This window comes from Eleutherodactylus coqui, chromosome 5, assembly GCF_035609145.1.
Source record: "Eleutherodactylus coqui strain aEleCoq1 chromosome 5, aEleCoq1.hap1, whole genome shotgun sequence".
Lineage (NCBI taxonomy): Eukaryota > Metazoa > Chordata > Amphibia > Anura > Eleutherodactylidae > Eleutherodactylus > Eleutherodactylus coqui.
In genome coordinates this window covers 32,233,565-32,377,743 of record NC_089841.1, presented here as the reverse complement: position 1 = coordinate 32,377,743, position 144,179 = coordinate 32,233,565, and the positions used below count along the sequence as shown (strand labels likewise).

Sequence of the window (144,179 nt, the reverse complement as noted above, 5' to 3'; positions counted from 1 at the left end):
GACAATCCCATCTGGCAAAATCTAGACTTAGTTGACGGAAGAGCGGTTCATACTTCCATTTCTATAGGGTGCCTAATGTGTTTGTAAGTTTAATTTCTAGGTAAGGCAGGTAGTGGCGTTGAGTTTTAAACTAAAAATTGAGTTCAATCAGTTTTTGTGTATGTGAGGGAGTGTTGCAGTAGAGAACTTCTGATTTTGACTGATTGATTTTAAGGCCAGAAATAAGACTAAATTTTTCTAGAAGCACCAACAAATTGGGCAAGGAAGTTAATGGCTTGGTTAAGGTTAAAAGTAGGTCATCGGCAAAAAGGCTGAACTTATTGTTTGTATTGCCCACCCGTAATCCAGTGATATTGGGGTTTTCACGAATAGCAATGGCTAATGGCTCCATTGCCAACGCAAACAGGGCTGGTGAGAGTGGGCATCCCTGTCGGGTGCCTCTCAGAATTTGAATTGGAGATGGATGGGTTGATGGAATTTTAAGATACGCGGAGGGATTGGAGTAGAGGGCGGATATTACATTTAAGAAAGGGCCAACAAATCCTAGCTTAAGAAGAACTAATTAGAGGTAAGACCATGAGAGAGAGTCAAAGGCCTTTTCTATATCCAATGCTAAAACTGACATGGGGGTTTTGGTGTTGTTTGAGATATGGATAAGATTAAGAATTTTTCTTACATTATCAGTGGCCTGCCTACCTGGGATGAAACCCACTTGGTCTCGATGTATTAATGAGGGTAGTAATCTGTTAACCCTGTTAGCTACTATAGAGGTGAAAAGTTTTAGGTCAACATTGAGAAGGGAAATAGGCCTGTAATTAGAGGGAAGAGTGTAATCTTTTCCCAGCTTGGGAATGGCTGTGATCAGGGCTTGTAGAAAATCTGGATGGATGTGGCCTTTGTGAAGAATGTGGTTAAAAAGACTAACTAGATGGGGTTTCGGTATTGGGGTGAATTTTTTGTAATACAGAGATGTAAATCTGTCTGGGCCTGGGGCCTTGCCCTGCTTGAGGCGCTTGATTGCCCAGTCAACATCCTCCTCAGTTATATTAGAATTGAGATCGGATAAACCTGACTCTGTCAAGTGGGGTAGCTTGAATTGGGAAAAAAAGTCAGTGTTATGGGTCTCCAAAGGGGCTTGCGGGTCTTTGTACAGTTTCTGATAGTGTTGATGGAAGACCCTATAGATCTTATCAGGATTGGAGGTGAATTTTATGAATTGTATTAATGGATTGCTTCTCTCTGAGTTTCTTTGCTAAAAGTCTGCCCGCCTTATTTGCGTATTGAAAATATGTTGTTTGGGTCCAAGCAAGCGCCTTTACCATTTTATGCATTAATATTGCGTTTAGCTCCAGTCTGGAGTCCTGAATGGCCTTCCTCAAATAGGATTAGGGATGTTGAGTGTATGCCAAATCTAATTTTTGGATTTTGTATTCTGAATTAGTTTGGGCTCGGGTTCTCTCTTTTTTTTGTTGTGATGCCAGGGAGCTCAGAACACCCCGTACCACAGGTTTATGTGCTAGCCAGCAAATGTCTACCTCCATATCATCAGGGCTATTGTGGTGGAAATATTCCTCAAGTTTCTGTTGTATGGTAGTAACTAGTGTTGGGTTAGTGAGGAGGGCTTCATTTAGTCTACATGTATATGGAATTGGCGTTTGGTGAGTAAATAAAAACTCAGATAGGACTGCGCCGTGATCTGACCATACACTTACTAGATGACTAGAGAAGGACAATAGGGGGAGGGTCAGGGAGTGGCTTGATAGAATGACTGTTAAATGGCAGTATGACGTAATGCTATAGTGTCATACTGCAGGAGCGATCAAAGCACCGCTGATTGTAGTCCCCCAGGGGGGCTTCAAAGCAGAGTAAAAAAGATAAAAAAATCAATAAAGTTTTTTTAATTGTGAAAAAAAAAAAAAAATAGATTATAAAATGTTTAAATCACCCCCCTTTGGCCATATCTATTAAAAAATCTAAATCATAAAATAAAAATATGTATTTGGTACCGCCACGTCAGCAAATGTCTGATCTATCAAAGTAGTGCATTATTTTTCCTGGACGGTGAACGTTGTCCGGAAAAAAATAAAGAATGCCACAAATGCACTTTTTTAGTTGCCCTGTCTCCCAGAAAAAAAAGGAATAAAAAGGGATCAAAAAGTTGTATGTATTCTAAATTGGCACTATCAGAAACTACAGGACATCCCACAAAAAATGAGCCCTAGCTCAACTACGTCAACGGAAAAATAAAAAAGTTATTGCGCACACAAAATGACAGCAGAAAATAATTGAAAAAAATTAAATGTCTTTGAAAAAAAAAAAAAAAAGTAGTATAGTAAGAAAAAACCTATACAAGTTTGGTATCGTAGTAATCGTACCGACCCATAAAGTTATCATGTCGCTTTTGTTGCAGTTTGTGCGCCGTAGAAACAAGACGCACTAAAAAAATGACGAAATATCGTTTTTTTTTTCATTTTACTCCACTTAGAATTTTTACAAAGTTTTTCGGTACATTATATGGTACTTTAAATAGCACAATTGAAAAATCCAACCCATCCCGCAAAAAACAAGCCTTCATACAGCGACGTCGATGGATAAATAAAGGAGTTACGATTTTTTTGAAGGGGGGGGGGGGTGGGGAAGAAAAAACGAAAATGGAAAAAGAAAAAGGGGCCGCGTCATTCAGGGGTTAAACCTAGTCCTCAAGCTTTTTATTCCTGGAGTGGTGGTGGGGTGGACCAGAGAAGTGGAGTCAATATTAGGGTCGTAAGTAAAATTAAAATCTCCACACCATATTATTCTTGTGTAGTCTAAGGAGGTGAGAATATCACAGATTGCTAAGAAAAAACTTTATTGGGGTATCATTTGGTGCAGTAGGTGAAGGTAAGGGGGTAAGTGGGAGTACGGGCAAACGTATGGATGTTTTTCTATTTGTTTAAAAAGAAATAAAGGAGAGAACTTTTCCTCTAATAGAGAAGAGGGGGAGAGTAAGAGTAAGGAGATCCAGCTCAATCACCAATGATGGTGGCACTCACCCTGTTGATGCTGGGATCTATTAACGTTGCCAGTAGTAAGTCAGATTCGGCTGGGCTTGCGGACTTTGATTTTCTTAGCCAGGTTGAAGCTGACGTTTTATTTTTGCAAGAGACCATGCTGATGGATTTGTCAGACATATATAAAGCTAAATGTGAGTGAAGGTATAAAGCTTCCTATTGGTCTCTTGTGGCCAATCCGTATAACGGAGTGGTGGTCCTTTATAAGACCAAATATGTAGAATGCAGATGGGTTATTGAGCTGGAGATAGAAAGGTGCCTGATCTTGGATATTCTTATGCGAGGTCAAGAGTTGTGCCCCAGCCAAACAATGGGTGCAAAGACCTCATAATGGGAATTAAGCCTTATCTTTTTACAAGCCGGCAAGTTTTCTTTGGAGGATACTTTAATAATGTCAGGAGGTTCTGTGAATGAGGAGGTTTCAATGACCGGCGGGCCTGATAGCTTTGCGTTAAATAGCATAGTTAGTGAGGCACTCCTTGTGGATCTCCACGTTCGGCACACCTTAAAGGGGTTGTCCCGCGAAACAAAGTGGGGGTATACACTTCTGTATGGCCATATTAATGCACTTTGTAATGTACATTGTGCATTAATTATGAGCCATACAGAAGTTATTCACTTACCTGTTCCGTTGCTAGCGTCCTTGTCTCCATGGTGCCGTCTAATTTTCAGCGTCTAATCGCCCGATTAGACGCGCTTGCGCAGTCCGGTCTTCTTCCTTTCTGAATGGGGCCGCTCGTGCCGGAGAACGGCTCCTCGTAGCTCCGCCCGGTCACGTGTGCCGATTCTAGCCAATCAGGAGGCTGGAATCGGCAATGGACCGCACGGTGCACCGCATGGTGCACCGTGGGTGAAGATCCTGGAGGCCATCTTACTTAGGTAAGTAAGAAGTCGCCGGAGCGCGGGGATTCGGGTAAGTACTGGACGTTTTTTTTTTTTATTCCTGCATCGGGTTTGTCTCGCGCCGAACGGGGGGGCTATTGAAAAAAAAACAAACCCATTTCGGCGCGGGACAACCCCTTTAAGGCACACAGGGTTCACTTATTTCAAAGGTAGTAATTGTGTGGGGGGGCGGAGCCTGACCGCTGTGCTGTATGGCCGTGTGAGTGCAGAGCTCCGACGGCAAGGCACCCTCAGAAGGTCACAGCTGCGATTAGAAGCGCCGTTATGAGAAGAGTCGGGAGAGAGAGAGCTGCGGAACACACGGGGACCTCGCGGGTGAGCAGAGGACAAGCCGATATGCAGCGCTTCCTAAAAGAAAAGAGTTCCCGCTCACCGCTGTTTCCAGCCAAGATGGCGCCGGCACAGACCACCGCTGCAGCTCAAAGTAAGGAGGGGGAGGAGGGGACCATCTCTGACAGCGAAGATGGGGAAGCAGTTTCAAGAGGCTTTATGAAGGACCTATTAATGAAAGCCCTACACCCCATAATGACCGAGCTGGGGGAGATTAAGGAGGATATAAGGCACCTGGGAAGGCGGGTGGAAGAACTAGAAACATCCACGTCCTCCATAACCAGCCACGCCACTGAAATGGCGCAGATATTGCAGGTACATCATGACCACCTAAACAGAGCCCTCTTGATGCAGGAGGACTTAGAAAACAGAAACAGGAGATACAACATATGCATCAAGGGGCTACCGGAATCGTGGGCCACAGAATGCCTCCCCAAGGTGGCCAAAGAAATTTTTTCATCCCTGCTCGGCCCAGAGAGAGCCGTTGCAATTACGATCGAACGGATCCACAGAGCCCTCAGACCCCTCCCGGCGAACACTGAGCCACCAAGGGACGTAATCTGTAGAGTGCTGTCCTTTCAAGATGCGTTCGCCATTTTAAGGGCCGCCAGAAACCATAGAAATTTAAAATATTCAGAGGCCCCCCTGCAGATCTTTCAGGACCTTGCTCCCACCACCCTAGCCAAGCGCCGCCTGCTCCGACCACTCCTGGAGGCGCTCAAGGAAAAAAGCATTAAATACGCCTGGTTGTTCCCGTCCTGAGCTCCTCTCACAAAGGCCGCAGGATTAACATCAGGGACCCCGGGGACCTGCCGGCGTGCTGGCAGCTTCTGGAGATGGAGCCGATAGACCTCCCGTGCTGGCTGCCGCTCCCGGAGCTGCCCGACCTGCCTAAGCTCCCATCCCCGGCATCCTGGAATTCTGCTGGGCCGGCAAAGTCACCCAGGAACAAAAAAAAGAAAAGCCGCGACAACACGCCGGCAGGAGACTGAAATTTTGCCTACAGTTTCGCCTGTTGGCTGATCATCCTCGGTGCCCCCGGAGGAGGTTTGGAGGCCTATTCGCCCTAAATTGTCCCAGCACATTTGGGAACGCTACGGGACAGTGGCAGGTTGCGGACTCTATTCGGAATTTTTCATGTCAGGGCCCCGCGGGCTCGCGGGGAGCACTTCGTTGGTCATGTTGGACTCACTGTTTATTAGTCACTTTCTCGTAACCCGTGGAGGACTTCGCTTGCCCTCCCACCCCGACTCACTGAAGCCATATTTCTTCTATGTTATACCTTTGCATCTCTCTAGACCTTCTAGGGTGTCTGTCAGGGCAGGTTTCGTGCAACACAGTATCTCTGCCTGGTATCACTTGATACCAGTATCCCACCCCTAGAGGGGTATACCGTCTTGCACACCACCCCCACTGACTGTCTTAGGACTAATTGGTCTTTTTGATAACTTGTTCTCTTATTTAGAATTTGTGTTACCCTTCCCCTGTGTATCGCCTTCCCTCCCTGAGTATCTACCCCTTCCCACTTCTCTCCCACCGTATCCTCGAAAGCTCCTGTATAGCACTTAAGGATCTATTCACGTGTCAGCCTTCCTTTCTTTAGGTTATCTCTGTAGCACGATATGCCTCCGCCTCTACGACCGGTTGCGGACGAGCGCCTCCGCGTCTCCTCTTTTAACGTGAGAGGGATCAACTCTCCCTTCAAGCGACACAACGTAGCCCAGCTGCTCCGAAAATACGGTACAAAAATCGCCTTCCTTCAGAAAACGCACTACAAGAGGGGTAAGTGCTTAGCCCTTCCGGGCAGACAGTTCTCGCTGGGCTTCCACAACTCACATCCAACATCAGCATCCAAGGGGGTTTCCATCCTTTTTCATAGCTCTGTTCCCTTTACATGCGAAGCACAGCATACTGACGAGGAGGGCAGGGTCATCCTCCTAAGAGGACACATCAACAATTTTATTATTATCCTGGCTAACTTTTACACACCAAACTCCGGTCAGGTTTCCTGGCTGGTCGGGCAGCTGGAGACCCTCAGAGAATTTGCGGTGGGCCCCATTATACTGGGAGGCGACCTGAATCTAACGATGAATCCCCTAGTGGACTCGTCGACGGGTCGCTCTCAGATTTCGCAAGCCACGCTGAGGCGACTGCACCGGGCCCTCTCTGAGATGGGATTGGTGGACGCCTGGCGCCAGTGTTTACCCTCCGCTAAGGACTACACCTATTTTTCCCAAGTTCACGCCTCATTTCAGAGGCTTGACTACGTCCTAATAGCCTCAGAGCTCCTACCCTTCCTGGTGAACTCAACTATCGCCGCCACCACCATCTCTGACCATGCCCCATTGCATGTAGACTTAGAAATGCTCTCCAACACCCCCAGGGAGTGGAGATGGCGGCTAAATCCCGCTCTATTAGACTCCGAGGAAGACAAGGCGGCGCTCTCCAAACAACTGGAGGAATTCTTCAGGTTAAATTCAGGAGGGGACCAGTCGGCGGCCCTGGTGTGGGAAACGCACAAAGCGTTCATTAGAGGCTTACTAATAGCTTTGGGTACCAGGAAGAAAAAGAGCCAACAGAGAGAAATAGACGGCTTACTAAGGCAAATCGCCAATTAGAGTACTCCACCAAACTCAAGCTCTGCAAAGAGACCCTAAATAAGTTGACTTCCCTCAGAAAGGAACTAAATTTATGCTTGAAGTCCAGATTTAACAAAAGATGCCTCCATCTTAAACATATAGTGTTCGTCCAAGGTAACAGGGGCAGCAAATATATGTCAACATTGATAAAAAAGCCCGCACTAAAAATCAGATAGATGCAATAAAGACCCGCACGGGGACAAAGGCCACCTCCTCCGCCGATATTGCGGCGGAATTTCAGCAATTCTACTCCCAACTATATAATCTGCGACCCCAGAAGGAACAAGAGGAGGTTGCAAAAGCCAATGGCCAGATAGCAGACTTCTTAAAAAAGCTCCACCTTCCCTGTCTAGAGACAGAATCAGCCAATACACTTTTAGCTCCGGTGATGGAGGAGGAGGTGAGCAGATCCCTCGACTCCTCTTCCCCCGGAAAGAGCCCCGGCCCGGATGGCGTTCCTCTCATATATTATAAATCCCTGCGCCCCGTCCTTGTCCCGCGCCTAATGGAAATGTTTAACAACCTCCTGAAAGGCGGCTCTCTCCCAAAACAGGCTCAAGAGGCCCACATCACGTTGATACACAAAGAGGGCAAGGACCCGGAGATGTGTGGCAGTTATAGGCCCATCTCTTTGATAAATCTGGATGTGAAGCTATGGGCAAAACTACTCGCCAAGCGAATGGAGAGCTATATACCGCTCCTGGTCGATAGGGAGCAGGCGGGCTTCGTAAAGGGCAGGGAGGTAAGGGACAACTGCATGCGCATTCTCCATGCAATACATTATGCCAACGTTAAAAAAAACCCACTCGCTCTGGTAAGCACAGATGCCGAAAAGGCTTTCGACAGAGTCGACTGGGTATATATGAGATCTGTTCTGCTGCACTTTAACTTCCTTCCCTCCTTTGTCGAGGCCATATTTTCCCTGTATGCAGAGCCCCACGCCAGGTTAAAAATTAATAATATCCTTTCTCCCACCTTTGAGATAAGTAATGGCACGCGCCAGGAGTGCCCGCTATCCCCCACCCTGTTTATACTGGCCCTGGAACCTCTTCTTCAGAGTGTTAGGATGGACCAGGAGATCCGAGGACTAAACGTTGGAGACTGTGCACTCTCTGCGACAGCGTTTGCGGATGATGTCATCTTTCTAATCACAAATCCCGAGAGAGGGTTACCTAAACTGACCACATGTCTGGAACAGTTTGGAGCACTTTCAATCTTCAAAATTAATTTCAATAAATCAACTGTCCTGAACGTTTCGATCCAGAGAGCCAGGTGTGAGCGCTTGATGGTGGGCTCCCCGTTCTCCTGGTCCAGCTCGTCAATCGTCTTTCTAGGAGTAAAACTGACTAAGAGGGTTGAAGACCTCTATGCTGCAAATTTTCCCCCACTGCTAGCTAAAATAAAAACCTTGCTCCAGAACTATGACGTCCCGTACATCTCCTGGTTCGGGAGGAAAAACCTAATAAAAACCTACATACTCCCCATAATCTTATATCAGATTAGATCTCTCCCAGTCCACCTTCCCTCCAGCTTCTTCAACACTCTGCGCTCGTGGTTTATAAAGTTTATCTGGAGGCAAAAGAGCCCCAGGTTGGCGTATAGCCTTCTGATAAGAAGAAGAGAGGAGGGTGGAATAGGTATGCCTAACATATACGACTACTACATAGCTGCTCACATCAGCAACTGGCAGAGACTAACTTTACCTGGAGGGGACCCCCTCTTATATCAGATGATAACAGAAATGTATGGAACCTCAGCAGCGGAGGACTTGTGGTTCACCAGGAGAGCTACATACAGAAGCAAAAAGTTTAACCCCCTGCTAAGGGGACCCTGCGAGGCGTGGGACTCGCAGAGGGAGACACTGGCTCCTACGCCCTCCCCGATTACCCCCCTAAGCTCTCTCCCGGCCCTTCTGGGACTACCGCCGGACCCATGTACAAAGAAACTATGGATGACACTCGGAAACAAATCTCTCAGCGAGCTTCAGGCGATAAGACACCGAAGCCCTAGAGAAATAGTAGGGTCCCTGCTGCCCGGCCAGCCACTGACGTTTCTCCAACAAGCTCAGATAGAAGGGGTGATTGGGAAATTCACTAAGACATTTGTCTCCACCAGACCCCCCACCGTCTTTGAGAGAGCCGTGAAAGGAAATAGACCACACAGCAGGAAAATCGCGTTCATCCGCAAATCCTGCTTCCCTCCCTTACCAGACGCAAAACCAGCCTTCCTGTATTCATGGGAAAAAGAGCTGCACATCACACTTACATCTCAAGAGACACACCTAATCTTAAAACTCGCCTACGGACTTTTCCCTTGCATCACCACACAAGAAGCCCACTATAAGCTTCTTGCCAGATGGTACAGAACCCCTCAGTGGCTCGCTGATCATAAACTTTCGACCTGCAACAAATGCTGGAGGTGTGAGGGAGATACGGGTACTTTTTTGCACATCTGGTGGAGCTGCCCGGTACTGAGCACCTTCTGGCAAAGGATAATAGAGTCACTTCAAAAAATAGCCCCAAACTTCATACTCTCACCTGAGATACTGTTTCTGTGGAAGCCCTCGAGCAGCTTTAACCCTCTTAAGCAAAAATTGCTGGCTCACGCGATTGATGCTGCTAAAGCACTTATCCCTCTTCTATGGCTGCAGAAGAACCCTCCCCTCTTGAGCCAATGGAGGGACAGAATGGATCTGACATACAACCTGGAGGAACTCTCCGGGTGGGCCATGGGCTCCCATGAAAAATTCGTGGAGGTCTGGGGCCCTTGGAGCGAAATACGTGGCTCGATTGGCCCCTGAGTTCCCTCGGGACCTGGTGGTGCGCGACTGCAATGTGTCTGCGGTAACCGGGAGTCGAGGAGAGCCCACGGCGTGGGGAGCACTCCCGGTGTTGGACCCCGGCCCCCCCACGCCTTCAATAGACACGCCCTCTGGGTACCCCACCCCCACCCCTACCCCCCCTCTCTCTACCCCCCCCTACCCCACCTGTCTGTCGATGTCTGTTTCCCCCCTTCTTTTTCTGTTTGAAGGATTATGCCACGCCAAGACAGATTGGCTCTCATTAGATAGGCTATTGCCTAATTGGTAGCATTGTCCCTGCCAGGATCATCTGTTATTGGATACATGCTTTCGGCAATATGTTATTGTACACTTACCTGTTTAAAATACAATAAAAATTTGGATTTGAAAAAAAAAAAAGGTAGTAATTGTAGGTCTAGAATTGATAGATTTTATTTACAGGAGGAAGCTGTCTCCTCACCATTATCAGTGGTGGAGGTAGAGTTCTCCAATAACTGTATGATTCTTTTTTCTCTGAATGTTACAGAGACCCCTCATATGAGTAAATGTTTATGTAAGCTAAATTTGTCATTTCTGGAAGAAAGTGAAACAAGACAGCCATTTGAGGATTTTCTTCAGAACCAGGAACCACTACTGGGCCTAATGCAGCAGTAAGTTAGAGTCGTGGGAGTTGTTCAAACATTGGGTGAGCAGGTTCTTCCAACAGCTTTCCAACCTCAGAAGCCTGAACAGAAAGCATATGTATCAGAGGCTGAGGAGGAAACTCAAGCATTTGTTCTTGACTGGGGGTAGCCACGGGGAGATCTCCAGGGTGAAATTCTTGCTCAAGAGATATCAGTATAATAGACATGCATCTTTAGTTCTTGAGGGGGATTTTGGAAAGTATCGCTCGCCTAACCCCAACAAGAACTGTAAGGTGTCAATTAGTTGTAAATTGGTCATGGTCTCTTAGACGGTACAGGGTCCCTGAAAAGGTCCAGAATAGGAATCCTGGGGATTGTCATATCCTTCTACTTGGGTGGGAAGGAACTTAATTGGGACAGAATCTTAGCTTTCCTGCTGGAGACCATTCTTGAACCAGGAGACCATTCTTGAACCTCTCTCTGTGTGTTTTGACAGAAGCAATTACAGAAGAGAAAGTTGGACTGGAGATCGATGGGCTTCAGTCCAAAACGTCGCCAGGCCCTGATTGTTTAACATCTGAGTCTTATAAAGCCTTCAAGAAAACTTTGGTTCCCCTCTTGAATGAGGTTATCAAAGAATGTCTATTCTCAGGCATTCTGCCTGAGTCAATGAAGAAGTCCACCCTAATTATTCTGTCAAAAGGAAACAATCCGTTACGGATTGAGAATTGGCGTCCCATAGCCCACCTCAATGCAGACAGATTCTGGCAAAAGTGCTATTCAGTAGGTTAGTGAAATTTGCACTCTTTTCTGGGACTCAGCACTGTTCTGTTCCTGGTCAAAGCACTTTAGTACCATGCTGAGTGTTTAGGAGGCTGTCTAGCAGGGCAGGGCAGGTCCCTGGAAGGGGTATTTACTATCCCTGGATCAGGCAAAAGCTTTTGATTAAGTAAATCATGAGTATCTTTGGTCTGTCTTTTTAAGTTGCGGTCTGCCGATGGGGTTTGCAAATTGGTTAAAAAAAACAACTTTGTATTCAGGGGCTGAAACTTTCCTACTTGTGAATAGTTGGGTTGGCTGTCCTTTTGGGGCCAGGTTTGGCATCCGCCAGGGATGCCTTCTGATGCTCTCTTTGCGTTCGTTGTTGATTTCTACAAATGGCAAATGGGGGGCCATTGGCAGGGGTGTGCATGGACTCGGGGCTCCAAGTTTAATCTTAAGGACAGTGGCATACACTGATGATGAGGTAGGGTGGGTGATGTTGGAAGTTGACTGCTACTAGGAGGTCTCGGGTCAAAAATCAATCAGGAAAAGTGTGAGAGTCACTGGCTGGGAGGGGGAGATCAGGATTTTGACCTTCCGGACACTCTCCCAGAACCTCAGATCTCTGTTTAAATTTTAGGCATTGAATTTGACCAAGGGAAATATCCCAAGAAAAACTGGGAAGGCATATTGAGGAATGCCATCCAAAAGGTGGATCAGTGGAAAGGGTGGTTTTTGACCCTGAGAGAAAGGGTCTGCTTGATCAAAACCTACCTGCTTCCTTAGTTATTATATGTGGAAAGTGTATGCATTTTGCCAAAACCTCTTTGGCCATGGGTCAACAGCCTGTTTTTCCAGCTCTTATGGGGAAATAAGTTGAACTTAGTCAAAAGGGAGGTTATTTACTGTAGGAGGAGACTAGGCAGTTTGGTCTACCCAGTGATATTCCTCGTGAATACCTTTTTGAAAATTAATATTGCAAATCTCTGGAGAGAGAGGGCTCCGTCATGGGTATTATCCTGCAGGTGATGGTTTCTTCCAGGAGTTGGAGACAGGAGGGCGAGTGAAGGACTTTTGTACACTGCACAGACATCTTCCAGCTTATGTTGCACTGATTCTGAAGGTTTTATGTCAATGGGGGATGACTATGTGGGAAGTCAGGGTGCTGGCCAGGCGTGGGCTTGATTAGAGGATTTTGGCAACCCACTTTCAAAGTCCATTGGCCCTCAGGGACTGCCCAGGTTGGGAATTAGGGTTGTTTTATTAAATTCAGTAAGAATTCCCTTGAAGAATTGGGACTTAAACTGGCGCTGCTTCTATCATAAGCTGTATGTAGGGGACAAGGTGAAGCACAAAAACGCAGGGGAAAGGGTTTGTTCCCGGGAGGCATGTGGCAACACTTTGAAGAGAATGGACCACTTCCTGCCTCACTGTCCCCTTAATATAGAGGTATACAAGAGGGTAAGGGTTTCCATTGGTTTGCCTCAGCTAGCTGACCTTACCTACGCTGAGTGGTGTTATGGTGCATTCAGAGACCTGAATGGCAGGGACTACTGCACTTCATTTTTAGTAAGTCTAGTGATTAGGTATTATATGTGGAATACACGGTGCTTAGTATCGATGCAGCATAAAATCTTCCTTGAGAATGAGGTTAGTATGAACATTCTTGGTGACCTGGTGAAGGTGCGTTCTCTGGAGTTTGAGAGGCTGGGTGGGCGTAGAGTGGTCTTCCTTAGGAGGAGGTTTTGTTTTAGGGTTCCCTATGCTGGGGAACGCTTTCCTGGCAAGGGGCTGCTGGGTTTTCCCATTAGCTTTTTGTTTTATTTTTAAGTTGAAGTTGATTGTAAGGCTTATATGACCTGAAGCAGGGCTGGAGGGCCATAGAGCCCTCGGAGGTATTGATTATGTTTAGAGATTAGCGAGCATACTCGCTAAGGACAATTACTTGATTGAGCATTGTCCTTAGCGAGTATCTCCCCGCTCGGAAGAAAAGGTTCGGCTGCCGGCACGGGTGACAGGTGAGTTGCGGCAGTGAGCAGGGGGGAGAGAGGGAGAGATAGATCTCCCCTCCGTTCCTCCCCGCTCTCCCCCGCTGCTCCCCGCCCGCTGCCGAATCTTTTCTTCCGAGCGGGTAGGTACTCGCTAATGGCAATGCTCGATCGAGTAATTGCCCTTTGCGAGTATGCTCGCTCATCTCTAATTATGTTTCATCGTATGTATTTATGCCCCAAGGTCAGGTATTATGTCTTTTGTGTTGGGAAAGGGTGTGGGTATATGGTGGGTATGGGGTTTATGTTATGGTATAAGGCACATATTTTTAACTATGATAATTAATATATTCTATATTTTAGCACATGGAGTCTGTGGAATGATCAATTATGTTTTTGTTTGTATATAAAATTGTATGAATGGGATATGTGTGAATGGTTTTGTGGCTGGACAGATTCCCTGGCAACCCCAGATCCCCCACATCCATCCTGATCCCCAGACATCACACACAGCTCTACTCCATCCATCCTGTTCCCCCACACATCACACAAGCAGCACTACTCCATCCGTCCTGATCCCCCACACATCACACAAGCAGCACTACTCCATCCATCCTGATCCCCACACATCACACACACAGCTCTACTTCATCCATCCTGATCCCCCACACATCACACACGCAGCACTACTCCATCCATCCTGACCCACACACATCACACACGCAGCACTACTCCATCCATCCTAATCCCCCACACATCACACACGCAGCACTACTCCATCCATCCTGACCCCCACACATCACACACGCAGCACTACTCCATCCATCCTCCACCCCACACATCACACATAGCTCTACTCCATCCATCCTGATCCCCACACATCACACACACAGCTCTACTCCATCCATCCTGATCCCCCACACATCACACACACAGCTCTACTCCATCCATCCTGATCCCCACACATCACACACACAGCTCTACTCCATCCATCCTGATCCCCACACATCACACACACAGCTCTACTCCATCCATCCTGATCCCCCACACATCTCACACACAGCTCTACTCCATCCATCCTGATCCCCCACACACACAGCTCTACTCCATCCATCCTGATCCCCACACATCACACACACAGGTCTACTCCATCCATCCTGATCCCCACACATCACACACACAGCTCTACTCCATCCATCCTGATCCCCACACATCACACACACAGGTCTACTCCATCCATCCTGATCCCCACACATCACACACACAGCTCTACTCCATCCATCCTGATCCCCCACACATCACACACGCAGCACTACTCCATCCATCCTCCACCCCACACATCACACATAGCTCTACTCCATCCATCCTGATCCCGCACACATCACACACAGCTCTACTCCATCCATCCTGATCCCCACACATCACACACACAGCTCTACTCCATCCATCCTGATCCCCACACATCACACACAGCTCTACTCCATCCATCCTGATCCCCACACATCACACACAGCTCTACTCCATCCATCCTGAGGTGGGCATGTCAGAGTGCAGCAGTGTGTGCTCAGCTGTTGGAGAGTGAAGACGTGTAGGCAGCCTCTCTCTCTTCCAGGGGGAGAAGGTCTGCTTTTCCCCAGCGAGTATGCCCTCGCCTGGGGCATCCACTGCCTCCCGGAATAGACAGGTGGGGGGCAGCGAGAGGCAGCCGGTTCCAAGAGCCAATACAGAATTAAGGAGGTCACAGAGACTGGGAGTGCAAGCGGCAGAAACTAAAGGTAAGCCCCAGGAGGAAGATCTGTACTCCTGGGGTGAAAGAAAGGATGGAGAGACAGCAGAGCAATTAGCCACCCGCTTTAATAAGTACAAGCGGGAGTTTGATGCAATAAGCGGCAAATTGAAGAAACTGCAGCATGAAGTGCAGGGTCTGAAAGCCCTGCTAGAGACATGCTCAAGAGACCAAAAGAAAGACTATCAGGACGAAATAAAGAACATAATGGAGGAAATTAAGAAACTGACAGCAAGAAAAGACGCTATAAAGGCAAACGGAGGCAGCATGTCGGAGAACTGGAGACACCAGGAGCGCTTTAATAGGAATATTCCATTCTATACCAGCAGTGAAGAGAGTGCAGAGGAAGACTGCAGAGGGAAAACCCAACTTTTTGCAAGCCTGCAGCAGCATTCAAACACTGCTAGATCACAGGGGGTTAATGAACAGAGCCCCAGGGGCAGCCAAGGAAAGCAGAGGACGGGTCACGAGTCTGATGCTAGCATCCCGGCAAAACAAGCCGACCCACCCCTCTCAGGTTCATCCATGGAAGAGGAAAGTGACAGCTTTCTGTGATGTCATCATCTCGCGAGCGCGGTATCTCGCGCATGCGCAGTGATTTTCTAAAGATGGCGTCCGGAACAACTATACAGATGATCACGGAACGACCAGGAGACGAGACAATGAAGTATGAATACCAACACATGTATGTATTTATGTACTATGCTGTGATTTGTTGATTGTGGTTTAGATTGTCCTTATTAGAGATGAGCGAACACCAAAATGTTCGGGTGTTCGTTATTCGGAACGAACTTCCCGCGATGTTCGAGGGTTCGTTTCGAACAACGAACCCCATTGAAGTCAATGGGCGACCAGAACATTTTTGTATTTTGCCGATGCTCGCTAAGGTTTTCATGTGTGAAAATCTGGGCAATTCAAGAAAGTGATGGGAACAACACAGCAACGGATAGGGCAGGCGAGGGGCTACATGTTGGGCTGCATCTCAAGTTCACAGGTCCCACTATTAAGCCACAATAGCGGCAAGAGTGGGCCCCCCCCCCTCCCAACAACTTTTACTTCTGAAAAGCCCTCATTAGCATGGCATACCTTTGCTAAGCACCACACTAGCTACAACAAAGCACAATCACTGCCTGGATGACACTCCACTGCCACTTCTCCTGGGTTACATGCTGCCCAACCGCCCCCCCTCCCCCCCACAGCGCACACCAAAGTGTCCCTGCGCAGCCTTCAGCTGCCCTCATGCCACGCCACACTCATGTCTATTTAGAAGTGCGTCTGCCATGAGGAGGAACCGCCGGCACACACTGCAGAGGGTTGGCACGGCTAGGCAGCGACCCTCTTTAATAGGGGCGGGGCGATAGCCCACAATGCTGTACAGAAGCAATGAGAAATAGAATCCTGTGCCACCGCCATCAGGAGCTGCACACGTGGGCATAGCAATGGGGAACCTATGTGCCACACACTATTCATTCTGTCAAGGTGTCTGCATGCCCCAGTCAGACTGGTAATATGCACCTTAACAGTAACCGCGTTGGTGGTAATGTGGTGGTGACTGCGGACCTAGTAGCACGGTTGTATTTTGTTGGTTTTCGGAATGTGGCCATGATTAAGTGGGCCGTGGCGGGGGGATGGTGTGGGGGCTCTCTTGTTGTGTCGGTAAAGGTGAAATTCCTGGACTGCCACCAGACGAACCAATGCAAAGGCATTTGCCAAGAATGTTTTCCCTGTTGGAGGAGGAGGGGGATGTTTTTGAGGCACTACGTGTCCTCTCCACGTGTCCGTGGTTATATGCACCTTAACAGTAACCGCGTTGGTGGTAATGTGGTGGTGACTGCGGACCTAGTAGCACGGTTGTATTTTGTTGGTTTTCGGAATGTGGCCAGGATTAAGTGGGCCGTGGCGGGGGGATGGTGTGGGGGCTCTCTTGTTGTGTCGGTAAAGGTGAAATTCTTGGACTGCCACCAGACGAACCAATGCAAAGGCATTTGCCAAGAATGTTTTCCCTGTTGGAGGAGGAGGGGGATGTTTTTGAGGCACTACGTGTCCTCTCCACGTGTCCGTGGTTATATGCACCTTAACAGTAACCGCGTTGGTGGGAAATGGCCTCGCCGCCATCATGTCTTTGGGAAGCCTCTGTTTCCACACCCCAGAGACATACCATTAGCAGCGGTATAGGCAGAGCCCAGAATTCGTAACATTTCAGCCGTAGCATTAGGACAGGCCCCACTAACATATCAGTAGCAGCATTATAGGAGGAGCGCAGTCTTCGTTCCATGTCAGCAATAGTAGCACTCAAGACAGGCCCCAGTAAAAATTCCGAAGCAGCAGTATAGCGGGAGCGCAGTCTTCGTTCCATGTAAGCAATAGTAGCACTCAGGACAGGCCCCATTAACAATTCTGAAGCAGCAGTATAGCGGGAGCGCAGTCTTCGTTCCATGTCAGCAATAGTAGCACTCAAGACAGGCCCCAGTAACAATTCCGAAGCAGCAGTATAGCGGGAGCGCAGTCTTCGTTCCATGTAAGCAATAGTAGCACTCAGGACAGGCCCCATTAACAATTCTGAAGCAGCAGTATAGCGGGAGCGCAGTCTTCGTTCCATGTCAGCAATAGTAGCACTCAAGACAGGCCCCAGTAACAATTCTGAAGCAGCAGTATAGTGGGAGCGCAGTCTTAGTTCCATTTCAGTAGCCTTAGTATAGCCAAGGCACAAGTTACATTTATGTAGCTAAAGTGTAGGCCAACCCCACACACCTTTCTGTACCATGAGTGCAGGCGAAGAACATAGAAATTACTATGATTACACTGTAGGTGAGGGCCCCAAAAAATTGGTGTACCAACAGTACTAATGTACCTCAGTAAAAATTGGCCATGCCCAACCAAGATGGCAGGTGAATCGCTTTGGTTAATGTGGCTTAAGTGGTAACTAGGCCTGGAGGCAGCCCAGTGTAACGAAAAATTGGTTCAAGTTAAAGTTCCAACGCTTTTAAGCGCATTGAAACTTATAAAAATTGTTCAGAAAAATTATTTGAGTGAGCCTTGTGGCCCTAAGAAAAATTGCCCGTTCAGCGTGATTACGTGAGGTTTCAGGAGGAGGAGCAGGAGGAGGAGGAGGAATATTAGACACAGATTGATGAAGCAGAAATGTCCCCGTTTTGGATGGTGAGAGAGAACGTAGCTTCCATCCGCAGGTGCAGCCTACGTATTGCTTACGTATCGCTGCTGTCCGCTGGTGGAGAACAGAAGTCTGGGGAAATCCAGCCTTTGTTCATCTTGATGAGTGTTAGCCTGTCAGCACTGTCGGTTGACAAGCGGCTACGCTTATCTGTGATGATTCCCCCAGCCGCACTAAACACCCTTTCCGACAAGACGCTAGCCGCAGGACAAGCAAGCACCTCAAGGGCATACAGCGCTAGTTCAGGCCACGTGTCCAGCTTCGACACCCAGTAGTTGTAGGGGGCAGAGGCGTCACCAAGGATGGTCGTGCGATCCGCTACGTACTCCCTCACCATCCTTTAACAGTGCTCCCGCCGACTCAGCCGTGACTGGGGAGCGGTGACACAGTCTTGGTGGGGAGCCATAAAGCTGGCCAGGCCCTTAAAGACTGTTGCACTGCCTGGGATGTACATGCTGCTCGATCTACGCACATCCCCTGCTACCTTGCCCTCGGTACTGCGCCTTCTGCCACTAGCGCTGTCGGCTGGGAATTTTACCATCAGCTTGTCCGCAAGGGTCCTGTGGTATAGCAACACTCTCGAACCCCTTTCCTCTTCGGGAATCAGAGTGGGCAGGTTCTCCTTATACCGTGGATCGAGCAGTGTGTACACCCAGTAATCCGTCGTGGCCAGAATGCGTGCAACGCGAGGGTCACGAGAAAGGCATCCTAACATGAAGTCAGCCATGTGTGCCAGGGTACCAGTACGCAACACATGGCTGTCCTCACTAGGAAGATCACTTTCAGGATCCTCCTCCTCCTCCTCCTCCTCCTCCTCCTCCTCAGGCCATACACGCTGAAAGGATGACAGGCAATCAGCCGGTGTACCGTCAGCAGCGGCCCAAGCTGTCTCTTCCCCCTCCTCCTCATCCTCCTCATGCTCCTCCTCCTCCTCCTGTACGCGCTGAGAAATAGACAGGAGGGTGCCCTGACTATCCAGCGGCATACTGTCTTCCCCAGCCCCCGTTTCCGAGCGCAAAGCAGCTGCCTTTATGGTTTGCAGGGAATTTCTCAAGATGCATAGCAGAGGAATGGTGACGCTAATGATTGTAGCATCGCCGCTCACCACCTGGGTAGACTCCTCAAAATTACCAAGGACATGGCAGATGTCTGCCAACCAGGCCCACTCTTCTGAAAGGAATTGAGGAGGCTGACTCCCACTGCGCCGCCCATGTTGGAGTTGGTATTCGACTATAGCTCTCCGTTGTTCATAGAGCCTGGCCAACATGTGGAGCGTAGAGTTCCACCGTGTGGGCACGTCGCACAGCAGTCGGTGCACTGGCAGCTTAAAGTGATGTTGCAGGGTGCGCAGGGTGGCAGCGTCCGTGTGGGACTTGCGGAAATGTGCGCAGAGCCGGCGCGCCTTTACGAGCAGGTCTGACAAGCGTGGGTAGCTTTTCAGAAAGCGCTGAACCACCAAATTAAAGACGTGGGCCAGGCATGGCACGTGCGTGAGGCTGCCGAGCTGCAGAGCCGCCACCAGGTTACGGCCGTTGTCACACACGACCATGCCCGGTTGGAGGCTCAGCGGCGCAAGCCAGCGGTCGGCCTGCTGTGTCAGACCCTGCAGCAGTTCGTGGGCCGTGTGCCTCTTATCGCCTAAGCTGAGTAGTTTCAGCACGGCCTGCTGACGCTTGCCCACCGCTGTGCTGCCACACCGCGCGACACCGACTGCTGGCGACATGCTGCTGCTAACACATCTTGATTGCGAGACAGAGGAGGAGGAGGAGGAGGGTGCTTTAGTGGAGGAAGCATACACCTCCGCAGATACCAGCACCGAGCTGGGGCCCGCAATTCTGGGGGTGGGTAGGACGTGAGCGGTCCCAGGCTCTGACTCTGTCCCAGCCTCCACTAAATTCACCCAATGTGCCGTCAGGGAGATGTAGTGGCCCTGCCCGCCTGTGCTTGTCCACGTGTCCGTAGTTAAGTGGACCGTGGCAGTAACCGCGTTGGTGAGGGCGCGTACAATGTTGCGGGAGACGTGGTCGTGCAGGGCTGGGACGGCACATCGGGAAAAGTAGTGGCGACTGGGAACTGAGTAGCGCGGGGCCGCCGCCTCCATGATACTTTTGAAGGACTCCGTTTCCACAACCCTATACGGCAGCATCTCAAGGCTGATGAATTTTGCGATGCGGACGGTTAACGTTTGAGCGTGCGGGTGCGTGGCGGCGTACTTGCGCTTGCGCTCGAACACTTGCGCAAGCGACGGCTGGACGGTGCGCTGAACTACACTGCTGGATGGGGCCGAGGACAGCGGAGATGAGGGTGTGGGTGCAGGCCATGAGGCGGTAGTGCCTGTGTCCTGAGAGGGGGGTTGCATCTCAGTGGCAGGTTGGGGCACAGGGGGAGAGGCAGGGGTGCAAACCGGAGGCGCTGAACGGCCTTCGTCCCACCTTGTGGGGTGCTTGGCCATCATATGCCTGCGCATGGTGGTGGTGGTGAGGCTGTTGGTGTTGGCTCCCCGGCTGAGCTTTGCGCAACAAAGGTTGCACACCACTGTTCGTCGGTCGTCAGGCGTCTCTGTGAAAAACTGCCAGACCTTAGAGCACCTCGGCCTCTGCAGGGTGGCATGGCGCGAGGGGGCGCTTTGGGAAACACTTGGTGGATTATTCGGTCTGGCCCTGCCTCTACCCCTGGCCACCGCACTGCCTCTTGCAACCTGCCCTGCTGATGCCCTTGACTCCCCCTCTGAAGACCTGTCCTCCTGAGTAAGCGTTGCACACCAGGTGGGGTCAGTCACCTCATCGTCCTGCTGCTCTTCCTCCGAATCCTCTGTGCGCTGCTCCCTCGGACTTACTGCCCTTACTACTACCTCACTGCAAGACAACTGTGTCTGATCGTCATTGTCCTCCTCACCCACAGAAAGTTCTTGAGACAGTTGGCGGAAGTCCCCAGCCTCATCCCCCGGACCCCGGGAACTTTTGAATGGTTGGGCATCAGTGACTATAAACTCCTCTGGTGGGAGAGGAACCGCTGCTGCCCAATCTGAGCAGGGGCCCGAGAACAGTTCCTGGGAGTGTTCCCGCTCCTGAGCAGGTGTCATTGTAGTGGAGTGAGGAGGCTGGGAGGAAGGAGGAGCAGCAGACAGAGGATTCGGATTTGCAGCAGTGGACGGCGCAGAACTGCGTGTTGACGATAGGTTGCTCGAAGCACTTTCTGCCATCCAGGACAGGACCTGCTCACACTGCTCATTTTCTAATAACCGTCTCCCGCGTGGACCCATTAATTGGGCGATGAATGTGGGGACGCCAGAAACGTGCCTCTCTCCTAATCGCGCAGCAGTCGGCTGCGACACACCGGGATCAGGAGCTCGGCCTGTGCCCACACCCTGACTTGGCCCTCCGCGTCCTCGGCCGCGTCCACGTCCTCTAGGCCTACCCCTACCCCTCAGCATGCTGTATTACCAGTGATTTGATTTCACAGGCAGGAAATAAATTGGCGCAAGACTGCCGGCCAAATATAATTTTTGCCCTTTTTGGAAAACGAAAGGCCCCACTGCCTCTAGTGAATGAATGATCTAAGTTTAATAACTGTGCTGTGTCCCTGCTAATGTGTCACAGAACGTGAGGGTAGCAGAGTTATTATAACTCTGGCAGAGCAGGTATTTTTTTCCCAATTAAGGAAAGCAAATGGCGAAGCCAGCAGTAAAGCGTAGCTGGGTGCGTCTGATTTAGCAATGTTGTTCACGCAGCTCACACGTGTCCACAGCCCTTAGGACGGACAGAGGCTGGACAAATAGATTTGTTTTCAGTTTTTTTCCACCAAAAGGCAGCACTGCGTATATTCAATGAACATGAGAAGTTTAATAACTGTGCTGTGTCCCTGCTTATGCGTCACAGAACGTGAGGGTAGCAGAGTTATTATAACTCTGGCAGAGCAGGTATTTTTTTCCCAATTAAGGAAAGCAAATGGCGAAGCCAGCAGTAAAGCGTAGCTGGGTGCGTCTGATTTAGCAATGTTGTTCACGCAGCTCACACGTGTCCACAGCCCTTAGGACGGACAGAGGCTGGACAAATAGATTTGTTTTCAGTTTTTTTCCACCAAAAGGCAGCACTGCGTATATTCAATGAATAACAACTGTGTTGTCGCCCTGCCTATACAATTCTTTCCCTGCAGTATCAATGGAGGGTGCAATGCTCTGCAGAGGCGATTTTGAGAAGCAAAAAAAAATGCAGCACAGCTAACAGCAGCCTGGACAGTACTGCACACGGTTAAATATGGCCCTAGAAAGGACCGTTGAGGTTCTCGAAGGCTACACTCACTCCTAACACTCTCCCTGCCTATGCAGCACTTCTGTCCCTAATGCCGGGTGCAATGCTCTGCACTGCCGATTTTGAGGAAAAAAAAATTTGCCACTGCTAACAGCAGCCAACACACAGCTATCAGTGGCCCTAATAAGGACCTTTGGGGGGTCTTGAAGCCTACACTAACTACCAATTCTTTCCCTACAGCAGCTCCGGTACAAACAGCACTGTCCCTCATCTAACTCACCAGGCATCTGAGGCGAGCCGCGGAAGGGGCCGACTTTTATGTTCGGGTGACACCTGATCTTCCCAGCCACTCACAGCAGGGGGGTGGTATAGGGCTTGAACGTCACAGGGGGAAGTTGTAATGCCTTCCCTGTCTTTCAATTGGCCAGAAAAGCGCGCAAACGTCTCAGGGAAGTAAGTGAAAGTAACCAGAACACCGCATGGTGTTCGTTACGAATAACGAACATCCCGAACACCCTAATATTCGCACGAATATCAAGCTCGGACGAACGCGTTCGCTCATCTCTAGTCCTTATATATGTCATGTTAGTAGTCACTTGTATGAGCATGAGGAGGCCACACAGGCCGAAACGTCGCTATCTGTGTAATGGGGGAATAAAGAAGCCTTTTTTCACGTTTGCAATCCTGCCTATGCTGCCAGTCATTCTCTATTGTGGACTTTAACGTGGACCTTTGGTTCTTTTGTGGTCCGGGCTTGGCTTATGCATCACTGACCTGACCCCTGATAGGGTTGAAGTGTGCTGCTGGTGTACTTTATCTTGTATGGGTATCTACTCAGCGAGATCCAGAAAATAGAGCCCCCCCCCCCCGGATTTGAGCAAGCTGTGCTTTAGTAACGAGACACCTGGAGAGGACACCCATATCTGCGCAAAAGGCCAGGCAAAGAAGGCTACAGTGGAAGTGGTAAGTTCAAGATATGTGCCACTTCCTGATAATGCAATCCCTGCGGTAGGGGGTCGCCCGGTGTCTGAAGTGGCATCGGGAGCCAGTCAAAAGGGAGAGAAAATAGAACCATTGGTAGCCCCCCGTGTCCAGTCTGGCAAGGTGCTTGCTGCAGGGTCAGACTACAAGGGGGAGGAGCATAGCAATGATGGTTTCACGGGCTCGGTGGAGCAAGTACAGTTGCAGCATGCAATTGTGCAGGTCTCCTCAGACCAGGCTACTGTGGTGGAGGTACAGGAGCCGGGTGAGGGGACAAATGATGCCATTGATGATATGGATTGTATACCAACCGTAGATGAGCAGTGCCCTGGAGGGGGGGAGAACGCACAGACGGCAACGCAGCAGCGGCCGGTGGTCTCTCCTCTCCAGGACAAAGGAAGAGATACTAAAACAAAAGGGACCGGGCAGGGGTTAAATACATCAAGAAAGGGCAGAGGCGATGCCAGTGTAAAATCAGCAGTGCCAGCAACATGCAATATAAAACCTGAATCCCAAACTCTCTCGGCTTGTACAGGCACGGGGCTAGTGTCCAGCGGGGAGTTAGGAGTTAAGGCAGCGGATCGGGCACAGGAGACGGAGCGGCGGGGAGCTGAAGCAGCGGGGAGTGGAAAGGCAGGAGTGATTAAAAAGGGGCAGCTGATGAATGAAAGTAAAAAGCAGTCCGGGGTTCTCAGCACTCAGAGGGTTAAAAATGTCCAGGGGAAAAAAATAGATGTAAAAGCAGTAGCGCCCAGGGAAGGCGCCACCGGGAAATCAGTTGGGGCAATTAAGACAGCGCCAGGCCCGAGTGCTAGAGAAACCGTGCCAAAGACAGTCTCTTTGGAAGATGTTAAAATGAGAAGAGCTGCGAGTTGTAAGAGTGTGGCTGAAATAAAGGAGGGTAAAAGAAGAATGAGTGAGATTGGTCGGGATGGCCGGCTGGGGGGGACCCAGGCCATGCTGCAAAGAGGCGCGTCGGGGACCCTTTCGGTGCAGGCCAGCCCGAAGGTAAAGAAAGCAGCAGGGAAGACAGTACAAGCAGTTTCTCAAAACAAGAGGGGAGGGGGAACTGAGGAGGGACAAAAGGGAAATAAAAGAAAGAATGGTGGAGTGCATGAGGGGGTGAAAGTCATAAAGCAAGTAGAAGCAGAGGGAGAGAAGGAGATTATAATAGATAAGGGAAATGAAGGGCTAAACACTGAAAAAGGGGAGGAGGGGAGTGGTGAAAGAACAAAACAGAATAAAATGCAGAATAACAAAGGTTTGGAGGTTGAGGAAAGTAGGGAGGGTGAGGGGAGGGAGAAGAGTGTGGGTGCAGGAGAGAATGCAGTGAAGGATGTAGGAGTGCAAAAATTATGGAAGGGGGAAAAGGGGTTGAGCCTCCCCAGCAAGGGAGCAGGAGCAATAATGAAATGAGTGGAGATGAGAGGGGGGCTATGCCGGGCTCTTCATCTAGGCCCTCCCCTCCCCGCAGTAGTAACCCCCCGGTGGCCCCTGGGGCAAAGAGCTACGCAGGTGCAGTTCAGGGTGATTCGAGGAGGGTTTTGTCTGGTGGCACGGATAGGGATTTAAGACAGCAACTCACGGCCGCTCTTAGACGGGGCGAGAGGTCTGCCCTTATACATGGTGAGCAGGTGGATTTGAGTTTTTGGGTTCAACGTTTTGGTCTTTCTGCCTTCCGAGAAAATACGGGAAATTGGTCACTCCCAACAGGCGGGCCAAGGGGGACCAGAAGGAATGCAGTCCGTCTTCGGTGGGAAAGTGATGAAACACACCCTAGGAGGAGTGAGGTGGTTGAACTACTGCTGAAGATTCGCTTCAGGGCACATAACATCTTTGCTCTGATCCATCCCTTCAGTACCCTGGAGTTCGACATCAGTTTCGTAAGGCCAGAGGGTTTGGAACTCTTCTGGACCAATTACGAGCTGGTGAAGAATCGGCCTGGCTGGCAGGATTTCAGGGTCTCCCCCCTGTCCCACCAGGATGATGTAAAGACGGTGACTGTATTGACTCGTAATGAGTCTCTGTCTTCGCTTGATATCATGACCTGGTTAAGTCGTTTTGGAAAAGTTAAGGGTGCCCCAGTGAAAAACCGGGATGAATATGGTATCTGGTCTGGGGCATGGACTTTTCTGGTCCACATCCCCTCCTCGGCCTATCTGGGTAGGGACAGGATCTCGGTCTTCTACCGGGGACAGCCAAAAGTGTGTCACCGATGTGGCGACCCCACCCATTTTAGTGCAGATTGCACTAAGCAGATGTATTTCTCATGTGGAGGGGTAGGCCATACAGCTGCATCGTTTAGGGACATACGCTGTCACCTGTGTGGTGTTCTAGGACTCCCCTACAGCCGCTGCCCTCGTTCTAGTGCCAACGCGGCCTCTGAACCCACGGGTAGCCCTCTGGAGACGCAGGGTGAGGGTCTGCCCATGGGGGAGGGTGTTGACGGGGGTACTGGGGCTGAGGGTCCAGTGAAGAACGTCAGTAAGACAGCAAGTCAGATGAGACGCCTGGAAGCCAGGAAGGCGGCAAGGGCAGGTGAAACATCTGGGAAAACCATTGGTACGGTCCCCGCCCCTGCCCTTGGGAAAGCTCCTGCTACTGAGGCTCCAGGGGAGAGCGAGTTGGAGGAGGAGACCGAGAGACTGCAGAGGGAAGAGGGGTCCGCCTCTGGCGCCGCAGAGAATGGCTGGAAAAGAGGCGGAAAAAGGATGGGAAAAAGAAAAAAAAAAGCAACCAGGTAAAAGAAAATCTCCTGCCCCAGGTCAGAGACTAATGGAAGGACAAACCGGCTCCCCTCTGGTGTCTCTTTCAAACCGTTTTCAACCCCTTGAGGGGGAACCTGTATCTCCCTTGCTGGTGGGGGTGACGGGGGAACCCGAGAGGGGTGGGGAGGGGCCGGAGGATGTGACCCCCCCCCCCTCCCGTCCTTGGGATGACTGAGTCCCAGGGGAGGGAGGAGGTACCGAAGCCACCAGACAAAAGTTTGGCGTCCACTGAAGGAGACGGGGCAACAATCGAGGGCATGGATATGTCTGCGTCATTAAAGAGAGGAGGAGAAGAATGTGGGTTTCCGGGTGAAGAAAGGGGAAGGGATAAGATAAGTCGTCCAACCTTAGATGGCGGCACTCTGTCCGTTGACGCTGGTGACCATTAATGTAGCCAGCATTAAGTCAAATACTGCAAGATTTATGGCCTTTGATCTTTTCAGCCGTGTTGAAGCTGATATTTTATTTTTGCAGGAGACCAGGCTAACAGATTTAGCCAGTATATATCAGGCAAAGAGGCAGTGGACGAGTGGCCCTTCCTATTGGTCTCTTGCAGCCGAGCAGTATAGCGGAGTGGCGGTTCTTTTTAAAACCGCAGATGTCACATGCCGACGGGTGATTGAGGTGGAAATGGGGAGGTGTTTGGTCCTAGACATCCTTGTGGGAGGTCAAGAGCTACGACTGATTAACATCTACGGTTCGCAAAGTCAATGTGAGCGAAAGGACCTTTTCACAAGGATCAAGCCCTATCTTTTTTCAAGCCGGTTGGTAGTCTTTGGTGGAGACTTCAATAACGTCACGTGTCTCTGCGATAGGGAGGTACCAAAGACAGACTGGATTATGATAGCGTCGCTTTAAATAGAATAGTCAGTGAGGCTCGCCTGGAGGACATCCACATCAGGCATGCCCCAGGCAACACGGTGTTCACCTTCCATCGAGGTAGTGGTAGGTCTAGGATAGACAGGTTTTATTTAAAGGAGGAAGCTGTCTCCTCACCTTTATTGGTGGTGGAGGTGGAGTTCTCCGACCACTGTTTAATTATGTTTACTTTGAATGTTACAGATACCCCTCGGATGGGTAGAGGTTTATGGAAATTGAATTCGGCCCTCCTGGAAGAAGCGGAGATAAGACAGTCCTTTGAGGAGTTCCTTCAGAGCCAGATTCCGCTCATGGGCCTATGTAACAGTAAGTCAGAGTGGTGGGAGATTTTCAAGAAAAGGGCAGCGAGGTATTTCCGTGAGCTCTCTAACCTCAGATCCTTGTCTTGTTATCGTTTATATCAAGGACTGAGGAGGAAACTCGAGCGGCTTGTCTCGGCGGGGGGCAACGGTGAGGAAGTCTCCAGAGTGAAATCCCTGTTAAAAAGGTGCCAGTATGATAGGTACACATCCTTAGTTTTTGAGAGGGATTTCGGGAAATTCTGCTTGCCCGACCCCTACAGAAACTGCAGGATGTTAGTAAATAGTAAGATGGTTACAGGACTGATTGATAGTACAGGGTCTCTGAAGAGGTCCAGTTCAGAGATCCTGGAGGTAGTCAGATCCTACTACTCGGGCCTTCTGGCAGGGAAGGATCAAGATCGAGACAGGCTGTCGGCTTTCCTGGCTGAAACCATTCCTGAAGAGAGAGTGACCTCTGGGCTTGACGATTTGACAGAAGCTATCAGAAAAGAGGAAGTGAGACTGGCCTTTGATGGGCTTAAGCTCAAGAAAACGCCAGGTCTGGATGGCTTATCATCCGAGTTCTACAAAACCTTTAAGGAGCAGTTGGTTCCCCTATTGACTAAGGTATATAATGAGTGCCTTTCCTCGGGTACTCTGCCAGAGTCAATGAGGAGGTCAGTCCTGATCATCTTGTCAAAGGGTAAGGATCCGTCCCAGATTGAGAATTGGCGTCCCATAGCGCTGCTCAATACGGACCAGAAGATTTTGGCTAAGGTGCTGTTTAATCGTTTGGTGCGTTTTGCACCGGAGCTGCTTTCGGGTGATCAGCACTGTTCTGTTCCAGGCCGAAGCACGTTTAGTGCCGTACTGAGTGTCTGGGAAATGGAAAGGGTTCTTGCTGTCCTTGGATCAGGCAAAGGCTTTTGATAAGGTTAACCATGAGTACCATGGGTTGTGGGCCGTTGGTGGGGGTTGGGGTGGGCCTGGGGGACACTGGGCCGGCACGAAAGGTGGTGGCCTATGCCAATGATGTCACGATTTTCGTCTCTTCTCGCGAGGAGGCGGGATGGGTGATGTCGGAGGTTGTGGAGTATTCAGAAGTAACTGGATCCCAGCTCAACTGGGATAAGTGTGGAAGTTTCTGGTTGGGAGAAGGAGATCCTGATTTTAGTCTCTCAGACACCCTCCCAAGACCCCAGGAGTCATAAAAAATTCTGGGCATCACTTTCGGCCAGGGAAATTATCCCGAGACAAATTGAGAAGGCAGACTAAAAGATGCTAGTCAAAAGGTAGACCAATGGAAGGGATGGTCTTTGTCACTGAGGGAAAAGGTGAGCCTCATCAAAACTTTCCTGCTCCCCTTATTTATCTATCTAGGCAGCGTGTGCATCTTGCCAGAGTCTTCTTGGACACGGATCTATAGCCTGTTTTTCCAGTTGTTATGGGACAACAGGCTGAACCTAGTGAAGCGAGAGGTTACATACCGCCCAAGGAGACTAGGGGGATTGGGTATGGTCAATCCCGTGGTGTTTTTAGTCAACACCTTTTTGAAGATTAATCTAGTCAACTTCCGCAATGAGGAAAGGGCTCCTTGGTGGGTAGTTTCCTCTAAGTCATGGTTTTGGCCCTTTCTCCAGGATTGGGTGAGAGGAGGGCGAGTGAAAGACCTACGCACGCCGCACGGACATCTCCCGGCTTACGTTACTCCGGCTCTGAAGCTTATCCGTCGATGGGGCTTGGGGGCTGTGGAGGTTGAGACTCTGTCGAGGAGGTTCCTTGATAGGAGGGTCCTGACCTCCCGTTTCCAAAAGCCATTGGCCCTCAAGGACTGCCCAGGCCAGGACCTGGAGGGTGGGTTGGTTTTGTTAAATTTAGTGAGGGTCCCTATGAAGTTTTGGGATTTGGCCTGGCGCTCTTTCCACGGAAAGCTGTATGTGAGGGACAATTTGAAGTATAGGAGCACGGAGGAAAGAAATTGCCCCCGTGAGGAGTGTGGCTCTACGGTGGAAACCATGGAGCATTTCCTACTTCAATGTCCCTTCAATACAGAGGTATATAGAAGGGTGGGGATTTCCATCGGCTGGCCCCGGCTGGCTGGACTCTCCTATTCGGAGTGGGCATATGGAGCTTTCAGAGTTCTGGGTGGCCGGGATAAATGCACGTTATATTTAGTCAGCCTAGTGGTTAGATATTTCACGTGGCACGCAAGGTGTCTAGTTTCGACGCGTCAGAAAATCCTCCCGGTGGAAGTAGTATGTAGGGGCATTCTTGATGACCTGGGGAAGGTACATTCTTGGGAGGGCAGCAGGTTGGGAGCGCCAAAGGCATCTCGGTTATTGTTCTGTCTTATTACACGTTCACACAGTGTGCAGTCCGACATTCAGCTTATCCATTTCTGTCTTCCAAATAAACAAACTGTTCTTCTTAATCTGGCAGGTTTATTGGTTAACAGACCGTAGCCTACAAGGGTGCATTCGATGCGATTGGGCTTGTGATAATGCGTGGATTGATTGTGGTAAAACTATAAGAATACAAATAATTTGCATAAGCATGATGCATAGGAACATTACATAACATTAACATGGAGGTACATGGCAAAATGGCTGCTACACATAGTGCTGCATGGCTAACTAAACAGTTATAACTCCCTGAGTAACATAACAACTGACCATTAAACAGCTCTGCATAACATTCTGTCTCTGGAACAAGGATAGTTTTCTTACCAGATATGCTTTTACAAAGATGGTGGATTTTGAAGAGGAGAGAGCAAAGATGAGTCTGTCTCTGACTGGAAGTTCTGGCTGAAAGTTCCTTCCTCCCACAATGCCTTGCAAACTACCCATAATACATCACTCTTTATGATAGAAAACAAGTTGTAATACATTTGTAACACAGCTAGATGGTGCTGTAACCAGTAAAACACCTAGAATGGAATGTTATGTAGCTTCGGTTTATGTGGGGCAGAACACTCCCCGTCTGACGTCAACGGACGTCACTATTGGCTCTTTCCGGTAAAAACAACAAAACAAGTTCCGTCACTAGCCTGAGGATTAGCTTGCCTTCTCCAGGCTTCCACACTTTGACCTCGAACTTGCGTACCTTCCCATCCTTGCTCGGGAACGTGTTGGTGATGAGTACGAGCAGAGTCGTGACATGATAATGCCCAGGAATTACCATAGGACGTTTCTCCTTAAATTCCACTTTGGCTGCTTGTAGGCGACCACCTATTCTTAGTGACCCATCTTGGTCAATGAAGGGATCAAGCTTCTTCAAAGCGCTATCCTTGAGGACTGTTTGGCCTTTGCTGAGGTAGTCTATTTCTTTAGCATAACATTCATGTTGTATAGTGCGAATTATTATGCTCTTGGCTCTGTCCAGATTGGTAGCGGTAAAGGCGTGTTTGCAGTGATGCCAACCCTTGCAAGGTCTTTGACTCACAGGTAATGTCGACCTATAAGACTGAGCTATATGGCTTAGACAGGCTATAGCACGAACGAGTGACATCCAACTGGAGAATCTGTTAAAATGATGGGATTTGAGTTGGTGTTCCAAAGTCACCGTGCATAGAGCAGATACTTCAGGTCGGATTTCTTCATCGGTATCTGGGTTTACCAATTCAAATGAGTCGGATCCAATGCTGTAAGACGTTGAACTGTACAGAAATGCAGGACCCGTAAACCATGTTGTATTCTTAATGTCACCCGCTGCTACAGATCTAGTTGCATGGTCTGCGGGATTATGGTGTGTAGGAACATAGTGCTATTGCTTGGGACAAGTGGATCTCCTGATCCTTAGCACCCTATTGCTGACATAGATGTAAAAGTGTCTAGTTTCGTTGCAAATATATCCTAAGACTACCTTGCTGTCTGTGTAAAATTCGACTTCCTCGATTTCCAGATTCATTCCTGACGTTATAAGTTCAGCCAACTCTACCGCAAGCACAGCAGCGCATAGTTCCAGTCTGGGTATAGTGTGCTCGCGGAGTGGCGACAGTTTGGCTCTGCTCATAACAAACCCTATATGGCATTGTTCCTTGACGTCTATGGTCTTTAGGTATGCTATGGCAGCAATCGCCTTGACTGAAGCATCACAGAATATATACAGTCTTTGCATCTTGACTTCCGTTGAAGGCACCGAAGCATATGGACGTGCCACGTGAAGACTGGACAAAGTTTCAAGAGACTTTCTCCAACCTGTCCACATGTCTTTTTTTTCTCCATGGGAAGCGGATCATCCCAATCAGACGTCTCTGTGGTAAAGTCTCTTAACATCATTTTGCCTTGGATGGTAACAGGTGTTACGAATCCCAGAGGATCATATAGGCTGTTTATGGTAGACAGGACCCCTCTGCGTGTGAAAGGCTTTTCTTCCTTGCTGATCTGGAAGGTAAATGTGTCCAACTTTAAATCCCAGAGCAGACCAAGGCTCCGTTGCATAGGAAGGGAGTCTGTGCTAAGATCCAAGTCCTTTAGATCGCTAGAATGATCTTGGGGTGAGAAGGCCTCCACTAACTCACGGCTGTTAGAGGCGATTTCGTGCAACCTCAGATTAGATTGAGCGAGCATTTCTTGAGCTCTTTTCAGGAGATTGATTGCGGTCTCGTTCGTGGGTGTAGACTTCAAGCAGTCGTTCACATAGAAGTCCCTTTCTACAAAGGACCTGACATCAGACCCGTATTTTGCTTCACCCTCTCGGGCTGAGTGTCTGAGACCATAGATGGCAACTGCGGGGGAAGGACTGTTTCCAAAGATGTGCACCCTCATCCGGTACTCTATGAAGTCCTCGTTAGGGTCATTGTTGCGGTACCAGAAGAACCTTAAGTAGTTTCTATGTTCTTCCTTGACGAGAAAGCAGTGGAACATTTGTTGTATGTCGGCCATAAATGCTACGGAATCTCTGTGGAAGCGGAGAAGTACCTCTAGAAGTCTGTTGTTGAGGTCTGGACCAGACAGTAAGACATCATTTAGCGAGACGCCTTCACATCTGGCACTCGAATCAAATACTACTCTTATCTGTCCTGGTTTTTTGGGGTGATAAACGCCAAATATGGGTAAGTACTAGAGATGAGTGAGCACCAAAATGCTCGGGTGCTCGTTACTCGAGACGAACTTTTCGCGATGCTCGAGGGTTCGTTTCGAATAACGAACCCCATTGAAGTCAATGGGCGACCCGAGCATTTTTGTATATCGCCGATGCTCGCTAAGGTTTTCATTTGTGAAAATCGGGGCAATTCAAGAAAGTGATGGGAACGACACAGCAACGGATAGGGCAGGCGAGGGGCTACATGTTGGGCTGCATCTCAAGTTCACAGGTCCCACTATTAAGCCACAATAGCGGCAAGAGTGCCCCCCCCCAACAACTTTTACTTCTGAAAAGCCCTCATTAGCAATGCATACCTTAGGTAAGCACCACACTACCTCCAACAAAGCACAATCACTGCCTGCATGACACTCCGCTGCCACTTCTCCTGGGTTACATGCTGACCAACCCCCTCTGCACGACCCAGTGTCCACAGCGCACACCAAACTGTCCCTGCGCAGCCTTCAGCTGCCCTCATGCCACGCCACACTCATGTCTATTTATAAGTGCGTCTGCCATGAGGAGGAACCGCAGGCACACACTGCAGAGGGTTGGCACGGCTAGGCAGCGACCCTCTTTAAAAGGGGCGGGGCGGCAGTCCACAATGCTGTACAGAAGCAATGAGAAATCCAATCCTGTGCCACCTCCATCTGGAGCTGCACACGTGGGCATAGCAATGGGGAACCTATGTGCCACACACTATTCATTCTGTCAAGGTGTCTGCATGCCCCAGTCAGACCGCGGTTTTTTATAAATAGTCACAGGCAGGTACAACTCCGCAATGGGAATTCCGTGTGCACCCACAGCATGGGTGGCTCCCTGGAACCCACCCGCTGTACATAAATGTATCCCATTGCAGTGCCCTGGACAGCAGAGCTAACGTCAGATGAAATGCAGGTGGGCTTCGGCCCACAGTGCATGCCCCAGACAGACTGGGGTTCTTTAGAAGTGGACACAGATGCATTTACAACTCCCTGTGGACCCACAGCATGGGTGGCTCCCTGGAACCCACCGGCGGTACATACAAATATCCCATTGCATTGCCCATCACAGCTGAGGTAGTATTGTCATGTTTAATGCAGGTGGGCTTCGGCCCACACTGCATGCCCCAGTCAGACTGGGGTTCTTTAGAAGTGGAAACAGATGCATTTACAACTCCCTGTGGACCCACAGCATGGGTGGGTGCCAGGAAGCCACCGGCGGTACATAAAAATATCCCATTGCATTGCCCAACACAGCTGAGGTAGTAATGTTGTGCTTAATGCAGGTGGGCTTCGGCCCACACTGCATGCCCCAGTCAGACTGGGGTTCTTTAGAAGTGGACACATGCAGTTACAACTCCGTGTGGACCGACAGCATGGGTGGCTCCCTGGAACCCACTGGCGGTACATAAATATATCCCATTGCAGTGCCCATCACAGCTGAGGTAATGTCAGCTTTAATGCAGGTGGGCTAAAAATTAATTTGATTACACTGTAGGCGAGGGCCCACAAAAATTGCTGTATCAACAGTACTAATGTACCTCTGAAAAATTGCCCATGCCCAACCAAGAGGGCAGGTGAAACCCATTAATCGCTTTGGTTAATGTGGCTTAATTGGTAACTAGGCCTGGAGGCAGCCCAGTTAAAATAAAAATTGGTTCAGGTGAAAGTTTCAACGCTTTAATGAGCATTGAAACGTATAAAAATTGTTTAGAAAAATTATATGACTGAGCCTCGTGGGCCTAAGAAAAATTGCCCGTTCGGCGTGATTATGTGAGGTTTCAGGAGGAGGAGCAGGAGGAGGAGGAGGAATATTATACACAGATTGATGAAGCTAAAAGGTCCACGTTTTGGATGGTGATAGAGAACGATGCTTCCATCCGCGGGTGCAGCCTACGTATTGCTTAGGTATCGCTGCTGTCCGCTGGTGGAGAAGAGAAGTCTGGGGAAATCCAGGCTTTGTTCATCTTGATGAGTGTAAGCCTGTCAGCACTGTCGGTTGACAGGTGGGTACGCTTATCCGTGATGATTCCCCCAGCCACACTAAACACACTCTCTGACAAGACGCTAGCCGCAGGACAAGCAAGCACCTCCAGGGCATACAGCGCGAGTTCAGGCCACGTGTCCAGCTTCAACACCCAGTAGTTGTAGGGGGCAGAGGCGTCACCGAGGACGGTGCTGCAATTGGCTACGTACTCCCTCACCATCCTTTTACAGTGCTCCCGCCAACTCAGCCTTGACTGGGGACCGGTGACACAGTCTTGCTGGGGAGCCATAAAGCTGTCAAAGGCCTTAGAGAGTGTTCCCCTGCCTGCTCTGTACATGCTGCCTGATCTCTGCGCCTCCCCTGCTACCTGGGCCGCGGAAATGCGCCTTCGGCCACTAGCGCTGTCGGATGGGAAGTTTACCATCAGTTTGTCCACCAGCGCCCTGTGGTATAGCATCATTCTGGAACCCCTTTCCTCTTCGGGAATGAGAGTGGAAAGGTTCTCCTTATACCGTGGGTCGAGCAGTGTGTACACCCAGTAATCCGTAGTGGCCAGAATGCGTGTAACGCGAGGGTCACGAGAAAGGCATCCTAACATGAAGTCAGCCATGTGTGCCAAGGTACCTGTACACAACACATGGCTGTCCTCACTCGGAAGATCACTTTCAGGATCCTCCTCCTCCTCCTCCTCCTCTGGCCATACACGCTGAAAGGATGACAGGCAAGCTGCATCTGTCCCCTCAGCAGTGGGCCAAGCTGTCTCTTCCCCCTCCTCCTCATGCTCCTCCCCTTCCTCCTCAACGCGCTGAGATATAGACATGAGGTTGCTCTGACTATCCAGCGACATACTGTCTTCCCCCGCCTCCGTTTCTGATTCCAAAGCGTCTGCCTTTATGCTTTGCAGGGAACTTCTCAAGAGGCATAGCAGAGGAATGGTGACGCTAATGATTGCAGCATCCCCGCTCACCATCTGGGTAGACTCCTCAAATTTTCCAAGGACCTGGCAGATGGCTGCCAACCAGGCCCACTCTTCTGTAAATAATTGAGGAGGCTGACTCCCACTGCGCCGCGCAAGTTGGAGTTGGTATTCCACTATAGCTCTACGCTGCTCATAGAGTCTGGCCAACATGTGGAGCGTAGAGTTCCACTGTGTGGGCACGTCGCACAGCAGTCGGTGCACTGGCAGATTAAACCGATGTTGCAGGGTCCGCAGGGTGGCAGCGTGCGTGTGGGATTTGCGGAAATGTGCGCAGAGCTGGCGCACCTTTCCGAGCAGGTATGACAAGTGGGGGTAGCTTTTCAGAAAGCGCTGAACCACCAAATTAAAGACATGGGCCAGGCATGGCACGTGCGTGAGGCTGCCGAGCTGCAGAGCCGCCACCAGGTTACGGCCGTTGTCACACACGACCATGCCCGGTTGGAGGCTCAGCGGCGCAAGCCAGCGGTCGGTCTGCTCTGTCAGACCCTGCAGCAGTTCATGGGCCGTGTGGCTCTTCTCTGCTAAGCTGAGTAGTTTCAGCACGGCCTGCTGACACTTGCCCACCGCTGTGCTGCCACGCCGCGTAACACCGACTGCTGGCGACGTGCTGCTGCTGCTGACACATCTTGATTGTGAGACAGAGGTTGCGTAGGAGGAGGAGGAGGAGGGTTTAGTGGAGGAAGCATACACCCCCGCAGATACCACCACCGAGCTGGGGCACGCAATTCGGGGGTTGGGTAGGACGTGAGCGGTCCCAGGCTCTGACTCTGTCCCAGCCTCCACTAAATTCACCCAATGTGCCATCTGGGAGATATAGTGGCCCTGCCCGCCTGTGCTTGTCCACGTGTCTGTTGTTAAGTGGACCTTGGCAGTAACCGCGTTGGTGAGGGCGCGTACAATGTTGCGGGAGACGTGGTCGTGCAGGGCTGGGACGGCACATCGGGAAAAGTAGTGGCGACTGGGAACCGAGTAGCGCGGGGCCGCCGCCGCCATCATGCTTTTGAAAGCCTCCGTTTCCACAAGCCTATACGGCAGCATCTCTAGGCTGATCAATTTTGCAATGTGCACATTTAACGCTTGAGCGTGCGGGTGCGTGGCGTCGTACTTGCGCTTGCGCTCAAACTGCGGCTCTAGCGACGTCTGGACGCTACACTGAGAGACATTGCTGGATGGGGCCGAGGACAGCGGAGGTGAGGGTGTGGGTGCAGGCCAGGAGACGGTACTGCCTGTGGCCTCAGAGGGGGGTTGGATCTCAGTGGCAGGTTGGGGCACAGGGGGAGAGGCAGTGGTGCAAACCGGAGGCGGTGAACGGGCATCGTCCCACCTTGTGGGGTGCTTGGCCATCATATGCCTGCGCATGCTTGTGGTGGTGCCTCCCCAGCTGATCTTGGCGCGACAAAGGTTGCACACCACTGTTCGTCGGTCGTCAGGCGTCTCTGTGAAAAACTGCCACACCGTAGAGCACCTTGACCTCTGCAGGGTGGCATGGCGCGAGGGGGCGCTTTGGGAACCAGTTGGTGGATTATTCGGTCTGGCCCTGCCTCTACCCCTGGCCACCGCACTGGCTCGGCCTGTGCCCACACCCTGACTTGGGCCTCCGCGTCCTCGCCCGCGTCCACGTCCTATAGGCCTACCCCTACCCCTCAGCATGGTGTATTAGCAGTAGTGCAGAAACAGAACACTGTAATTAAATGTGCTGCTTATTGGCCTGTGGTTGGAGGCTGACTTCATTTACGGAACCCCAGGAAATAATTTGGCGCAAGCCTGCTGTAACACTTAGCTGGCTGCGTATTTATTTGGAGAACTACTACCCCCAGCAGACACGGACCCAGAACACTGAGCAGAGTGACAGGCAGGCCAAATAGATTTTTTTCAAATATTTTTTCTAAAGGACCACTGCGTATATTCAATCTATAATATATGTCTTCTGGCCCTGCCTACACAATTCTCTCCCTGGAGTATTACTGCAGGGCGCAATGCTCTGCACGGCCGATATACCAAAAAAAAAAATGTGCAACACTGCTAAAAGCAGCCTCCACACTACTGCACACGGTTAGATGTGGCCCTAAGAAGGACCGTTGGGGTTCTTGAAGCCTACAATAACTCCTAACGCTCTCCCTGCCTCCACACTTCTGTCCCTGGACTATTACTGCAGGGCGCAATGCTCTGCACGGCCGATATACCAAAAAAAAAAAATGTGCAACACTGCTAAAAGCAGCCTTCACACTACTGCACACGGTTAGATGTGGCCCTAAGAAGGACCGTTGGGGTTCTTGAAGCCTACACTAACTCCTAACACTCTCCCTATAGCAGCTCCAACACGATACCACTGTCCCTCAGCTATCTCACAACGCATCTGAGGCGAGCCGCGGGAGGGGCCGATTTTTATACTCGGGTGACACCTGATCTCGCCAGCCACTCACTGCAGGGGGGGTGGTATAGGGCTTGAACGTCGCAGGGGGAAGTTGTAATGCCTTCCCTGTCTTTCAATTGGCCAGAAAAGCGCGCTGTCTCAGAGATGAAAGTGAAAGTAACCCGAACATCGCGTGGTACTCGTCACAAGTAACGAGCATCTCGAACACGCTAATACTCGAACGAGTATCAAGCTCGGACGAGTACGTTCGCTCATTTCTAATCACGACGGATGCAAGTAAGAAGGGGTGAGGAGCACGAGTACCTGACTTTTCAGAGAACTTGGGACTCTCCTATAGCTGCACACTCATCCAACTTTAGGGAGCTGAGGGCAATATGGGAGGTTCTTTGTGTGGCAGAACCCCAGGGAACACGACACCCGCACCTTCAACAGCTGGCAGCAAGGATACTATACTGGGCAGAATCCACGGCGCTATTTCTCTCAGCGATCCACCTGAAGGGGTCTATAAATACTGTTGCAGATTTCCTCAGCAGGCAAAGGTCTTCTCAGGAGAATGTCGTCTGAATCAACCGGCTTTCGGTCTTCTAATGTGTCAGTGGGGGCAACCACAGATCGACGTCTTTGCCACAAAAACAAATACAAAATGCCGGGACTTTTATTCCATCAATTCAAGGGACAATCCATGTGGGGTAGACGCCCTGTCTCAGAGCTGGAACACATCTGGCGTATGTGTTTCCCACCTTCCCACTGATCCCTCATATCCCCAAAAAGGTTCAGGTCAGCTGAGCAGCGGTATTCCTAGTCACCCCTATGTGGCACAAGAGACCTTGGTATTCCCTACTGAAGACCCTAGCAATCCAGGGCCTGCTTCAGCTACCAGTCAAGGAAGATCTCCTATTCCAGGGTCCACTAACTTACTCGGGAGTTGAGAAACTGAAGTTAGCAGCCTCGATGCTGAAGGTATAATACTTCAGGAGAAAGGGCTCTCACAAAAAGTAATTACAGCTTTGGGTAAAAGTCACAAACCTGTAACCACAGCTATTTACAATAAAGTGTGTGTGAAATTCTCGGAATACCGTAATCTAAATCGGTATTGTGAGCCCCCAAACATAGATATAACCATAATCCTGGATTATCTGCAAGCAGGCCTAGAAAAGGGCCTAAGTTCAAGTACTTTTAGAGTACAAGTGGCAGCATCAGGATTCTGTTTGGACTTTCCCTTAGCAGAGCATCACTGGGTCCACAGGTTCCTTAAAGGGGCTGACAGACTCCGGCCCTTTATCAGGGAAACCTTTCCTACGTGGGGCCTAAACTAGGTCCTAAACAGTTTTTAGGAAAGCCACCCTTTAAACCCCCTCTCCCAGCTTTCCATAAAGTTGCTCATGCTTAGAATCTCTCTCCTGGTCGCCATAACCTCCGTGTGGAGAGTTGGGGAGATACAGGCATTATGTTGTGTGGAGCCACATATGATAGTACAAGGTGATAAAATCATCTTTAAGCTAGATCCCGCCTTTCTTCCAAAAGTCATGTCTAAATTCCACAGAAAACAGGCAATTACCCTACCCTCTTTCTGCCAGAACCCCCGTGATGACAAAGAGAGAGAATTCCATAGCCTAGATGTCAGGACGGCTGTTCTAGCATATCTAGAAGCAACCCAATCCTTTCGGAAGCAAAATAACCTCTTTGTCCAATTTCAGGGTCCGGTCAAAGAAAAGACAGCGTCTAAAAGTACCATTGCAAGGTGGATCAGGAGGGCCATCAAGGGGGTATACAACGCCCAAGGTCTTGACCCTCTGGAAAATGTCAAAGCCCACTCTACAAGATCCCTCTCCTCCTCGTGGGCAAAAAAGCACAGGCCTCCGCTGAGCAAATCTGTAAAGCGGCTACCTGGTCCAGTCTGCATACATTTATTAAGCACTATGGGGTTAATGTGCAGTTTGACAAAGACCTGGGATATGGATGGAAAGTCCTCCAGGCAGTAGTCCCGCCAAAATCATATTCTGTAACAGTGTAAAATTGATACTTTTAGGGTGCCTCCACACTGGCGATTAAATCATGATTTCCCAGCGTTGCGAGAAATTGCAAAAATATGAAGCCAATGGCTTCAAATGGCTCCATGCACATGTGCAATGTTTTAACGCTTGCGATGCAGAGTTAAAACAAATTTGCAGCTTGTCCATTCTTTTCGTGATCTTGCCCTATTGTTTCTAATGGGGCCGGCGGCAGCAGCGCCAGCCTCTTTGAAATCAATGAGAGATGCTCACGATCCTCTAAAACTGCTGTGACAGCAGTGGCAGGGGACTCCCCATGGCAAGGATTTTTTGGGAAGCGGGGGCTTGAAATATGAGCCCCCCCTGAAAATAATTCATGAACAATAAAAAAAAATATATATATATATATATATCACCTTGGAAGCGCTATAATCTCTGGCAAATCTTCTAGCAGGTCTCTAGCCCTCTTCTTCTCTCTCTTCTGGCCAGGAATTTAAAAATCCCCACCTCTTGAAAGCACTGCCTCTGATTGGTTGAGCGCTATGACCAGTCAGAGGCAGCGCCCAGCCGTCATTGAATGACAGCTGAGCGCTGCCTCTGATTAGGGGCAGTTGTGGATACTCTTATAGCTAGTGGGGAAACGGGACACCTAAAATTTATGCCACAGTGGCTAAAAAAGTTTTCTCAGTAGTAAAAGCTATATGAATTTTGAGAATCCAAATTATAATAAAATACTAGAGCTCCGACAACGGGGACTAGGAAAAGGACTGAGTCCTGGAACCCTGAGAGTACAAGTGGCAGCTCTTAGAGCCTTTTCTTTTTTTTACACCTGCCTTGTAGAACATAAGCGGGTTAAAAGGGATTTAAAAGGGGCTGAAAGGAAAAAAAGCATTCATCAAGAAAATAGTTCCTCCTAGGGACCTAAATACTGTCCTAGGTAGTATTTGTAAAAACCCCTTTCAAACCCATAACTGTAAAAAAATGTAACGATTAAGACAGTCTTCCTAGTTACGATAACCACTGCTAGAAGGATGGGGAAAGTACAGGCCCTATCGTGTAGAGAACCATTCCTTAAACTTTTAGAGGACCGTATAATTTTAAAAATGAAAGCCTCTTTTGATCCTTTCATGGAGAGCAGGAGATTATATTACCCTCCTTCTGTCAAACTTAAAAAAAAAAAAAAACGTAAGGAGGAAACCACATAACCTAGATGTTAGATGAGCTGTGATGACCTATATACGCAGGCGTCACAATCATTTAGGAGATCTGATAGTCTCTATTCAATTTCAGGGCCAAAACAAGAGGAAGGTGGCCACCAAAGATACTATCGCTATATGCATCAGGGAGGCTTATATATCTAAGAAGTCAGGTCCCCCAGAGCAGATTAAAGCCCAATCCACTAGGGCTCTTGTGTCTTCATTGGCTGAGAGGACTGAAGCCTCGAGCGAGCAGATATGTAGAGTGGCCACATGGACTGGTCTCCACACTTTCTAAACATTATCATTTAGACTTAATCTGGTAAGGATACTGTTTTCTGGAGAAAAGTCCTGCAGGCTGTGATTCCTTCCTAAACCGGTTTCCAATCTGGTATTACTTCCAGTAATGCTGCCAGGATGGCCAAAATGGATAATGTAGTATTAGTTTTACCCACTAATTCCTCTTCCGTGAGTCCATCATGACAGCACACATTTCCCACCCTCTATGAATTATATTTTTGAGACGTAATGATATATTGTTATAAAATAATACTAACCAAATTCTTTATTACATGCTGTTGTAATAATTTGAAGTCAATGGAGAAGTGTGAGGGAGGCGGCCTCTTACACTCCTTTTCCTGTCCCCACATTTCAAAGTGGCATATGTTGTAACAAGCTTTGGCTAGTATGATTTGTGCAACTAGCCCCAGTGTGAGGGCATGTGTATATATTGCTATATGTTTTTATATTTTTATACCTGCGTGCAAATTCTATGCAATGCTTTGTGACAAAAAAACGTAATAATCAAATACGTAATATGCATTCTTAAAAAAATCATATCAGATATGACAAAGAGCTTCTGCAAGGCGAAGAAGACTGCGTCTTGGAAAATTACAAAGAGGAACAAGATACAGCGGCGATTAGCTTGGCAGTTTAAGGAACTTGCAACATCTTGTTCGAGGACTGAGGAGGAAAAAAGAGAAGTGTCTGCTGTGAATAAGGAACATGTGATTGATACAGCCGCCTGTCTGATTAATTTTTGCTATGGACAGTATTATGGACATATATGATGATGCTATATATCTGGACCAATGAGATGCTATATGCTTTGTGTTGCAACAGGAGGGTATACAACCCTGTGTAAGCCAGTAAAGTGTTCGCCATTACTCCCGTACAGGGAAGCATACCAGACCTGTGTGTGGTGTTTTTCCTTTACCGTCGACAACGGGACCTATTAGGGTGGGCTTTGATTGATGCTGTACTGATTCATTACCCTGACACCAGAACTGGCTATGTAGTTTTCGTTGGCAAAAAAAAAAAACAGGACGAATTAGCAGAGGAATGGGACAAATGAAAGGATGGGTCACCTTAGCACAAACGTGCGCACATTTAGAAATCTATATAATGTGTAAGTGTAAAAAGAAACACTAATATATATATACATACACACACACATACATACATAAATAGTGTTGTAGTGTAGTTAGCAGAGTGACCAGTGGGAGGCTCCAGAACAGTCACTCTGCTAACTAATGAGAGAGAACACCTGTGTCAGTGTGGCAGGAAAGAAATTAAAAGCTTTGGTTCCTGCCACACTCAGGAGGTTGTTGTGGAGTTCCTCAGTGTTGGAGGAGACTGCCCTCTCTGGGACAGGGGCTTGTTAGATCCCAGAGATGAGCATATAGAGAGATTGGCTGCCTTGGGACCTCTGGAGATTATGCGTTTTTGAGGCTGACAAGCTGCAAGGACTCGACAGCGAAGACTCCCCTGAGATCACTCCAAGAATTTGATGGTATGGACTTAGACATATTGCTGTGATACGTTGAGGCAGTAGACCTGATAATTAGAGCTAAAGATCCTGTATTAGTTAGCAGCTAGACAGCCAGGGATTGTTTTGGCATGTGCCCTGTGATGCCTTTTACAACAGTGTGAATACTGCTGAACTGCTGCAATAATAATAAGACTCATTACCACGGGTGTATTTTCATTGCATATTACCCTGTGAATGGAGTCAATGAAGGTAAATGGATTTTCATTTATCCATTCACACTATTGTATAGTAATTGCATATGACACGTGTATCTTACACGTGTAAAAAACAAATGCCAGCCTGCTCTATTTATCGCGTATTATACACGTAAGAGCGCTATTGATCTCTATGGGTGCAGGTAATAGACAGTGCTTATGCAATTATGTGTGTATCAGTGGCATTTTTTTAATGTTCAATAAATTTTATTAACATTTGCATATCATTACATAACAAGCAGGTAAATTCTCTTCCTTACATGTTATTTCTTGCATTCAACAATTGGATTATAATGAACTATTAACTTTAATTATGCATAGATATAATTGCATTTTTACGGTTTTCTTTAATTGATCATGTAAACTAAAGCATATGAGGAGAAAAAAAAAAAGGAGGTACAACTAGGAATGTGGGAGGGGGGAGGGGAGGGGGAAGGGGGGGGTAGGATGACGGAGTGTGAATCCAGAACTCTAACCAAGCAAGTATATATTTAACCCAAGAATTTTCTTGTGGCGACCACTCGAACTGTTAATCTTGTGCCTCTGTGTTATTTGTGTTTATTTGTTGGGGTGTGAAGTTATCTATTTGGGAGTATTCTATCCATGGTTCCCACATTTCCATAAATTGGCTGACCCTGTCATTTCTATATGCAAAGATTTTTTCATAGATACAGTGTTCTGAGAGAAGCTGGGTCAGATCGGTTAATGAGGGGACACGGTCTGTTTTCCAATTCCTAGCAATTAATAGTTTGATAGAAAGAAGACCATGTGCTACTAACTTTCTGACTTCCCTTGGGATGTCGTTTATGCCTAGCAGTAGAATTGCTAATTCGGGTTTGGGTGGTATGTTTACTCCTGTTATATTATTGAGTAGAAGAAGAAATTCTCTCCACATAGTCTGTATGTTAGGGCATCCCCAAAAAATATGAATGAGTGAGCCCCGTGTAAGGAGAATTTATGTGTTTATCAAAGAGAAGACGATCCCAGATCCCGTGCAGAAGTCTGGGCCCAGGAGAAACACATCACACCAGCCTGTGCTGTATCAGATGATTTTCTACTTTATTCTGAGGTGGACAAAGTATATATAACCTAAATGACATCACAGTAAAAATTAAATACCTCCAAAAATGGATAGAATATATGATAGGCTAAAATAAAAATGATTAACATAAGTTACACCTTCTTAAGTGTATCTATTACATACAATAAGACCGTCATAAATTCAGGAGAAAGGAAGGCCTGGGAAGGTGCCATACAGTCTACCCCGTCTTCCTGTATACATTATCTATAAACATACATGGGTGATTTAGTAGACTGTCTTATCTTCTAATCTTTCTTCCTCAGAAGACATGCAGGCCTATAGAAGAGTTTCGTTTAACCCTTTCACTGCTATATATTCCTAGTCTACAATGCAATATAGAATAATTAACTGATACATTGATCTACAATTTTCTTAACATTCCCCACTTTAGATCAATACATCAACACGGTATAATAGTAAATACACATATAAAATGACTCTACCACAGACCCCCCTGGCTACGGCCCGAAGCTTTATTACCAGGACGCCTGGGTTCACACTTCAAGACTAAGTATATAATTATTTCATATAAAAATATTTCATTGATGCAAATATATCTTTATAAAGTTCTTCCACCAATTGTACCCACAATTAGGCCCGCCCCCAAGAGAAGCTTGGCCTTGCTTTATTATGAGATTGATGCTTCTTTCTTCATATATAAATGATTGTCCATCATGATATAAAATCTTACTTATCGAAGTGTCCATCAGTTACTTAGAGCAATCCTCCGGTACAATCAGAACGCACTGGAATCAAAATGTCACACTTCAAAATCATCAAAGTAAAATGGCGCTTTCTTCGTAGAACTTTTACCCATCACTTGTCAGACAGAGGTGGTCACCTGACCCAGTAAGCCATCTTGTTCTTCGTCATCTTGTATATTTTGAAACATAGTTTTGGTGATGGAAGTGTTAATAAGGTTTTGTAACAGTCCTCGAATACATGGAATACAACAACAACCACAGAGTACTAGAATGGAGGCAAATACTGACATAGAGACTAATGTGGAGTATATGACTTGTGACTGGTGTCCGAACAAGTTTTCCAACCAGTCTGTGAATGGATCGTCTATTCCAGAGTTATCAGCTAGTTCATTTTATTATGCATTTAACCCTTCCAGTGCTCGAGTAACACTACCATCAGGTGCTGTGTTATTAGGAATGAAAGTACAACAATATCCTCCAATCATTTTACAAACTCTGCTAGTAACATAACAAGAGCCATTCTATTTTGCCATGCAATAAGTGAGGTATGTCCTAGTTGTTCCGCTAGGCCCTTGATTGTATCTCTTGTATAATTAACAAATCTCTGTTGGTTATAGTATGTGTAATTAATCCGGTCTACATCTTTATTCACTGTTACCCACCATACGAGAAGAGACTCAAACCCCCTGCAGCCATCCGATTTCTCGTCCCATACTCGTCCGGTACCCCCCTTGGGACCCCGATGGGTCAGAGGAACCTTTGGGAGAGGTGTTCCTAGTTCTCCGGACACGGCCTTCGCTGTTGCCCTCGGAGGTCATGAGGTACACAGGCATTATCAGTTGTACCAAGCACAATCCCGTTAGGGGCTGTACCTGGCACCTGTTCTAGGCCCGGTCACCACACAACCATCACACGTCTGTGCATGCTCTCTGTAGCTCAGGCCATATCCCAGAGATAGCGTGCCCTTTACGGTTCTCCTCTCTGCACAGCATCCCTCAGGCAGTCTCCCGTAGTCTGCCTCAGTCCCATTACCAGGTAGCGCGAAGCAAGTATAAGCCCAGGATCAGAGGCAACAGCAGGTATTTGGTCCCAGCTCACAGGTGGAAACAGCAAACTCAATGTATAACATGGATCACTTATCTGTGGGGGGTAGGTACAGTGAAGAAGCTTAATCACACATTTTAGGTTCATCACAGCGTGAGGACTTGTCATTAACTTTTATCTATCGTGGGGTCAAGGCTTCCTATCTCATATAATTATTAACATTCTCTATACACAATATTTACTGCATAACATTAAGATTTACACAACTACTACTACTCCAATCATCTGCAGTCACTTGATCCTCCAACGTAAACAACCCCCCCTCAGGAATTTCTCTTATCAGGGAGAGGTGATGGAGTAAGTTAAACAGAGCTTTAGCTGTATCTGGACTACTACAGATAACTGCAGTATACTTGTGATATCCTCCCCTTAATAGGGACACTCAGCTCTCACATTATCAACAACTTCATTATTATTATATCTTAATGACATTATCACATTGAGAACACCATTTAACAATCAAAATCACTGCAAACCAATCACAGAACTGACATGTACACAAATAACAGCAAGAATGGACGTTCCCTATTCACACAGGTTTATACTAAACTTCATTCCTGATCATCTTCATTACAGGTCTATTCATATCAAGCAAGCAGAGCATGGCTAGAGTCAGTCACATACCCCCTCCCTCCCTCACTGAACTCTAAAGCTGAAAGGTGGGGACGAGGGTAAAAGAAGCATTCCCATGTAACAGAGGATGTAACCATTTGTGAGCTGACCCCACCGCACAGAGCAGCACTCAGGCCGTTGTCATCTTCATCTAATACTGCTGTAAACCTTCATTCCTTCACTGTGTGATCCCAGGACTGTCTGCATCATGTAATCATCCCTTCTGTCCGGCTGCCTACTATCCCTGGTCCTTGTCAGCAACACCGTCACCCATAGCAACCTGTCCCCTCACTACCGTCACCCATAGCAACCTGTCCCCTCACTACCGTCACCCATCTGAAGGAGACCGTACATATTCCTCTGCTACGACTAAATATCCCGCAGCATCATACTGACCCCATCTTATAGCACACACTTAATAAGATAGACAACATATCATCAGCACACAGAGGACAGTGATGGAGGGTTCTGACTATTCCTATGCAATTCAGAGAAGGCACTAATCACTGGTGTTGTGTACTACAAGTGCAAGCATTGGGATGCCAGGTAAAAGATACATCTAGGGGAGATAAGAAGCCAAGATGGCGTCTGGGCGGTGGCTGAAAGTATTACAGCAGGTACTAAAATGGCTGCAGGCCATGACTAGCACTAAGATGGCCGCCAGGGACGTGGCCTGACTAGGAGTACTATCAAGCCAGGCAAGCATCTAGCCACACCTTATACCTTCGTGTGCAATGCCAACAAGTCCCTCATCTGACACACATCTATAATAATCTTTGTGTATAGCGCCAACATATCCCGCAGCGCTTACATAGACGGGGGATACAGAAAGACAATACAAACATTACAGAACCACGGTTACATAGTAATCAGGCGATGCGAACAATAGGGGTGAGGGTCCTGCTCCAACGAGCTTACATACTACAGGTAATGGGGGGATACAGAAGGTAAAGGGCTGGAGATGTGCACGGTATGGCGAGGTGGAGATGTGCACGGTATGGCGGGGTGGAGATGTGCACAGTATGGCGAGGTGGAGATGTGCACGGTATGGCGGGGTGGAGATGTGCACGGTATGGCGGGGTGGAGATGTGCACGGTATGGCGGGGTGGAGATGTGCACAGTATGGCGAGGTGGAGATGTGCACGGTATGGCGGGGTGGAGATGTGCACAGTATGGCGAGGTGGAGATGTGCACGGTATGGCGGGGTGGAGATGTGCACAGTATGGCGAGGTGGAGATGTGCACGGTATGGCGGGGTGGAGATGTGCACAGTATGGCGAGGTGGAGAGTGAGCGATGCTATACACATAGACAATGGTCAGACATTTAGCCGTGTGATGGCAGAAACTGTATGACTGCAGGAGCGGTTTATGACGGCTAGCAGGGATTGCAGTCAGTAGGTCAGGGAGCAGATCTACCAGTATGGCGCTCGTCACTCCTTCTATAGAAGTTACACTCAGAGCTCTCCCAGCATCCCCCATGTGTCGGACGGCGCCCCCTCCTGGTCTTATACTCCCTTCTGCATTGTTTAGCACAAATAATACAAGACAAAAAATTTTTTTAGAGTAGTTTGTAAACCCCTAGGCTGTGAACACTGTCCATATGAGTGCTACCATCCCCCCTGTTGAGACATGACACAGGCCATGGCTCAAAACTGCTGCACATCTGAAGAACAATTTAGGTAAGATAGCTTTTTTTTTTTTTTTTTTTTAACGGAGATGTACAGTCCATCTACAAGAGTGTATTCAGCATCTACAAGAGATACATCCTGCAGATCTGGTCTGAGTAACACCTCATGTGCCATCTCTCCTAGACAGGTGTATGGAGGAACGTCTGAAGAAATAGGCAGTAAGGCAGATGGATGGAGCGTAGTACATCCCTAGGTTGTCAGGTGCGGCTGTGAGCAGTAGTGTCCTGCAGGGGGATGTTTAGAAGGACTAAGATACTGTGGTGGAAGTCCAGTATTCCTATATTATGGATCGGTGGGCTTTGGCAGTAGACAGTTGTCAATTGAACATTCTGTATACATATTTCTGTCTTGCTACAAATATAATGTCTTGCTACAAGTTATGCAATAGGTACTTCCGCTTATATGAAATATCTGTTTTATAAAACTCTGCTGACAAAGATTGAATTTAGAAATTTAGCCCGTAACCAACATGTATAAATATATTTGACTGTCCAGCTGCATGCACTAATACGGAACTAGGAATCAGACATGGACAACCGCAGAAATTTCCCCAGCGACTTTACTGGAAACGTATGCAAATAACATGGGAGGTTTGTGCAATTTATAGTTCATGATGTAACATCCAATCATATCGAAGGAACCCCACGTGGCTCCAAGACAACCCACTCATTTCATCCACCACCTGATGGCCAATCACAGATGACCGGAGGATGGAAGAATTGCAAGATGCTTATCCAATAATTAAACAATACGTTGTATGCATGTAATATTTGACCTGCCCAGATGGGCGGATTTGTTAAACTCTTAAAATAGGCTACACGCCGATCATTAAAGTTAGAATTGAGGAAGCTATGCATGCTGAACTTCGTGTCAGTGTGGGAACTTCTTATGCGCATTATCAATTCAGAATTAATATGGAGGGCTGTAAACATTCCAAATTGAGTAAGGCGTGGTTCCAAAAGAAGGTTCCACGACAGCTGGTGGAGAATGCGGGCAGTGATCGACAGGTTCCATAGAATTCGGACAGAAGACACGGACATATGCGACCTTGGACTTGGTGGGCCCAAAATATCATCAGAACACGGTGAGATAAATTAATTATCTATACCTGTGTGGCTAAGTTCAGGCTCGCCTATGTGCCGTGCCAGGCCGAATGATTTGGATCCGCACGACGACAGGTACTTCTTTAAGTCTCGATCACTCGATAAGAACCTGTCATAAGATATAAAGGAATGTTTACATGCCTGTCGTTTTGAGAGTACTGGTCGGTTGGCAAGGTCAGTGAATTGCTTTGAGGGAGAGGAAGTCCCCGTAGGGCCCCTTGCTCGGGTCAGGTTTGCCTGAGAGTAAGGGGACCTGTCGGGGTAGTTTGACTAGGAGGTCCTTGCTCGGGTCAGGTTTGGTGTCTAAAACCTTAGAGTCAGGAAACGGTCAAACGTCTGGACAGGCACCGATGTTCCGGTAAAGTCTGGTAAAAGATCTAGGACAGGGGGGCTGCCAGACAGTATCCCGAGGGGCAGTTTAGACCAAACCAGCCGTACTGGTGCTCCGTCTAATTGTCTGTCTATTTGTGTGCGTCCACAAATATTTGTTTATCGTTTAAATGTCCACGAGTAGATCCCTCCGTCTGAGGGTAGATTGATAAACTGTGTAGCGACAGAAATGCTAGAGACTCTAGGGCGGGGCATACTGTGTCCGGCGTCTGAGGAGACTTCTATAATCATGAATTTGGCAGCCATGATTGAAATTAAAAGGCAGCAAACAAGGAGCCAAGGTTAATTCTTACACCCTCCAGAAAAGTGTGGAAGGGGTGGAGAGTCAAGTTATCATTGATTAATCAAGCAATCTTTCTGTGTGTCCTATCTGTCTTTGTGTATAAAGTTAGTGTGCTTGTCTGTTGTGTAGAGCTAATCCTGCTGAGTTGTTGTATAGAAATAGTCTGTTGGTTTGTCTGTCATATAGAATTAGTATCAGTAACTGTAAGAAGGGATTGTTAGCAATTGGTTATAGCCAAGATAATGCACCGTACACAGCGGCGCGCTGTGGGTTTGGACTTTATAGGTTAGGTTGCATTATTGGATCCCTTCTAGTAAAAGACAGACTACTAAACTATATTGCCTTCGAATTGTTAAACGTTAATAATAGCATAGAAGCATAGGCTTGTGCCCGTAAGTGTGTTTGGAGAAAGGAAAAAAAAAAAAAAAAAAAAGCTGCTAACTACATTTAAAAAGAGGAAGTGGAACTCTCCATAAAAGTGAAGCAATTCTTGTACTGTAACTTCAGACAAATACATCCGTCATACAAATGTAAAAAGTTGTATGCCACTCACATCCTGAGGGGGCTCTTAAGAATACAGACTGCGTAGCCCCACCATGCCCACAAGAAAATACATCTATGTTTACAGCCACAGCGGCTTGCCAAGCCCCCAATTCAATTGTAACCACCGCTGTGACAGAAGTTACAACATAATATATGTGATTTATGCATTAGACGTTAGAATTTCTCTAAGTGTCAGAAAAGAGGAAGTGAAGGTGGGCTGCAATGGCGTCTGTATTAATATACAAAGACACCAGCTTAGTGAATAGAGAGAATTGCAGTACATTACCAATCAGATGGAGATGTCCGGCATCTAAGACTGCATCTGCCCAGTCGCCGGAAGTCTGGGACAACAACTGTCTACTGTTGTAGAAGTAAAAATTAGCCACGTACTCCCGTTATCTCCCTTATAATCCTGTCGCTGGGCTGTCACATGAGTAAGAGACCTAAAAAGAGGAAGTTACTTGCCCTGTAGTCCCAGCACAAGTAACGTATATTCACAGACAATATAAAATAAATAAATAAACTACAGTAGAGAAGCCAAGGAATAGGAAACAAGCAGGTAACGATAAGGCCAGGTATCCACAGGAGGAACGGGGCAGATTGACCCGTAATTTGTAAAATGTAAATTGTGTGATGCATAAGACTTTATCTTTATTGGGTTGTGATGGGTACCCAAGGACTGCCAAACATTGAATGAGAGAATAAGGAAGTAAGTGATTAGCCACACTCAGAGGGGTGGAGCTAGATGATGCAAGAACACGTCTCTTCTCCAGGAGGGGGTAAGAATCATAGATAGCCAGAAGAAAAAGTTTTGTTTTTTTCTCCTATCCCAAACTCAGCTTTCCACGGTTCCTGACAAATTATGGGACACCCACAAGACAGGCATAGGGAAATTGAATGTATCGACCATGATAATATATACGAGACCCAGATACACACCCCTGGGTCAAGCAGTATCCCCCTAGATTAAAAAAAAAAAAAAAAAAAAAAAAGGGTGAAGGGTCAGCCACACATGTTAGGTGCTGTGTGCTGATGCTTTGGAAAAAACTGCCAACCGGCCACAATTTCACTGTTAATTTCTCTTGCAGAAGGCTGTAAGGCCTGGAGGCCTCCAAGGACTAACCAAGTTCTGCAGGCCATACCTGTACATACACCCGTTGCCAAATTCCGCACCTTTCTGGACCTTGTTTCATACTGCCGGCCATACGACAGTATTGACACAAAAGCACGGAGGACAACCACAGCCATGAGGGTGGATCCAGTGACTTGAGGAGCTCCCTCATCTGCTTTTGCGGTGGCAGCAGTACAGGCAATGGTTGACAAATCTTCTAAGTTGGTATTGGACTACCCCCTAGTGGTCCCCACCCCAAATGACACCCAGAACATACTCATGCAAGTGCAACCCAAGCACTTATCTCTGGCCTATTAGATCCGACTACAATGTGCTCTTTCCATGCCTCCCCCAATATTGCTCTGAGCTTCCCAATGTTGTAATACCTTGAATCCGGCTACTCTTCTTTTAATCAGGTATTCCTGGGGGGAGGGGAGGCATAGGTGATTTGAGTATGGCAGATCAGCTATTTTTTAAATAGCATTATTGTAGTGATGTACACACTGTTAATGATGCATATTTTGAGTTTTCTTTTGTAGATGGTATCAGGGTGAGGATTGATGATTCCGAACCAGATATGCAGAGGTCACACAACAAGATGTCCTGAACGCAGAAGCTCTGCCTCCGCATGTCTCAGGGCAAGAAGCGGAACCGGAGGCCCTCACTGAGGCGTGTGGAGTGGTAGAAGGTAAGTCGGCAACTCTTTACACTGACTCCTGGAATGCATTTGGCATAGCTCATGATTATGGCCCAATATGGAAGGCCAGACAGCTTGTTATCTCAGTAGGACAGCCAATTAAGAATGGTGCAGCGGTGCAGAGTCTCATGGAAACCCTACTACCACTACCTGGCAATGGAGAATCCACACCGATTTCTACAACGGAGAAGCGAGAGATGACACCCTCGCCGACAACACAGCAAAGGCAGCGGCCCTCAAGCCGTGGAAGAAAGAAGAATAGATACTGACAGCATGAGTCAGTGATAAGACTTTGGACTTTGATAAAACCTTTGGACTTTGATAAAACCTTTGGACTTTGATAAAACCTTTGGACTTTGATAAGACTTTGGACTTTGATATGTCAAGGACTTTACAGTTACAAGTCAACGAGGAAAGAAAGCAGATGGGCTAAAATACGGGAGCGACAGCACAGGACGGCGTATGGCGAACAATCAACAGAACTTGCCTACAGAGGTCCCTGTTCCCCATGATGGCCCAGCTGGTACACAGAATCAAAAGCAGCGATGACGGCGACACTGAACAAGAATGGGTGACACCTGGGTTCTCTGTAGCTGCTGCATCATTTGTCCAGTTAGCATGATCTTTGCCATATGCGAGTCCGGACAGAAGTAAGGTGGCCATATAACACTTGCCTTGACCACTCTACCCATTTCAGAGATTGCCAATTTGACCACATTCAGCTCACACCTGTTGGGGAGTATGAACATGTGCTTGTTGTTGCTCGAGTCTTTTTCAGGTTGGAGGCCCACCCTGATACTAAGGTAAATGAGCAGGTAACCACACAGAAGCTCATGAATGAGGTCATCTGCAGATACGGGGTACCAGAAGTGATTGAGTCGAACAAAGGTACACACTTCACAGGTGAAATAATGCAACACATCATGTCTGTTTTGGGTATATTTCAGGCTTTTCACACACCCTACCATCCACGGAGTAGGGGGAAAGTAGATACGAAAGGCAATAGAGAAAATGGGTAAATTTTGAATTGAGTGTCTTTCATTAGTTTTTCTTTTTCCCAGGAGGATACATGCCACAGTAGCTGAATTTGGGGAATGATTTTCTTGTTAATTTTGTCATAGGCCTCTCCAAGGAATTGTTAGTAATGCATTCTGCAGTCTCTGCTTTTCCCCAGGTCCTACAGCTGAGTGTCACAATCTAAAACCAGGTGACAGGGTCTATGTGGAAAAGTTTAAGAGAGAAACCCTGTTTGAATGTCCCTACCAGATGTTGTTCACCACCCCAACTGCAGTCAAGCTCAAAGGAAAGCCCACTTGGACCCACTTGGATCCACACTTCGCACTGGAAAAAAAACTAATGATCCTGCATATCCTTTACATGCTATAATGTGGTACAATTCCTCTAACACACACCTTTGACTACTGTACACTAGCCCCCTGTTTCAGAACAAATTAATACAATCAAATGTGCAATATGAAGCCTACACTGAGGGTGAGAATCTAACACTGCATCGTGCTAAGAGAGACGTTGACGCTCCAGGTGGTAACTTTGATCCACATGTATATGTAGATGCAATAGGAGTGCCAAGGGGGGAGCGAGATTAATTTAATTCTAGAGATCAGGTTAAAGCAGGGTTTGATTCCTCATTTGCTTTTGTCACTGTTAATAATAATGTAGATTGGATGAATTATATCTCCTAACCTAATTCAGCAGAGGTTTGTAAACTACACCAGAGATGCTTTGCAAGGGTTAGCTAACCAGTTAGGGCCCACTGCATCCATGGCGTTCCAAAATAGAGTGGCCGTGGATATGATTTTCGCAGAAAGAGGTGGGGTATGTAATTTCCTGTTTGTGTATTCTCCCTTTAATGTGACCAATGGTTCCCTTGTTTGAAAAAGATGAAGAGCCAGTTCCGATAATGCCAACCAGGTACGTTACCAGAAGAATGGAGAAATGTACCAGTACTGCGCCTGCCTCAGTCTCATAAGATGGACTGTCAGTGGACTTCCCATTTGCCTAGGGAAAGTGCAGAAGACCTTAGGTTCCGGCGAGGGCACACCCTGTGGGGTGTTAACTCGTACAGATAGAGGGTATGGATGCCCGGAAATGGGCCCAGGGAATCCATGGCCTCCCTCTGAGGTGAGGTAGGGATCCCCCCCCTCCTAGGAGTAGGGACTTACGGGCAGTGGGAAAACCCTGACGCAAGGGTGAGGCGAACTGGACGTGTTCACCATTAGGACTATCTCCAGGAGGGACATTGGTGTGGGTGAGGATTAAGGAGTCCCACGCCGTGCGTACCTGTGCACACTACTGGTATGTACTTCTAGTACAGCACATTAGAGTGAGAGGAGAGGCTCCTGGTGATAGTTTTGACCCACACATGTACGTTGACATCATAGAATAGCCAAGGGGGGTACCTGGCAAGTTTTAAAAAAAATTAGAGACCAAGTTAAAACTAGATTCGAGTCCATTTTCCCGATCATTAGGGTAAATAAATGTTGACCAGATTAATTATGTTTATTATAATTAACAGCGGTTTATAAATTATACTAGAGACGCCTTATAGGGACTAGTCGACCAATAGGACCTACCTCGACTATGACTTTTCAAAATAGAATGGCACTAGGTACGATTTTAGCCAAAAAAGGGAGTGTCTGTAAGATGATAGGGGAGACTTGTACCTACATTCCAGACAAAACGTGACCCGCAGGTAAAAACGCAGTTGCCATTAAGAAGCTGACCGCACTAACTAAAAAGAGCTAACCTTAGTCTGTTTTCCTCAGTTAGGTACCTAACAGGAGAAGGGAAAAATATAGAAAAATAAGTTTTGAAACATTGTGTATTTAGAACACTGTGATAGGTTTTTGCTAAGATTTTACTTTATTTTATCTGCAGTGCACTCTGCTTATGTCCACGCAACATGCCGGTGTTACAACGCCCCTGGTCCTGTTACCTTGCCGCCTCTGGAAAAGGGAAGTGGGAATAATCAGCTTGTAGCTCTTTCCTTCCAGACTAATATATATGATCATGCACTTACTAATGAGACAGGGGTTCAGTCATGTTGATCAGTTATTAGATAGTCCTGATTTTGCACTCTTGTTGATGAATCGAGGTAACGTCAAGAAGGCGGGGTTCTATACAAGTTATGCAGTGTTTACCTGAGATAGTAAGAGTCGCACCTCTCCTAACCTAATTATGGTTGTCACCTTTATAGTCATCCTAATTTCTGTTTGTTGTTGCATACAGTGTATTCCGACCCTGATGACTACCTGGTCCGCCCGTCTCACTACGATGTCCAACAAAAAGCCCACTGTCAGCGCAACCGTCGTCATCATGGATCCAGAATGTGATGATGTCGAACCATCCTATACCCCCATGGCAGTAGTAGGCCTAGTCGTCTACAACGCAATGCGAGTCTAGGGTCAGCGGTGGGGGATTGGGGTGGGACGGAGCAGGGCGAGTTTAGTGAAACAGATAGTTTCAAGGGGGGTCTGTGGTGGAAGTCCAGTATTCCTATATTATGGATCGGTGGGCTTTGGCAGTAGACAGTTGTCAATTGAACATTCTGTATACATATTTCTGTCTTGCTACAAATATAATGTCTTGCTACAAGTTATGCAATAGGTACTTCCGCTTATATGAAATATCTGTTTTATAAAACTCTGCTGACAAAGATTGAATTTAGCAATTTAGCCCGTAACCAACATGTATAAATATATTTGACTGTCCAGCTGCATGCACTAATACGGAACTAGGAATCAGACATGGACAACCGCAGAAATTTCCCCAGCGACTTTACTGGAAACGTATGCAAATAACATGGGAGGTTTGTGCAATTTATAGTTCATGATGTAACATCCAATCATATCGAAGGAACCCCACGTGGCTCCAAGACAACCCACTCATTTCATCCACCACCTGATGGCCAATCACAGATGACCGGAGGATGGAAGAATTGCAAGATGCTTATCCAATAATTAAACAATACGTTGTATGCATGTAATATTTGACCTGCCCAGATGGGCGGATTTGTTAAACTCTTAAAATAGGCTACACGCCGATCATTAAAGTTAGAATTGAGGAAGCTATGCATGCTGAACCTCGTGTCAGTGTGAAAACTTCTTATGCGCATTATCAATTCAGAATTAATATGGAGGGCTGTAAACATTCCAAATTGAGTAAGCCGTGATTCCGCAAAGGAAATCTACGACAATACGAGTATAACTAACTGCATGCGGTACTCAGTGTGTGGGGGGACAGCACTATAGTGGCAGAAGGTCTGACTACCACTTGTATACAGGCTGGGAGCGCTCGGCCACTGGATCTAGTCTGCTTCCCACCGTGTTCCTGAGTTAACACAGAGGTGATATATCCTTCCCCTGAGTCAACAGTTAGCACAAAGGGCTTGCTGTAGTTCAGCAGCCCCCCAGACTGATGTGCCCACCAGAGTCTGGTAAGAAGCGCTGTCAGAGATGCAGAATTTGGGATCCAGGAGCTGCAGAAGTTTGTCTGTTACGATCGTGTGGGCAGGCAAAGCACGGAACCCACATGATCATGACCAAAGGGGACACATACTGGTACTATCAGGGACACACGGGACTCACACCGGTTTCAGGCAACTGACCCTGTGCTACAAGGGAGGATGACAGTGGCCCTACCTAAGCGGGGACATTGCCCTAATAAGGGCAGCCCAGCGGTCTTCGGATCTGGGCCCTAGCTGATCCTAGGAGCCACACACCAGAACAGGATGCATTCACATGCCACATGACAGACCCAGAATACACTGCATACAACATGCAACCACTAGTAACAGATTGGAAGCTGAATATAAATACCAGGTATTAGTTAACATGTTGTACAAGATGTTGAAAGCTAGCAGGCCACTTCACAGCTCCTGGTTATACTGCTAGTCCCTACACTAACCAGGAGTCCAGCAGAACCGGACACCGTTCACACCGCACGCTGCAACAGGACAGGACACAGATAGCAGGTCACACAGCAAACTAACACAAAACTGACAGAATATAAACGTACAAATGGACATGAACCAGATCACACTGCAACCCTCACCAGACAAGCATTCATAACTGCTCGCCTGAGGGGCCATACAGACTGACCAGGGGATTGGCTAGCAGACAGCACCACACCCAGCCAGCTCAATCATTAACCCTGTGAGTGCTGTGCTGCTGGAAACACAATAGAACAACAAATCCAAGCAGCACACGTAACATTATCATTCCCAAAGAGGACATCATTTGCTCATAGTTTTGGGACCTCCAGAATTGCTTGCCTACCTTCATCTGACAGGTTATACCCCAAATATTTAACCGTTTGCTGACCGTATTGGAGTTTCTACATGTTTACTTTATGGCCTTGCTCATAAATAAACCTCAAGAGTGTGACTGTGTCCCCCCACAATTCTCTCCACTGTCTGCTGCTGGCTACCAACATACAGTAGTAGCTGACTACCTCTAAGAGGCTGGAACTGCGCTAAGTGTGCTGACATAGCCTGGGAGAAAATTGTTGGAGGTTCACAGCAGCCCTGAGGTACTCTGGTGAAGGTATACCTAATTCTATCATAATATCTCATCACAACACATTTACTGGACATATTCAAGACTATATAATCTGACATTCACAGGCTTATTTGTCTCTAGGTCTGTTATAACTGGTTCAGAGAGGGATTCCCTGTGGGTCCGGCCATTAACCCCTCTTACCAGGATATGACTATTACTACATTTAACATTGGCTACATATTGGGATGTATTAATGCCCTGGTCGCTCCTGAGCCCACCAGGAAAGTAATCATCCGCCCATTCACCTGGAGATCTATCTCAGGCAGTGGAGATTGCCATGAGATCCTCCAAGTGTTGTACATCGACCCCTCCTAGTCATTTTTCCCCAAGGTGGCTGAGAACATTGTTTCTCAGGGCACCCTCGGGCAAAATCACTAGACTTCCATTATTCAAACACACATTTAAATCCCCGAGCTGCATCGCACCTCTGCTTCTTCCTCTGTCTCTACTTTCACATCCTCTCGCTGTCCAATGACCTCTCTGACTTTCTTGAACCATCATATCACATTCTTCTCATATAAAAAAAACCTCACTTTCTCACCCTTTTCTTTGTAACACTTTTCTGCATGTTTTGCATATTGCAAAACATCCTGCAACGATCCCATCCTCAAGGTAACCATGTATCTCACTATATAACCTCCTATTCCCTTCTGATTATACTATGGAAGGGGTCCACCATCTCCTCCCCTCCCATTCTAATTTCCTTCTACAGAACTCCAATCTGGCCATATAATTATTCTATCTGCTCTCTCTATTTTTCATTCAATTGGAACTCCTCATTAACCCTTTGAATTGTTCATCAAACTGTCGGGGGTCTCTTTTTATATGGGCGTGACAGTTTGGGGCTTCTTTTAACCAGACTTCAGCAGCGGATAATCCGTATTTCTGCTGATCTTTTAGCTGATTTTGTCCGTATTTTATCACATAATTCTTTACAACTAGGACTTTTAATTTATTTATTTATTCCACTCATGTCAATCACTCACACATTCGCTTCATGCAATATAAGACAGCAATACAAATAGTACATTATGTTAGTAGGCGGCCGCCCTCTTCATATTCTTAGTTACTCTATAACACAATATCAAAGAGAAAGTAATAGAAAGATAAGAAGTAAAGTTCCTGGACACCCCTGTGTCCCATGACCTCATCTAACCACTTTTTACGTGTCGCACGGAGTTAATTCTTTCCTGTAGCCTTCTCACAATGGCTATGGTCTCACTTAGACTACTGCTATTGCCCCTTTGGCAACCCATTCGTCTATACTTCTCATTTACCTTACACATTTCACATAGACTACTGCTATTGTCCCTTCGTCTATGATTGCCTCTCATTTACAATACACATTGTAAATTCTACTAACACTAAAGTATACAGAAGAAGAAGAAGAGAGAAGAGAAGTTTAACCATTGTTATACTTACTACACGTTATCTGGGAGGCTTCTAAATTCTCCGGCTAGTTCGGAAAAACGTCACTGTTTCAGACAGGATGCCCGACTGGCCTCTAATTACGTCTAAGCAAGACGGAGGTCTTTTAATGATCGGAGAGTACTTCAGACCCACCTTTTCACAGCCAGGCTGTCCTCTCCCTCTGCAGTGAGTGATTCCGGCTCGAAGGACCAAAAATGTAAGGAGAATTTATGTGTTTATCAAAGAGAAGACGATCCCAGATCCCGTGCAGAAGTCTGGGCCCAGGAGAAATACATCACACCAGCCTGTGCTGTATCAGATGATTTTCTACTTTATTCTGAGGTGGGCAAAGTATATATAACCTAAATGACATCACAGTAAAAATTAAATACCTCCAAAAATGGATAGAATATATGATAGGCTAAAATAAAAATGATTAACATAAGTTACACCTTCTTAAGTGTATCTATTACATACAATAAGACCGTCATAAATTCAGGAGAAAGGAAGGCCTGGGAAGGTGCCATACAGTCTACCCCGTCTTCCTGTATACATTATCTATAAACATACATGGGTGATTTAGTAGACTGTCTTATCTTCTAATCTTTCTTCCTCAGAAGACATGCAGGCCTATAGAAGAGTTTCGTTTAACCCTTTCACTGCTATATATTCCTAGTCTACAATGCAATATAGAATAATTAACTGATACATTGATCTACAATTTTCTTAACACCCCGGTCTCCACAATCTCTCCAGCATTTGTCAGATACCTCCGCAAAGAAGTCAGCTAGCCGGATTGGGGTTCTATACCATCTTGTGGCAACTTTATTATGTACCTCTAGGAGAGATGCACTAGAAGATGCCTTGATTGCCCATTGATGTGCCATGTTCCATTGTTCTATTGGGAAGGATTGGCTCAACTCTTTCTCCCAGTTCAAAAGATGTATTTTTTTCTGAGGGTTTGGTTCTTGGTCTCCATTTCCACAAAAAATTTCGTAGATAGTTTTTAGTTTTAATTTGTATGGCGGGGGATCGAATATAAAGCTATATAGGTAAGATGGTAAATGTAACTTCCAAGATGTGGAAGATGCTAGTATACCACGAATTTGGGAGTATGTTAGGAATTCCTTGTCTGCAAGGTCAAATTCTATCTGAAGAGATTTAAATGTTTTCATAGCTACTCCGCTCTCACTTAAAACATCTGAGATAAATTTAATACCTTTGTTTGACCAGGTTTGTACACATAGGTTGTCCGACCAATATTCCAGGATTCCAATTGAAAGGGGAACTAGCTTCCTAGGGCTGTGATTCCTAGATAATTGAATTAGGTGCTTCCATATGGTTATTGCTGTATTAATCATATGGTTTTTCATAGGTTTTATGGTGGGGTTTAGGCTCGTTGCTAGTAGTAAGTTTTTGAGGGATCTTTTCCCCATTATGTCTTGTTCGATATTTGGCCAGCTTATCCCTGATTGTGGATTGCACCAAGCTCTCAGCTGGGAGATTATGTTCGCTTTATAGTATGCAGTTAGATTAGGGACACCCATGCCACCTTGTCTTCTTGGGCTGTACATAATTGATGCCGCTACTCTTGGCCTTTTCCCACCCACGTCATCATTTGTTTTTGTAAATTCTTAAGAAGTTTGGTGGGGCAGTTGGTAGCTATTGTGCGGAATTTATACAGGATCCTAGGGAGAACCAACATCTTGTACAGTACAATACTCCCGACCCAAGAAAACTCTACTCTGCTGTAATTGTGTAGGTTGTTCTGAATATCTTCCATCAAGGTTGTAATGTTGGATTCCATCGAATCCCCCATTGGTGTTGTAATTGTTATGCCCAAATAGTGCATTTCTTTAGATTCTAACGCGAATGGAAATTCTCTTTTAAGTTGTGATTGCAACTCCGTATGTATATTGACTGTTAATATTTTAGATTTTGAGGGGTTGATTTTATAGTATGAGATTTTCCCAAATTTTTGCAGGAGCTCGTAGGCTGTTCTGAGGGATTCCATGGGGGAAGTCAGCATCAGGACGATGTCGTCGGCAAATAATCCTACTTTATGTTGCCTAGCAGACAATGAGACTCCTCTAATATTGGCCTCCATACGGATTGCTTCCGCTAAGGGTTCCATGGTTAATATAAATAGGGCCGGGGAAAGGGGGCACCCCTGCCGGGTTCCATTTGTAATTGTGAACGTATTCGATATGACTCCATTAATGAGGATTTTTGCTGTGGGGGTTCCATATAGAGCTTGAATCGCTCCTAGGATCGTTCCTTCGAAGCCCAGTTTTTTCAGTACCGAGAAGGCATAACCCCAGTGGATCCTGTCGAACGCCTTCTCGGCATCCAAAGTTAGGAATAGACAAGGCGTCCGACAGGCCTCCACCTCTCCCAGCACATCCATTAGTCTCCTAGTGGCGTCCGCCGTCTGCCTTCCCTTTACGAATCCTGACTGGTCGCTATGGATTAAATTAGGGATTACCTCGAGTAGACGTAGGGCTAATATTTTTGCGTAATATTTATTATCATTATTGAGCAATGAATCACAGGGACAAAAAAAGTCTATAGAACTAAAGCTAAGCCCTTTCCACTCGGCCTCAATGAAAGTTTATGCTTTAATTGTTTCCTGGATTAATTCAGTCAGTATTTGTGCCTTTTCCCTGGATAAGATTTATTAATATGTTCTCCTCTGAATAGACCGTTCCATGTTCTCCTTCAGCCTGTATATCCTATTATGGTGTACATATTCGATATCAGATCATCTAAACATGTATTTGTGTGGCATTATACTTATTCTGCATTTGAGTACCATTATATATTACTGGATTTGCATACTTACCTGAAAGAACATCTTCATAATGGGTACCATCCATATTTATCCTTTACAAATTATAATACATAAAGGAAAGTACAAACATTGCAGATACATCTTTATTTAGCAGCTTTAAATGTTTTGAATCCTGGCTCTGGTCGCTGTGGTTGCCCTCTGATCCATATAGGGCTTGCATTCCGTCTCTTTTACCACCAGGACCTTCCTGGCGGTCATGTGACCATTCTTGCGATCACGTGACCATGTGATGATGTCACACGCATGTGCAGTAGCCTCCTATGCCGGTAGGAGCTACTAGCATAATTTTTGAATAATCTGGCATAGCGGTGAGCGATCAGACACCGCTATGCACTGCTTTACTTAACCCCCTTGCCGGTAACATGCTGATAAGCATGTTACAACTTCGGATTCACATCCAAAACACTTTAATTAGAGCTGCAGTATGGATATTTGCATAGTCGGGTTCCCTTTATTTTTGAGAGCCGCTGATTGGCTCACTTATTACTCTCCTCCCATCAAGGCGGTCCAGTAATCAGTATATGAGAGGCTGACACATACACTCTTGCATTACCCCTGTGGCTCACCATCAGAGCCACAGGCTTTACCTCTTTATTTATTTATCTTTGGTGCTTTGTGACCGTTTGATGCATGGGCATAACAACTATCCTCTGTAGGAAGGAGTAGATCAGAGAAACCTGCTGCTACTCTATACCTGGTAGCATGCAGGAAGGCTCTTTACACTACTTGAAACTAAGTCTATATTTTCAGCTTAGGTCTGAAGTTTAGTCTGGTTATAGAGGTGGCCACACTTATATGGTGACCATTTTTCTATATACCTAACATCCTCATCTGATTTTCGTTATATCATCAAGATGAGATAGTCCTTGATGAGCCTGGGCTATTATTGAAACTGCCAAGCTGATGCTGCATCCAGATTTACAGCTTTATAGCTCTCTGTTACTCAGGGAGCCTATACTCTGGCTGCAGTTTCCATAATATACTGAGCCAATATCTCTCAGACTTCCTACTTACAAACCCCCATTAGCTAAGATTGAGCAGAGAGATCATACTCTGCATACTAATGCTGGGAGTATACCTGTATCTCTTTAGTTGGTGCCTAACATGCAATTTTGCTTCTATGCATCTGACATACTGAGCAATCACACAGATTGTCTCTAAGTCGCTGCACCACTTGTATTATCTGACTTCATCTTAAACATCTTTGGTTAATTCATTATTACAAACAGTGCTATACGAATGCCTGTCGAATTCATCTGAGCTCCTGATGAACCACAATTTTTCTTGTGGGGAAACGCGTCGAGCACAGTTCATTTAAACACTCCGATTATGAGTGTCCGATTGTGAAAAATCCTTATTATAGGAAAACTTTTTCTCATTGCCCGTGATTGATGCTAAAGAGTTTGAGATATTGACACGTCCCTATGTTGGATACTGTCTAAGACAGCAATCATTCTGGTAGATCATTACAGCACTTCAATACCAAGTTAGAGGAGCATCATACCTCCAAATCTTGATGCTGTATGATCTTTACCAGTTTAGGAAGTGACTAAGCTCTTCCTACTACTTGCTTGTAGCACTGATCTGTTATCTGGCCCCACACACATATCCGGTTTTTGACTGGAGGCCAGTAGTATACCAAAAAGTTACGGACTTTACTGGTTTATATTTTTTTGTTTGTGTGTTAGCCCATTTATGTCTTTTAATATATCCCTAATAAAGCATCTATATTTTAGTCTGTTACTGTGAAAAGACATTATTGAGCAATGATATTGGCCTATAGTTGATAGGGGAAGAGGTGTCCTTTCCGGGTTTTGGTAATGTCACTATGTTCGCTTGTAACATTTCTTGGGGAGGTGTCCTTTTAACATAGCTTGGTTGAATAGATTACGCATATGGGGTGCTAGCTGCTTCTGAAATATTTTGTAGTACTCGGAGGTGAAACCGTCCGGACCTGGTGCCTTATCTTTTTTGGATTTGTTGATAACTTGTGACACCTCCTGGGGGGAAACCGGTGCATTTAATTTGTCCAATTGGGTTTTGTTCAGTGTTGGTAGTTGGATGGAGGACAGAAAATGGTTTATCTCTTCTTCCGAGGGATGCGTAGTGTGGGGCTCCTTATTTATATTGTACAGTGACTCATAATATTTCCTAAAAATTTCCGCTATTTCAAGCGGGTTGGATATTTTGTTACCAGAGGACGGTGTTGTTTCTCCAATTTCCGCAGAGGGGAACTTGGGAGTCTAGTTTGATTTTTAAGGTGATTGGGGCATGATCCGACCACGAGGTTATGCCTATATTTGCTTTCTGTATTCTTTTAAGAGTTTGTAAGTCCACCAGGAACATGTCGATTCTGGAAAAAGACATATGTCATGGTGAATAAAACGTATATTCCTTCGAACCCGCATTCAGACATCTAAAGGCATCAAACATATCTGTCTTCTGAATCCAGGATGATAAAGTCGGGCCTCTTCGTTTGTCTGAAGAGCTAGTGTCCATGTTCTTGTCCGCTATAAGGTTAAAGTCCCCACAGATGATCAGACTGCCTTTCTGAATTTTCTTTATCTTCCTCATCACTTTGCTCAAAAAATTTATTTGCTTCGAATTTGGTGCGTAGATATTGACCAGGGTAACGAGAAGGTCTCTTATTTTGCATATCAGTATTAAGTATCTTTCTGCGGAATTCGCTATCTCCTCCATGAGGTGAAAGTCTACTGAATCCCTGACTGCAATTAAGACTCCTGCTTTCTTCTTGGAGGCACTAGCGAAAAAGATCTTTGGAAATTTGTGGTGGGACATGCTGGGGGCCCTGTCTTTTGTGAAGTGAGTCTCTTGAATACAGAGTATGTCCGTCTTGGAGGATAGGGCGTCTCTCCACATTTGAGATCTTTTATAAGGTGAGTTGAGGCCTTTGGCGTTTAATGAGAGTAGGTTCAACTCCATTTGTGCGTAGAGTAGTGAGCTGTTAGTATCTTGGTTCTCTTCTTGGGAGTCTTACTTGACTGGGTTTGTTCGTTTGGGTCGAGTAATGGGTTGGTACGTTGGAGTTCTTGTAGTGTTATCTTGGGAGGGGGAAGGTTGCGGAGGGGTTTGGGGTATATCTGTGAAGTAAAACTTTCAATTTTCGGTGTTTGGTTTGCTTTGTTACGCGTGTTTAACAGAAAAGGACCATTGCAAGGTTTGGAGTTCGTCTTGACCCTGCGAATAAAGGCCATTCTTGGGGGGAAATTTAGTGTTTCAGCCTCTGGATGGATGGCACCCTTTCAACTTCTGTGAGTCTCTGTTTGAGATTGTTTTTATACTAGTTTCACCGGTGTGCGGGAGGCTGTCTCTTGAGTTTGGATGTTTGTTTCTGAGACCAATCTTTTGAGACATGAGAGGGGGGGGGGGCACTTTCTCGTGGCGCCGGAAGGTCCCACTTTTTTAGGAAAGTCTTTCCTTCTTCATATGAGGTGATAATAGTGGGGGAGCCTTCCATATTTAAATATAGATTAGTTGGGAAGCCCCATCTATATGGAATTTTGTTATCTCTTAAAATCGCCGTTATGGGAGAGAGTTTCTTCCGGGCTTGCATGGTGGTTTGTGAAAAATCTGAGAACAATTTGATGTTGTTATATGGTTTCGGGAGTTCTTTCATGTTTCTGGAGACACGCATTAGTTCATCTTTGGTGTGATAAAAATGCACCCTCGCTATCACATCTCTAGGGGTGCTATCTGGCAGGTTCTTGGGCTTGGGAAGCCTATGTATTCTATCAAGGATTTTCTCTTCTGGTTTGGAGTTTGGTATTAGTATTTTAATAAGATCTTGCGCAAAGCTATTTAGTTTTTCAGGTCTTACTTCTTCAGGTATCCCTCTAAACTTGATATTATTGCGCCTATTACGGTCTTCTATATCCGCCATTTTGTTTTTTAGGGCTTCCACCTCCTCTTTTAGTTTGTAATGGGCGTCGATGAGTTCATTATGCGAACTTGTAATTTCGCTTGTCTTGTTTTCTATTTTATCAACTCTTTCTCCCAGGTTGTTTATAGCGGTGCTTACTTGTGTATTAGGCTCTGAGAGTTCGCTTTTGAGAGATCCTCTTAGTGCTAGCACCATGTCTCTAATAAAGTATTCAGATGCTGCTTGACTGGAGCAAGCAATATTCAAAATGGGGTCTAAAGTGGTATCCCCGGTATTGCTGTATAATATGGACTTGTTTGGACCATGTTCTTACCTCCTTGGTCTCCTTTTTTCAGGGCTGGTGCTAGGGGAGTGCATATCATTAGTTCCCCTAGCTATGTTATCCTGGGATATCTGCTGATGTTGTGCAGACTGTGGGGAGTGAGAAGCAGATGTCGCTGGGCTGACTGACCGCCCCTCCTTCTCTCCTGTGTTCAGTGAAGCTGGAGTCTCACTCTCCTGCATATACTGTGCAGTGGCTGCTTGGTGAAGTGGCGATTTATGGGTTATTTGATTTACTGGGACCTCCATGGGTGACTGTAAGGGCAAGGGGCTGGAGGAAGCCCACTCGTCTTCCCCTCCTGCTGCGGGGTCTTCCCCTCCCGTTGCTCCGATCTCCTGATTACTCACTGTGCAGGCTGTGTTGTCCTCCATTGAGGGCTCCCCCTCCATGCCGCGCGCCTGGAAGAAATCTGTCAGGCGTCTCGGTCCTGTTCTGGTCTGCCGCCTTCTGCTCATCTGTGCGAGCTACAGCCTCTCCGGTGCCTTTCAAGTACGTTTTTAGAATCTCCTGGCTCTTCTATGTCGCTTTGCTGTTGCTTGGGGTAATCCTCTACTCGGAGCTCAACAAGAAGCACCCGCCATTAGAGCCGTCCAGGCCACGCCCCATCAGTGGCATTTTTTTCATGCATTTTGCTAGAAAATATCCAAATAAAGTTAAAAAAAATCAAAACAGAAAGAAGTTGTCACATGTGCTGTGCAGGGCTTGTTTTCACAATAGCCAGCACTATTAATTTAGCAAAGCTCATAAGATTGATGCCAGAGCACCCAGCCATCTGGAACAGCAGTGTACCGGAGTGCCAAGACATAGTGCTCTGGGACCGCGCCTGGGACTAGCTGGCAGCGGAAATGCACCCAGACTAGTGGGAGTCCATATCCACCTGGCAGAAAAGGGATGTGCGAGTTTTCTTTTCCTATATTTTGAGTGATGTATTTTAACCTTTTGTGCATTATCATTGTATGGTGGCTGGGTTCACATAATTTCAATTTTTTTTGCTGTTTGAACTATAGTTTAGCCGCTGTATTGCTGAAAGGACCACCACCGAAAATCCTCTGATAAACTTCCAATAATAATTTGGGAACCTCAGAAACCTCTGAAGCGTCTTCCCATTCTCTGGTAATATCCAGTCAAGCACCGCCCGGACCTCTCCGGATCCATCTTGAAACCTCTTTGGGTAATAATGTGTCCTAGAAATGGGATCTCTTCTATGGGAAAAAAAACTCCTTTTTCGCAAACTATTACCGCCCAAAGCTTGGAGGACCTGACGACCATGAGAAACCTGTGAATTGAAATCACATGAAAAGATAAGAATATCGCCGAGCTATACCAGAACGAAGTGGCCAATAATTTCATAGAAGACCTCATTAATAAAAGACTGGAGAACTGCAGGAGTGTTTGTTAAACCAAACGGCATTACCAAGTTCTCCAAATACCCTTCAGGGGTGTTAAATGCAGTTTTCCATTCGCCCCCCTCCGTAATCTGAATTAAATGATATGCCCCTCGTAGATCTAATTTTGAAAACCAAACGGCACCACTCAACTGTGCGAACAGATCTGGAGTGAGAGGCAATGGGTACGGATTACACTTGGTCATCTTGTTCATCTCCCTGAAATCAAGACAGGTCCATAAACCCCCATCTTTTTCTTAACAGATGATTAACTTTATTTCCTGAAAATAAAAGGATCAACAAGTTGCATGAATTCCAAAAAGCTAGCAATAAAATGCATACTGCCCCATAAAAAACTAGCCATCACTCAGTCGATGGAAAAATAAAAATATTCTAATAGATTATTGCAAAATATTTTTTTAATAAAAAATGCTTTCCTTGTATAAAAGGAGAACATGAAACTTAAAAAATGTAGTATTGCGGTAACTGCACGGACCTGCAGAATGAAGGCTGCGTGTTATTTAAGTCACATGGTGAATGGCAGATGTAATAACGTTTTCTATAATGGTGCCGTTATATGCCAGTACCTGCACTCACCTGCAGAATGAAAACTACTCATTTATTTTTAGTTCAAAAATTTTTTATTTCAAATTATTTTGTAAAACATTACAAATTAACAACACAAAATCAAGTAAAAACATGATGAAAACATGGAGCGTTCCCACCTATGATGTTGTGTGCATAGTAGTAAGAATAGACAAAAGAAAGCAAAATAACAATATTGCTTACTGTTGGGCTGTAGTTAGCCTGTTATCCACGCAGGAGAGGAAATTGACAACCCGGTAAGCAGTAGAGATGAGCGAGCACCCAAATGCCCGGGTCCACGTTATTCGAGTCGAGCTTTTCGTAAAATTCGAGAGTTCTACTCGAGTAACGAACGCTATTGACTACAATGGGAGACTCGAGCATTTTTGTATATGGAACGCAGGGTTCTGAGCTTTTTTTTTTCTTGGTTCGTCTCTCTCTCTCTCTCTCTCCCCTTCCCGCCAGACCAAAAATTTTCGAATGACGCACGCTGTGGTGGGGAGGGGCCAAAACAGGCACGTCACAGCGGGGAGGAGCCAAAAGCTGGGTCGGGGTCAAACACGATTTGATGCTCGTTCGAGTAACTAGCACCATCGAGTACGCTAATACTCGAACGAGCATCAAGCTCGCGAGAGTACGTTCGCTCAACTCTAGTAAGCAACCATGTGGGAACTCGTATATAAAGTAGCGATACATCTAGCTCGTCTAGACAGCCACAATCTGGGCATAATCCCACCATATATGGGACATACTGCCTCTGTCGTTGTTACACCTCCAACACGTGGGTTGGGTTTGAGGAGACATTTTATGCAGGACAGGATTTTAAAGTTAAGATCTTGTATTTTGCAAATAGAAGAAAGTTTGTGGCACAGGACCCAGGCCCTCTCCCATTCCCCTCGTGGAATACTTCTACCCAACTCCCCTTCCCAGGCCTCCACATAGCCTGGGGACAACAGCTTTCAAAATCTGGATATTATGTGTCTCTGAGAAACTGGGGACACACATATTTGCTCAAACAGAGCGAGCCAGAGGGAAACACTCCCTTACCTGTGATCTCAAGCCCAGGTGTGACATTGAAAACTTTATTTTTTTTTTAATGCCACAGACTGACTGGTAGCAAATGTAATACGTTACAAATACCCCAAAATGTTGCCATTAAATAAACAGAACCCCTAACAATCCCTCACACGGTCGTGGAGCCAAAACTAAAATTGGGAACAAAGTTTCTCTGTTAATTTTATCCTCGTGTGCACAAGCCCTTCCTGCAATACAAGGTGTGAAATTCACTGTGAAAGTTTGTTCCGAAATCCACAACAAAGTCAGGCGTGGATTAAGAATTTACTGGCAAAAAATCTCCACAATGCAGCAACCCGCCCAAGACCGATGTCAGACGGGCATACTTGGCATTTGTACACGGGAAAAACTTGCGCGCTGAAAATAGAACCTACTGATTTAAATAAGTTGGCTCTAGAGATGAGCGAGCGTCCAAATGCTCGGGTCCTCATTATTCGAGTCGAGCTTTTCGTAAAATTCGAGAGCTCTACTCGAATAACGAACCCTGTTAACTACAACGGGAGACTCAAGCATTTTTGTATGTGGGCGGCTGGGTCCCAAGCTTTTTTTTTTTGGTCTCTCTCTCTCTCTCTCCCCCTCTCTCCTGCCAGCCAAAAAATTTGCTGTTGAATGTGCTGCGGTGGGGAGGGGCCAAAACAGGCACATCACAGCGGGGAGGAGCCAAAAATGGGGCGGGGTCAAACACGGAGTGATGAGCACTATCGAGTATGCTTATACTCGAACGAGTATCAAGCTCGGCAGAGTACGTTCGCTCAATTCTAGTTGGCTCACATAGGCGTATATGGCATGCCAATTCGGTCATTTGTAAAACTCTGCAACATGCTCTATTTTTCTGCACAGTTGCCCAGGAAAAGAACACATCTTGAATTCATTTTTTGGCCATTTCAATGGCTGACCACATTTGTGCATCTCCCATAGCATATCTGGGACGTAGATGTGCACAAAAAAAAGTATGCTGAGCTTTTTTTTTTGGTAAGAATGAAACCATTGAAATAAATGGATTCTATTCTCTGTGTATTGTGCGCACAAATGTTGCACATGCAAATACAGTCATGTGAAGTCACCCTACGAGGCCATTAGAAAAATGCCCAATTAAGAAGATCCAAACCTACACCCTGCTGCAATTCCAAAAAGCCACTCTTTACAGCACATTTAATAACCCCTTAATGACCTTTAGTTAACATCCAACCATTGCAGTTCATGCTGGAAAAACTACATTAGTATTGTAGGTTTTTTTTAAAGAAAAATGCTGTACATGAAGTCACCTTTTTGTATTTTTTAATTCTTGTACCATTTGCTAATTAAACACGGTTTTATAAAGAAAATAGTTACTTGTCTACATTAGTTCTTGGATTCCCACATTCGGAACACGAGAATGGCTTCTCTTCTTGTGATTTTTTTGATGTCTAACAAGATGTGATTTATCTGAAAAACACTTCCCACATTCTGAACATGAGAATGGCTTCTCTCCTGTGTGACATCTCTGGTGTCTAACAAGTAGTGCTTTGCTAGTAAAACATTTGCCACATTCTGAACATGAGAATGGTTTCTCTCCTGTGTGAATTCTTTGGTGTGCAACAACCTGTGATTTGATATAAAAACACTTCCCACATTCTGAACATGAGAATGGCCTCTCTCCTGTGTGACATCTCTGGTGTCTAACAAGTAGTGCTTTGCTAGTAAAACATTTCCCACATTCTGAACATGAAAATGGTTTCTCTCCTGTGTGAATTCTCTGATGTCTAACAAGATGTGATTTCACATTAAAACATGTGCCACATTCGGAACATGAGAAAGGCTTCTCTCCTGTGTGACTTCTGTGATGTGTAACAAGTTCTGATTTATAAATAAAACATTTTTCACATTCTGAACATGAAAATGGCTTCTCCCCTGTGTGATCTCTCTGATGTCTAACAAGCTCTGATTTCACATTAAAACATTTTCCACATTCTGTACATAAGAATGGCTTCTCTCCCGTGTGAGTTCTCAGATGTATAACAAGCTTTGATTTCCTAGTAAAACATCTGCCACATTCTGAACATGAGAATGGCTTCTCTCCTGTGTGACTTTTTTGATGTGTAACAAGCTGTGATTTATGTGAAAAACACTTCCCACATTCTGAACATGAGAATGGCTTCTCTCCTGTGTGAATTCTTTGGTGTGCAACAAGCTGTGATTTGATATAAAAACACTTCCCACATTCTGAACATGAGAATGGCTTGTCTCCTGTGTGAATTCTCTGATGTGCAACAAGATGTGATTTCATATAATAACATTTCCCACATTCTGCACATGAGAAAGGCTTCTCTCCTGTGTGAATTCTCTGATGTGCAACAAGATGTGATTTGATATAAAAACAATTTCCACATTCTAAACATGAGAATGGCTTCTGTCCTGTGTGACATCTCTGGTGTCTAACAAGTAGTGCTTTGCTAGTAAAACATTTGCCACATTCTGAACATGAAAATGGCTTCTCTCCTGTGTGAATTCTCTGATGTGCAACAAGATGTGATTTCATATAATAACATTTCCCACATTCTGAACATGAGAAAGGCTTCTCTCCTGTGTGACTTCTGTGATGTGTAACAAGCTCTGATTTATAAATAAAACATTTTCCACATTCTGTACATAAGAATGGACTCTCTCCTGTGTGAATTCTCTGATGTGTAACAAGACGTGATTTGATATAGAAACATTTCCCACATTCTGAACATGAAAATTGCTTCTCCCTTGTGTGATTTTTCTGATGTCTAACAAGATTTGATTTCTGAGTAAAACATTTCCCACATTCTGGACACGGATACGTCTTCTCTCCTCCGTGAGCTCTTTGATGTTCTCCTTCTCTGTGACTTTTCTTCTGCTTATTAGTTTGTGATGGAGCAGAAGTTGGCACCTGTATAAGAGGATCAGATGATGGATCTTTGCTGTGAAGGGCTGCAGGGATATCTGTGTTAATGGTAAGTTCTTCATCTTTATCTTGTCTACTATTATCATTTGCATCAAAATCTGCAGATATCAGATGCCCCTCTGAGCTCCCGTTACCGTCATCTGCCAAGAATAAATTCGATTTTACTATTATTGAAGCCAAGTAAAAATATTAATATTTCAGAACATTTCTAAATAAATTACAAGTCGCATACCAAAATGAAATTAGACAATAAGCAGCAAACAGATCACATTCTAACAGACCTCAGAGAGTGAGGACCAGTTGGTCATGATGCTCAGCCACCAGACTGTTCTTTTGCAGATTTCTCCTTCTGTGGTGAAGCCTCCATCTTGGTGAAGCCACCATGCTTCTAGTAAATGCTCAGTAGAACCATAAAAGATTCCTGTTGGTCACTGCCATTAGTTGGTGTCCGTCTCACACATTCCTTGAGAGCTACATGCACTTTATCACAAACCAAGGTAGAGGGGAGGAGGAAACCAGGAAAACTAGCTATATGGTTACATTGAAAATTAGTTTGGAGGCTTTCTGGGTCTAAAGAGAGATGCCTTTAAAAATTAGGAATCCATCCAAAAAGGTTCACATGAATATGGTGGATGGGCCCCCATATTCTAATCAAGGTTTGAGCTAAGAACCTTGCATTTTCATACAGGTAGTATAATAAACAACAGTTGTGCAGTTTTATTAAGATATTAACCCCTTGAGTGGCGGGTTTCCTACCACCCTGTCGTGCCCACCAGGGCAGGTTTTTTAAAATGGTCTAATCATTGAATTTCAACTAGTTTTGCAGTTGCGTCTCAAGAGCCATAACTTTTTCATTTTTCCATTGACGGCCATATGAGGGCTTGTTTTTTGCGGGACAAGTTGTGATTTTTTAAACAGGAGGGAGGAAAAAAAGAAATGGGGAAAAAAGAAAAAAAGGGGCCATGTCATTAAGGGGTTAAATAATGTATTAACTTCCTTCTCTGGGTCATTACGATGCAGGGATACCACATGTGTGATTGTATTTTTGATTTTTTACAAAGTAAAGGGAGACAAGTGTTTTTATTATTTTTTTTATAATTTTTTTTTCTTTTGTCCCTTTAGGGGACTTCTACAGGGACCCATCAGGACCCCTGATCACATTCCGGGGGTCCGATGGTGACAGCCCTTTACATGCTGCAGTGACAGCCCTTTACATGCTGCAGTCACATAGACTGCAGCATGTAAAGGGTTAACACAGCAGAGCTCGGAGGTTTTCTCTGATCTCTGCTGTAAGAGCTGGTACCTAGCTGTGCTCTGACAGCCAAGCACCAAGCTCTCCCTGCCACAGAGACCATCGGCTTGCTTCTGACAAGCCGATGGTCTCTATGGCAACCTGTAAACAAACCAGTGCAGGAGATTGCCGGCATGTCGGCAATATCTTCTGCTGGTTTTTCAAAGCCCTTGCTTTGTTCTCTGTGGGTCTGTGCAGGCAGAGCACACTGTCACAGCTTGTGGCATTGTGCTCTGCAGCTCCCATAGTGATACATAGCCCGGAAATCTTCCTGGCTATGTTGCTATGAGCAGTGGAGCTCGTCCCGAAAAATTTCCGGGCGTGCCACTCAAGGGGTTAAATGTGTATGAGTGCTGAATCCTGTTTTTGATTGGCCCGGTTGACATCAACTGCAGCCATGGCATTGGCAGATGTCTACTCTGCTTTACTTATGAAGAAGGAAGATTCCCTCTCCTCACACAAATGGGCAATCTTACTCTTGTACAAAAACTTTGGTGAAGTGGGAGGGAAACTTCTCTTGCCCAGCCCTTGGCTGTTCTCTAGATCATTGCAGTCACCATGACCTCGCTTTTCATGCCTATTCAGGGCTTCTTCCCTAGTGCAGCAGCCACTACAGTACGACAAAAATTGCCCTCACCCCTAATGTACATTACATAACATACACCAGATTCCAGCTAATGGCACCATTATGTGGACCCTGCTACTGTAAATACAAATTGAGTAACTTAGCCACATCACTGCTTATAGTCACAAGGGGGACCAGTGCCATCCTACTATTTATCTCCAGTGGTGGTGCAACAGCAACATCATATGGGCAGATAAGGAATTGATTGCCTCACCACCCATGTGGTGAAAGAGGGTCAGACCAGACCCCTCTTCACTAGTCAGGAACACGGCATCAGTTAACTTCTGAAGGGCAGTGTTTGGAGCATCATCACCGCTTGGCTCTTCTTTAAGGAAGGTTTCCAGCTTGCATCTTACAGGCGCAGCCCAGCCCACTGGAGCAGATCTGTAGGAGAGCTACTTCATCTTCACCTGCTAAATCTAACTTCTTTTTTGAGATCATTGTCCCACACGCACCTGCTTGTATATTAAATGGTTCCAATCAAATATCACATTTCCATCAAAAAACAAGCCCTCATGTGAACGTTTCCTAAGATGATATTGCAGTGAGATTTGTTATATAATAATGATGATCTGGCATCCAGGTTTCTTCCTTCCAGTCTCTGGAGAGAAGCATTCCTGACACTCATAGCACCAACCTTCCATCCTCCAAGGAATCTTCTGTTATCAGGGTCTATGTCTCCACAATCTGGATTCTAGGAGTCTAATAGGAGCGAATGGTTCCTTAGATCTAAAATTGGCGAGATAGTCTTCTCTTAATAGTACTGATATCAAACGATGAAGGAATCGGCCTCGTTCACATAGATATATTATATATCCGCACTACAGATGGATTTTACTCAGATTTTCTATTTCAAAACATTTATTCTTCTAAATAATGGATACAATCCATACGATAATCACGTCATTATTATGATGTGGTGCCCATAATTTCACCCATATTATAGATACCCATCTTGTGTTATCGCTAGAGATGAGCGAGCATGATCGTCCGAGCTTTATGCTTGTTCGAGCAGTAACGTACTCGATGGTGGTTATTACTCGCTCGAGCAGCACGCGGTGCTCAAGAAAATTTTATGTCCCCACCCCGCATGTTTAGCGCCATTTTTTAGCCACTAAAACATGCAGGGGAGGCTTTACCACTTCCTGCTGTGACGTGCCAACCCTGTGCACTTCTACAGCAGTGACTGGCTGGGCTGATCAGGTGACTGTCGAGTATTAAAACTCTGGTCACCTGAGGCTCGCATCACACGCCCGCTGCATGAGCTTAGCGATAGAGCTGCTGCGATAGGGAAAGCGTTAGGGTAGGGATTAGGTTGTAGTTAGGCAGGGATCCTTACTACCAGAACCCAACAGCCCTTTTTAGGACTACTACTTCTCTCATTGTGTGCATCAGCATTTTGGCTGGCTGGGAGCAGTAGTGCACACAAATTTTTCAAGCATCCTGGCTGTATTCTGCCCACTGTTACTGGTTTTATGCAGTGTACTGCCAGGGGTGTACACAGAGTACATAGCAAGTAACAAAACTCCTATAGTTTCTCATTTTTTTAGTTTTTTGTGAGCTTAAAGGGTACACTATATACCCGTGTGTTGGTGCTGTGAATCTACGCTATCTAACAACAGTATACACGCTAGAAAAACATTTCTGGGCCTGCTCAGAGCGTACTCTATGTACCAGTGTTTTGGGGGCTGTGAAATTGCGCTATCAAACAACAGTATACACACTAGAAAAATTTACCTGGGCCTGCTGAGAGCGTACTCTATATACCAGTCTCTGGGGGCTGTGAATTTGCGCTAACAACAGTATACACTGTTTAAATTTTTCTGGGCCTGCTGAGAGCGTACGGTATATACCAGTGTCTGTGTGCTGTAAATCCGCTATCTAACAACAGTATACATTGTTTATTGTGTCTATTTTGGCCTATAAGCCTACGCTAAATAACTTGCATTTTGCGTAGCATTTAGCCCAAGTGCTTTATCCAATATGATGAAGACTAGGGATAAAGGTCGAGGACGTGGATGTGAATGTGGGCATCCAAATGAGGGTGTGGGCAGAGGCCGAGGTCCTGGGCGGGGTGAATCAGTGCCTGCTGCTGAGGGATTAGTAGACCGCCACGTATCTCCGCTCCCCAGCTTCATCTCACATTTTGCAGGTACCACGTGGTAGACCATTATTACAAGCTTTCAGAGTCAGGGTGATGAGGGTGGGGACTTCCAATTACTATCTCAAGAGCTATTTGTGGATGATGATGATGATCATGAGACAGAGTTGTCTGTCAGTCAGTGAGGTTGTTGTTAGGGCAGTAAGTCTGAGGGAGGAGCAGACTGAGGATTTAGAGGAAGAGCTGGTGGATGATGAGGTGATTGACCCCACCTGGCTTGCTAAGCCTACTGAAGACAGGGCTTCAGAGGGGGAGGCAAGTGCAGCACCAGAACAGGTTGGAACAGGCAGTGGGGTGGCCAGAGGGAGAAGCAGGGCTAGAGCAAATAATCCCCCAACTGTTCCCTACAGCACCTCCTCGCCGCAAGCCTCCGTGCAGAGGGCTAGGTGTTCGAAGATCTGGAGTAGAGATGAGCGAACGTACTCGGTAAGGGCGATTTCGCAATCGAGCACCGCGATTTTCGAGTACTTCACTACTCGGGTGCGCTATGGGTGAGCGGGGGGTTGCAGCGGGGAGTGGGGGGGGGGGGAGAGGGAGAGAGAGAGGGCTCCCCCCTGTTACCCCCCACTCCCCTCTGCAACCCCCCGCCCCACAGCGCACCCGAGTACTTTTCACCCGAGTAGTGAACTACTCGAAAATCGCGGTGCTCGATTGCGAAATTGCCCTTACCGAGTACGTTCGCTCATCTCTAGTCTGGAGGTTTTTATTGAGAGCGCGGACAACCGACGAACAGTGGTGTGCAACCTGAGCCACACCAAGATCAGCAAGGGAGCCACCACTACCAGCCTCACCACCACCAGCATGCGCAGGCATATGATGGCTAAGCACCCGATGAGGTGGAACGAAGGCCATTCACTGCCTGCGGGTCACACCACTGCCACAGAGATACAATCCCCCTCCCAGGACGCAGGCACAAGCGTCTACCAGCCTGCACCCACACCCCTACCTCCACTGCCTCCACCAAATGTGTCCCAGCGCAGCGTTCAGCTGTCGCTAACCCAAGTGCTGGAATGAAAGTGGAAATACGCGGCCACCTACCCACATGCACTATCTTTAAACGTGCATATTTCAAAACTACTAACCCTGGAGATGCTGCCATACAGGCTAGTAGAAACGGAGGCTTTCCGCCACCTGATGGTGGCGGCCGTCCCTTGGTACTCAGTCCCCAGTCACCACTATTTTTCCCAGTGCGCCATCCCTGTCCTACACCAGCATGTCTCACGGAACATAAACCGTGCCCTCACTAATGCAGTTACTGGGAAGGTCCACTTATCCACCAACAAGTGAACAAGTGCTGGCGGGCAGGGACACTACATCTCCCTGACGGCACATTGGGTGAACTTGGTGGAGGCTGGGACCAAGTCTGACCCTGGGTTCACTCACGTGCTACCCACACCGAGGATTGCGGGTCCTACCTCCTTCTCCTTCACCACTTCCACCTCTCAATTACCATGTGTGAGCACGTCGCCTGTAGTCAGTAGCTCGAGGCGCTGTAGCACTGCCGTGGGGAAGCGTCAGCAGGCCGTGCTGAAACTCCTGAGCTTAGGTGACAAGAGGGACACCGCCCAAGACCTGTTACAGGGTTTGCTGGAGCAGATAGATCTGTGACTTTCGCCGCTGAACCTCCAACCAGGCATGGTCGAGTGTGATAATGGGCGTAACCTGGTGGCGGCTCTGCAGCTGGGCAGACTAACACACGTGCCATGCCTGGCCCACGTTTTCAATCTGGTGGTTCTGCGCTTTCTTAAAAACTACGCCCATTTGTCTGACCTGCTCAGCAAGGTGCATCACGTGTGCGCACATTTCAGAAAGTCCACCACAGATGCTGCCACGCTCAAGACACTGCGACATCGCTTCCAGCTGCCAGTGCACCGACTATTGTGCGTAGTGCCCACACGCTGGAATTCTACATTACACATGTTACTTTTCCTGCTGAGAAGGTCGCTGCTAAGCATTTAGGCTGATGCTTTGCGGATAGAACAGGAGATGGGGGGATGACAATATGTCGCTTGATAGGCAGACCACCCTCACGTCTGTTTCTCAGCGCGTATTGGGGGAGGAGGGGAGGGGGGAAGAGACTGCTGCCCAAACTGCAGAGGGTACCCATGCTACTTCCTTCACATCTGTTCAGCATGTATGGGCTGAAGAGAGGGAGGAGGAGGAGACTGAGAGTCATCCTCCTAGTGAGGACAGTGATGTGTTGCGTACTGGTACCCTGGCACACATGGCTGACTTCATGTTAAGCTGCCTTTCCCATGACCCTCGTGTTAGACGCATTCTGGCCAACACGGATTACTGGGTGTTCACCCTTCTTGACCCACAGTATAAGGAGAACCATTCCACTCTCATTTCCGAAGAGGAAAGACGTATGAGAGTGATGCAATACCACAAGGCCCTGGTGGAAAAGCTGATGCTTAAGTTCCCATCTGACAACGCTAGCAGTAGAAGACACAGTTCAGTGGGCCAACTAGCAGGGTAGACGCGGGGGACAGGCAGCATGTCCAGCGCAGGCAGGGGAACACTCTTCAAGGCCTTTGCCAGTTTTATGGCTCCCCAGCCAGACTGTGTCATGACTCCCTAGTCTAGGATTAGTAGGAGGGAAAGATAGCGAGGGAGTACGTAGCCGACAGTACCAACGTCTTCCGTGATCCCTCTGCTCCATACAACTATTGGGTGTCAAAGCTGGACATGTGGCACGAACTTGTGCTGTACGCCTTGGAGATGCTGGCCTGCCCAGCCGCTAGCGTGTTATCAGAGAGGGTGTTTAGTGCTGCTGTGGGAATTATCAACTGACAGCGCCGACAGGCTTACACTCATAAAGCTAAACAAAGCCTGGATTTCCCCTGACTTCTCTTCTCCACCAGTGGAAAGCAGCGGAACATAAAGATTCTTTAAGCTGGAACAGGAGAACCATGCACCTATATCATCCCAAAAAAGGAGAGAAGTAGCTTGGTCTATCCCTTTCTGACCTCCCTCTTCCTCCTAAACCAGCATGTCAGCACGCTGAACAGCCAATTTTTCAGAGTGCCAAAAGGCTCTATAAAAACAATTTTTTTTCGGAGGGCTGCCTCCAGGCTCTGTTAGCAAATTAAGCAAGAATGAGCTCTATCTTTAAAAAAATGTTTCTGGGTTGCACTCTGGGTAAACAAATTTTTCAGGGGTATACCTGTACTCTTGGTACACAATTTTTTCCGGGCTTCGCCTATACTCTTGGTACACAAACGTTTCAGGGGTTCGCCTATGCTCTTGGTACACAAATTTTTCAGGGGGTCGCCTATGCCCTTGGTACACAAATGTTTCAGGGGGTCGCCTATACTCTTGGTACACAAATGTTTCAGGGGTTCGCCTATACTCTTGGTACACAAAGGTTTGCCCATCGTTGTGTCCAGCTATCTGACACATACACAGAATTGTCCTGCTTTGGCCACTCCAATTTCTTCATGGTTCATGCTGTCATTGTAGCGATCAAAGGAACCGTAACTGATTTAATGAAACTTTCACAGGTGCACTGTATACCTGTGGTGGCAACTTTTGCGACACCTCCTGCTTCAAACCAATATTTGGTTTTAGAATGGGTTGTTGAATTGTGCAGATGCTTAGAAGTACCAGCATCCAAGTCCGCTTTATGGCCACATTTGTGACTCCTGACAATTTAGTGATGAAGGTGGCACAGGATTGGAATAATTCGAACCCAACAGTCCTTTCTAGGACTACAAGTCTTCTCATTGTGTGCATCATCAGTGTGGCTGCCTGGAACCTGTAGTGTGCACAAAGCATTCGCAAGCATCCAGGCTGTATACTGCATACTGTTACCAGTTCAACACAGTGTACTGCTACTGGTGTACACAGACTACATAGAAACTAACAAAACTTCTTATTTTTCATGTTTTTCGCTGCATTTGGCTGAAATCATTTGCGTACTTAGCCAAAGTGTGTGTCCTGTTGATCCACACCATATAACAAGACTGTACACATTTTACACCATCTATTTTTGGCTTAAAGCGTACGCAAAATACCTCGTAGTTTGCGTAGGTTTTTGACGCAGTGCTTTATACAGCATCATGAAGACTAGGGGTAAGGGTCGAGGACGTGGGTGCCCGAATGAGGGTGTGTGCAGAGGCGAGGTTCCGGGCGGGGTGCAACTGTGCCAGGTTTGGCCACTCAAGTGTTTTCATGGTTCATGCTGTCCTTGGAGCAATCAAAGGAACCGTAACTGATTTAATGAGACTTTCAAAGGATCACTGTATACCTGTGGTGGCAACTTTTGCGACACCTCCTGCTTTAAACCTATCTTTTGTTTTAGAAAGGGTTGTTGAATTGTGCAGATGGTTAGAAGTGCTAGCATCCGAGTCCGCTTTATGGTTACGTTTTTGGCTCCTGACAATTTTGTGATGGAGGTGGCACCAGATTGGAATAATGAAAACCCAACAGTCCTTTCTAGGACTACAACTCCTCTCATTGTGTGCATCATCAGTTTGGCTGCCTGGGACCAGTAGTGCGCACAAAGAATTCGCAAACATCCCGGCTGTATAACAAGACAACTTATTGTACATTGTCTGCTTTTGGATGTTCGCGGACATATAATGCCCTGAGTGGTAAACAGCCAGATTAGTTTAGGCCTGATAAATGCACGCATCCCTGGGGGTCAGCGCTGGTCGATATGTAGAATCTCTCGTGTTACCACAATTATCCGAGATACTGCATTGGAGCATTCACAGGAAGCGTAACTGATTTAATGAGACTTTCACAGGTTCACTATATACCTGTGGTAGCTACTTTTGTGACACCTCCTGCTTCAAACCAATCTTTGGTTTTAGAATGCATTGCAGAATTGTGGAGATGTGCAGAAGTACTGCATCCGAGTCCCCTTTATGCCCACATTTGTGGCTGATGAAATTTTGTGGCGGAGATGGTATGGGATTGGAATTATGATTGTACGTTAATTTATCAGCAATTCTCATCAGCATTGTATCGCCCACAATTTCAAAGAGGGTCGCTGCCAGGCCCTGCCAACCCTCTGCAGTGTGTGTCTCCTGTTCCTTCTCATCCAATACGCACTCATAAATAAACGTGAGGGTGGTGTGGCTATCAAACAACCGTGTGGCATGAGAAAAATTTGAGTACGCTGTGGACGCAGGGTCGTGCGGGGGGGTGGGGGGGGGGGTGGGTTGGACAACAATGCCAGCATGTAACCCAGGTGAGGAGGCAGTGGTGTCACCCGCAAGCAGTGATTGTCCTTGGTTGCCGTGTGGTGCTTAGCTAAGATGTCCCAGCGAGTGTTCCTTGCTAATGATGGTCTGTCCCAAATAAATTGTTAGGGGGGTTACCGCCAGGTTCTTGCCCACAATTTGGCTTAATAGTGCGACCTGGGAGCCTCAGATGCATCCATGCATGCTACCTTTGCTGTTCCCTATCCATTTCTGTGGTGTTTCCATCACTTTCTGATGTTTTCAGGTGATTCACACAACCTCCCCTATGCTGAGCATCGGGCAGCTTGAAAAATGCTCGAGTCTCCCATTGACTTCAATGGGGCTCAATACTCGAAACGAGCTCTCGAACATTACGAAAAGCTCGACTCGAGCAACGAGCACGCAAGCTATTTGGTGCTCGCTCATCTCTAGTTATCACCTATAACGGTATCACATGTCATCCACATGGGGGAACATCCAGCAGAAACTGACAGATCACAGAGCTTATAAATCTACATAACTATCAGCAGCCGCTGACCGAGGAGAATCTGTGACTCTTCTCTGCTGTATTTAGTGGTTACTACTCACCTGGGCGGTTACCTGTAGGAATCGCCTCTTTACACCGCTGATCGCCCCTCACATTTGTCTCTGTAGTATTAATATCGGTCAGATCTTCATCCTGATACAAAAGCTGTGAGACAAATATTGTAAAAGTCAGCAGACGGTTGGAGACGTCGTGTAGAAGGTTTTACATGACCAGAAAAGATCATTAATCATCATTATCACCAAAAATGCCCTGACAGGAGTAGTTATCGGAGCCACATAGCTGCAGATCTAGAAGCCGGACATAGATATTAGATGGTGGCTCAATGACCCCTCAGTAACCTCATACACATATATATTCGGTGAGGCAAGAATAGTCCAAAGGGCTTAGACCTATTCACTGACTGTACTATTAAAATATAACTCTTATTAATTACGATTTAAAACCATAAGTGGAGAAACTCAACAAACAAACTTCTGGTAAAAATATTTGTTCAGCTATAGAACATGTAGTGAAATGTAGCAAGGACTCATCAAGAACAAGGATCTGTTATTCAACACAAATCTCACCTCTCAGTAGAATTGTAAGGCGAGGGGTTATTGAATTGTGTGTCACAAAAACTACTAAGAGAAAAATATTGATTCGAGTCCGACGCTCATCCCTGATGGATTGGGGAATCGCTGTTACCACCCCCCACCCCCCCACCCCCGCGGTTTTCAAAAGATAAACAGCGACTTGTATTTAGATAGTCCAACGCGTTTTGCTCGAGGTGACCTCCTCAGGGACTAAAATGGACCTCTAATGGATGTATGTACAGAAGTGCAATAAGGGTTCGCTATCTGACACCGGGCAATATCACTAGTGTAGCATCCTTTCCAAAAAGATAACCCATTCCCTCTGTTGGCATTATAGAGAGGTTAGCAGGAACCAGAGGAAGCAGATTGTCCTATACTGTGCATCATCCAGCGAGTAGTTCTCCCTCAAAAGAGTTCAATCCTCTTTGTCTTGTTATAAATCCCTTCTACAGATAGTCTTAATACATTGTGCTAATTCTACACTTATACTCTGATCTTTCTGATATTCTAATTTGATGCAAGCGAAGCTTGCCAGTTATAGATATAACTATCTTATTTCTTCCCCTTCCCTCTTTCTAGATAAGAAATATTAGCTCTTCTAAGTCTATAGCCCTAGCAGAAATGAGAATAGCACAATGACAAAAAAATCAACTCAAGGAAATAAGATGATGAGCATGTGAACCAACAGCCCAGATGGTAGGCTGCTGGTGCATATATATTCGGCATGGCTAGACATGCTGCACGCTGTCTCAGTGGAGATCAGCTTCTACCAGACACATCCGCTGTTTGTCCGTGGGTGAAATAAAGGAGCAGATAGATATAAATCCAACCTGTTGGCTCCTTATTCCCACCAGCAAAAAACTGGGAGAAGATCCAGACAACATGTAATGTCTCTGGTCAGCAGTAATCCTGCCATCCCCCTCAGCCTCAACATACAAGTAGAAGACATCTAATATCAATAAGCCTACAGGCTTTTTCTTGCACCCCACTTTGACCCCTTAGCTTGACGTTTGTGGGCGATTTTGGTGTCATTAGCTTTTTGACATCTTCATCACCGCCATAAAATCCTAAAATTTCAGTATAGTACATTGAGTGACTTGTGAGGCCAGCTCAAAGTTCCTTTGTTAAGTGTAGTGGCAGCAAGTCTAGGAACTATGAAGTGTTCCTAAGCAAGCATGAGCGGGTGGTGCTGAAGGGAAGCGGGCAGGGCTGAGAGGGCGAGCAGTGCTGAAGGCGAGCAGGTGGTGCTGAAGGGGCGCGGGCTGTACTGTATTCTCTCTTTGTAGTAGGTCCAATCTATGGAGTATACCAAAGATACAAGATATTACTGCAGGATACACCAAATATACTAGGGGCTCCACAGTAACATATACTATCCGAAGTGGTGTAATATACAGACATGTAATATACAGTATTTGACATTCCCATGTCCCCCAAGCCATGGATGGCAAACAGTTCAAGCCAAATCCTCGGTTCAACACTTCTAAAAATGTTTACAACCATTTTCCTAAGATTTTTATGTTTGCGTAGTGAATATTGGGTCATTATAGTATAATAAGACTTAAGACACGTGTCAAACACAAGGCCCGCGGGCCGAATCCGGCCCGCTGCCTCATGTTATGTGGCCCGCGGCATGCCGACGGCCGCTCACCACTGTAGTGATTACCAGCTGGGGTGCCGCAGCTCCCCACTTGTAATCACACTGACAGCGCTGATCCTAGCGCACACTCTGACATCAGAATCCTTCTCCCCTGAGTCCCCTGCTCTTCAGTTCCGCAGGAGAGGACTCAGGGAGGAAGCGTGCTGTGCTGCACACTGTGCACCCGGGCGCATAGGAACTTTTTCCACAAGACTTTGCACTATTGAGCAATTCCAGCAACGTGATTGGTTGTCTGGGTTGGCTGATTCACAGTGATTGGTTGTCTGGGTTGGCTGATTCACAGTGATTGGTTGTTTGGGTTCACTGATTCACCAAGCAACCAATCAGGTTGCTGGAATTGCTCAATAGTGCAGAAGTCTTGTGGAAAAAGATAATATGCCACCCGGGCTCAGCACGATCCGAGGAGGAGCGGTGCTGACAGCAAGGAGGAGGTAAGCATATGGCTGGGGAAGGGGGAAGTCAATATTGCTGCTGGGGGTGGGGGGTTAATATTGTTGTTGCTGGGAGGAGGTTAATATTGCTGATTGCTGCCGGGGGTGAGAGGGTTAATATTGCTGGTGTGTTTGGGGGGGGGGGGGGGGTAATATTGCTGGCGGGGGTGGGGGTTAATATTGCTGCTGGGTGGGGGTTAAAATTTCTGCGGGGGGGAGGGGTTAATATATATTGTTGCTGGGTGTGGGGGAATAATATTGTTGCTGGCAGGGGGTTAATATTGCTGCTGGGAGAGGGTTAATATTGCTGCGGGGGTGGGGTGGTAATATTGCTGGTGGGGGTTAATATTGCTGCTGGGTGGGTGGGGGTTAATACTGTTGCTGGGAGGGGGTTAATATTGGTGCGGGGGGAAGGGGTTAATATTGCTGGTGGGGGGTAATATTGTTGCTGGGTGGGGGGGTTATATTGCTGCTGGGAGGAGGTTAATATTACTGTGGGGGTCGCTATTACTACTGGGGCCACTGTGGGGTACCCTGTTAATACTGGGGCCACTGTGGGGGTCAATATTTTTACTGGGGCCACTATGAGAGTCACTATGACTACTGTGACCACTATAGGGGTCACTATTTTCACTGGGGCCACTATAGGGGTCACTATTACTACTGCGACCACTATAGGGGTCACTATGACTACTGCGACCACTATAGGGGTCACTTATCACTGCGACCACTATAGGGGTCACTATGACTACTGCGACCACTATAGGGGTCACTTATCACTGCGACCACTATAGGGGTCACTATGACTTCTGCGACCACTATAGCGGTCACTTATCACTGTGACCACTATAGGGGTCACTATTTTCACTGGGGCCACTATAGGGGTCACTATTACTACTGCGACCACTATAGGGGTCACTATGACTACTGCGACCACTATAGGGGTCACTATGACTACTGCGACCACTATAGGGGTCACTTATCACTGCGACCACTATAGGGGTCACTATTAGGGTTCGTTCACACGGACGTAATTGCATTTCGGTCGCACAAATGCGCTACGTATTTGCGCAATCGAAAATCGCTTATACCTACGTATTTGGGCATGCAGAAAAGAACCCAGACGGGCCCCTGAGATGGTGCGCTAATATGCAGTGAATACATCGGCTTCCTGCGCGGCCCATTCACTTCAATGGCCTATTGCGGAGCATAGTACGCAACAAAATAGGTCCTGCTGTGTGACAATATACATCATGGGAATGAAATCACTGAAACCAATGGCTTCTATTCACTGCATATTATGTACGCAAATACGCTTGTGTGAGCGGGCCCTTACTGTGCTGTCTTACAATCGGCCCTTTGAAGGTCACCATAAGCCCGATGTGGCCCTCGGTGAAAATGAGTTTGACACCCCTGACTTAAGACAAGAGCTTCACAGCCGTCTACAGATCAGAGGGACATCTCCATCTACCTGGTGGTCCTGTGGAAGAAGAGGACGGGGACATCTCTCTGGTGGGCTTCTCTTACTGGATGGAACTGGAGGAAACACAGAGACACTGAAGGCATTCTTTACATACAGATAATAAAGTCCCCGTGTATTTAGTCCTGTCTATTACCTGGTGATGGGAGCGGCTGGCGGGTCTCCATTATGGCCTCCTTGTACAGATCCTTGTGTCCTTCTAAATACTCCCACTCCTCCATGGAGAAATAGACAGCGACATCCTGACACCTTATAGGAACCTGACAACACAATATACAGTCATTACCCAGAAGCCTCCAGTGCTGTTACTGTATAATGTCCCAGCATTCCCTGCAGCGTCACCTCTCCAGTCAGCAGCTCAATCATCTTGTTGGTGAGTTCTAGAATCTTCTGTACATTGATGTCCTCATGTATCAGGGGGTGAGGTGGGGGCCCTGTGATTGGGCTCAGGGGTCTTCCCCATCCATCACACACAGGAGCCCGACAGCCATCACTAGAGGTCTTCTTCACTGCTGTGTAATCCTGTATATGGGGAGACAGTAATAAATATCACTAAAGACATTTCCAAAATCCTTCATGTCTACAGCGACATCATCTGTTATTACCATAGATAAGAATGATGTAATGTGACATCATCAGAATCTCTCACCTCTCCAGTAAGATGGAAGTATATCTCTAGGGTGAGATCCAATATACTCTCCGCCATCTTGCTCCTGTCCTTCTCCATCCTTGATGGCTCAATCAGGATAATTTTTATACAGAAAATCACAACAGAGCTTCCTGTATTTTAGAGTCGAAAGAAGATCAAAAAATTTAAAATCCACAGAAAATCAAATATAAAATAACTTTTACTTGCAAAAATAAGGAGAAACAATTGAGTAGATCTTACTATATAGAGACAGCCCATCCCCCGTGTAATCATCTCTGTATTTCACCTTCACAACCAGATCCGGATTATCATTAGAACAATTAGAGCACTGGTTTATGTCCCCATGATCTCAGCTCTTCAGGCGAGTCTCCAACTACCTGCTCTCTAGTGGACTGAGGAAGGCCCCCAACACTGGTTCTCACCAGTTTGCCAGAATCGATGAGAAGCTGTTAAGCCGTTTTCTATTTGTTGATAGATTCCCTCCCCCCCCACCAACGAAATCTACATACTCTTTTGTTTCACTCCCCAAGCCGCCCCAGACTGCTCCCTCCTACTTCTTGGTATGTCTACATGCTGATACACACGACCGGTGCTGGAGACTCTCGGATCTCAGGCTCTGAGACCAGGAATTGGCCACAGCAGTCATGTGAGAGCATGTACCCGCACTACCCGAAAGGAAGAAGAGCGGTCCAGAATGGATTGGGGAGCAAAGCAGGCAAGTGTGCCGCTTTTTTTCTATCACCAAAACCGGGGTCATAAAGGGGCTTTATTGTTTACAGCAGTAGAGAAGCCAGCATTATTAACCCCTTAGTGATCACCGGATCGTGTTTTTACGTCCTGCCGTTGCAGGACGTGTATGGAGGTAGATAGCGCTGCTATCTCCTTCAATACATCGCAGGTGTCAGCTGTTTTTTACAGCTCACACCTGCGGGCAACAGCTCCATTCGGTAGTCTGGCCAATCGGGACTGTTAACCCTTTTAATGCCGCTGCCAAATCTGACAGTGGCATTTAAATCCCCCTAACTTGGTGAAATCGGGGAAGCCGTGCAGGTGTCATGGCAGCCGGGGTCCTTCTGCAAGACCCAAAGGCTGTCAAGGCAAAATGCCTATCAAGCCATCCCCGAGGAGTGGCTTGATAGGCTGCCTGTCAGAATGCAGTAAGATGTAATGCTATGGCATTACATCATTCTTCATAAGCGATCTAAGCATCGCTAGTTGTTGTCCTCCAGGAGGACTAAAAGAAAAAGTATAAATAAGAACAATAAAGTTTTATTAATTATGTTAAAAAAAAGTAATAAAAGTAAAAAAAAAACCTTTTGCCATATTTACAATAAAATAATCTAAATAATAAAACAAAAATACACATTTGGTAACACTGTGTCTGTAAAAGTCCGTTCTATCAAAGTAATGCATTATTTACTGCGCACAGTGAACGTCGTCCGACAGAAATGCACTTTTTTGGTCACCCTGTTGCTAAGAAGAAAAAAAAAAAAAAAAAAATCGAATAAAAAGTGATCCAAAAAGTCCTATGTATTCCACAATGGTACCATCGGAAACGACAGGAAGTACCACACAAAATCAGCCCTCACACAACTGTATCAGCAAAAAAATAAAAACGTTATTTAGCGCAAAAGATGGAGACAGAAAATAATTAAAAATTAAATATTATTTAAAAAAATATATAAGTAGTACAGCAAAAAAAAACAAAAAAAAACATACAAGTTTAGTATTGTAGTGACTGACTCAAAGAATAGAGTTATCGGGTCATTTTTGTTGCCGTTTGTCCGCCATAGAAACAAGACGCACTGAAAGATGGCGAAATGTGTTTTTTTTCCCCATTTCTTTCCACTTTGAATTTTTTTAAAGTTCCTCAGTACATTATATGGTACTTTAAATAGGACCCTTGAAAAATACAACTCATCCCGCAAAAAACAAGCCTCATACAGCGACGTCGATGGATAAATAAAGGAGTTAAAAATTTTTAAATGGGGGGAGGAAAAAATGAAAATGGAAAAAGCAAAAAAGTGTGGTCACTAAGGGGTTAATTATGGGGCCAATACAGGCAGTATTACCTACGGGAGCAGAAAGGACGGTATTATTAAATATGAAGACAGAACAGGGCATTACTACTTTTGTGGGCAATAAAGGCAGCATTATTATTTGTGGGGGCGGAAAAGGGGGCATTATTGCTGATGGGCCATAATCGCATTGTTAGGGGCCTAAATCAGGACACCATTAGTGTGTAGAGGACAATGAAAAACAGCACTGACTGTATAGCACCTGATTACTGCCTATAGATTATGTGGTGGTATGGAAAATGCAGGGAGGGTGCTAGAAAAGCAAGGCACTAAAGATGTCTGTTCCAAATTCAAAAGAAACAAGTTTTGGCTGGAAGAAATCATCGTGGCAGTCTGGGCCCGAATAGAGGAGAAAAGGATAAAAGAATTACACTATTTAGAGATGACACCAACTGTAATCAATGGAGTAACAGCACTGCAATCACTATCACTGTGTAGAGCTGGTATGCATTGTTTAGAGGTATACTAATACTGTGAGGGGGTCACTGAGGGGCACTAATACTATGAGGGGGTCACTGAGGGGCACTAATACTATGAGGGAATCACTGAGGGGCACTAATACTGTGAGGGGGTCACTGAGGGGCACTAATACTGTGAGGGGGTCACTGAGGGGCACTAATACTGTGAGGGGGTCACTGAGGGGCACTAATACTATGAGGGAGTCACTGAGGGGCACTAATACTATGAGGGAGTCACTGAGGGGCACTAATACTGTGAGGGAGTCACTGAGGGGCACTAATACTATGAGGGGGTCACTGAGGGGCACTAATACTGTGAGGAGGGGGTCACTGAGGAGCACAAATACTGTGAGGGGGTCACTGAGAGGCACTAATACTGTGAGGGAGTCACTGAGGGGCACTAATACTGTGAGGGACTCACTGAGGGGCACTAATACTGTGAGGGACTCACTGAGGGGCACTAATACTGTGAGGGAGTCACTGAGGGGCACTAATACTGTGAGGGAGTCACTGAGGGGCACTAATACTGTGAGGGGGTCACTGAGGGGCACTAATACTGTGAGGGGGTCACTGAGGGGCACTAATACTGTGAAGGAGTCACTGAGGGGCACTAATACTGTGAAGGAGTCACTGAGGGGCACTAATACTGTGAGGGAGTCACTGAGGGGCACTAATACTGTGAAGGAGTCACTGAGGGGCACTAATACTATGAGGGACTCACTGAGGGGTACTAATACTGTTAGGGAGTCACTGAGGGGCACTAATACTGTGAGGGGGTCACTGAGGGGCACTAATACTATGAGGGGGTCACTGAGGGGCACTAATACTGTGAAGGAGTCACTGAGGGGCACTAATACTATGAGGGACTCACTGAGGGGTACTAATACTGTGAGGGAGTCACTGAGGGGTACTAATACTGTGAGGGACTCACTGAGGGGCACTAATACTGTGAGGGAGTCACTGAGGGGCACTAATACTGTGAGGGGGTCACTGAGGGGCACTAATACTATGAGGGGGTCACTGAGGGGCACTAATACTGTGAAGGAGTCACTGAGGGGCACTAATACTATGAGGGACTCACTGAGGGGTACTAATACTGTGAGGGAGTCACTGAGGGGTACTAATACTGTGAGGGAGTCACTGAGGGGTACTAATACTGTGAGGGGGTCACTGAGGGGCACTAATACTGTGAGGGGGTCACTGAGGGGCACTAATACTATGAGGGGGTTACTGAGGGGCACTAATACTATGAGGGAGTCACTGAGGGGCACTAATACTGTGAGGGGGGTCACTGAGGGGAACTAATACTATGAGGGGGTCACTGAGGGGCACTAATACTATGAGGGGGTCACTGAGGAGCACTATTACTGTGAGGGAGTCACTGAGGGGCACTAATACTATGAGGGGGTCACTGAGGGGCACTAATACTGTGAGGGGGTCACTGAGGGGCACTAATACTATGAGGGGGTCACTGAGGGGCACTAATACTGTGAGGGGGTCACTGAGGGGCACTAATACTGTGAGGGGGTCACTGAGGGGCACTAATACTGTGAGTGGATACAAAGAGGGTGGCCTAAAATAATTTGCTTTGATGCGCTTTGCATGTTCTAAAGGTTTTTCCCCCTCTCCTTTTGCACCTGTTGGATGGTACGGTCCGGCTGCAGCTTTCATTATTTTAATGGGTTCGTTCACAAGAGCGGATTTTGTTTGTGGATTTTAAAAATGACAGTTAATCGTGCGCACACGCAAAAACGCCGCGCTTATCGTGTAAACACACTTCCTTCTGTGTAAAGCCTATATTGTCTGCAAATCCCGAATGGGGCCAATAAAGATACAAATCGGCTATAAAACTCGTCCTCGTTCGCTGCGGTATAAATTAGTCGCGTCACTGAGGGCCCTTTTACACGGACGACTGTTGGAGCTTCAGTACCGCCATCCGTTGCAGTGATAATCGTGCTTCACGTAGGAGCATCGCTCAGTGAGGGGTGGCGGAGCGCTGGGGGTCGTCCCGCCCGCCTCCATTCTCAGTGAACAGGCGTCGCTCATCGCGCACGCGGGACGGTCGGCGGCTGATATTTCTGTCTGTAGAACCTGAATGATGAATTAATCGTTCGCCGTTCTGTCGCTGCCGCCATTTACTCTGAACAGATCCCCGCGATCCAGCGACCGCCTGAATGATAATCGCTCGGTGTAAGAGGGCTCTAAGGGGTTAAAGTTCTGCGCCAAATATATTTATGGGGACAAAAACCATCTAAACCTACAAGTAAGAGAAGTGACGTTCCTCTAATATCACCGCAGCGCCCGGCGGATTTACACGGCGGATTATGTGCGCTCAACGAGGACAGAACTGACACGGAAACAGAAGCCGTTATTTATGGCGCGGCGTTTATACGGCGATTTATCTCCTGTAGCGACGCTGCGACAACAACTGCTGCGCGTTCTGTACTTCTACAGGTCGGTGAGACTCTCCTCCGTTATTTCCGATGTGTCAGTAAAGCCTCGCGCTGTACTCGGATGCCGGCAGGGGGTCACGTGACCGCGGTAATTAAATTTTTAGGCTGGGTTCACACAGGGCGGTTTTGCCGCAGCAGATCAAAGATTAAAGGGGACACTAAACGGAAAAGCAGACTTCCTCAGCAGGAAGCAGATAGACCCAGGAGAGTGGTCCCTCTCCCCAGAGGCATTCAGAATCTTAACCAACCTGTGGGGGACCCCACAGTTGGACCTCTTCGCAACCAGGGAGAACTCAAAAGTAGGCAACTTTTTCTCCCTCCGGCCAGGAGATCGTCCGATAGCGGTAGACGCCCTAGGCCAGGACTGGGGACAAGGACTGGCCTACGCCTTTCCTCCCATACCACTAATCCCCAGGGTTTTACAGCACTTCAGAACCCAGGGATGCACGCTAATCCTAGTGACCCCCTTCTGGCCGAAAAGAAGCTGGTTCGGTCTTCTGACAACACTGAGCGTCCAGGACCCAGTCACCTTGCCTACCTGGACGGATCTTCTATCGCAGGGGCCACTGAACCACCCCGGCCTAGACAAACTCCATTTAACGGCATGGCTCTTGAGGAATCCTCGCTAAGAAAGAAAGGATTCTCAGAGAAAGTAGTAGAAACCCTAATGTCCAGTAGGAAAAAGACGACCCACCTGATCTACCAGAAGGTCTGGAGAAAGTTTTCCTCATGGAGACAGGGAAGGGATCGCGGGGATTCTATCCCCGACACTCCGCTAATCTTAGAATTCCTGCAGGAGGGCTTAGAGATGGGCCTCTCCCCGAGCACCCTAAAAGTCCAAGTTTCAGCCCTTAGCGCTATCTGCGACACAAAATTCGCAGACGATAGATGGGTCCACAGGTTCCTAACAGCAGCAGCTAGATTACGCCCTAGGCCCATAAACCTGTTCCCAGACTGGAACCTTAATTGGGTTCTAGGGGCCATGACAGCGGTACCATTCGAACCGATCAAGGCGCTACCTATAAGAATGCTGACAATCAAGACCATCTTCCTAGTAGCCATTACATCCGCAAGACGGGTTAGCGAACTACAGGCCTTGTCCATCCGCCACCCGTTTATGAAAATTGCAGACACCAAACTAATATTTAAAACAGACCCGGCCTTTATGCCGAAAGTAGTGTCAGATTTTCATAGGTCCCAGGATATAATAATCCCCTCATTCTTCAGCAACCCAAAAAACGAGGAGGAAAGAACCCTAAGCTGCCTGGACGTTAGGAGAGCAGTCCTAACCTACATAGATACAACGAGCCACTGGAGGCGGGACGACAACCTGTTCGTCCAGTTCAGTGGCCCAAATAAGGGTAGCAAAGCAGCGAAAAGTTCCATAGCCAGGTGGATCCGCCTGGCCATCATAGAATCCTATAAAGCCCTCGGGAAGGAGATCCCGTTAGCGCTTAAAGCCCATTCCACAAGGGCAGTAGCGTCCTCATGGGCCGAACACAGTTCAGCCTCGGTCGAGCAAATTTGCAAGGCCGCAGTCTGGAAAAAACCCCACACGTTTACTAAACACTATAGGGTAAAAGTGCAGCAGGACGAGGACATGGCCTTCGGCCGCAAAGTCCTCTCGGCAGCGATCCCACCCTAATAAACTTTAGTTGGTACGTCTCATTGGTGCTGTCGTGGAGACGACTGGGGGAAAAAGTGGATTATACCCACCTGATAATCAGGTTTCCAGTAGTCTCCACGACAGCACCCGTACCTTTCCCGCCCTAGAAAAATAAAATAATAAATTTAAAAATAAAAAAACCCCGGTTAGGGGAAGAAATTTAAGTTTAGCTCCTGCCCCGGCAATTCGTTAGAATCCACTGAGGAAAGTGGGGAAGGGGGGGAGCTTTTAACCTCTCAGTATGTTCCTGTCCTACCAGGAGGAGGCAATCTCATTGGTGCTGTCGTGGAGACTACTGGAAACCTGATTATCAGGTGGGTATAATCCACTTTTTTTTTTATTTTTTTTCCCTCAATATAATTTAATTAAATTCTTGTTACACACTTAATTCTCTTCAATATAAAGAAAATTCCCTTCACCCTCTTACCATCACCGTCTTACCATTGAGTCCTGGTTCAGTCATTTGCAAGCCCTATTTCTCCTTTTGTATTTAAAACAAAACAAAAAGCTATTAGTGTGAGAAAAACCAGCCCACCACCAGGAATCGGAAAGGGAAACAGGCTAGGGCACCGTAAAAGAAAGGCCCCTCCATAACCGAGATGCCTTTGGCGCTCCCAACCTGCTGCCCTCCCAAGAACGTACCTTCCCCAGGTCATCAAGAATGCCCCTACATACTACTTCCACCGGGAGGATTTTCTGACGCATTGAAACTAGACAACTTGCGCCACGCCACGTGAAATATCTAACCACTAGGCTGACTAAATATAACGTGCATTTATCGCGGCCACCCAGAACTCTGAAAGCTCCATATGCCCACTCCGAATAGGAGAGTCCAGCCAGCCGGGGCCAGCCAATGGAAATCCCCACCCTTTTATATACCTCTGTATTGAAGGTACATTGAAGTAGGAAATGCTCCATGGTTTCCACCGTAGAGCCACACTCCTCACGGGGGCAATTTCTTTCCTTCATGCTCCTATACTTCAGATTGTCCCTCACATACAGCTTTCCATGGAAAGAGTGCCAGGCCAAATCCAAAAACTGCATAGGGACCCTCACTGAATTTAACAAAACAAAGCCACTCTCCAGGTCCTTGCCTGGGCAGTCCTTGAGGGCCAATGGCTTTTGGAAACGGGAGGTCAGGACCCTCCTATAAAAGAACCTCCTCGAGAGACAGTCTCAACCTCCACAGCCCCCAAGCCCCATCGACGGATAAGCTTCATAGCTGGAGTAACGTAAGCCGGGAGATGTCCGTGCGGCGTGCGTAGGTCTTTCACTCGCCCTCCTCTCACCCAATCCTGGAGAAAGGGCCAAAACCATGACTTAGAGGAAACTACCCACCAAGGAGCCCTTTCCTCATTGCGGAAGTTGACTAGATTAATCTTCAAGAAGGTGTTGACTAAAAACACCACGGGATTGACCATACCCAATCCCCCTAGTCTCCTTGGGTGGTATATAACCTCTCACTTCACTAGATTCAGCCTGTTGTCCCATAACAGCTGGAAGAACAGGCTATAGATCCGTGTCCAAGAAGACTCTGGCAAGATGCACACGCTGCCTAGATAGATAAATAAGGGGAGCAGGAAAGTTTTGATGAGGCTCACCTTTTCCCTCAGGGACAAAGACCATCCCTTCCATTGGTCCACCTTTTGACTAGCATCTTTTAGTCTGCCTTCCCAATTTGTCTCGGGATAATTTGCCTGGCCGAAATGGATGCCCAGAATTTTTAATGACTCCTGGGGTCTTGGGAGGGTGTCCGAGAGACTAAAATCAGGATCTGCTTCTCCCAACCAGAGACTTCCACACTTATCCCAGTTGAGCTAGGAACCAGTTACTTCTGAATACTCCACAACCTCCGATCACCCATCCCGCCTCCTAGCGAGAAGAGACGAAAATCGTGACATCATCGGCGTAGGCCACCACCTTTCGTGACGGCCAAGAGATCCCCAGGCCCACCCCAACCCCCGCCAACGGCCCACAACCCAACCTCCTTAAAAAGGGGTCGATCGCAAACACATATAGCAGGGGGCTTAAGGGACAGCCCTGCCGAACCCCGGATCCCACACAAAAGAGGCACCCAGCCCAACCATTCACCAGCGGGAAACTCTCAGCCCCTTTGTACAAAATTTTTAACCAATTGACAAACCCTACCGGCAGACCATATTTCAAAAGCACCGACCAGAGGTACTCATGGTTAACCTTATCAAAAGCCTTTGCCTGATCCAAGAACAGCAAGAACCCTCTCCAGTTCCCAGCCCTGCCCTGCTCCACAACCTCCCGGACACTCAGCACAGCAGTAAACGTGCTTCGCCCTGGAACAGAACAGTGCTGATCACCCGAAAGCAGCTCCGGTGCAAAACGCACCAAACGATCAAACAGCACCTTAGCCAAAATCTTCCGGTCCGTATTGATCCGGGACGGATCCTTACCCTTTGAAAAGATGACCAGGGCTGACCTCCTCATTGACTCTGGCAGAGTACCCAAGGAAAGGCACTCATTATATACCTCAGTCAATAGGCGAACCAACTGTTCCTTAAAGGTTTTTGTAGAACTCAGATGATAAGCCATCCGGACCTGGCGTTTTCTTGAGCTTAAGCCCATCAAAGGCCAGTCTTACTTCTTCTTCTCTGATAGCTTCTTTCAAATCGGCAAGCCCAGAGGTCAATCTCTCTTCAGGAATGGTTTCAGCCAGGAAAGCCGACAGCCTGTCTCGATCTTGATCCCTCCCTGCCAGAAGGCCCGAGTAGTAGGATCTGACTACCTCCAGGATATCTGAACTGGACCTCTTCAGAGACCCTGTACTATCAATTAATCCTGTAACCATCTTACTGTTTACTGACATCCTGCAGTTTCTGTAGGTGTCGGGCGAGCGGAATTTCCTGAAATCCCTCTCAAAAACCAAGGATGTGTACCTATCATACTGGCACCTTTTTAACAGGGATTTCACTCTGGAGACTTCCTCACGGTTGCCCCCCGCCGAGACAAGCCGCTCGAGTTCCCTCCTCAGTCCTTGATATAAACGATAACAAGACAAGGATCTGAGGTTAGAGAGCTCACGGAAATACCTTGCTGCCCTTTTCTTGAAAATCTCCCACCACTCTGACTTACTGTTACATAGGCCCATGAGCGGAATCTGGCTCTGAAGGAACTCCTCAAAGGACTGTCTTATCTCCGCTTCTTCCAGGAGGGCTGAATTCAATTTCCATAAACCTCTACCCATCCGAGGGGTATCTATAACATTCAAAGTAAGCATAATTAAACAGTGGTCGGAGAACTCCACCTCCACCACCAATAAAGGTGAGGAGACAGCTTCCTCCTTTAAATAAAACCTGTCTATCCTAGACCTAGTACTACCTCAATGGAAGGTGAACACCATGTTGCCTGGGGCATGCCTGATGTGGATGTCCTCCAGGCGAGCCTCACTGACTATTCTATTCAAAGCGACGCTATCATAATCCAGTCTGTCTTTGGTACCTCCCCTATCACAGAGCCTTATGACGTTATTGAAGTCTCCACGAAAGACTACCAACCGGCTTGAAAAAAGATAGGGCTTGATCCTTGTGAAAAGGTCCTTTCGCTCACATTGACTTTGAGGACCGTAGATGTTAATCAGTCGTAGCTCTTGACCTCCCACAAGGACGTCTAGGACCAAACACCTCCCCATTTCCACCTTGATCACCCGCCGGCATATGACATCTGCGGTTTTAAAAAGAACCGCCACTCCGCTATACTGCTCGGCCGCAAGAGACCAATAGGAAGGGGCACTCGTCCACTCCCTCTTTGCCTGATATATACTGGCTAAATCTGTAAGCCTGGTCTCCTGCAAAAATAAAATATCAGCTTCAACACGGCTGAAAAGATCAAAGGCCATAAATCTTGCAGTATTTGACTTAATGCTGGCTACATTAATGGTCGCCAGCGTCAACGGACGGAGTGCCGCCATCTAAGGTAATTAAGGTTGGACGACTCTTATCTTATCCCTTCCCCTTTCTTCACCCGAAAACCCACATTCCTCTCCTCCTCTCTTTAATGATGCAGACATATCCATGCCCTCGATTGTTTCCCCGTCTCCTTCAGGGGACGCCAAACTTTTGTCGGGTGGCTTCGGTACCTCCTCCCTCCCCTGGGACTCAGTCATCTCAAGGACAGGAGGGGGGGGGGGGTCACATCCTCCGGCCCCTCCCCACCCCTCTCAGGTTCCCCAGTCATCCCCACCAGCAAGGGAGATACAGGTTCCCCCTCAAGGGGTTGAAAACGGTTTGAAAGAGACACCAGAGGGGAGCCGGTTTGTCCTTCCATTAGTCTCTGACCTAGGGCAGGAGAAGATTTCCTTTTACCTGGTTTGTTTTTTTTTCTTTTTCACATCCTTTTTCCGCCTCTTTTCCAGCCATTCTCTGCCATCTTCATTTGATGACAGAGCGGCGCCAGAGGCGGACCCCTCTTCCCTCTGCAGTCTCTTGGTCTCCTCCTCCAATTCGCTCTCCCCTGGAGCCTTAGTAGCAGGAGCTTTCCCAAGGGCAGGGGCGGGGACCGTACCAATGGTTTTCCCAGATGTTTCACCTGCCCTTGCCGCCTTCCTGGCTTCCAGGCGTCTCATCTGACTTGCTGTCTTACTGCCGTTCTTCACTGGACCCTCAGCCCCAGTACCCCTGTCAACACCCTCCCCCACCGGCAGACCCTCACCCTGCGTCTCCAGAGGGCTACCCGTGGGTTCAGGGGCCGCGTTGGCACTAGAACAAGGGCAGCGGCTGTAGGGATGTCCTAGAACAGCACACAGGTGACAGCGTATGTCCCTACACGATGCGGCTGTATGGCCTACCCCTCCACATGAGAAGCACACCTGCTGAGTGCAGTCTGCACTAAAATGGGTGGGGTCGCCACATAGGTGACACACTTCTGGCTGTCCCCGGTAGAAGACCGAGATTCTGTCCCTACCCAGATAGGCCGAGGAGGGGATGTGGGTCACTGAGTTCCCTGCCAGGTTCAGCCGGACCAGAAAAGTCCATGCCCTGGACCAGATACCATATTCATCCCGTTTTTTCACCGGGGCACCCTTAACTTCTCCAAAGTGACTTAACCAGGTCATGATATCAAGCGAAGACAGAGACTCATTACGAGTCAATACAGTCACCGTCTTTACATCATCCTGGCGGGACAGGGGGGTGACCCTGAAATCCCGCCAGCCAGGCCGATTCTTCACCAGCTCGTAATTGGTCCAGAAGAGTTCCAAACCCTCTGGCCTTATGAAACTGATGTCGAACTCCGGGGTACCGAAGGGATGGATCAGAGCAAAGATGTTATGTGCCCTGAAGCCCATCTTCAGCAGTAGTTCAACCACCTCACTCCTCCTAGGGCATGTTTCATCACTTTCCCACCGAAGACGGACTGCATTCCTTCTGGTCCCCCTTGGCCCGCCTGTTGGGAGTGACCAATTTCCCGTATTTTCTCAGAAGGCAGAAAGACTAAAACGTTGAACCCAAAAACTTAATTCCACCTGCTCACCATCTATAAGGGCAGACCTCTCGCCCCGTCTCAGAGCGGCCGTGAGTTGCTGTCTTAAATCCCTATCCGTGCCACCAGACAAAACCCTCCTCGCATCACCCTGAACTGCACCAGCGTAGCTCTTTGCCCCAGGGGCCACCGGGGGGTTACTACTGAGGGGAGGGCCTAGATGAATGGCCCGGCCTAGCCCCCCTCTCCTCTCCACTCATCTCATTATTGCTCCTGCTCCCTTGCTGGGGAGGCTCAACCCCTTTTCCCCCTTCCATAATTTTTGCACTCCTACATCCTTCCCCTGCATTCTCACCTGCACCCACACTCTTCTCCCTCCCCTCACTCTCCCTACTTTCCTCAACCTCCACACCTTTGTTATTCTGCATTATATTCTGTTTTGTTCTTTCAACACTCCCCTCCTCCCCTTTATCAGTGTTTAGCCTTTCATTTCCCTTATCTATTACAATCTCCTCTCCCTCTGCTTCTACTTGCTTTATGACTTTCACCCCCTCATGCACTCCACCATTCTTTCTTTTATTTCCCTTTTGTCCCTCCTCAGTTCCCCCTCCCCTCTTGTTTTGGGAAACTGCTTGTACCGTCTTCCCTGCTGCTTTCTTTACCTTCAGGCTGGCCTGCACCAAAAGGGTCCCCGACGAGCCTCTTTGCAGCATGGCATGGGTCCCCCCCCAGCCGGCCATCCCGACCGCTCTCACTCATTCTTCTTTTACCCTCCTTTATTTCAGCCACACTCTTACAACTCGCAGCTCTTCTCATTTTACCATCTTCCAGAGAGACTGACTTTGGCGCGGTTTCTCTAGCGCTCCGGCCTGATGCTGTCTTAATTGCCCCAACTGATTTCCCGCTAGCACCTTCCCTGGGCGCTACTGCTTTTACATCTATTTTTTTTTCCCTGGACATTTTTAACCCTCTGAGTGCTGAGAACCCCGGACTGCTTTTTACTTTCATTCATCAGCTGCCCCTTTTTAATCACTCCTGCCTTTCCACTCCCCGCTGCTTCAGCTCCCCGCCGCTCCGTCTCCTGTGCACGATCCGCTGCCTTAACTCCTAACTCCCCGCTGGACACTAGCCCCGTGCCTGTACGAGCCGCGAGAGTTTGGGATTCAGATTTTATATTGAATGTTGCTGGCACTGCTGATTTTACACTGGCATTACCTCTCCCATTTCTTGATGCATTTAACCCCTGCCCGGTCCCTTTTGTTTTAGTATCTCTTCCTTTGTCCTGAAGAGGAGAGACCACCGGCCGCTGCTGCGTTGCCGCCTGTGCGTTCTTCCCCCCTCCAGGGCACTGCTCATCTACGGTTGGTAAACAATCCATATCTTCAATGTCATCATCTGTCTCCTCACCCGGCTCCTGTACCTCCACCACAGAAGCCTGGTCTGAGGAGACCTGCATAATTACATGCTCCAACTGTACTTGCTCCACCCATCCCGTGAAACCATCATTGCTATGCCCCTCCCCCTTGTAGTCTGACCCTGCAGCCAGCACCTTGCCAGACTGGACACGGGGGGCTACCAATGGTTCTATTTTCTCTCCCTTTTGACTGGCTCCCGATGCCACTTCAGACACCGGGCGACCCCCTGACGCAGGGATTGCATTATCAGGAAGTGGCACATATCTTAAACTTACCACTTCCACTGTAGCCTTCTTCGCCTGGCCTTTTGCCCGGATACGGGTGTCCTCTTCAGGTGTCTCGTTCCCAAAGCACAGCTTGCTCAAATCCAGGGGGGCCTCCATTTTCTGGATCTCGCTGAGTAGATACCCGCCGCTGTCTCTTTCCTCTTCCATGGATGAACCTGAGAGGGGCGGGTCGGCTTGTCTTGCCGGGATGCTAGCGTCAGACTCGTGACCCGTCCTCTGCTTTCCTTGGCTGCCCCTGGGGCTCTGTTCATTAACCCCCTGCGATCTAGCAGTGTTTGAATGCTGCTGCAGGCTTGTAAAAAGCTGGGTTTTCCCTCTGCAGCCTTCCTCTGCACTCTCTTCACTGCTGGTATAGGATGGAATGTTCCTATTAAAGCGCTCCTGGTGTCTCCAGTTCTCCGACATGCTGCCTCCGTTTGCCTTTATAGCCTCTTTTCTTGCTGTCAGTTTCTTAATTTCTTCCACTATGTTCTTTATTTCGTCCTGATAGTCTTTCTTTTGGTCTCTTGAGCATGTCTCTAGCAGGGCTTTCAGACCCTGCACTTCATGCTGCAGTTTCTTCAATTTGCCGCTTATTGCATCAAACTCCCGCTTGTACTTATTAAAGCTGGTGGCTAATTGATCTGCTGTCTCTCCATCCTTTCTTTCACCCCAGGAGTACAGATCTTCCTCCTGGGGCTTACCTTTAGTTTCTGCTGCTTGCACTCTCAGTCTCTGCGACCTCCTCAATTTTGTATTGGCTCTTGGAACCGGCTGCCTCTCGTTGCCCCCCGCTGGTCCATCCCATGAGGCAGTGGATGCCCCAGGCGAGGGCATACTCGCTGGGGAAAAGCAGACCTTCTCCCCCTGGAAGAGGGAGAGGCTGCCTGCACGTCTTCACTCTCCAACAGCTGAGCACACACTGCTGCACTCTGACACGCCCACCGCAGGATGGATGGAGTAGAGCTGTGTGTGATGTGTGGGGATCAGGATGGATGGAGTAGAGCTGTGTGTGTGATGTGTGGGGATCAGGATGGATGGAGTAGAGCTGTGTGTGATGTGTGGGGGTCAGGATGGATGGAGTAGAGCTGTGTGTGTGATGTGTGGGGATCAGGATGGATGGAGTAGAGCTGTGTGTGTGATGTGTGGGGATCAGGATGGATGGAGTAGAGCTGTGTGTGATGTGTGGGGATCAGGATGGATGGAGTAGAGCTGTGTGTGTGATGTGTGGGGGTCAGGATGGATGGAGTAGAGCTGTGTGTGTGATGTTTGGGGATCAGGATGGATGGAGTAGAGCTGTGTGTGTGATGTGTGGGGATCAGGATGGATGGAGTAGAGCTGTGTGTGTGATGTGTGGGGGATCAGGATGGATGGAGTAGAGCTGTGTGTGTGATGTGTGGGGTCAGGATGGATGGAGTAGAGCTGTGTGTGTGATGTGTGGGATCAGGATGGATGGAGTAGAGCTGTGTGTGTGATGTGTGGGGGATCAGGATGGATGGAGTAGAGCTGTGTGTGTGATGTGTGGGGATCAGGATGGATGGAGTAGAGCTGTGTGTGTGTGATGTGTGGGGGATCAGGATGGATGGAGTAGACCTGTGTGTGTGCTGTGGGGATCAGGATAGATAGAGTAGGGTTGTGTGTGTGATGTGTGGGGGGATCAGGATGGATGGAGTAGAGCTGTGTGTGTGATGTGTGGGGATCAGGATGGATGGAGTAGAGCTGTGTGTGTGTGATGTGTGGGGGATCAGGATGGATGGAGTAGACCTGTGTGTGTGCTGTGGGGATCAGGATAGATAGAGTAGGGTTGTGTGTGTGATGTGTGGGGGGATCAGGATGGATGGAGTAGAGCTGTGTGTGTGATGTGTGGGGATCAGGATGGATGGAGTAGACCTGTGTGTGTGCTGTGGGGATCAGGATAGATAGAGTAGGGTTGTGTGTGTGATGTGTGGGGGGATCAGGATTGATGGAGTAGAGCTGTGTGTGTGATGTGTGGGGATCAGGATGGATGGAGTAGAGCTGTGTGTGTGTGATGTGTGGGGGATCAGGATGGATGGAGTAGACCTGTGTGTGTGCTGTGGGGATCAGGATAGATAGAGTAGGGTTGTGTGTGTGATGTGTGGGGGGATCAGGATGGATGGAGTAGAGCTGTGTGTGTGATGTGTGGGGATCAGGATGGATGGAGTAGAGCTGTGTGTGTGATGTGTGGGGATCAGGATGGATGGAGTAGAGCTGTGTGTGTGATGTGTGGGGATCAGGATGGATGGAGTAGAGCTGTGTGTGTGATGTGTGGGGATCAGGATGGATGGAGTAGAGCTGTGTGTGTGATGTGTGGGGATCAGGATGGATGGAGTAGAGCTGTGTGTGTGATGTGTGGGGATCAGGATGGATGGAGTAGAGCTGTGTGTGTGATGTGTGGGGATCAGGATGGATGGAGTAGAGCTGTGTGTGTGATGTGTGGGGATCAGGATGGATGGAGTAGAGCTGTGTGTGTGATGTGTGGGGGGTCAGGATGGATGGAGTAGAGCTGTGTGTGTGATGTGTAGGATGAGGATGGATGGAGTAGAGCTGTGTGTGTGATGTGCGGGGGATCAGGATGGATGGAGTAGAGCTGTGTGTGTGATGTGTGGGGATCAGGATGGATGGAGTAGAGCTGTGTGTGTGATGTGTGGGGGGTCAGGATGGATGGAGTAGAGCTGTGTGTGTGATGTGTAGGATGAGGATGGATGGAGTAGAGCTGTGTGTGTGATGTGCGGGGGATCAGGATGGATGGAGTAGAGCTGTGTGTGATGTGTGGGGATCAGGATGGATGGAGTGGAGCTGTGTGTGTGATGTGTGGGGATCAGGATGGATGGAGTAGAGCTGTGTGTGATGTGTGGTGATCAGGATGGATGGAGTACACCTGTGTATGATTTGTTTGGGATGAGGATGGATGGAGTAGAGCTGTGTGTGTGATGTGTGGGGATCAGGATGGATGGAGTAGAGCTGTGTGTGATGTGTGTGGGGGATCAGGATGGATGGAGTAGAGGTGTGTGTGATGTGTGAGGATCAGGATGGATGGAGTAGAGCTGTGTGTGTGATGTGTGGGGATCAGGATGGATGGAGTAGAGCTGTGTGTGTGATGTGTGTGGGGAGTATAAAAAAGGCCATAGCAGAACTGTGTGTGTGATATCTTGGGGGTCAGGATGGATGGACTAGCTCTGTGCATGTGATGGTGCCAAATGAATCCCAATAACTTTAATGGGGTCTGTTTGGTCACTGATTAGCTGTGCGGCATGTTAGCATGCAGAACTTTTCCTTACAATGTTTTGCCCTGGATCTACGACTAAACGTCTGAATGGAGGATCCAGCGCACATGTGACACATAACACACTGCTCGCATACATGCACATACCTTTTTCTTGGGTTGAGTAGTTGATTACTGGATATCCAGGTCCTTGTAGAGTCCACACGTGTCTGCCAGAGCTCTTCCTCCAAGCCACACAATGCACACTCCTAGCTTCCTGTGGGCTTCTTCCTCCCCTTCCCCTGGATTCTGGGGCTTCTTCCTCCCCTTCCCCTGGATTCTGGGGCTTCTCCCTCCCCCTCCTCTACCTGGGGGTTTCCTTCTCTTCTTCCCCTCCCTCTCTGGTTACCAGTTGCTTTGTTTTGCAGGGTTATTGATAACAAGGATTCCTTCAACACTGAAGTTTGCTTCTTTCTGTCATTGACTTTAATGCAAAAAACAAAGCAGAAAGTTGTTTCCCATTTGCTTTTCTTTCTTTGGATGAGAACAATAATGCTGCAAGCTGCACTTTTTTTCCCACTCAATTTCCAAAAGTTGAAAGTGAACAGAACAGAGCCAAACTGAACCCAAACTGAGAGCAAAAAATATGTATTGTTCTCTACTGGTCCAATTCGCTTCTGTGTTTTGAATTTAAAAGATGGAAAACAAAGTCTGAGGGACGACGCAGATGTCTACAGTGTCCCACATTTGGGTGGATTGTCATGAAATTCCAGGTCTTTAGAACAAAGTCTCTGACTTATTGAACAAATTACAGGCAGATGTCACACGGTCACTACTGTTAAGGCCCATTTACACGAGCAGATAATTGCTCAATGATCAGCTTTGAGCGATTATTTTGCATAAAAAATAATTGGCATTTAAGTAGCTTCTCAGCTACTTCAATACCAATTATGTATGTTAATGAAGCCTTCACTGAGCCCAAGGCTTTTAGCTGTGGTCAGATCCTTTATCTCGAACCCCCCACCCCCCCCCCCCCCCGCTGTGCCGCTGTGGAGAACGACTGATAAAACTGACTGCCAAAATCAAGCTCACTTGATTTTAATGATCAGCGAAAAGAGCCCGAAAGGCGGGTGCACCACGCCCATTTGCACGCACTGATTATCCCTAAAACGATCGCCGATGAGCGATCTTTTAGTGATAATCGTCCAGTGTAATTGGGCCTTTACTCTGGGGGCTCTCAAACTCTTTTTGCCCTATGGGAGATGATTTACCCCCACAATGATTACAGCAACAAAACTATTAATCCCGGTGCACTGGAGACGGCGAACCTCCACCCATACAGATATGGAGCAGCAAATGTGATTCCCTTGCAGGATGGAAGTGTTAGCTGCCGGGGAGGACAGACAGCGAGCCAAATACAAACTAATCTGGGCCCCTTGGCTGCCCCTCAGCAATCTACAGACCATAATCCCCACGGCTCTGCTGCTTCACCACTTTACTGAATGTGTTGTTCCCCCTCCCCGATCTTAGGGCCCTTTTACATGAAATGACCTGTGGGGCGGAGATGTCCGATTGGTCATCCCAGCGATAATGCTTCCTGTGCTCTTACACGGCATCGCTCAGTGAATGGAGGTGGAGAGGGTCGGGGATCGATCCAGCCTCCATTCACAGTAGATTGGCCGTTGTACATAGATGAGCGACTGCCTGTTCACACCGGCCGATACAGTCAGTTTTCTGCATGCAGAGAGAATTCTCGCTCATCGTTCAGATTTCGGCTGGATTGAGGAATCTGAACGATTTATCGGCCGTGTAGATCCCACCTTACGAGGGCTTGTAGACTCGCTGTGAATGACAGGAGGATAATAGCTCTTCTTGAAAACTCATCTGTAAGCACAGATGGTGATATATCAAGTACCAACTATTGGCACTTGGAGGAACCATGTAAATAGTTATTGTATACTTTAGGTTTACTGAAACTCCTCTAGGGTGTTGTTACCATACATCTGTAGGGGATCCACTGTTCTTCAGGTTTAGAAATGTGTTAACATGGATTTGCCTAACACCCCTCTGGTGTGGATGACTTGGTTCAGCCCTGGACCCCTGGACATTAGTAAGAAAACCCCAGAGATTGAGTTGATAGGTTGATATAAAAAGCAGAGTTGGTCTCCAGCACAAGGAGTCTGCAGCACATGAGGATCTACATGGAGCTGCCCCGGCACTTAGACAGATTTTCTCCTAAAAGCAAGAGAGCTTCTTCATACTGATCTATGACCAAATAGGTAATAGTTATCAGTACCCTATAGGCCCATAGGGAGAGTAGTGGTCCTGTCACATTGGTCGACTAGATAGAGTTAATGACCTAGTGTAGTGTAGTTACGCTTGCCATCATCATCTGCCTTCCTACTTGATGATGGTCAGCTAAAGAAGCTTCCAGTCATCATTATCATCCTTATTCGTCTCCTGACCTGCAGCAGATCGTCCTGTGATTTCTGGGGAATCCTGCGTCTTCCACCAGCTACAACGGCCCCTGCATCCAAATCCATTTTACTTTTGACTTCCAAAGTGTTATATATATATATACCAGCTGATATACCCGGCTTCGCCCGGGTTAATTTGGTACTGGTGTTTAACTGGTGTTCACACGGGAAAGCTTATGAAGCCGTGGTTACTTTAGAGATACTGAGGAAAAAAAATATGTTCACCATTTTGCATAGTTCTCTGCGTTACCCAGGAAATACCACGGGGAGGCAACCATGCGACGTTTCCTTTATATAAAATGACATCAGGAAGTGAGAGAATTAGATTACATACATAAAATTTGGACACTAATTCTTTTGCGCTTAGAATTGAATAATGGAGTTGGGACCCATTAGCGTTTCCTATTTATGACATAATCAATGCTCGTGCCAAATTTCACGTTTCTATGACATCAGGAAGTGAATTAGATTCCATACGTAAAATTTGGACACTAATTCTTTTGCGCTTAGAATTGAATAATGGAGTTGGGACCCATTAGCTTTTCCTATTTATGACATAATCAATGCTCGTGCCAAATTTCCCGTTTCTATGACACCGGACAGTGAAAAAATTACATTCCGTACGTAAAATTTTGACGCCAATTCTTTTGCGCTAGAATTGAATAATCGAGTTGGGACCCATTAGCTTTTCCTATTTATGACATAATCAATGCCCGCGCCAAATTTCCCGTTTCTATGACACCGGAAAGTGAAAAAATTACATTCCGTACGTAAAATTTTGACGCCAATTCTTTTGCGCTAGAATTGAATAATCGAGTTGGGACCCATTAGCTTTTCCTATTTATGACATAATCAATGCTCGTGCCAAATTTCACGTTTCTATGACACCGGAAAGTGAAAAAATTACATTCCGCACGTAAAATTTGGACGCTAATTCTTTTGCGCATAAAATTGAATAATGGAGTTGGGACCCATTAGCTTTTCCTATTTATGACATAATCAATGCTCGTGCCAAATTTCACGTTTCTATGACACCGGAAAGTGAGAAAATTAGATTCCGTACGTAAAATGTGGACGCTTATTCTTTTGCGCATAGTATTGAATAATCGAGTTGGGACCCATTAGCTTTTCCTATTTTGGAGATAATCTATGCTTGCGCCAAAATTCATGTTTCTATGATATCGGGAAGTTGGAGAACTTTCGGCGAGTCAGTCAGTCAGTCAGTCAGTGAGTCAGTGAGGGCTTTCAGTGTTATATATATATATATTAGGGTGGCCCTTATCTTTCAACTTGCCAAAAGTGTAGCTCCCACCCCCACCCAACCTCGTTTCACCAAAATGATTTTTCTTCCTTTACTAACATTGAGTTTTCGTGGTACAAAAAAAATCATCGCTGATTTCCTCGACTAAGACTTTTCAACATGGAAGACAGTTGTGAATGACGTTGCAGAAAGATGTCAAACTCATTCAGGATTGCAATAACATTCTCACAAAGGGTGAAACTGAGAAACAATTTGTCTGACAATGGCTTGGTGAGAAGCATAGTGGTGGCTCAGTGATGCTACAGTGAAGCATGGCAGTGGTTCGGTGATATTACAGTGAAACAAGACGGCGGCTCGGTGATGTTACAATGAAGCAAGGCGGTGGCTCAGCGATGCTACAGTGAAGCAAGGCGGTGGCTCAGTGATGCTACAGTGAAGCATGGCAGTGGCTCAGTGATGCTACAGTGAAGCAAGGCGGTGGCTCAGTGATGCTACAGTGAAGCAAGGCGGTGGCTCAGTGATGCTACAGTGAAGCATGGCACTGGCTCAGCGATGCTACAGTGAAGCATGGCACTGGCTCAGTGATGCTCCAGTGAAGCATGGTGGTGGCTCAGTGATGCTACAGTGAAGCATGGTGGTGGCTCGGTGATGTTGCAATGAAGCAAGGCGGTTGGTCAGTGATGCTACAGTGAAGCATGGCGGTGGCTCAGTGATGCTACAGTGAAGCATGGAGGTGTTTCGGTGATACTACAGTGAAACAAGACGGTGGCTTGGTGATGTTACAATGAAGCATGGCCCTGGCTCAGCGATGCCACAGTGAAGCATGGCAGTAGCTTGGTGATGCTACAGTGAAGCATGATGGCTGTTTGGTGATGCTACAGTGAAGCAAGGCGGCGGTTCAGTGGTGTTATAAAATTGAAAAACAGCAACAACAAGGAAAAAAATACAGCTAAGGGCTCGTTCTCGCTGGTATCAGCCTTAGGTAACCATTAGAAAATATGAAATATAAAAACTAAATTAAACGTTTCTATCGTTTTCCCAGTGGTTTCAAGGTTTGTTTTTAAGGGAAATATTTCCATTTGAATCCATTCCGTTTTTCAAATGTAACACGTAGCGCCGCTGATTTGTTACAACACATGGCGCCGCTGATTTGTTACAACACATGGCGCCGCTGATTTGTTACAACACATGGCGCCGCTGATTTGTTACAACACATGGCGCCGCTGATTTGTTACAACACATGGAGCCGCTGATTTGTTACAACACATGGAGCCGCTGATTGGTTACAACACATGGCGCCGCTGATTGGTTACAACACATGGCGCCGCTGATTGGTTACAACACATGGCGCCGCTGATTGGTTACAACACATGGAGCCGCTGATTTGTTACAACACATGGCGACGCTGATTTGTTACAACGCATGGCGCCGCTGATTTGTTACCACACAGGGCGCCGCTGATTTGTTACAACACATGGCACCGCTGATTTGTTACAACGCATGGCGCCGCTGATTTGTTACAACACATGGCGCCGCTGATTTGTTACAACACATGGAGCCGCTGATTGGTTACAACGCATGGCGCCGCTGATTTGTTACCACACAGGGTGCCGTTGATTTGTTACAACACATGGCACCGCTGATTTGTTACAACACATGGCGCCGCTGATTTGTTACAACACATGGCACCGCTGATTTGTTACAACACATGGAGCCGCTGATTTGTTACAACACATGGAGCCGCTGATTTGTTATAACACATGGAGCAGCTGATTTGTTACAACACATGGAGCCGCTGATTTATTACAACACATGGAGCCGCTGATTTGTTACAACACATGGAGCCGCTGATTTGTTACAACGCATGGCGCCGCTGATTTGTTACAACGCATGGAGCCGCTGATTTGTTACAACACATGGAGCCGCTGATTTATTACAACACATGGCGCCGCTGATTGGTTACAACACATGGAGCCGCTGATTTATTACAACACATGGCGCCGCTGATTTGTTACAACACATGGCGCCGCTGATTTGTTACAACACATGGCGCCGCTGATTTGCTACAACACATGGCACCGCTGATTTGTTACAACACATGGCGCCGCTGATTTGCTACAACACATGGCGCCGCTGATTTGTTACAACACATGGCGCCGCTGATTTGTTACAACACATGGCGCCGCTGATTTGGTACAACACATGGCGCCGCTGATTTGGTACAACACATGGAGCCGCTGATTTGTTACAACACATGGCGCCGCTGATTTGGTACAACACATGGCGCCGCTGATTTGCTACAACACATGGCGCCGCTGATTTGTTACAACACATGGCGCCGCTGATTTGTTACAATACATGGCGCCACAGATTTTTTACAACACATAGAGCAGCTGATTTGGTACAACACATGGCGCCCCTGATTGGTTACAACACATGCCGCCGCTGATTGGTTACAACACATGGCGCCGCTGATTGGTTACAACACATGGCGCCGCTGATTTGTTACAACGCATGGCGCCGCTGATTTGTTACAACGCATGGCGCCGCTGTTTTGTTACAACGGATGGCGCCGCTGATTTGTTACAACCCATGGCGCCGCTGATTTGTTTCAACCCATGGCGCCGCTGATTTGTTACAACCCATGGCGACGCTGATTTGTTACAACACATGGAGCCGCTGATTGGTAACAACACGTGGCGCCGCTGATTTGGTACAACACATGGCGCCTCTGATTTGGTACAACACATGGCGCCGCTGATTGGTTACAATACATGGTGCTGCTGATTGGTTACAACACATGGCGCCGCTGATTTGGTACAACACATGGCGCCGCTGATTTGGTACAACACATGGCGCCGCTGATTGGTTACAATACATGGCGCATTACTTGTTATGTTTGAAAAATAGAAATGAAGCACAACAAAATTCGATGACCAACTATAAACGCCCTACGATCCTGAAGTGTGTGAACCTGGCTCGTTAGCCGAGTCCGCCCCATAGCTATAGACAGTTTTCACAGCTGCCGGCTTCTGTAGATATCTCTGATTGTGGCACTTAACCGTTTAAGTGCCGCGGTCAAAGCTGAGCGCATGTCTAAACAGTCAGCAGGAGGCGGTGCCACTCCTGCGCCCTGTCAGCACCCGCAGTTGCGTGATCGGTGGGTGCTGATGAGTTAGCATGGCTGCCCAGAACCTACAGAAAGCTCTCACGGCTGCCACACATGTATGCCTAAGGCTTGAAAGGCAACATTAAATTTGCTATATACCGTGATAATGAAGTATTGTAGTATATAATACAAGCGATCAAATGATCCCAAGTTGAAGTTTCCTGCAGGGACTTAATAAAAATGTTTTTAATAGCTCAATAAATAAAAAAGTAAAAGTTCAAAGAACCCCTTTGCCCATTTTTCCTATAAAAAAAACTGAACAATTAATAAACCCCAATGTTTGGTATCGCCATGTATGTACAGGTCTGAACTATTAAAATATCACAATATTCATCCCACCAGCATCGTCATTTATTTTTTCTTTTCCTGAATCCTGGCTCCCCCAAAAATTGAATAATAGGTGATCAAAAAAGACATATTTCACAAAATTGTAAATATAAAGACTACAGCTCACCCCGCAGAATGTGAGCCCCATACAGCGCAAATTATGAAAGAATAAAAAAGTTACAAGTCTCAGTATATGACGAAGGAAAGTAGTTTTTATTTAAGAAAAGTTTGTACTTTTCAAATATATGAAAAAAAATTATAAAAATTATTTAGATTTGTATCACCTTCCGTGTACCGGCCCATAGAACAATGCTTATATGCCATTGCTACTGCATCGTGAGCGCTGTAAAAACTAAACCCACGTGAGGGGGGATCGTGGCTTAGGCATGGTGCTGTGAAGAAGCTCATCTACCAGAGCCAGGCATCCCTCCTCCTCAGGTTACCCTGCAGACACCTCACAGCCAAAACCACCCGCATTACCCAGATGATGAGAAAGACATCTGGATGCAGGGGGCTATCTCTGCTGCCACTAAAGCCCCTTTTACACGCATACATAATTTTACAAATGGCAGATCGCGTGAATAAACTACCCGGCATTTTTGAGTAAATGACACATGCAGATTAATGGCTGTAATCAGCTCCATTAACCTCCATGTGTCCTTTACTCAGCTGTGCAATGATTATGCAAATAAGGGAAATGGAACATTACCTCTGCAGCACCACCTATGGGAAGGCAGCATTTCTGCAAGTCAATGTTAGACTCTTTATACAAACCTTGTAACAATGACTGGTAATTGAAAGCCAAGCCAGAATCCATACACAGACACTTGTTTCGGGATATTTGCCCCTCATCAGTGTACAGTAGGTTTCTGGCTTGGCTAGCCAGAGGCCTGTGATGTGGGTCAGGAATTCTATCTTTTTTCCTTATGGAGAGCACCTAGGAGATGAGTGAGTGAAGAGACTTATAAGGCTATTCATACTCCTCTGGGTAATATGTAAATACGAGAGATGTAATAATACACTCTTTATACAAGCCTTGTAACAATGACTGGGAATTTAAAGCCAAGCCAGAATCCATACACAGACAGCTGTTTCGGAGTGTTTGCCCCTGAACACTCATTAGCTGCACACAGTGTTTCTTGAAGTGGTCATTAAGTGTCTCTAGTAACGGTGGGTGGGGGGTGAGGGGGGGCACTGGCATAGCTATGTAGACTGCGCCTGGAGAGCACCTAGAAGGACCAGGACGATGCCTGCAAGGTGAATATATGTATATATATATATATATATATATATATACACACAAATATATATATATATATATATATATATATATATATATATATATATTCATGTAGTGTAGCTAAGGGCTTATTTTCAGGGGAGGGCTTATATCCCCCCCTTCCCCCCCCCCCCCCCAAAAAAAAAAATCAAGGTAGGGTAGCTCTTATTATTGAGGAAACAGTATTAATGTGCATAGACCGGTCATGTGATCGCCATTATCCAGTGGTGCAAAAAGGTAACGACCTATGCCAGTCTCACACGGTAATACGCGGATCAATCAAATGCATTGGATTACAGAATTCCCCTCATATTAGCAGGTCGGAATTACGTGATCCACTTGGAGAAAATAGAACACAGCTTGCTTTATTTTACCGCGGATATAAACGACATAGAGCCCATTGTTCTCAATGGTCACAGATATAATCGCTGCCCAAATACAATTAAGTACAAGCTGAGGGTACTCGAGTCTTTGCTAAGTGACGGTGCGGGAAATATAAACAAACAAAAAAGGTGTACTGCGCACGACCGCCTGCGTGAGTACGCAGTTATGCACAGTACAATATGCGGCCGTGTGCATGGTCACGGGTGGGCTCACAGATAGAATTCACTGCGGACCTCTGCAAGCCGTGTGACCCCGGCATTGTAATTTACAAGAAGTCCTGGGAACGCTCGCCTTCCTGCAGATCCAGGATCTGCATAATAAGCGCCTTCTATGTGAGACCGCCGCACCTCTGGAAGATTACGAGTCTGAGGAGGTGAGAAGGTTCACAGAGCGCCACTTCCTACACCCCATTCCTGCCACTCAGGTCTAGAAATACCCTACAAAAAAGTGTTGGTTTTGCAGCAAGCATGGGAGGAGGAGGCATACCCAGTCTTCTTGCCCCGTGTGCCCAACCCAACCAGCCTCCATAATTACTCTTGTTTTCAGACATACAACACAGTTTTACTTTATTACTTTTATCTAAGATTCAGGGAATGTCAAAGGGGGGGGGGGGGAATTCTTTTTAAGGAGTTAATTTTTTTTTTCTGCACAAGTGTGTAATGGGGCCTGGAATTTATTCAGTTGTGCCTGAAATCCAAAGGGGGTTCCTTTGTTTATAGGCCTAGCCATGTGTCCAGTAAGTAGATTGGGGCTACAATGGGGGTATTGCTGAACACTGAAGTAGTGCTATAAAATTTGAGGTGCGTGAAACAAAAATACAGTAATGGAAGTGACAGATTTGTGAAAAAATTCAATTTCATTTTTCATGTTGTTTATAATATTTTTTGAAAAACAAAACTGTGGGGTCAAAATTCACACTACACACCTAGATAAATGGGCTAAAGGGTCTAGATTTCAAAATGGGGTTACTTGTTGGCTACCTTAACCCCTTGAGTGGCAGGTTTCCTACCACCCTGTCGTGCCCACCAGGGCAGGTTTTTTAAAGTGGTCTAATCATTGAATTTCAACTAGTTTTGCAGTTGCGTCTCAAGAGCCATAACTTTTTCATTTTTCCATTGACATGGCCATATGAGGGCTTGTTTTTTGCGGGACAAGTTGTGATTTTTTAAACAGGGGGGAGGAAAAAAAGAAATGAGGAAAAAAGAAAAAAAGGGGCCATGTCATTAAGGGGTTAAATAATGTATTAACTTCCTTCTCTGGGTCATTACCACGCACACGGATACCACATGTGTGATTGTATTTTTGATTTTTTACAAAGTAAAGGGAGACAAGTGTTTTTTTTAATTTTTTTAAATAATTTTTTTTACTTTTTTTTTTTTAATTTAAAATTTTTTTTAATTTTTTTTAGTCCCTTTAGGGGACTTCCACAGGGACCCATCAGGACCCCTGATCACATTCCGGGGGTCTGATGGTGACAGCCCTTTACATGCTGCAGTGACAACCCTTTACATGCTGCAGTCACATAGACTGCAGCATGTAAAGGGTTAACACAGCAGAGATCGGAAGTTTTCTCTGATCTCTGCTGTAAGAGCAGGTACCTAGCTGTCCTCTCACAGCCAAGCACCAAGCTCTCCCTGCCACAGAGACCATCGGCTTGCTTCTGACAAGCCGATGGTCTCTATGGCAACCTGTAAACAAAGCAGGACATTGCCGACATGTCGGCAATATCTTCTGCTGGTTTTTCAAAGCCCTTGCACTGCTCTGTGTGGGTCTGTGCAGGCAGAGCACACTGTCACAGCTTGTGGCATTGTGCTCTGCAGCTCCCATAGTGATACATAGCCCGGAAATCTTCCGGGCTATGTTGCTATGAGCAGTGGAGCTCGTCCCCGGAAATTTTCCGGGCGTGCCACTCAAGGGGTTAATGGTTCTACAAGTGTGCAATGGGGTGTGGGATTAATTCCGCCAATGGGTGTTCCCTCCATTACTGGCCTAGTCATGTGTCCAGGAAGCAGATGGGGGCTACAATCGGTATGTTTCTGAAAACAAACCCATTTAGGGGGCAGGTCTTCATTCATATGTGTGATGTATTAAAAACAAACTTTAAAATGCCATAATTACCCAAAAATATGAACATCCTTCTGCTTTGCTTAGATTCATTCGAAAACTGTGGGATCAAAATCTGCAGTACACCCCTAGATAAATTCATTAAAGGGTCTGGTTTTCAAAATGGGGTAATTTGTGGGGGTTCTATATCATTTTGATTGCTCAAGGGCTCTACATGTGGGCAATGGGGCCGGAATCACCTTCAAGCAAAATTTCTGTTCTGCAAGCCACCGGCTGCTCCTTTCGGTTTGGGCCCCGTTATGCAAATATACATAAGATTAGGGCCACAATGGGTATGTTTTGAACACAGGACAAACAGGGGTATCTATTTTGCGGTGAAAGTCTTTATTTTCATGTGCAGTATAGAAAAAAAAATGTCTTTAAAATATTTATTTTTCAACTCTTAATTGCAATAACTCCTGAAAAAATCTGTGGGGTAAAACTACTCATGATCCCCCTCAGTGAATACATTAAGAGGTGTATTTTTTAATGGGGTCAATTGTAGGAAAACAAAATGTTCCTCAAAATTTTAATAATGTTAAATTTGTACCTGTCCTTAATGGTAAAGCAAGATTTTAAAATGTTCTTCCAGAATAAAGTAAAGAGATAGAAATATATATCTCATCAAAATTTGTACAATATGTTTGCACATATTTAAAATATTGCAGTTGAAAATATGAAAAATGCTAATTTTGGCGCTTTTAATAAATATACACAAATTCTGTTTTTCTATTTTTACCACCAAAATGAAGTACAATATGTGGCGAACAACCAACGTCAGAATTACTTCGATATGCAAACATTTTACAAAGTTATTCTATGTTAAAGGGAAACATGTCAGATTTCCAAAATTTGGCCTGGTAATTGAGGTGCGAATAGGCTGTCACTAAGGGGTTAAAGGGACCAGGCAGAGGTAAGAGCTGGTTTGAGGGCTCAGAACACAATAGATAGGCACTAAGGAAGAGGCAAAGACAGGCTTTTATATTGCGCCTGATTAAGGGAATGGGCAGAGCCAGACAGGGAAACAGGAACTGGGTTTTATCAGAACCAAGGACAATACTAGGATGTAGCAGGGGAGCTGTCAAGCAAGCTGAATAGCTCAGCATACAGAACTGCTGCTTAGATCACAGGAGTTCCCAGGTTTCGAGTTATAACATAGATTGCCTGATTTTCCAGGTAGAGAGACATTGACTTTATGCCTTCTTAGAGTGGTATGGTCCCTGCCGACAGTTGGGCAGGACATTGGTCTTCAGTGGAGGGGTAATGATGTCTGAATCCCAAGAGGCAAGGTGATGGAGCTTCTGCTGGAGATGGCTTTCAGGGCAGATGACATCTATGACTTGATCCATTCCTATGACCTGCCAGAGTATGACATGAGCTTTGTTTCCCTGGAGGGCCTTGAGGTCTTTCGGGGAAAATATGAGCTGTTGAAAGACAAACACAACTGACGAAGTTTCACTGAGTAGTAACCTGCCAGACTGGAGTCAAGAGTGTGACTGTTTTGACCTGTATGGTTAGGTGGTGGACATGCCCAAAAAGAACTGAGATGAACTGTTATTCGTCTAACTGAGCAGTGTATTCATTTTGTCAGACTCTCTCTGGACTCTGGTCTATAACCTGTTAATGGTTAAACTAAGCCTTCCTAATGATGTGGGGTTATAGCTTGAACCTAATAAGGAGAAATGTTAGCTACGGCATGAAGAGACTATGATGGTTATCTATGGTCAACCCCATGTTGTTTCTTGTAAACACCTTTGTTAAAATCAACACAGTCTTATTCCCATTTGCACAAGGAAAGTCTAGAAGCAATGAGATGAAACTGAAAGGGTGGAGACACAGATTAGATATTAGAAAAAACATTTTAACAGTGATGGTGATTGAAGAGTAGAACAGGTTGCCACAGTAGGTTGTGAGTTCTTCTTCAATGGAACGCTTCAAACAGAGACTGGATAGACCTCTGTGTGGGATGATTTAGTAAATTTTCTGCACTGAGGAGGGGATTAGATCTGTTGACCCTGGAGATCCCTTCCAACTCTATGATTCTATGGTAAACCTTTGGCAAGAGAGGGCTCCTCTGTAGGTATTCTCCTGTCGATCATGTATTTCTCTAGCACTAAAGATCTGACTCATATGCTGGAAAGCATGGAGCACTCCCTATTTCAGTGGCCCTGTATTACAGAGGTGTACAATTGGGTGGAAGCCTCCACTGCTGAGCCTAGGCTGTCCGGCTTTTCCTATGTGGAATAGGACATTCAGAGACATTAGTGGTAACTTTTATAGTATTTCATTGATTGGTCTGTATTTGCTTTTATCATTATTTTTTTTTATTGATTGGACTGTATTTGCTTTTTGGGGTGTGAGCTGTAGTTTTTTATTATTACCATTTTGGGAAATATGTTTTTTAGATCAACTATTATTTAAATTTTTTTGGGAGCCAGGATTCCAAAAGAAAAATTTACAATTCTGGAATTCTCTCCTTTTTATGGCCTTCACCATGCGGTACAAATATTGTGATATTTTAATAGTTTGGACTTTTACATACATGCTGATACCAAATATGTGGGTTTTTCATTGTTTAGTTTTTTTTATAGGAAAAATGGGCAAAGGTTGTTTTCGAAACATTAAATATTTTACTGTTAAAAAATGCTATTACATCTTTCTTCACCCTTTTATTTAGTCCCGACAGGGGACTTGAACTTGTGATCATTTGATCGCAATACTTCAGTATCAAAGTACATAGTGAATTTGATGTTGCCTTTTAAGCCCTAGGTATCTATGCATGACAGCCTTGAGAACGTTTTGTAGGTTCTGGGCTGCCTTGCTAGTCTATTGGCACCCTTCCATCTCACTGCTGATAGGACGTGGGAGGGAGCACCGCCTCCTGCTGACTCTATAGACGCATGGACAGCTTTGACTGTGGCACCCAAAGACACTTTTACATGGGCCAATCGTTGTTTCAGCAACTGCATGAGTGCTGACGTCACTGCTAGGGTCGTCACGCTCGTGTAGTGCTTTCAAACTGAAAGTCCTGCCAACCACTCGCTGGCTTCTCATCCGCTTCTCGCTCCCCTCTAAATGCTTCCTATGGGAAGCGCTGTGCAGGAAGCTTTCACACAGTATGAGAAGCCCGTGAGCCAGCGAGTGCTAACGAGGTTGTTTAACCTGGCAGAAAAGTCAGCTCAAACAACCGCTAACGACAAGTGAGCGATAGTTTTGTTTTCACACCGAACGATTATCGCTCACTTTCGTTCATTTGAGCGATAATCGTTAGGTGTAAAATGGCCTTAAGTAGTTGACTGCCCCGTTCACCGCTAGCTCTGACCGCGACAGTTACCGGCAGCTGCCAGAAACAGCCGATAGCTACCAAGCGTGCCCCAGACACACTTCGGGATCGCAGGGCGTCTATAGTGGTTCACCGGTCCTGAAGTGGTTAAAAAACTGAAATATTTCTGCTTCCTTTTTATTTTTACACGGAACAAACAATGCGGTGAAAAACGGAATGGAATTAAAGAGAAATATTTCCTTTTTTTTAAAAGAATTTAAATCAATGGGAAAACAACAGAATCTTTTCATTATGTTTCCATTTTATTTTCTCTTCTCCTCAAATAAAATAAAAATAGGTAACGGAGGCCGACGCCGGCGAGAACGATTCCTTAGCTCCAGGACGTCTTCTGAAGCCTTGGGGGGCGCTGAGCTCTGCTGGGGATTGCTGTCCTGTTGGGTGGTCCAATGACCCCTGAGCTTCAGCCTCCTCACAGCAGACATGATGTTTTCTCCTAGGATTTCCTGATACTTAATGGAATCCATCTTATCCTTCACACGCTACAGTGAGAAGAAGCAAAGAAGCCTCAGATCATCACTGAGCTACCGCCATGCTTCACTGTAGCATCAGCAAGCCACCACCATGCTTCACTGTAGCATCAGCAAGCCACCACCATGCTTCACTGTAGCATCAGCAAGCCACCACCATGCTTCACTGTAGCATCAGCAAGCCACCACCATGCTTCACTGTAGCATCAGCAAGCCACCACCATGCTTCACTGTAGCATCAGCAAGCCACCACCATGCTTCACTGTAGCATCAGCAAGCCACCACCATGCTTCACTGTAGCATCAGCAAGCCACCACCATGCTTCACTGTAGCATCACTAAGCCACCACCATGCTTCACTGTAGCATCAGCAAGCCACCACCATGCTTCACTGTAGCATCACTAAGCCACCGCCATGCTTCACTGTAGCATCACTGAGCCACCACACTGTTTCATTGTAGCATCACTGAGCCACCACCATGCTTTACTGTAGCATCACTGAGCCACCACCATGCTTCACTTAAGTATTACTGAGCCACCACCATGCTTCACTGTAGCATCACCAAGCCACCATCATGCTTTACTGTAGCACTACTGAGCCACCGCCATGCTTCACTGTAGCATCACCAAGCGACCACCATGCTTCAAAGTAGCATCACTGAGCCACCTACCTGCTTCACTGTAGCATCACCGAGCTACTGCCATACTTCACTGTACCATCACTGAGCCACCACGTTTCACTGCAGCATCAGCGAGCCACCACCATGCTTCACTGTAGCATCAGCAAGCCACCACCATGCTTCACTGTAGCATCAGCAAGCCACCACCATGCTTCACTGTAGCATCAGCAAGCCACCACCATGCTTCACTGTAGCATCACTAAGCCACCACCATGCTTCACTGTAGCATCAGCAAGCCACCACCATGCTTCACTGTAGCATCACTAAGCCACCGCCATGCTTCACTGTAGCATCACTGAGCCACCACACTGTTTCATTGTAGCATCACTGAGCCACCACCATGCTTTACTGTAGCATCACTGAGCCACCACCATGCTTCACTTAAGTATTACTGAGCCACCACCATGCTTCACTGTAGCATCACCAAGCCACCATCATGCTTTACTGTAGCACTACTGAGCCACCGCCATGCTTCACTGTAGCATCACCAAGCGACCACCATGCTTCAAAGTAGCATCACTGAGCCACCTACCTGCTTCACTGTAGCATCACCGAGCTACTGCCATACTTCACTGTACCATCACTGAGCCACCACGTTTCACTGCAGCATCTGCGAGCCACCACCATGCTTCACTATAGCATCACTGAGCCACCAGCATGCTTCACTGTAGCATCACTGAGCCACCAGCATGCTTCACTGTAGCATCATTGAGCCACCACCATGCTTCACTGTAGCATGACCAAGCCACCACCATGCTTCACTGTAGCAACACCAAGCCACCGCCATGCTTCACTGTAGCATCACTGAGCCACCGCCATGTTTCACTGTAGGCAGGGTTTTTTTAAGCATCTGCTTATTTTTTCCTCCTTCAGACATAACAATGATTAATAGTTCTGAAAGGTTCCACTTTTCTTTAATTGCTCTTGAGAACAGAATTTCAGAACCCCTCTGGCTTATTTATATGGTTTCAGCATATTGGGGCTGACTTCTTGTTCAGATATGCTCCTTACTGCACAAATGGAAACATTAGTGCTTGCCGCCTCCAAGTCTTGCTGCAGCTCTTTTGCAGTCATCGGAGGTTTTATAACCTTCTTCCTCCTCAGGAACCTTGTGGCAGCCGGTGATAGCGCCCCCTTTCTGTCTGCCCAGGTAAAGCAGCCAGTGAGCTTGTAACTTTGAACATGCAATTTGCTTCCATCTGTACCTCTAGGAACATTCTGTTTGCATGGTTTTCTCTCTCTGTACACGGCCATGATCGCTTCTCTTTACTTTTTGCACCATTTTTTTTGCAATTCTTTATTTAGAACAAGATAAAACACTAGTGATATTTTACAGTCTGCTAATAAAATATTACGTATCTACAGTTTACACAATCACCAAAGGGACACGGAAGGATGGCACGGCCCGATGTACATAGGCGAAAATCCGACGCCATTTTTCGCTTTCGTATAAAAATCGCGCCATTCTGTGATTTGGCTGCAATTTTCCACGATGAAACTATCATTAATGATAGGTTCACGGTGGAAAATCGTGGTGAGTTTAGCATTCTCCCGCGGCAGAAATCTGCTGTGGGAGACTGCAACGCCCGTGGATAGGTGGTCTAAATGCTCTACACGAGTGCAAACAACCTGGCAGTGACGTCAGTACTCCTGCAGTCGTTTAGACATCTGCCATCTAGTCTAAATAGGACATTATACTACATCAAGTAACACGACTTAAAATAACAAGAAGCTGTGTAGGATGGGGCGACCGGGAGAAGGTGGATGGTAACAACACCCTTCCCCATATAACTGAGAGATCAAAGCTGAAGACATAGCATGTGTAGTGGCCCAGAATTGGGTTATATTTGGTGTATGCGTATGTTTGTTTCGAGTCAACTGTTTTTTGTGTATCTGGGTGTACTTGTGTTGGTCTATGCTAGGTGTTGGTACTTACAAGCTTTGTCTGTCTCCTTTAACTTGATGTGTGTGGTATTGTGAGAGTTTTGGAGAAGTTGGGAGGTGGAGTCTAGAGTAGAGATAGAGGAGTTGAGAGATGTAGTTGGTGGAGGAGGATGTGTCAGTGGTAGCCTGAAGCTTGTTTGCGTCTGCCTGTGCAGAGCCGTGGGCCTATCTTATTTGCTGTGAAATATATCCCCTCAGGGGACTGAAGCTCAGAGTTAATGGTTCCTACTATAACAAGTCAGAAGAGGTAACTAGCAAGTAAGGAAAGACATAGTCGTGTGTTTCTCACTGTGTCAGGAGTGGACCCCGGGGATCGTCTAATCAGATAACTGAGATGGAGGACATCTAGATATAGGAAGAAAAGTAACTTCTAGAAAGTGTGTGTGTGATGGAGTTGAGTCGGAAGTAAAGTTTACCAGAAGAATTATGGCTGTCAATGTACTCTAGTTCTGGAAAATCAAAGTTGGATTATGTGAGCAAAGGGAAACAGTCTACCTCCGGTTTGAAAACTACTTTTCTGGTTGTGGACTCTTTTATTTAAACCAAGTGTCTGATTGCTTGAGAAAAGGTACTGGTGTCACGTGACAAAACTGCTAAGAACAATTACCACCATTTTCCTTTTGACTGTTTTTGCTCTTGCATGCCACATACACAGTAACAGATATGTTTCTTACCAAGAAGGCTCGTTAAGTGGGTGGCTTGTAGGTCTAAGACACAAAGGGTGTGTTTCTAGAACTGCCCTGTCCTTGAAAAATTTGATGATCATAACATGGAGCCAGTCTCTCCAGTTATGAAGAAAGGCAGCAGAATTGTTTAAATGGAACAGAAGAAAGCTTAGAGGTGCCAACAAAGAGATTGGTCTAATGAGGTTTGAAGAGGCCAGAAACTGTTAGAGGTCTTCAATTTTTCCTTAGTTTTTATTTTATTTTATGGCTACCATAGACAAGCCAAGTGCTGGGGACCAGCAGAGTTCTCTCTAAGGAGATACGTGAAGAACTCTCTTTAATCCTAGCGAAGTACAACCACATACACATATGTTCTGCCTTGCAGTAGTAGAGAGGGTCCGGTTTTCCCAGACCGCCATTTCAAAGTTTAAGTATCAATAATCTATGTGGCAATCTCAGCTTCAGGAAATGGTGAAAAAATTGTTGTATCGTGAGGAAAAAGGATTGCGGAATAAAGATGGGGACCGTGTGAAGAACATCTAGCTGAGGGAGAATATAAGATTTCAGCAAGATTTTCCTTCCCAACCTGAAAAGTTGGGGAATATTAAGCGTATTTAATGGTGTTCTAATATTTGAAATCAATAGAGCGTAATTAGCTGAGAAAAAAACGGCATCTGACCCAGTCGTGTGCAGCTGGCCTTTATGTATCAGGACATAACAACCTCAGATAAACAACCACACATGATAAATTACACCGAGTCATTAAGAAGAAGAACGCCAAAATGCAGAAGCAGTGTGTGAAAAATTAAGTACAGGTTTTTCCTATAGGAAGTAAGAGGGAAAGCTGCCCGATGCCAAATGCCCCTAATTAATTGATCTAAGGTCGTATTTACCTAATTTTAAGACCTAAAGACCAGATCTTTTTTTCTTAAAATATCAGGATTGATGAACCACACCAAATCCCCCAGATTTTGTAGAATTTATCTGGGCACTTTCTATTTTTGTATACTATTTTTTTTTCATAGGGGAGAATAGAATTGACTAGATTCTGCCATTGCAGGAGCATCGGGGTCTCCTATACATCCAGCACAATGCTACAGCCTTACAGGCTAGAAGCAGCACCCCAGTAAGAAGGATACAGATATGGGATTGCCACTGCCCTTCATCCAGTATACCTAGCAGGAATACAGTGGGGTTTGGCGGAAGTGACACCCCCAATAGTTGCCCAAGGAAGTCTGTAACCTCCATCCAGAAGTAGTTTATCATCGGGCAGCTCCACATTAGATGGTTAAAGTTAGCATTGGGTGTCTGGCAGCGATGAAATTGTGTGTTGGGGGTTCTATTCATCTTAAAGAGTCTTCTTGGTGTCAACATTGATGTATAATGTGTAGTTGAATCCTCTTGTTGTTAGCCGCTGGTGAGACTGAAGTGTAGGAGGACATTGCGGTACTCCACTCCTCTTCAGAGAGCGAGGGGATTATTTCTCAGCTTTTGTCCAAGATACTCCACTCAACCTGTAAAATTTTAGCTTGGATGAGGTGCGTGTATATCTGTGAGATTAACCCCCTAGGTCCCTGCGTTCCCAAAAGTCCTATGAGGGGATAGGTGGAAAGGGATTGAAGTGGCTCTGGGAATTGGGCATTAAGCGCATGTCTTAGCTGGAGGTATCTGACAAATGGCTATATATACTTCTGTATGGCCATTACAAAGCACTTTGTAATATAACGTATGCTTTGTAAATACGCCATACAGAAGATATATACTTACCTGATCAAGTGCCCCCCCCCTATTTTTACCAGTTTGTTGTTCTTGGATATGACAAATCCAGCAGTGTGTCTGCTCTTGCTGGCTGATCTGGCTCTGTGAATGCGCGTCTTGTGTAAGCAATGCGCAGTCTGCCCACTCCATGGCCTCCTTGCCAGCTGTCACTGGTCCTGTCGCTGGGGACAGTGGTGGTGTCAGGCTGTCACTGATCCTGCGAGGGTTGTTGTCACATTATACTTGGCAGGGGGGGGGGGGTGCTGTCACATAACAGTTGGTAGTGTGCCTGTCACATTACACTTTGCGGTGGAGGGTTCTGTCACATAGACTTGTCGCCGGGGGCAGGGGTTCTGTCACATCGACTTGTAACTGTGGGGTGCTGTCACATAGACTTGTCGCTGGGGAAGTGGGGTGGTGTTGCTGTAACATAGACTTGTTGCTGTGGGGTGCTGTCACAAACTTGTTGCCAGGGTTGCGGGTGCTGTCATATAGATGGTATTAGTGTATCTTGACGCCAACGGAAGGTAGGGGTGGGACAGGGCTTACATAGAGTGATGGCCCTGTCACCCCTCTACCTCCGCATTGGCTGTTAGTCACCCTGTTGGGCCGTGCCTCCGCAGCAGTGTTACTCACCAGCCGTCCGCCTCGTTGGGTCTCTGCTTAGGGTGCTGTTTTGGTTGCAACGGAGGCCTTCTCTGAGGGCTGGCACTGCAGAGCCGGAGGAGAGGGGAGGCACAGTGGTGGTGGGGAGCAGCGCTGCGGACATACCTACGGCGGAGGCTGCAGCGGAGCACAGGTGCAACTGTAGCCGGCCTCACCTCAAAATCCCAAACCTAGCGGTGGAGCGTCCAGCGCAGCAGGTGGCAACGACACACTGCACAGAACTGGGGAGTGGAGGAGCTGAGCCACCGTAAGAGACCGGCGCAGCGCGGACAAGTGGAAGCAGAGGGGAGATGAGGAATGTCTGTAAGTGAACTGCCGGAGGCTGCTGAGCAGGCGGTGGTGAGGTGAGCAGCATTATCGGCCAACCATGGAGCTCAGGTAGGGGGACATGAGGCTTTATGTGCAGCCGGGGGAGTTGAGCATCGCGACCGGGGAGCAGAGATGTGGGGGGAACAGAACGTAGGCTATTTCGCTGAGGGCCGCCGGCTTCTGCCACAAATCCAGGGTACAGCTCTTGAGCCAATCCGAAGCGTGTGAGAGGGGCGTTCCCCCTGTTAAACTGCTAACTTCAGGTGGTGTCAAGATACGCTAATACCCATAGACTTGTCAATGTGGGGTGCTGTCACATAGACCTGTCACTGTGACTTGTGAATGGTGGGTCCTGTAGTATCTATATTTAAGTGTCACTGTACTTATGGGGGGGAGGGGCAGGGGGTACTGTCAGTGTACTTGTGTGGGGGAGGGACGGAGGGTGCTGTCATTGTACTTGTGTGGGGGAGGGGTGCGGGGTGCTGTCATTGTACTTGTGTGGGGGATGGGTGCTGTTAGTGTACTGGTGGGGGGGAGGGTGTAGGGTGCTGTCATTGTAGTTGGGTGGGGGAGATGCAGGGGGTGCTATCATTGTACTTGCATGGGGGAGAGGTGGGGTGCTGTCATTGTACTTGTGTGGGTGAGGGGCGGAGTGCTATCAGTGTACTTGTGTGGGGGAGGAGTGCTGTCAGTGTACTTGTGTGGGGAAGGGTCACGGGGTGATGTCAGCGTACGTGTGTGGTTGTGGGGTGGGGGGTGCTGTCAGTGTATTTGTGGGGGGGAGGGGTGTGGGCATTGTGGGGGGAGCACTGTGGAGGGTTACTGTGGGGGGGCACGTTTGGTGTTACTTTCAATGGCAGAGGATCGCAATCCTCTGCCATTGAAAGTAATGCTAGAGAACACTGCTCTGACAGCTGTAGCAGGAGATTCCTTCATCTCCTCTGCATGTCCCCTCATCACTGGACACTGGGACAATGATGTGGCACTGCTGTCCCAGTGTCCAGTGATGACAGGACATGCAGGGGAGATGAAGGAATCTCCTGCTACAGCTGTCACAGTGTCCAGTGATGAGAGGACATGCAGGGGAGATGAAGGAATCTCCTACTCCAGCTGTCACTGCTCTAGCAGGAGATTGTTGCCCTGCTCTCACACCGAGGGAGAGAGCTATATCTGGCAGTCACTAAGAGCCTGATATCACTCTCCCCATCACAGTGTGCGTCTCCCATAATGATGCCGGTCTTACAGTCATGTGACCATTGAGGGTGAAAGAAAGCAGTGCATCATGGGAACTACCCGGGCGGCGCCATCTTTGAATGATTTTACAGGTCAGCTGTACAAGAAGATAAGGAATAAAAAGGTTAGCTGAATATAGTTTTTTATGTGTAATGCTGTAGTGTATGATGTCTTTATTCTACAGGGGATTAATGGGGGGGGGGAAAAGCATTTTGGGCAGTGGGAGAACTCCTTTAAAGGGGTTGTCTCGCGAAAGCAAGTGGGTCTATACACTTCTGTATGGCCATATTAATGCACTTTGTAATATACATCGTGCATTAAATATGAGCCATACAGAAGTTATTCACTTACCTGCTCCGTTGCTAGCATCCCCGTTGCCATGGTTCCGTCTAACTTCGGTGTCTTCTTGCTTTTTTAGACGCGCTTGCGCAGATGCATCTTCTCCCTTCGGCTGGTCTTGGAAGCATCAGCGTTTTGGCTCCGCCCCCTTGTACACGTCATCGCGTAGCTCCGCCCCCGTCACGTGCCGATTCCAGCCAATCAGGAGGCTGGAACCGGAACACATCATGGGGCGGAGCTACGCGATGATGCGTACAAGGGGGCGGAGCCAAAACGCCGATGCTTCCAAGACCAGCCGAAGGGAGAAGATGCATCTGCGCAAGCGCGTCTAAAAAAGCAAGAAGACACCGAAGTTAGACGGAACCATAGCAACGGGGACGCTAGCAACGGAGCAGGTAAGTGAATAACTTCTGTATGGCTCATATTTAATGCACGATGTATATTACAAAGTGCATTAATATGGCCATACAGAAGTGTATAACCCCACTTGCTGCCGCGAGACAACCCTTTAATGTATACATGCTCCAATGAAGTCACTCCAAGACCTATCCAGAATTGTGTGTCTGGGAGGTTCAGCAAGTGTGGGATTGCTCTATTACCCCATAGGGGGTCTCCAGGGGGGTGCCCTTATATCTAGTGATCCGATTACACATCTGCCAGACTCTAGTGGCCAATCTGTGTATAGGGAGTAGCAGTCTACTATGTAGGTCTGTTTTTTCCAGTAATATCCAGAGGGAGGTCTCAGACAGGAAGTGCTTCAAATGATGTTCCGAGTTTGGGAGATCTGAAGCAGTAAGCAAGGGCAGATGTATCTAACTTGGCCCGTCAGTGCCGTGCCTGCCACATCTTTTGGGCGCTGTAACCTTTTCAGACGGAGTTTCGCTCTGGCCTTCCACCAGATGAAGGAGGTTAATAGTTAGTTTTATTAAAAAACTTTTGTGGGACTATCGTATCTGCGTGTTCCAAGCAGTACAGGAATTTCGGGAGGATTATCATCTTGATAAGATTGATTCGGCTCGCTAGCGATAGGGGCAATGAACTCCACATCTTAAACTTATTCTGAAGGAAGGGGAGGAGAGGGCCACATTCATATAGAAGCTGCAAGCAAAGTCTCTGGCTACGTGTATTCCCAGGTATTTAAAACTTGGGGAGACTTAGAGGTTACATATCTTATCCCCCATGGTCCAGTCTCTTGTTCACAGCGGCATAAATGCAGACGTTTGCCAGTTTATGTATAGTCCTGAAAAATGCCCAAACCTATTAATCAGGGAGATAGCATGTGGCAGAGTTTTCTTGGGGTAAGACATAAACAGAATCAGGTGATTTGCATAAAGTCCAAATCGGTTTTCCCTTGGGCCTATTGCTATGCCTTCAAAATGGGATCTTGACTAAAGATGAGCGAGCACGCTCGTTTAAGGCTGCTACTCGATCGAGTAGCATTCTAATCGAGTAACTGTGTATTCGCCCGAGCATCATGCGGGGGGCAGGGGGGGGGGGGGCGGGAGAGAGATCTCTCTCACTCTTCCCCCAGCTCCCTCCCGCCGCCCACTCACTTGCTGCTTGGGCAAGTACACAGCTACTCGATAAGACTGCTACTCGATCGAGTATCAGCCTTAAAGAAGTGTGCTCGCTCATCTCTAATCTTGACATAGAAGTAATGCTAGTGGTTCTATGGCCAATGCAAACAAGAAAGGCATAGGGGACAGCACTGGCAAGTTCCCCATGTCAACTGAAAGGGGGTAGAAGTCATATTATTTACTGAGACTGAAGCGAGCGGAGAACTATATACTATAGAGATCCATTTCATAAATTTTCTTCAAACCCAAATCTTTGGCGCACCGCCTGTAGATAAGGTCACTCAACTAAGTTAAATGCCTTGGCAGCATCAAGAGTAGCTAAAGCCCAATTAGATTGCCACCTCCACCCCACCTGTGTGACTACCTGCACTCTTTGTATGTTATCTGAAGTGGATTTCCCAGGTATTAATCCTGATTGATCTGGGTGAGCAATGTCCTGTATAGCTAAGTTTAAGCGAAGTGCAAAGATTTTTGTTAAGATTTTATAATCTAATTTCAGTAGCAGATAGGCCTACATGAGCCGCACACCTCTGGGTCTTTATCAGGTTGAAGAATGAGTATTATATTGGCCTCTATAAAAGGAGTCTCGGGGACATTCCCTATCCAGGGCACCATTATATAGTAGGAGCAGCTGCAGGACCAACAACTCCCTATACTGTAAGTATACCTCCAGAGAGAGGCAATCGGGTCCTGAGCTTTTACCTTTGGACATAGAGAGTAGGGCCTCCTCAATCTTCTCAGCAGAGATGGGAGATTCTAATAGAGACACATGGTTCTCCTGGAACTTTGGAAAAACAATATTTGTTAATGCATCCAGCTCTTCATCTGTATAGGTAATTTTGGTTTGGTACATAGTCTCATAAAATTGCTTAAATCTGCCAAGTATAACAACTGGATCCATGAGCTCAACACCCTCTACTGATTTTATCCGCAGCAGCGGTGATGAGGAGTACCTTTGGAATATATATGCTAGGAGTTTAGAAGCACTGTCAGCCCGGCCGCATCTTCTCCTCAGGTCCCGGTCCCAAGTGCTGGCTATGATTGGCTAAGCTTCAGCCAATCACATCCAGCACTTTTACAAGATGGGGATTTTTCAATCCCCGGCCAGAACAGAAGAAGATTAGTGCCGGGACCCGGAGAGAAGATGTGGCCGGGTTGCCAGCCCGTCTAAGGTGATGTATGTGTATTTTTTCTCTTTTTCAGCTACAGCTTATTTTTGGGGTAGGGCTTATATTTCAAGCGGGTACGCACCAGAAAAAATATCATGGAGCTTTTTATCATGACGTTCCATGGTAAAAAGGCTATTTCACCCATATACAAATGAATGGGAGATAAATTGTGCACAGATAAACTTCCTACACAGGCACTGTGATATATGTAATAAAGCATAGTAGACAAATACCTCAATCATTTGGAGTAGAATATAACTACTATTGGTCATCCAATCTAATCGGTAAAGTATACAAAGTAGTGCAAAAATCTAAAACTGATATAACAAACTATATATCAGCTCACAATGTGCGATTAAACAAAATAAACTATAACATAACCTAACTCATGGCCAAAAGGGGTAACAGGAGTACCTGTGTAGTATGAAAACAAATTCTCTACACATGGGGTACTATAGTAGGTTAGTACAATCAATAGCTTAGACCAACACTATACTAAAAAAGATTAAAAAGGTTCTCTGCCAATAGCAAATATAGAACAGGAGGAAAAGGAGGGGCATATGCAATATTTTCAAAAAGCAGACACACTTTCTCTAGAATTTGACAAGATTGCTTTATCTGCAAGCAGTGTGAAGGTGTCCAATGGTCGGAGTACCTGGGTTCTGCATGTCTGATGTCCACTACTAATATAGGATAGGCATAACGGGGTCATAATGCCCAAAAATATGTGAGGATTGAACAGGGTAACTCACTGCTGTCCCATGTTCATAACTGGAGATTGGCCAACAGATGTTAGGGCTTCTCGGTGCGTCATCTGGTAAGCAGCCATTCCTCTGCCTTCGCTGTGGTCATAAAAAAATCGTGTGCGATCGCCATCCATCACTCTCAGTAGAGCAGGATGGGCCAAGGAGTACAGCAGCTGGAGGTCTCACAGCTTGCGCTTGATCCCAGTGAAAGAAGCCCTTTGCTTTTGAAGGTCTGCAGAGAAGTCATGGAAAATCAACAACAATGCATTGTCTTAGCAAATCGGCCCATGTTTACGAGCCTCTTGGAGGATCACATCTCAGTCTCTGCAGTTAAGAAGTCGAGCCAGGAGGGATCTCGGAGAGGCTCCAGGTATAAGAAGATGCATGGAAACTCGATTGGCTCGTTCGAGTGTAAAAACATTGGATAAAGGAGCCTCAGGAAACAGCTCACGTAGACAGCGCTCCATGAATTCCTACAGACGTTATCCCTCAGTGTGCTCTGGGAGGCTCACAATTCGGAGATTGTTGCACCTGGAAGGATTCTCTGGGTCGCCTACTTTTTGCCGCCATGCCTAAGCCTTTTGGTTAAACTCCTGTACTGTGTCTGACATAGGGGTGGAGATTCTGTCCTCCACTTGGGTCACACATTACCTTACAATTTTCAGGTCTTGTCGCAAGGGGCCAACATCTACTTTGACCTCATCAATTTTCACTGAGCCCGCCGTGGTGGACGCTTGAATGGCCGTCAGGAGTTCATCAGACAATTGGTGCAGTGTCAAATCCATACTTGCAGGAGATTGGATGGGGCTAGGGGACCCGGAGGTAGTGTTGCTTGATGTAGTAGGAGATAAAAGTAGATCTGGATTGTTCTGAGGTCCTACTCTGGTGAAAGCCCGTCTATGGAGGGCATTTGTCTTGTGGGACCCTTATCAGGCCGATTTCCACCTTTCTTTGTTTTGGACGGATCTTGGCTCAAGGATAAGAGGCCCTTAGGCAGGCCTGTAATATTTAAGTATAACTTATGGTATATAAGTAGAGCTATAAGCCTGATACCTTTTGGGTTCTTAAGTCCCCAATGCACACTGCATCTGTATATTATATATATATATATATATATATATATATATATATATTTGATTCACAACTTCAGGGTGTTGCAACCTCTCCTGTATGACTTCTCTGATGTCTTATAACATTTGCTTTGTTACTAAAACACTTCCCACATTCTGAACATGAAAATAGCTTTTCCCCTGTGTGACTTCTTTGATGTATAACAAGATGTGGTTTATATGAAAAACACTTCCCACATTCTGAACATGAAAATGGCTTTTCCCCTGTGTGAATTCGCTGATGTCTAAGAAGATCTGATTTCATTGAAAAACACTTCCCACATTCTAAACATGAAAATGGCTTCTCTCCTGTGTGATTATTCTGATGTGCAACAAGACTTGCTTTGATAGTAAAACACTTCCCACATTCTGAACATGAAAATGGCTTCACTCCAGTGTGATTTCTCTGATGTGTAACAAGAATTGATTTGCTGGTAAAACACTTCCCACATTCTGAGCATGAAAATGGCTTCTGGCCTGTGTGACTTCTCTGATGTATAACAAGATTTGCTTTCCTAGTAAAACACTTCCCACATTCTGAACATGAATACGGCTTCTCTCCTGTGTGACTTATCTGATGCTTAACAAGATCTGAATTAATTGAAAAATATTTCCCACATTCTGAGCATGAAAATGGTTTCTGCCCTGTGTGACTTCTTTGATGTCTAACATGAGTTGCTTTGCTAGTAAAACACTTCCCACATTCTGAACATGAGAATGGCTTCTCTCCAGTGTGAGTTCTCTGATGTGTGGTAAGATGCGATTTCACATTAAAACATTTCCCACATTCTGAACACGAATACAACTTTCCTCCTCTGTGAGCGCTTTGATGTTCTCGTCTTCCATGAGTTTTCTTCTGCTTATCACTCTGTGATGGATCAGAAGATGGGACCTGTATAAGAGGATCAGATAATGGATCTATGCTGTGAAGGGTTGAGGGGGTGTGTGGGATAATGGCAGGTTCTTTATATGTATCTTGTCTACTCTTATCATCTGCTTCAAAATCTGCAGATATCAGACGTCCCTCTGAGCTCCCAGTACAGTTATCTGCCGAGAATAAAGATGATTTTACTGTTACTGAACATAAGCCAAAATGATTTGAAATTGATATGTTAGAACATTTATATATAAATTAAAAGTCGCATCGCAAAATGCAATTAGGCAGTAATAAGCAAATAGATCACAATTAGAGATGAGCGAACGTGCTCATTTAGAGCAATTACCCGAACGAGCATTGCTTTTTTTCGAGTAACTGCCTACTCAAGCGAAAAGATTCGGGGGGCGGCGGGGTGGAGCGGGGGATAGCAACCCCCCGCTGCCCCCTGGCGCCACCCGAATCTTTTCGCCTGAGTAGGCAGTTACTCGAAAAAAGCGATACTCGTATGAGTAATTGCTCTAAACGAGCACGTTCGCTCATCTCTAATCACAATCTAAAAGTAGACCTCAGAGCGTAAACCCGTAAAATTTGAGATCATGTTTGGGCACCAGGCTGTTCTTTTGCAGTTTTCCCTTTCTGTGGTGAAGCCTCCATCTTCATAGGTTCATACATCAATGTACTTGTCACCTTGCTTTTAGTAAATGCTCAGTGGATAACTATTAAAGGTTCCTGTGAGTCAGTGCTATTAGGCGATATCAATCTCACACACTCCCTGAGAGCTACATGAGCTTCCTCACAAACCGAGGTAGAAGGTAGGAGGAAACCAGGATACCAGGTTATATGGTAACATTGAAGATTCATTTTAAAAAATTGGAATCCATCCAATAAGGTTCACCTTCATTTAGAGGATGGGCCCCCATGTTTTGATCAAAATATGAGCTGAAAACCTTAGATGTTCATGCATGTAGTATTAACATTTGTGCAATTTTATTCAGATATTTAATGTGTATGGGTGCTGAGACATGTTTCTATTTGGCCTCGTTAACGTCAATTGCAACCATTGGATCTGCAACTGTATCCCTTGCTCTACTCATGAAGAATGCAGACTCCCTCTCCTTGCACACTGGGCAATCTTGCTCTTGCACAAAAACTTTGAATAACCCTGTAGTGACCATGCTTTTAATTATTTCTATTTTTTCATCCTCCTTTTTAAAAAAAAACAAAAAACCTCCTTTATTTATCCATCGACGTCGCTGTATGAGGGCTTGTTTTTTGCGAGACGAGTTGTATTTTTCAATGGTACCATTTTTAATGTACCATATAATGTACTGAAAAACGTTTAAAAAAATTGCAGAGAAATGGGGAAAAAAATTAAATTCGGCATCTTTGGGTGCGTCTTGTTTCTACGGCACACGAACTACAACGAAAATGACATGATAGCTTTCTTCTATGGGTCAGTGTGCTTACTATGATACCAAACTTATGCAGTTTTTTTTTTTGCTGTACTACTTGTATTTTTTTCAAATATTTTAAATTTTTTAAAATTATTTTCTACTGCCTTCCTCTATTTTTCTGTCAGCATAGTTGTGCGAGGGCTTATTTTTTGCGGGACGTACTGTAGTTTGTGCTGGTACCATTTTGAAATACATACAACTTTTTGATCACTTTTTATTGCATTTTTTTTAGACAGAGTGACCAAAAAAGTGCATTTCTGGGTTCTTTATTTTGTTTTTCCGACAACGTTCACGTGTGGGGTAAATAATGCGTTCTTTTGATAGATGCAGAGCAGGCACGATCGTCATAAGACCGGCACAATGGCTGCAGAACCTAACAACATGCAGCAAGCCAAACTATAAACCAGAGGAGCTAAACTGTCCACTGCAGACTTGTATGCAGCCACCCACTGGCCATTGTGCCGACCCTACGGCCATTGTGCCGGTCTTATCGCGATCTTGCTTGCTTAGCGGCTATCGTTCCAGCTCTGCACCTTATCAGGTATTGCATTTTTGGCTCTTTTTCAGTGAAATATGTTTTTGTGTCCCCCCTCACCTCTGTGATTTTAGTTTACTTTACAGTGAAATAGTGTAGGTTCTGACGGACGTGGCGTGGCCTTGCCGTTCAGCCCGTCAGCTTATACGTCTTGGCCAAAATGCTAACTAACACCTGCGTATCAATAGTCCCTTTATGCAGTTTGCTATGGACTTATGGGGGAGCCCAAGATGTCAGCCAGTGTGGCCCACTGTGGAGATACGGGCAACCCACTGCCATGTAAGTGTGAGTTGTAATTCTGTATTGTGGGACGCACCCATCTATTGGCTGGCTTCTGTGCTATCGTTCACATTGCAGATTTAGTTGCATGCAGTCGCTCCTCCCCAATCTGGGCTGGGTTGAGTGGGTGGCAGCATATAGGTCTCCAGTGGACAGTTTAGCTCCTCTGGTTTATAGTCTGGCTGGCTGCATATTGTTAGGTTCTAGGGCCATGGTGCCAACCCTACAGCCATTGTGCCGGTCTTATGGCGATCGTGCCTGCTCTGCATCTTAGCAGATGAATTTTACACCCATATTATAGATGCCCATCATGTGTTATCGCCTATAACGGTATCACATGTCAGCCATATTTAGTTTGTACTCCGGCTGAATGGGAAACATCCAGCGGAAACTGACAGAGCACAAAGCTTATAAATCTACATAACTATCTGCAGCCGCTGACCGAAGAGAATCTGTGACTCCTCTGCTGTATTTAGTGGTTACTACTCACCTGGGCGGTTACCTGTAGGAATCTCCTCTTTACACCGCTGATCGCCCCTCACATTTGTCTCTGTAGTATTAATATTGGTCAGATCTTCATCCGGATACAAAAGCTGTGAGACAAATATTGTAAAAGTCAGCAGACGGTTGGAGAAGTCGTGTGGAAGGTTTTACATGACCAGAAAAGATCATTAATCATCATGAAAGCCAAAAACGACCTGACAGGAATAGTTATCTCAGCCACATAGCTCCAGGTCTAGAAGCCGGACATAGATATTAGATGGCGGCTCAATGACCCCTCAGGAACCTCATACACATATATATCCAGCATGGCTAGACACGCTGCACTTTGTCTCAGTGGAGGAGATCAGTGTCTACCAGACACATCCGCTGCTTGTCTCGGGGGAAATAAAGGAGGACATAGACGTAAATCCAACGTGTTGGCTCCTTATTCCCACCAGCAGTCTCCACCGCCATAAAACTGGGAGAAGATCCCGACCACATGTAACGGTCAGCAGTAATCCTGCCATCTCCACCGGCCTCATCACACAAGGAGAACACATCTAATAAGACTGAAGACAAGAGCTTCACAGCCTTCTACAGATCAGAAGGACATCTCCATCTACCTGATGGTCCTGTGGAAGAAGAAGATGGGGACATCTCTCTGGTGGGCTTCTCTTACTGGATGGAACTGGAGGAAACACAAACAGACACTGAAGTCATTCTTTACATGCAGATAATAAAGTCCCCTTGTATTTAGTCCTGTCTATTACCTGGTGATGGGAGCGGCTGGCGAGTTTCCATCATGGCCTCCTTGTACAGATCCTTGTGTCCTTCTAAATACTCCCACTCCTCCATGGAGAAATAGACAGCGACATCCTGACACCTTATAGGGACCTGACAACACAATATACAGTCATTACCCAGAAGCCTCCAGTGCTGTTACTGTATAATATCCCAGCATTCCCTGCAGCGTCACCTCTCCAGTCAGCAGCTCAATCATCTTGTTGGTGAGTTCTAGAATCTTCTGTACATTGATGTCCTTATGTATCAGGGGATAAGGTGGGGGCCCCGTGATTGGGCTCAGGGGGCTCACCCATCCATCACAGACAGGGGCCCGACAGCCATCACTAGAGGTCTTCTTCACTACTGTGTAATCCTGTATATGGGGAGGCAGTAATAAATATCACTACAGACATTTCCAGAGTCCATCACCTCTCCAGTGACATCATCTGTTATTACCATAGATAAGAATGATGTAATGTGACATCATCAGAGTCTCTCCCATCTCCAGTGACATCATCTGTTATTTCCATAGATAAGAATGATGTAATGTGACATCATCAGGATCTCTCACCTCTCCAGTAAGCTGGAAGATTATCTCTAGGCTGAGATTTAATACACTCTCTGCCATCTTGTTCCTGTCCTTCTTCATCCTTGATGGGTTGATCAGGGAAATTCTCTCATGTAGTAAGGGACAACAGAGGATCCTATACTGTGGGGACCTGAGTGGACAGAAAGATGATCCAATATGAAAACCACAGAAATCCTAAGTAAAAATTACATTTATTGGAGAGAATAAGTGAAAACATTGTATGAGATAATAACAGAGACAGCAGATCAGCCATGTAGCAACCTCTTTATCTCACTCTTGTAACAAGGCCGGATTATCAAACATGCTGATACACATGACCGGTGCTGACCAGGCAGACAACAGGGATGGTCATACTGATCCCTACATCGACAGTTTATAGCAAATAAGGCAGCATCCAAAGGTGCAGAAATGTAAAACAGCCTTTTATTCTCCCATAATAAAAAAAACCGCAACAATTAGACCTTTGTCAAGTATAACACTAGTGATCACAGACAGTGTTTAAATAGCATGCCATATGGGTTTTGGATACGCCCCCTCATTAGCAGGCATCCCACAATCAATGCTAATTATAAATTGACACAACACATTGAACATATAGTGCAAATGCAGATCCAGCTATTCACCTGTTTCACCCAGGCAACCCATAATCAGAGGAGTCTTCACCGCAATAGTAGTATCACTGTGGCATCCCCGCGGGATTACCGCGCATATGCGCGATTTACTGATCCCGCGATATCTTGCTCTCATAATGGAGACTCGCTCCCATCTTAGTGGAGGCATCGCTGATTGTGCATGCGCCGGCCGGCGCCAGTGACACCGAGCAGTGCATCAGCTTCACACAGCTGTATGCACACAGAGAGCCATGTAGTAACATAGCGGGGCAGCTATTATTAATACCCGCAATTATAATGTATATATCCATTAATAAATATGTATATGTAGACGGTCTGGCTCCATTGGGCTGGTGCATTCCTATATATTTGATACAACCGCTGGAGTGTGAGATTGGAGTGCTGCAAGGCTCTTGTTTTATACTGATCCCTACATCATCACCACTGACCGTTCCGGTCATTTATTCAAAAGCAGGCTGAAATGGCGCAGCATCTTTCATCTGCAGCCCCTCCACAGGCGTCAGGCGACTGACCCTCATACAGCGCCTGCTAACGGCATACAGCATCCGGTACTCCGTGATCGCTCTCTGTTGCTGGCTTAGCCTCGGCAACACATGTAACATGGAATCCCACCGTGTAGGCATATCACAGATGAGGCGGTTTGGTGGTAGCCCCAACAGTTGCTGCAAGTCTGCCAGAGGAGAATAGACTGGATATGAATGCCCAAAAGAGTAAGGAAGAAGAGGAGGAGGAGGAAACAGACTCATGAATGTCCCACAAGTCTTTGAGGTACCATGAAACAAGAGCCACCTTATTCGGCTTTATCCCCCCCCCTCCCTCCAGGGTATTGGCCCAGTGTGTTGTTAGGGATATGTATTGCCCCTGGCCGTGCTTGCTGGACCTCATATCTGTGGTCAGGTGCCCCTAACACTGACAATGTGCCCCTGGCGTTGCAGAATGCTATTACTCCCATAGAGGTCCAGGGCAAAGAAATGGCAGCTGGGCATCTGGTACTCTGGGTTAGCACAGAGCATCACTTTGCAGAAGGCATCATTGGGCTGAAGGGCAGCATTTCCATCACCAGCGGCTGTGCAATGCTTGCCCAGGTTTGGGATTAGTTGGGGTAGTACTTTTTTCGGCTCCCCAAAACTTTTATATTTTATGTCTATTACTGCATAAGAGCATGTACAAAAAAAGGGAAAAAGGTTGTCACTAAGTCAGGCGTATTGGATAGTCTGCCCCCGATATAGCAAGTTTTCCAAGAAGGCAACATGGGCGACAAATAGAGATGAGCGAACCTACTCGTTTCGAGTAATTACTCGATCGAGCACCGCGATTTTCGAGTATTTCAGTACTCGGGTGCAAAGATTCGGGGGGCGGGGGGAGGCGTGACGGAGTGGGGGGTAGCAGCGGGGAACAGGGGGGGTCCTCTCTCCTTCTCCCCCCCCCCACTCCCCGCTGCAACCCCCCCACTCACCCACGGGGCCCCCCGAATCTTTTCGCCCGAGTACGGAAGTACTCAAAATCGCGGTACTCGGGCGAAAAAGGGGCGTGGCCGAGTAGGCTTGCTCATCTCTAGCGACAAAGTCACGCAATTTTGTCTCGTTGCTACAATGCTACAAATTGCATGAATGTGAAGCCCATGCTTTCCTATGGGTTAATTCACACATGCTATGTTTTGTAACATGCGACAACCCAACCCAGACCTGGCAGGTCCCGCAATATGCATGTGACTGGTGAGGTTTTGTAGCCCATGTTTCCCTATGGAGCCTTCCTCTTTGTTGCATCGCACGAAAATGCGGAAATCCTACTGTCAAAGCCATAACCTAAGCCCTAGAACCAGGAAAAAATACACATACATCACCTAGAAGCCCTTTTAGCCCGGCCGAATGTTCTTCCCATTCCCCAGCACAGCAATTCATCGAGTGCTGGCTCTGATTGGCTAAGCATCAGCCAATTACACCCAGTACTTCTAGAAGGTGGGGATTTTTCAATCTCTGTCCAGAAGAGAAGAAAAAGACCTGTGCCGGGAACTGGGGAGAAGCTGCAGCGGAGCCACGGACAGTGCTTCTAGGTGATGTATACTTTAAAAAAAAAAATTTCTGCAGCTAGAGCTTATTTTCAGGGTAGGGCTTATATCCTCACATGTGGTGCTACAAAGTCATGGTATCCCGTGAGAAACTGCAGCGATATCGCACGGACCAGCGATGCGATGTCGCTGTGATTCTCTCGCGGCGATGACTTGTCGCCCGTGTGAAGGAGGCCTAAAACTTAACCTTTATTATAACAATTAAAAATGTCCCATGACACTAGTTATCGCAAACAAAATGATAGAGGGGTCAGACTATCCCTACCCTGACCCTTTTATTGATCACTTCCTAGCAAAAAAATGGGATAGTTGCACTGATGAGGGCGATCCCAACAGCAACCTCCTATTGATGTCCCATTGTACCTCATTTTGAAGACCTGGACAAAAAAAAAATTCTTTAATTAAATACAAAATTTTGTATATTCCCGTGAAATATAGGGTGACGGAGTTTCACATTATATATGAAAATGCCTACTAAACAACATTAGCCCCAGCAGGTGGAGAGGCATCTATCCAAGGATCGAGTGGCAACCTATATCAGTCATCTCTCTCAAATTGTCACCAATAGTTACTAGTGATGAGTAATTAGTGGAATAATCTGTTCATGTCAATATTGGGCTGATTTCGACTCCTATTAAAGTCAATGGGAGTAAAAATTGGGTTCATCAATTTGCCCTCCAGAAGGTACCCAATACAATGGCCCCCAAATTGCATGGGAAAACAGCCACACAATTGGGGAACACTCTGCTAATCCGAAAAATTGGTTAAAATTGTGTACAGTGGTGTAGAGGTCAAGTGTAACATACAGAGGTCACTGAAGACAAAAGTAAAGCCCCACAGCAATGTTATCAATTTTGAAAGCACAAATTCCTCTAAGTGAACACAACACTCAAGCTCGGACCTGCTCCAAGGAACAGCTGTAGAGCTACCAGAAATATTGTTACACAATATAGCAGGTATCTTGCTTGTACTAAAAGCAATGTCATACATTTTACAAAGACAAATTCCACTAAAGCTGCATTCACACAGGGTGGATTTGCCGCGGTTCTGCCGCAGCAGATCCGCCCGCGGCAAGACCGCCCGCAGCCGCTAATCTCGGGATTAGCCAGCCATGTGGACGAGGTTTCTCAGAAACCTCGTCCACACGGGACGGCTAATCCGCTGCGGTAAATCCGGTTGAAACCGCGGCGGCCGCAGCCGCGGTTTCAAAAGATTGAGCATGTCTGTTTACAGTCGGTTTTTTGTTTATTTATGTCGCGGCCGCGCTCTCCTCTATGGGAGAGCCGGCCGCAACGGAAAAGCATGCGGCCGGACCGCTTCAAAGCCGCCGCGGCTTAAACCGCGGCGGTTCTCCCGGCGGAAATCTCGCGGTTTTTGCTGCGGCCAAACCGCGAGATTTCCGACGGGAATCTGCCGTGTGTGAACCCTGCCTAAGTGGACACAACACTCAAGCATGGACCTCCTTGAAGCTGTTACATTTGCTAGGGAAAATTTCATTTTGGAAGAAGAGGGGAGGAGGACAGACAAGGATGAATGTACCACAACTCTTTGGGATCCCATAAAATGTAGACCACCACTTTGGGCTTCATGCCCACCTGCAGTACATTGACCCAGTGTGCTCTTAAGGATGTGTAACCCCCCCTGGCCATGCATGCTGGACCATCTGGTTGTGATCAGGTGCATCCTGCTACTGACAGCATTCTTCAATGCCAGAGACACATTATCACTCACTTAGCTGTGGCCTGATGGTGGCGCTGTGACAAGTAATGGCTAATGGTGATGGTACGGTCCTTATTTTTGTCTGCAGCACCCTAATCCCTATCTTAGTATGGTGCTTTCTGCAACATCTGCCTCTTCCACCTCCTTGCGCTGCTATCATGACTCTCCCTGTCTGTCCATGTTGGGTCAAGCACCTCATCATCTTGCACCTCCTCCTCCTCCTGAGTGGTCTCTATCACAGTGAGCACTGGGAGCTCCCACCCCCGTCTCCATATCCCCCTGAACACACAACCAGATATCAGTCCTGTAGACCGTATATTTATGTGCCATCAGGATAGCATACAGATGATTAGATATACAACCACATGATCCCCAGATACAGCGAATCTCTCCATGTAACAATCATATATATAGCTGTAACCCCAAACGCCAGCTCAGCACATGGATATACTTCCTGGGAGCATGGACAGGTGCAGGCACACCAGAAACAGTAGCGCAAGCAAAACTCCGGCACTTCCGGCGATCCCAGAATAATAACAGTGTTACATGTGCTGCTGAGACATGTTGTACTACTGTGCTTCCAGCAGCACAGCACTCTCAGGGTTAATTGATTGAGCATAAACAAAGCTCCTGGTCAGTCTCTGTCTGGTGTTCAGGGGGAGCAGTCATGAATCCTTGTCTGTTGCAGCTTGCTGTGTGATCTGTGCCTCGTGGTTCATTTCTGTTTATTTTGTGTCAGTTTGGTCTGCTGCGTTTGTTTGCTATGTCTGCGCTAGGTTGGCCCCTAGGGCCCTCTAGTAGATGTATCTTGCTAGTGTAGGGACTTCAAGATACGAAGGGGCCTTGCAGCTTAAGTTCATTGGCCAATGTATGAACTAACACCTTGCATTTATATTCAGCTTATCATCTGCTATTAGTGTTTGCATTGTGGCTGCTGTATGCTGTGTATTCTGGCTCTGTATCTCCTGTTGTTCAGTCCCTGTCATGTGGCATGTGAATGTGTCCTGTTCTGGTGCGTGGCTCCTAGAATCAGCTGGGCTGCCCTTATTGGGGTAATGTCCCCGGTTAGGTAGGGCCACTGTCATCCCCCTTGTAGCGCAGGGTCAGTTGCCGTGTGTATACCCAGTCCTCTTTGGTCGCGATCGTGTGAGCCCCGTGCTAAGTTTGCCCACACGATCGTAACAAACAGCTTCCAACATTGCACCTCCATGCTTGGAACAGAGTCCTTATTCATAGCAGGCTGCAGATAAGACCTCGGCCAGAAACATGTAAGTACAGTTGTGGAAGCGGTTAATCCTGGAATCTACGGAAGTGCCGGAGTTTTGTTTCCAATCATATATTTAGGATTAACCAAGTCCCAGCAGTGTAATCCCGCAGGTGCAAATCAGTCCCCAACATACGGAGCAAACAAGGTGCCATCAGAGTCCAGTCCTCTTCCCAACCCAGAACCATTCACTATAAATATTCATATATGCAGACAATATTATTTACCCATGAAGAACAGGCAGATGGATATAAACCTGCAGGCTGATATCAGGGGATGGAAGCCTCCTCAGATACAGTAACAGGCATATGATGAAGAATAAACCCATACAGTTAGTAACAAACTCCCCGATGCGTTTCCTAGACGGTTACATCTGGTCTCAGATCCTCAGGAGATACAGAGGAATCCTCAGCAATAAAGCAGAAGAGAATCCTCAGATCTCAATGCAGCATTATGGCCTTCACATAATTGTAGTTGTATCCCTGCCAATCCCGGTCAGTCCATGATGCCGATCGGCTGCTGTCGCATGAGGTCTCTGCTGTCCACCTGCCTCTAGAGGAAGCAACATGCCCCGTGGGGATGGATCAGCTTATATGGCCGTCAAAGATGACATCCCATGGCTCCCACTAATCACATGATCAGCCAGACTTAGATACTAGACAGCCCTTCCGGCCATCCTGCTCCCCCTACATACACACGGGACTGGTATGCCTCAACAAAGATGTCCGCTGCGGATCATTCAGCTGACCAATCATGTGACTTAGATGGATAACAGCATTTGTGACAGTGAGGATGTAAAGCATATAGGGAGCTGCATAAGTCCTCACAAAGTAGCCATTTTCATGGAGACACCATCTGTCCGGGCAGCCATATATGTATATACAGTTCACCCCGCTCATCTCATATCTCATTACAAAACACAGTCCGGCCGGTCTCACACGGTTGTATTGTCATTGCCTATCCAATAGTAAATGGTGCGGCACTCAGGAACTCACATCCACTTCAGGTAGTTTAGCAAAGAAGTCCAAAAAGGGTTATTTTTACTCCGTAGTACAAGATAGATATGCAACGTTTCGACCTAGACGGTCTTTGTCAAACATATACATCTAAAAACACCAACATATGGACACAGTACAACTGCCACAGACCACCGACTCACAGAGAGAAAAGGGCAGATTACTGGGCTACTAGGAGTCTTAGGCACAAACTCTGCCAGTCCTGAAGGGGTTAATCCTCCCCTCCCCCACTGACCTGTCATGAAGGGACACACAGACCTCCACCTGCAGAGTCGGACAGCAGCCCTGTGCTTCCAGGACCTGTGATGATGTCACCGTCATGTGATCACATGTGTGGGAGGAGTCAGGGATCACATGACCAGGGGTGATCTGCTGTGCTGGTTGTGATCCCTGCTGGGTGAGCTAAAGGGATGTGTGGGGTCAGGATGGATGTAGCAGAGCCGTGTGTGTGTGTGTGTGATGTACATACAGCAGAGCTGCACTACGTGGACACGGCAGAAAGGGGGCGCTATCACCGGCTGCACTAGATCCCTGAGGAGGAAGATGGTCAATAATCCTTGAAGGACTGCAAACCCCCTGCAGCAAGATCTGGTGGCCGCAGCACTGAGGGACCCATCTGCTCTGTTAGGTGCAGACTGAACACTGATGGTCTTTCACCCTGAACCCCAAGATGTCCCCTCTACTGACCCGAAGCACAAGACAAGTCACCCCAATATGTCCAGAACCAGATAAATAAGCCATCATGTCTGCTGTGAGGAGGATTGGACCCTCCAACAGAACAGCAATCCCCAGCAGACCTCAGTGCCCTCCAAAACTTGGTGTCAGAAGACATCCTGGAGGTTCTGGAGATTTTGTTATCATAACACTTGCTGATATACCCGGCCTCGCTCTTGATACGGGTGTTTACATGTTGTTTGCACAGAAAATTTAATGCAGTCAAGGTTACTTTAGAGAAACCGAGGAATAAAATATGTATACAAATAAAGGAGCGTTAGATTCTCCTCATGCTGCATGTACCGATGTCCGTCTGCAGAATGTGCCACCCCTCCCACTCTCCTCACTTCACTTAGGACCTAAAGAATGCTCGTGCCAAATATCATACTTATACGACACTGGGAAATTACATTACATAGGGGTGCACTTACTTTTGCAATTAGCATTGAATAATCGAGTTGTGACCCCTTTATTTTTCCTATTTAGCACATAAAGAATGGTTGTGCCGAATTTCATGTTTGTACGACATCGGGAAGTTAGAGAATTAGATTAATCTTATTAAAATGATAATTCTCCCCAAATTCCTGTACTGTCTTTAACATGTGTGACCCCAGACTCCACCCATACAGTGCAGCCTGAGGGTGACGCCCGCACTAACAGTCCGTGCACAGTGTTCATTGTACTGGACTTGTCAAGCTATGACTAAGGCATAAACACCCCCCCCCCTCCTCCCAACAAGCCCCCACCCAACCAATCTATAACCCCTAACACTATATACATACATATAATACAACATAACTCCTACAATTTCTACAAACACTGGAGGAAACAGGCTGGAGGAGCTATCCGGAGGAATGAGAGTAGATGAGAGAATAGGAGTCAGCCAGAGAAAGCGGAGGACAGCGTGAATCAAAAAAGAGTGGGTCCCGGAGCTGCAACCGGCCAGTGAGAGCGCAAGCCAGCGTGAATTAGAAAGGAGTGGGTCTCAGAGTGGC

At 46.8% G+C, this 144,179-nt stretch overlaps 2 protein-coding genes across 3 annotated transcripts; both read right to left on the bottom strand.

Moving 5' to 3' along the window:
* Positions 1–68,222: 68,222 nt before the first annotated feature.
* Positions 68,223–135,295, bottom strand: LOC136629136 (oocyte zinc finger protein XlCOF7.1-like). Of its 2 annotated transcripts, XM_066605283.1 has the most exons (6): positions 86,761–87,129; positions 86,454–86,633; positions 86,248–86,371; positions 86,103–86,167; positions 82,010–82,112; positions 68,223–72,295 (listed from the first exon to the last, which is right to left on the bottom strand). In XM_066605283.1, the coding sequence occupies exons 1-6, from the start codon at positions 86,836–86,838 to the stop codon at positions 70,584–70,586; spliced, it is 2,262 nt and encodes a 753-aa protein (XP_066461380.1). In that variant the 5' UTR covers positions 86,839–87,129; the 3' UTR covers positions 68,223–70,583. The 2 variants fall into 2 exon arrangements, with proteins under 2 accessions (XP_066461380.1, XP_066461381.1); XM_066605284.1 differs by lacking the exons at positions 82,010–82,112; positions 86,103–86,167; positions 86,248–86,371; positions 86,454–86,633; positions 86,761–87,129 and adding exons at positions 134,407–134,509; positions 135,023–135,087; positions 135,170–135,295.
* Positions 135,296–135,315: 20 nt separating this feature from the next.
* LOC136627168 (oocyte zinc finger protein XlCOF29-like) lies at positions 135,316–142,772 on the bottom strand. Its single transcript, XM_066602102.1, has 3 exons — positions 142,706–142,772; positions 135,754–135,901; positions 135,316–135,555 (listed from the first exon to the last, which is right to left on the bottom strand). The coding sequence occupies exons 2-3, from the start codon at positions 135,829–135,831 to the stop codon at positions 135,316–135,318; spliced, it is 318 nt and encodes a 105-aa protein (XP_066458199.1). The 5' UTR covers positions 135,832–135,901; positions 142,706–142,772.
* Positions 142,773–144,179: the final 1,407 nt, after the last annotated feature.

Coding starts and splice junctions, on each gene's coding strand:
- LOC136629136 (XM_066605283.1), bottom strand. CDS start 86,838: ATGGAGAAGGACAGGAGCAAGATGGCGGAGAGTATATTGGATCTCACC. Junction 86,372..86,453: donor TTGAGCTGCTGACTGGAGAG/GTGACGCTGCAG, acceptor TTGTGTTGTCAG/GTTCCTATAAGGTGTCAGGA. Junction 86,168..86,247: donor CCAGCCGCTCCCATCACCAG/GTAATAGACAGG, acceptor TGTTTCCTCCAG/TTCCATCCAGTAAGAGAAGC.
- LOC136627168 (XM_066602102.1), bottom strand. CDS start 135,831: ATGAAGAAGGACAGGAACAAGATGGCAGAGAGTGTATTAAATCTCAGC. Junction 135,556..135,753: donor TCTTCCAGCTTACTGGAGAG/GTGAGAGATCCT, acceptor CCCCATATACAG/GATTACACAGTAGTGAAGAA.